Genomic DNA, 144,179 nt, shown 5'->3' with positions numbered 1-144,179 from the left:
GCTCTCGGTGATTGCTGAACACTGGAATTACAGAGCTAAGGAACCACTGGTAGCAATTTACCTCTCTGAAACACTCTGGAAATGTGGATGACAATGGGAATGTGCTCAAATAGCACTGACAGCAGTGGGAGCCAGTCGTAAGGAAGACAGACAGAATATAGCCTCATTTTTATGACAATACATGACTGATATTTTTGATAGCTTTCCATTAACTCAGGCAGAGATGACTATGATATTCCACAGTACAGAAGTTCGAAGACCGAGTCCTGCATTCCAGGTAAAAGTGATACATGCAAGGAGCAGCTTTTTAACAGAGTAGAAAAAGAACTCGGAAAATTGTGTGTCTGATCTGATGCTAAAGAATCAGTTTGTCAATTTGCAGGGGACTGTCTGAGTTCCTGATCAGGGCTTATGGACAGGGGTGTAAGGAAAGAGGTTAAGAGAGAGACTTTTGGAAAACCAGAATCAACCTGCAAAAAATTGTGGTGATTCGGCAAGGAAAGGGAATCTCAAGGGCAGGACTGAAAGACAAACCATGTTCTGACACTGGGGTCACTGCAAAAAGTTCAGAGAGGAGATGTAGGTAGAAAGAGAAGCGAAGCTCAGAGTCTGAGTATACAAGAGCAGCATGCAGAGCTGCCTGGATTGGGACAAGCGGCACAAAGCCACGTACTCTGAAAAACGTTCAAGTGTTATGCCGAATTACATCAACTTCCACAAATGTGCAAACGCTGGCTGACCATGAACAGCTGGGGTAAGAGGACATCACCAGCCCCATTTTTACAAGGTAATCTTTCACAAGAGCAACGGACAAGATTTCAGCAGAAGATAAATGCACTGTTAGCCTGAGAGCAAATGGAACATTTATTAATTTTAAGCTCTATACAGGTGTACAAGCCAGTGTTGTATCAGAGACAGTGATAGCAGCAAGGAAAGAAGAGCCCAGATAAGACAAATGGACAGAATTCAGGATTGCCGTTGTGATCTTATTGCCATTAAGAGAGTGAGTGAAGGAAATGTACAAGTAAATAACATATTGCAAAGGTTCAATTTATAATCATATCAGGGACAAAAATATTCTTTATTGATTTTCAAACATGTCAAGTTCTTCATCTTATGCAGTGGTGCTGCACCTTGGAAGAAAGAATGACAACACTGAGGAGCTTTTGGATTCTTCACCAGTGCAGAAGAGAGCATTCAGCAGAATACAACACATACCTGAAAATGCAACTGTTCCACTGCACAGTAGAGGCACAAAGAAAGGAGCTGGCTAAGCTTATCGCTATAGGGAAAAAGAGCAAGGAACAGAATAAAGAGAGAAAGATAATTTCTGTAGGAAAAAACAGATGTTTCTCTAAGCAATAGGATGAATGAAGCTCATAGGTTATGTCTCTAGATTAAATGTTTTGTTTTTTTTTTTTGATTGAATTATACAAAGGTATTCTGCTATATTTGCAGACACCAAGAATATTTTCCTCCGTTTTCTCTCTCATCTCTCTTCTGCAGGATATTGGCAAAATGTGGCCTGCAATGTTTGGCTCTAGAAACTGTCTGAAAAGAGAAAAAATGGTTGGGAGGAGTGAATTTGTGAAAGTCCTAATTCCAGATTTCCTTCTTCTCTGCCATGCATTTTATGAAACCTGTAGGAAATAAATATCTTTAAGTCCTCTTCCTTTTTCTGAAAATTTGGTTGAACATGCCAAGGTATACACACAGCCAGGGTACCACAGAAACACTGGCTCTGTAGGAAACCAAGCTAATCCTTTCGCTGTATATTGGTTGAACAGAAAATCAACAGCAACAAAAAAGTAAAAATGGAAGGTGAGTGGATCCTAGGTGGGCTTCTGTTGCCGGACAATCTGTATGGTTCTGGTAAATGTCTTTAGAGAAACAGGCCCCATGTAGCACATAAGTAGTATGGCCTTTGAGAGACACTGCTTCTTCCAGCTGATGTTCAGACTGTCTGATGCCAAGTGTTTTACAGTGGAGTATTTAAAATGGAATTTGATGGGACTAGTAGTTAGTGTAGCCCAAGCAGATGCAAAGATCTCCTTGTATGCTGTCTTATTTATAATGCAGATTTCATACTTGGAAATGTTTGCCCTTTTCTGCTGTCTACTTGCTGACCTCCTCACCCAGCTTGCACCTAGTTTGCTGGATTTGCTAAATATGTAAGCTATACACAGCGTAATCACGAAGCCTAAGTAACACAGAAGAAAAGTCAGTGTTCAATACTGTATTTCACATACTAATGAACAAACACATATTCCCGTTTCACAGGTATCTGATATTTTTCTGCAGGTTTGATGATATCATTTCTGCAATGTTTATCTATATGATCTGGCTAAGATAGCCACTTAGGGCCATTTAGCTCAGTTCTACATAACTGAGTTTTTCCGAGTGGCATTAATGTGATACAAATGAGAAATCCTCTTCTTTTCCCTCTTCTTTTTCTTGCCAAATTGCTTTCCGAACCCAGGTAAATTTTTGAAATCAATAACATTCTGTGTCTAGGAGCTTACCTGGACATTATGTGACAAACATGATACATGCTTTGAACTTGCTAGATTTCCTTGACACCTTCTAGCCCTTTTTTTTTTTTTTGGGGGGGGGGGGGGGGGGGGGAGGTGGGGGGGTGGAATAAAGAATGAATGGGTCTTCCCTGTTCATCTTTACTTAGTTTCTGCTGGGTGAACAACATTGCCCTACCTTACCTGCTTAATGTACTTTGAATATAGATTAAAATAGGTAGCAAGGGGAGTTATGTGTCATGCAGTAGTGCTTTCTTAAAATAATGTGTGGGAAGAAGGGAAATAACCTGGAGTTTTCCACTCCTGCTAATTGCCTTCTTTACCAGTTTATTGTAACTTGTTCCATACCGCACCGTTTGTGCTCACTCTGCCATAGAAGTGAGCCAGCAGTATTTGAGTATGAAAGACCTTCTGGTGTGTGGTGAAGCTCTATTATTTGTCCTGCCTTTTTAGAAGATAAAAGCTGCTAACTAGCTTGCTTTATTTTTATTCTGCAGCTGTGGTATCCTTAGCTGTCTTTCAAGCCCATTAATCAGTTTCCCAATCTAGAAGCAGGGCACAGATGTAGAGAATCTGTTTTTTCATACACCTCCTTTCTGTCCTGAGCTCATGGGTTCTCTGGCATTAACAACCAAATTGAAACCATCAGTTCCAAATTAGAAATGCAGATAAGCTCTCATGAGGTTGGCTCTCTGGCAATGTCCCTTTATCTACTGATCAGCCTGAAGCTCTGGTGTTCCGTTCCACCTTTGTCTTTGTGTACTTCTGCAATCCCGTAATTTGCCCTTATATTTCAGGAGCAGATGCAAACTGCCTCTGATTGTGTCCAACAAGGGACTTTGAATGTGATAGTGTTTTTTATGTCCCTGTATTATAGAGGTATGTTTCCAGCCTTTTTGCCTGAGGTCCCTGACAGATAATAGGGGAGAGTACAGTCAGTTTCATCCTTAAGTTAGGAAACCTCTCTGTTTATTTTATTTATATATTTTACTCAAAGCATTCTAAATGGAAAAGGGAATCAAAGCAGCATAATATAGTCTTCTAGGTACTTAGAGATTCTTTAAGCAATAAGTGCAGAAAAAGACATGAAGAATGAATAATGTTCTTGTTCTCCTGTTTTGTATTAGGATGGACTTGTACTCTCCCTGAGAATCTTCTGCTGATCCTTGCCCAAAATGTGGTGAGTACTATGGAGAAACTGTAGTACACTCTACACTTTGTTCTAAATACGTATGTAAGCTGAAGCAGAGGATGGTGTGTATTTGTTTAATAGACAGTGGACCTTCAACTCTCGGCTACATTTGTTTTTTACTTCTAAACTTGATGATTGTATCTCTTCAGAATTAAGAAATCTAATTGCTGAATCCAATAGCTTTATTTAGCGTAATACAACCTGTCTTTCCAGCGTGTAGAACGTGTTTAGTACTAATTACCCTTGTTATTAGTACGTTCAGTTTACAAGCAAATTTTTAAAATCTCTAGGTACAGTTATGACGTATTATTTTGTGCTGCACAATAAATTCCTTATTAATTGCCATTTTCCAAATGTTACCCACTGCAGTTACTTTGTCCCCACCCTGTCTATGTGATCAGTATGTACTGTGGGAAGCACGTGGAATTTGAGGTGGGAACGGAACAATGAGATATTTCACCTGTAGGAAATTGAGCCTGTGCTTGTTAATGTTGCTCCATCCGTAGAGCTGAAATAAGAAATGGGAGCTCAAAAGGTTTTTGGCCTTGAAGAAAAGGTTTGCAAGGAGGGAAAGAAAGTGTAATAAGGAGCTGGATATAAGTTGCAAGAACATATTTAACGAAGCAGGCCAAGTAAGGAGTACTACCAGAAATTCTGGTTGAAACCAGCAGGGATAAACTTGGTGCAAACGTTATGCAGTTGTCCAGAACTAATTAAATTATGCAAGAATGATGATCAGTGGGAAGGGGCTGAAGCCATATTCTTCATGAATAGAAGAAGAGTTGTCAAAACTACTTTGCTAGAGTTATTGATTGTTTTGACTTTCTGATTTTGTTTCAGTAATGTCCCAAAAACCCTATTTTGATCAATTAGAATCTGTTTTCTTTCCTTTAATTGCATTACTGATGTGATACACCTTGTGGGCAGAGGTTCTTTGTTGCTGAGAGCTAGTAAGTACTGTAGTCACATACTGCCAAATAACCATCTTTACATAAACAAATCATCTGACTTCCTGCATGGCCCCCATTACCAAATGATTGGTGCCCCGAGTTAATCTTGCAGTCACTGCTGTTGAGCATTGCTGACTGGTGTATCTGGATTTCACTCTGTTATCAAACACTGTCAGTTCAAGAGTGATCGAAATGCAAGCTGCAAAAGTTTTGTCAGCAGCCAGCAAAGGTAAGATGATGTCCAGAGACTTACACTAACACCTTGCTCTACAGTGGTTTAAAATCTGTTGTTGCTTATACTTGATGTCCCTGGGGAAACACAGCAAAGTGAGAACAAGGGGGTAGACGTTGTGCTTTTTAAATTATATGAATACTCTTCACATTTTTACTTCTTTTACTGTCATGAAAGTGGAAATAGATGCTCATTACTGTAAGTGACTGCAGGTTCATAACACAGGGGTTGGTACTCTGTTACATGAGGCACACCTAGAGTTACAAAAAGAAGGCATGTCACTCCCTTGCAGATGTCTCTTGCTGAGACTAGAGAGTGTGATTTGAGGGTGGAGGGCAGTTCAAAGGATGGTGGTAGGATGCATGATCAACTTTGTGATTTTATACTTTGAGGAAAACCAAAAGTGCTCTTATTCTTCTGACCTGCATGCTAATGCAGCTTGAGGTTGAGTCTTTGGTAATGTATTCTGGAAGGCTTCAAAATGGTTGTAAAGAATATATGAAATATTCAGAAACATTGCTGCAGTACTTCTTATACTGACAGATTTACTAGCTGAGGGAAAGGGTTTGAGGTAGCCTATCTATCTGCAATATCCCAAGGAAGTGCTAGACAACAAATGGCTGATTTAGATTTGGAAGTTATCCCTGCTCCTTGTAGCATCTGTCTTATAGAATAAGAGAAACCTAAGAAAGTACTAAAAAATGGAATAATTAGAGATAAGGGGGGAAAAAATAGTTAATAAAACACTCTACTGAAATCTTTTCTTTTCTCTCCCAGAGTCTAACGCTCTGTAGGCTCCTCTGCAGCCACTCTTCTATCTGTGAACACCATGTCTCCTGTTTTGTTGTTGTCTGTTTGGTTTTTTTTACAAGCAGTATTTTGTGCTACATTTTAGTTAGCTAGCCAGGAGATGGAAATACAGGGGGGAGAAAATAAATAAATAAAAACCAACACCTGTACTTATTTAAAAAATAAAATTCAAAATAGGGCACTCTTCTTTCTGAGAGAACAAAAGATGGCCTAAAGACTTTGAATACCTAGGTGGCTTATAGGCAATATATTATTTATATCTTCCTTCATCTTTGTGTGGAGAGCATTCCTAAGAGAAAGAGTCATATGAATATACTGTAGCTGCTGAAACAGCTTGGCGGTGTTATGGGCACCACCCATAGTTTTTAAGTTTTTGAGCTTTAAGCACATGAGAAAGGCAGATAAAAGCACAAGCATACTCATGCAGGAACTGAACATGATCAAACTTCAGTCTTAGCTTTTTTTCCTTAATGTGTAATTAAAATTTTGTCATCTCTTTAGATTATGAAACATAACTTTAATATGAGTTCTGCTTTGAAAAGTGATCCTACAAATGACTCCATGGAATACCTGGCTTTTATGCTATGCTGATTAACAAAGCAATGTGCTAGTGCTGAAACCTTCAGTAGTAACAAAGATTGTGCAGCCAGAGCAAACAACTCCTGCAGGAAAAGCTCAGAAGATCAAGGCTGCAGTTGTACAGATTCCAGAGAGTCAACAACAAGAATGGTCAATTTTTCTAATGTTGTCGGTGGTTGGCACAGTTACTTTCACAGTCAAATGAAAATTAGACTAAATTAGTCATCTAGCACTTGTTTTTTTTTTTTCCTTGTTTTAATGCATAGCTTTTTTTTTTTTTAATCCTCCCCTTCCCCCACTGATCATTTTAAATGTGTTATGATGTTTTACAAACTGTGGGTACTTTGCTGACCACAGACTGAAATACCTTTGGTTTAGAGGCCAGCCTATTGTCTCCAGGCTATTCTTGTTCTTAAGCATGGACTGGAATAACACTAAAAACTCAGTGTGTCAAAAATGGCTTCCCATACCTAGTGGAACCAGATCTCTTCTGTAAGAGTGTCTGCTATATTCAGAGCAGAATTAAAAATCAGAACAAAAAGGAAGAATGTTCAACTCTTCTGCATCTGTGTTAACATTCTTAATAGGGTTGTAAATGCGAACATGAAATAATCACTTCTAAAGCATTGTTTTTTGGCAATTAAAAAAGAAAGCAATGTCTTAAGTAGTAACCTTAAGTGAGCAGATACTCCAAATCACTCCTATAAAGATATTGCACTAAAAAGTTATTTTAAAGTGTCATCATATGCCTAGACATTTTCAGATTAAAATCTAAGCAAGAAATTTTTAAGAAATAAAAGTTGGCTATATTTTTTGCTCAAGGCTATTTCAAGATTCATCTTCCTGTTTAAAAATAAACAAAAAAATAAAGCCCTACTCATATCTCTCTGGTTTTGTCATTCTTTTCAGCTAATATTGGGAACCAGAAATTGAAAACAAATATTACTTTCAAGGTATAAATCTAGCCTGGAGCAGAAGATATATGTAGCTTTTCTGGATAACTTCTAATAAATGGCTAGCCTAAAAAGACTTTGGTCAGTGCCTTAGGCAGTCAGGTATGATCCTGATGACGTGTGTTGAGAAGATGAATAAAACAGAAGAAAATGGTTGTTTTAATCAGTTTGTTTATGGCTCACTTATGGGCTCCTGTGGCAGTTTGGACTGAACCCTGGAAGCTTTGCCTAATAACATTGCAGAAATAAATTGGGTTTTAAGAGGATCCAGACTATGACATAAAATGGATTTCAAGATAATAGTCTAAGTGCTACAGAACCGTACCTTTCCTTGGCTGAAGATCTAAAGGGGGAAAAAATACTCCCGTGAACTGTGATCCAGTCAAAGCAGTTGAGACAAGGCCCTCCTTGTAGTTGAACAACATCTCCTTATACTTTCTTGTACCTGTCATCTTCACTGTGCTCTACCCTGCTTGTGCTTGAAAAATCTTATCTACGAAGCATGTTCTGCCTTTCAAGGAATAGGGTACATGAGGATTAATTACTGTTCCTAGGAGAACAGCCTGCTAATCTAACTATCCCTGTTAAAAGGAGTAAGGTAAAAGGCCTTCTGAAAGGGCAGTGGGGGGTTACATCTGTCAGAAATCTGTCTTAGTTTCATTTTGGGGATGACAGACACTTTTCCAGAGTTGATCCTGATCAAATTTGTTGCTTCTGCTGCTACAGATTTAGACGTGATAAAGAAAAGCAAGACTTCTGGTATAAGTAGTCTTGCCCCCTAAGGGGAAACTGTTTTGACATGAGGTAAAATAAACCACTTGGTGACCTGAACAGCGGCTGGATTTCCCTGTTGTTGAGGGTCTTGGAACTATTCTTGGAACTATTTAACTCTGGTTAAACTGCACCCAGAGATGAGTGGGCTTGTGCAGGTAGCAGGGCTGACTACAGACAGTGAATGTCTTTGCCACCAGCAACGCTAGCTGGTACTCTGTTTGGTGAATTTCTTACTTCCAGTGCCAACCTTGCTCTGTGGGATTTTTGCATAAGGGGGAGTTGGAGACTTAAATCTGTACCTGTCTTACTTTCCTGCACTTCTTTAATTTCATCTGAATGCTCCAGACATCTTTCCTGTAAAGAGAAATAAGAACTGGAGTAATATTACTGTAAGCCAAAGAACCACAAAATGGTGGTCACGCCGTGGTCATGAGCATCAAGTACTCCTACACAATGGTAACAAGCGCAGTTTTTTCTTAATCTACAAAAAGAATAATTTTATAGAAGCAGTTAGCAGATGATGACTTGCTAGTAGCCAACCCTTTTCATTGTAATAGGAGGTGCAGAAATCCACCAATCTGGGCTTTCCCCCTCCCACCCCAAATCTCACTTCTTTTGAGCTCATAGCTTGTTGTGAATCCTTGGACAAACACCAGGCATCCCATTAATAAAGAGTTGCTTAGGTTTACTAAACAGAAAGGTTCTACATCTTACAAAGTTTCAGCTGCAGAGTCCAGTACTCCTTTTGGATAAGCCAGTGGCTCTTGGTGAGAAAGATGGATGTTGTGTGCTTTGACATCAAAGCTGAAGATACAGGATTGTGTATAAGGTTTGTCTGGCAGGCTTGTGGGAGCAGAGCAGGTAGTACAACAAGGAGTCAAATGTTTCAGTGCCGTTTAATACTATGGAAATTAATTCAATATTCATCATTATCCACAGAACATCTCTAGAGGTTTCTACAGTAATGTCACAGCAAATCTATTCAGCTTTTAAGAAAAGAGAGACCGTACTCACAGCTGAGCTAATTTATATTAATACCTAGCATAACAGAAGTCATTTCACAAGATCTTTAGGCATTATATCTACAATTAGTTAAAGAGTACATGCATTATCACCTTATCTCATTTACTAAGAGTTGGTTCTCATCTATTTGCAAATTTTGCAGGCTTACAAAGATTAAAGGTCTATTTCCAAAACAGCACATCTTGCTAAACTGTTCCTCTATAGAAGATTAATTATTTAAAGTTGTTTTTTTTTTTTTTTTTACTATACAAACCAAGAAAGCTTTAATACCGATAGGCTGGGGATTCTTTTTCTGTTTAAATTTACATATGTAAATTTCCCTAGGTAACAAAGATCTACTCAAGTTGTAAATTCTCAGTGCTAATGCTAACAATAGATACATTTACTACAGTGTGATTACATTGGATAGGCTTAATACCTTTCAAAAAAAAAAAAGAATCTTATGCAGTTTCTTAAATACAAATTATTTGTAGAATTCATCGATGAATAGTACTTTAAAAATAGCTTCAGTATTGGCATCAGGTCTGCGTTGCTTTCCTTGATGTTGTGCACATTCAATGCCACCATAACGCAACTTGGAACCTTATTTCCTTAGGTATCTGACAACATTAAAACATAAATAACATAGGAATGGCTGTCCTGGGTCTATCTCAATAGCAATATAGCTTAACACCTTGTCTTCAACCAAGAAGATGGAAGGTGCTGTTTCTGATATCTGTTTTGAAAATGACAAATTACTCAAACGAATCACTCTTAACTCTCCTGTAAATGACATCCTGTAAAGCAGGAAACCTGCAACCATGACCACCGTTCTGCCTAAACGTGACAGCGAGGTACCTCAGGGTCTGAGGATGCAGCTGATAAATGGTGTATGGAGTACTTACTACAAAGTGATGCTTGTCAGATACAGGTCAAAAGCTGGGGGAATACTGCTATAGTAGTAGCTTAGTTTCAGTAACATTCTTATCAATAGAAGGATTTGGAAGACGAGAGAGTCAGGTGGGCCTGTTTCTTACTATGTTCAGGATACATTCCAGAGACATGCTTGCAGCTCCTTAATGTGTACCCAGACTTTTTATCTAGGTAGCTTGAATATCAAGAAGAGCATAGCTGCCAGCAACGTAGGGTGCACTGCAGCTGAAGAGCCCAGTGTATGTATTTGTGCAGTTAGCCAGGGCTGTGCCTCTGAGCATATAAACCATTAGGGCACCAGTTAGTGGTGTCCCCGCTACCTCATCTGACATTGGCCATGTAGACACCCACCTGCATGAGTTTTAGTTGTACCTAAAGTTACAACCACGCAGCGTAAAAGGACTCAGGGCATTAAATGTTTTTGTTTTCACCCTAAGTTGCCTTTGCACAATGAAAACAGTGAAAAATGTGTTCAGTTCCATGTACTGAAATTTTGTGAGTGTTAAGGAAATGTGAGAAAACAATTTCCCAACATCATTAAACATCAAATTTTGGAACAGCTCATTCTAACACCCATGAGATGAGATGCTGGGCTTCATTATGCTCTCCAGGAAATGGCACACCATGGTAGTTTGTGGAAAGTGGGCCATGCATTAATGCAACACTGTGCCAGGAAAACCATATAGAAAATGAACATTGCAATAACACATATTAGGGGAAACATTTTCTTAAAAGAGGAAATCACAATCTCCTTTTTTGTAATAAAATTAACTACTGGCCTCTGACAAGATGCTTTAAAAGTTACAGTACTGGTAAATAGTTTATTTTTGTGTGGCTATCAATTTTTTTTAGTTGCCTTAGAACATCTAGTGAAGATGCATTTACAGACAGGTAATGAAGCTAGTATCAAGCCTTATCGGAAGTGATTGCAATCCAGCAATTAAATTAGATTTCCCTGAAGCAGGTTAATTGAACTACAATGCAGTATTTTGCCAAGATTTATCCTTTTCTGTAAATCTACTTGTGTCAGCTCAGATGGCTCTGAAAGGTCTAGTATCTCCAAAGATAGATTTCTTTGTATTTGTAGTTTAACCCAGAGAAAGATGGTGGTGTTACCTAGAAATTCCTTATGATAATGGTATTAAAATACTCATTTGAATTCTTTGATCTGCTTGTTTGTTGTTGTTGTTGTTTTTAACCTGGATTTTTGGAGGAAGGATGTACTGAGGTATGACGTAATGATGCAAATGTGTATCCTGCTCTTCTGAAGTATTTGAGTCCATCTTGTATAGAGAGACTAGATACAGCATTATGACTTTCAGGTACTGAAGGCCCATTGTGGATAGTTACTGTTTTTTCAGCTGCCTCTTCTGAATAATTTTTGTCTGTCATTAAGGATAATGTCAATTCTCTACTTTAGGTTCCACAAGTGAAGGGGAGAGTTGATAAGAATAAGGATAAAAGCATTGTCAAATATTTAAATGCCTCAATGTGGACTACAAAATTAAGAATTTTTGTAGAAGCCTGGGCTGCTTGTCCCCAGGAGGCTTCAGATTCTGAGATTCTGTTTCTCGAATAACCATATATTTCATCACGTGTAACTCACAAGCACTTTAAACACACCTCCTGTATTGGGGTTTACAGCAGTGCTCTGGTGATACAGGGATGATGGTGGTGTCTGAACTGCTCAGTGTTTTAAGAACTGAGCTGGAGGGGCTGCTGAGGCTGGAGATACAGCGGCATGTCCAACCCAACTCTGTCCTGCAGTGGAGACGGGGTACCTCTAGAAGACCATTGTTTTCTCGTTACAACCCGTTTGCACCTCAAACACCATCTTCAGCTCTTTAAGCTGTAAGTTGAGCATCTCGTTATGAGCCAAATCAAGATTTTGGTTTGTGTTTGTGGGTTTAAGAAACAGACATAACTGAGCTGTTGTTTTAAGTGTCATCTGATGCAGCTCAGCTGAAATAATTTGTGCTTCAGTTTTCTGTTTTATATCCCAAAATATGAAATGAATTGTTTTATCTCAAAGTCAGATAGTGTCTTACAGATCTCAGAAGAATTTGTGTATTTGGTCCAAAAAATGTACTTGATGGCATTGCCCTTTGCAGAGACAATATACGATAATACCTTCCTCTGGTCAGTGACAGAAAACATCATGGCTGGGACAGCCTCTGTTGCATGATACATGCAGTCATCAAGCAAGCAGTCACCTAAGAGCACCCTTGCAGTTTTTAGTTTAACCCCAGACACAAACAGAGTCTCTGAGTGCAACAGAAAAAGTATATTGAATTCACTTCACCAAGTTAACCTTAAGAGGAATATTAGAAGAGTTAAGAGTGAAATAGTGCATGCAAAGGTGAGCAGTTCAGAGAACAATCTCTACTTGAGAAACAGCTTCTAAATAGCAGGCAGAGAACGAAGCACATAAATTACCTATGTGCCAAACTACCTGAAAATAATTTGGATACTCACTGAAGCAAAGTATTGTATCCAATGGTTCACTGCTAGGGCAGATCCATCTGCTTTCATTTCACTTTATTTCTATCCCCTGTAAGAAAATCAACATACTTTGCCTCCCTAGTCTATAGTCCATAAAATCAGAACAATCAAAATTCCTTCTGTCTTGGATGGAGGTCTGAACACTTACTGTTTTTATTAGAAAGTGCTTTATTTTTATGTGATTGCTTTATCTGAAGGAAGGTAGGAATGAGTAGTTCAGACTTAAGGTACGAGGATTAGAACCATTGACTTAACCTTTTGATTCCAGTTTGCTGTCGGATGCCAAACTACGAAGCTGACGTATAGTGTACATTTAGCGTATCTGTGGGAGTTTATGGGATGTCTGCTGTTAGAGCTGAAATACTGCAATAGAAGTGTAAGATTTTTAATCCTACCCGGGACCTTAGTTTAAACTCAGACTTGAAAACTGCTATCTCTGTATAGCAAATATATATCAGACTTTTCAAATGGTGATATACCGTATTTACAGACAATAAATGGAAATGGGAAATGTTGCAGGTCAGGATGTGGGGATGAGTGTCAGCAAGTGAGGGGGAGGGAAAAGGAGGAGGATGAACCAGGCCAGGATGTGTAGAAAAAGTCACTGGTTCATGAGGCTAATTTTTCTGTTGTAATGGAATTTGCCTATAATGTGTTATGAGACCAATATCCTATTTGCTCTTGGTAATTGCTGAACCTTTGGGCCTCTTCTCAAGAACAAGATGCTATATAAAGGCTTTATTGGCACAATCTTGGGAATAGAGATATGCTGGATTAACTAGAAGATTCTCTACACTTCTTTCATATAAAAGATTCAAAAAAATCATGCCAGAATAGCTAAAATCCCTGAGTTCTCACTGCGAAGTTTGTGCTGCTTATGCCTGATTCAGAAGAGAAATTTATGGTTGAATCTCTCATGTACAAGCTGAGAATTTCAAATGCAGGTGTTGTTCTTTCTATCACCATACATTCAATGTATTGTTGTAAATTTTGTCATCAGCTGTCTTTGGCATGGTCTGTGAGCCATAAAGCTATTGTAAAATAACCTAAGTAATTGAAGATTAAAAAAAAAATATATGCTCCCTTTATTAAGCATTATATTAAAAGAAGAGAAAATCGGCACAGAAGCTGAAGTTCCACATTGACTGAATTCTGTTCTTAAAGGCAATAGGCAGTAGTTGTATGTCTGCTTTCACCAGGAACAGGAAGAAAACATCTTATAATGAGTTTTAGACAGATATGTAGATAGATGCTGTGCATTGGCAGACTGTTAAAGCCAGCCTCCACAATTTATCAAAGGTGATTTTATTCATGGGGTTTAGGCTTCAACAGCTGCAATAGGCACAGCACAGGAATCTGAAAACACCTATCTGCATTGTTTGATGCCCACATGCCTTTGAAAATCTAGCCTCACAAGCCAAAGTGGAGGGGGAACAAAATCTAAACTACAAGCAGAGCAAAGCCCTGTTTTGACATGACCTACGCAAATTCTTAGATGTGATATTGAAATTTGCTACTGTGACATTATTTCCATAAGTTTGCTTGGTTAAGTTAGAGGTACAGACACCTTAAACCCAGAGTAAGTCCAAGAACCTTTTTTTCAACTTTATGAAACTTCTGTTTGCATTTACTGGTGAATTGTAAAGTCCTGCACTTAAATGTATAATTTTTTTTTCTGTAGTAAATACTATCAAGCTAATTGCTTAGGTCTGTGTAATTATTTGAGGCTTATGTATCCTAGATTTGGAAAAAAAAAAAGGGGGGGGGGTAGTACTTACTGGGCACATAGGATGTGGTGGTGGTGTTTTTTTAATACAGTTGACAGCTGTCTGAGAGACTTGAGACCCTAATAATATTGCAGGTGATCTCTGCTGAGATGGATTATTGAGCATCACGTAGATAAGATGGTTGAAATCTCATTGTAAATGTAATTTGTTTCGTGGCCGTTGCTATACCGTATGTGGTAGTGGAGTTGAGAACATTATACTTGCCTCTAATTCAGTGAGAGTCACAACAGATAAATTGGAGGTCAAAAAGGCTTTTTGGGAGAGCTCTTGCTGAAAAGGGTTATATAAATGTAAAGTATTATTATTATTATTATTTATGAGCAGATTGAGTCAAATGTCATGCTGGATGCATTTCATCAGTCTGAGACTAGACTTGTGCCCGTAGCTCAGCAACAGCTCAGTGATACAGACTGATAGGGGGATGTTTTTACGAAGCTAAACAGAAACTCGAATAAAACAGCAAACACTTCTTTACAAACAGCCCTGCCATCCAGTGATATTTCTGAGGTTTGGCATTTGGAGCACCAGATGGGGTGGCACAGAGCTTTTCCACCAGGGCAAGAAACAACTTGCAATCTCCAGTCCATTGTAGAAATGTTTAATTTAGATTACGTAATGAATTTTTGCTGTATGATAGAACAGTGGAAACAGATATCAATATTTTATTATATCCATGAATCACAGCTGTATAGAAATGCTAGGAACGCTGACAAATTCATTGTCAACATGTGTAGCGTGTTCTGTTCTTGGGGAGACCTTTATTATTCAGTGAGCTGTCACCCAGGAAAAGGGAAACGTCCACTCCCCTCCTGCCTCCTTTCCCCTGCTCTGAATAAGATAAATGGATTCTGCATTACTATGTGAGCCATCTTGGTGTGTTTGTGTGTATACAAAGTCGTAGAAAAAGGAGGGAGAAAGTTTAATCTCACACTTCTAAGTCCCCCACTAAAGCTAGGGAGACATACCTCTAGCTCACAGAAATATATATGTTTTAAGATACTTCATTTCTGGAATCAAAACAGCTACCTTTTCCCCTTCTGTATTTTTCTCTTCATTGGCTTTAATTAAGTTTGCCCTAAGAAGCTTGTGAGGCCAGATAACCTTGTTACATGAAAGAAAAAGATTACACACTATGGGGTAGTTCCTGCTAGCTTGGCTGTCATTTATAAAGCCAGGATTTAATATCCTTTAAGCTTTTCTGTTTGCAGACTCATTTTATTTAAACTGCATTTATATAAACTGCTCAGCCGATTAGAGAAGCAGCTCTATAGCCTTAATTTCAGTGTCACTTTCCAGCTGTTTTGGTCAGGCTTCGTGCCTGGATTTTATGTATTTGTGCACTAAAAAGAAAATACATCTCAATGATAAATCCTTCTCCAAAGCAGAGGGAAGTAGCAGTAAATAACATCTGTTGAAATCAAATGAAAATAAAAACAAAAGCCCACAGGAAAACCAGATACAGCAGGGAGCTTGAAAGCAAACTCACTGTAGAGTTCAGGTTTAAATATGATCCAAATCCTTAAAATTATCTGTAGATAGGGGACAGAGAATTTGTGACCTACCACTTATACAGATTTGTCAGATCCAGGTATAAAAGGGATCAGTTATTAAAAGAATTGTTGCAATTCTGGGGCTGATCCAAGGCTACTTGAATTCATCTGAGGGATCTGGAAGTTCATTACAGATATTCATGACAGTCACTGATTATCCTAGAAATAAATTCATGCAATGCTATGCTCTTGAAACTGGAACAACAGGGAAAGGCAGAGATCTCCTTTTCAGCCATCTATTAAAAGAATAAATCTGTATTCCAGCTGTTCCATTTTGGTCATCTTTACATGCCTGGAGCTAAGCACCTAAATATCTGCTCTCCACTCTGCTTTCCCCCCACCCCCAAGCTCTGATCCCCTCTACCCAACATAAAGACAGGCATAATCTAAAATCGACTGTAAAAATCAAATATAAATCTTTTAATGCACCTAGCCATTGTCATCTGCATTTAAAAATATTGCTTCAGTTCACTGATGAAGCCACAAGCTCTGTATGGGCTTGTCTGTGTCTTGTTCAGTTAGCACTTTCATTTTCACAGGGCTAAATGCTAGACAGTCCGACCGTGTCAGTCCTGCATGCTCAGCGGACTGCAGAGTGCTTGTGATGTTGCCAAGAATGAGAGAGAAGAACTTGGCCCCACGTCCTTCCAATACACATTTTCAGTTTTCTGTCTTCTACATCAAGTGTCATAGGTTAGAGACAGCAGACTACCATAGCTTCAATAAGTATTAATTTCCAATTAGATATAATTTTACAGAGGCTTTACCTTCTGATCAGGAATGTATGATTTTTTTCCTCATTTTACCCAGACCTTTAAGCCTGCCCTTTCCTTGTATACCATGGACATCTAACTACTTTTACATTTAAGACAGCATAAAAGTGGCTTCCTTCAAGTATATAGGACAGGAATATGCCATGGTTCTTGTTTTGTTACAATTTGTATGAAGAAGTAGAAGGAAATAGCATCCTCACGATCGAATATGATGAACAGATGCTGTGGCATGTTCTGCGGGATTGCCTCAACTTGCAGTATGAGTTTTTCTTGCGGTAACTAAAATCTAACACAGTTTGTGGATGGGGGAACAGTGAGAATTAATAACTAAATCAGCCAAGGCTCTAAGTCTTACCATCTCAGAAAAAGAATGTGTGCGCACAGCTCTAGGAAATTGCAGAAAGGTGAAACAAGGTTAGAAAACATGAGGTCTTGAGCATATACACTTCAAATGGGATACTTAAGCAAATATGGCTTTATCTTGATTTTTACTAGTATATGGTGACTTTTAACACATTGCAGAACTGTAGTAAATTGCAATTTCAATTAAACTGTGGGAGGACTACACATGTATTCCTTAAAATAAGTGTTTTTCAGTGACTTTCTTTTTTTAACAAAAAACATTCATTTCTTGTATACACGGAGTTAGAGGTGGGGTATTTAAAAACAAAAATATCAGAACTGCCTTCATTGACCTCTCATGTCTCCTAAATCCCAGCTCAGTCTCTGCAAAAATTTCATTTGCTCTTGACTCTGTAATTTCTAGTGTTTTGTTTCAGCAGTTTTATATGTTGCAAGCAAAGTCACTTCCACTGCATCCCTGGGAGACTATTCTACAATTTAACAGACCTTGCTCTAGGATGCTGAGATTTTCTGAAAATTGTATTTCAATTGATCTTTTAGAATAGCATGTACTGTCTCAACTAAACTGAAAAGAATTGCAGAAGTCTCTAAGCAAAAGTCTGATTTAAAAAAAAAAAAAAGCAAACAAAGTAAGTGCCTTGTATGGAGAAATGCAGATACACAGTGTGCCGCAGAGAGACGGGTGAAAATAATAATCCCTTCATAAATATCCTTCATTGAGAGGAAAGGTATATCAGAGAAATTGTGTTCTTTCCTTTGACATGCTGTTCTTAGATTCTCTGCAGATTCCTTGTACTGCACCCGGAAGTCTCATGTGCCTCCTTTGCCCACCACTGGTACAGGAAAGGTAGCTGAGGCAAATCCACCGAGCCCTCCCACGCCTGTCCTCAGAAGCACTGGTCTCAGCCAGCACAGCAAGCCTGCTGTTTGCTCTGACACAAGGAAACAGATCAGCGTGGAGCCCATCATACAGAAATGTTTGTTGCTTTTAGGTCAAATCCCTTAGAAATGAGTATGACTGATCTGAGATTACCTCTTCTTTATATTTCCTCTTCCTTTGCTTTCTCCCCAAAGAACAGCTCATATATGAACTACATAAAGGTGACAAACTACCATTTTGGGGTGTATTCACTGCTGGAGGAGCAAAGGTAAAATGAAGAGCACAGTTAACAGGAAAAAAAATATCTTGTGAGATCAGTAACTCTTCTTCTTTAATAGTCTGCCAGCCCAAACGAATATAAAAGCATCAGAAGCAAGGAGCTTTTTAAAGAGATTATAAAATTGTACTCCACAGAGAAATTACTCAAACAAGTAATTTCAGCAGTCAGTCATAGAAACAATACAAAATGTCCAAAGCCACGGGGCGTACACAACCCCCAAATCCCAATAGCCTCAAAAGGAAGCTATGAAAATCTGTATCCCAGTGGTGAAAACTATTTCTGGATGACCCAGACAAAAGATTATTTTAGCAGAAGTTAAGCTGAGACAGAATCTGAGTAATACTGAAAATAAATGGTTGGTAGTATTTATGGATGATATATATATTCATGTCCTATAGGAATCTTGTTTTCTAATTATGCTGAGGAAACAAGAAGGAACCCCATATTTCTGGACTTTCACAATTAAAAATTTAAAAATACCATCTTATTTCACGTTCTGTCCCCAGCATTTATGTGAGAAACTGGAAGTCAGTCTTCCAAACTTCTAATTGCATTGTATAATGCTATAAAAATGCTAAATCTTCTGTTTATGGTGCAGTCCTGCCTCTGCAGTATTGCAGTCTAAATGGAGGATCTGACAATTCAGGAAGGCAAGATGGAGATCAGTATCTGTATTTTCCTGGACTTCTAATTTGTAAATAACCCACCCAGCCATGAAACTGTGAAGTTGATTTTTTTTTCAAAAACTGAAAGTCAAAAATATTTTTTCATACCATGTTTTTTGGAAACAAAGCATTTATTTTGTGATTGTAGTGGTATCTTATCCCTTCAGAGTCCCTTTGCAGGTCTCGCAGCTTGCTGTGATGGGAAGTGCAGCTCTGTGCTTGTCCCTCTCCTCCTCTAGCCCTGGGCTGCTGCACCTTTTACGTATATCCCCATGCTTGCACATTCAGAACAGGGTCAGGCAGGAACTGAAATGCATAAAGAAAGAGAGGAGAGGGGAAAAAGTATAAATAAAGTCTTAAAGAGATCTGTGTTGACTAACCTTAGGCTGGGTCATAGACATTGTGCCAGTTTGGAAACAAATCAGTGTATTTGGTATTTCTTAACAGAGGATGCTCTTCACACGATGTTTGATTGCCACAATGTGTTTGTAGGCTGAAGAGCAAAGCTGGGAGGTGACCAGCTGTCAGTGCTGGAGTCTGTGCCACTTATCTAATTCTGTCTCTCTAACAAAGAAAATCGATCAGACCTGTCTGACGTGCATTTGTATGTACTCATCTGACTTTCCTGTAACCCTTAGAGAGATGCAGGGAGCAAATCTTTGTACGTTGCTCCCTACTACTTCAGATATAGGCAGAAGATACCTGTTCAGTAGCAACTAATCCATACTGATCTGTAGGCTGCCAAGGTTTTTGAGACTCCCAGTGGACTGGTTAGCAGTGAGCTGAGATGCCTGGAGGGGAGGAAGAGGTTGGCTTTTTCAACTTCTGACAAACACAGCAGGCCAACCTGGAGAGATGGGAGGCATCTGTCCAGCTGTGTAACGGAGTGTGAGCTCTCTCTGAGCAAGCTGGTATTTGTGTGCAGAGCAAGGCAGGGTGGGGGTTGGTTGTTGAATGCAGAAGCAGCACAACCAGGTTACCACAGCAATGTGCCAAGTGGATTAGCCCAAATCCTCAGCAGAACTTGCTGTATTTTTCCAGTTTGGGGGGTTAATTTGCTTGGCAAAAATTCAAGGATAGCTCACCATACCCACTGCGCGCATTAGAAACTGTCCTTGATCGATGATCAGAGGACAGTACACTTGTATTTCTTTTAAAATGCATAATATGGTTGTATTATATTTGAACATCTTCCAGCAAACTAGGGAAGTCCATATGATGAAATTATGACTACTGTGGCTTATTTAAAAAAAAAAAAAAATCAAATATTAAGTCCTGTGTTTATAATACCTGTATTTTTCTGTGAATTTATTAAATGTTTTGATAGGGATGCCTCTAGACAAGCATTTTCTTCCTTTGCCAGTTATCTGCTGCTCTACGTTCTACCATTGTTAATACAAGTGTTTATAGGGCTACCCTATAAATTGTCATTAAAATGATCCAAGGTTTAAAAAGGAGGGTGGGGTGTCAGTCCTGTTTTCCCAAAATAGTGGTACAAAAGCTATCAGAAAGCTTTTGCTGCACATGGATAGGACCTTCCTTAGCAGAAACGGGGTAGTCCCTTCTGCGCTAAAGAAAGTATAGGTAATACCTCATCCTAAAGAACTGTGGACCCTCCAGTGCAAGTGAGAATTAGTGGAAGGTTTTACAAACAGCTGACACTTCCAGAAACCAAATTGCTGTGGGCATCTGCAGTGACTTCAGCTGGGATGCAGGGTGATGAAGACTGCAGCAGTGTTCCACATCTCCCCCATTACTTGTGTCACTCATCCCAGATAATGAGGAGCAAGTGGGAGCAACTTCATGCTCCTCAGAAAGTCATCTACCTCAGACTGATCACCTTGCCTGCATCAACATGGATCAACCTGATCCACACTTCCTTGAGAGGGAGAAATTACTGCAGTCTCAGCTGTTTACTTCCATAGTTCCAAAAGTTGTTTTGGCTCTGCATGGTAGGAGAAATCTTGCTACTTACATTGTTCGTAGAAGTCTTCAGCTGTAGTCTGGGACTAGGAAGAAATATGATGATTTACATGCAACCACTTAATGTTATGTTCCTAGTTCCTCTTTAAATGGCTGTTAAATCCAGCACAGTCTTGCATTAAACAATAACTAGCCAGTTTAGATAGTATATATCAATTACTGCAGAGCACTTCCCGCTCCATCAAGCTCTCAGTATTGACACTAATGACTTGATATCTTCACAGACCCTTCAGATGAATGTAGAGAGAAACATACATAAGGCGCAGGGCCCATTATCCTGTCTGTCAAGCACAGGCAATGCCATGTGGAATTTGCTTTGTTCCTGGCATAAAAGACGTACCTCAAGAGACAAGAGTCAGACTGTAGAGTGAAAGTGGCTGGCAAGCTCTCTGTGCAGCAGTTCTGCCATATGCACCACATACGTACGTAGCAGCTCCCAAGCTTTGGTAGTGTAAGGGGGGGAGCTGTAAATGTCAACAAAGCCCATGTGTATTCTGTTCCCCTGTGAGCACCTGGGTTGATGCTGGCACTGCTTTGAGCAGTGGCAGGAGCTACAGGCACCTGGCCCAGCCAATGTCAGTGAGAGACATGAAGGCACCAGTTCCACAGGGCAGATCCACCCAGCAGCCAAACACTGCCCTGTGCACGTTGCTGCTCAGAGAACGAGCAATAACTAGAGCTCACCAAGCTTCAGGAATCCTGAACTGTGTCATGTAATATGAACTGGCTCCATGTATGACTGTTCTGCCCATTAGAAATTAATTATTTTACGTCCTGAACAAAGAAAACAAATACAAGGATGACTTGCATCAACAGCTACTGATCTTCATGACAGTAATGCTGCAGGCAGCCTCCTGATAAGTTCTTTTACTAAGTCCAGACCTGTGAATTTCTCATGTGGGGCTGAACTAACAGTAGACGTTGTGTAGTAGATAGAAGTCCTTCCAATGAAATTATAAAAACAAACACTTTGTATCTATGAACTCGTGATATTCAAATACAATTAATATGTTAAGTTATTTTTTATTGAAGTCTCCCTATTTCACAGACATCTTCAAAGCAAGTAGCTGTGTTCTGGACGTAGTTCTCATTGGCAAGTAAGATGTGCACATGGCCAGAATAGCTGAAAGAGAAAGGTAAGGAATAGGGAACCTCCTGCAAGAAGGCAGGCGCGTCTGGGAGTTTTGTTTGGGCCAGACCCAGAGTCTGCTATTTTAGCAATGTGGATGTACTCCATATGTCTGTGTTAAGGAAATAAGGACCCATGTTTTTCAAACACTATATTTTGTTGCTTCCCACCACCACCCCTCCAGAATCCACAATTAATTTAACTTCTTTTCTGAATTTCCTAGGACCACACATTCTGTAGTTCCTTACTTTGAGAAGAATTGAAGAGTTTTGAATCTCTTATTCCACCTCATTTTGTCTTACTGAAAAAACTGTTTTGCTGGAAGAAAAGGAAGGAAATAATCAGAAAAATAAAAGCTAGAATTATACAGAAGAGCAGCCTTGCTAAAAAATAACATAAGGTGGGTTGGGAAATATGTAATAGCTTCATGGATTGTTGCTCTTACCACACAACACGTTTTTCTGTACCACAGCTTAAAAAGCCTTCTGCCTTGCCAGGGTTTCATTGTTAAATCAGGAGGAAAATCTTCCTTAAACCAAACTGTTGACACATGTGGCACAGGTTAAGGGTCTTCAGCCCCTGATGTTTCACTGCTTGAAGCAGAAGCTAGTTGCCAGGCATCTCATCATCTTTCACCTCTCTGATTCCATAAAGTCCATCACACGTTCAGTATCTCTTTTGATTGCTTTCTCCAGTGCTTGTGTTTTATGTCTGTCTGTATGACTCTCGTTTCGTCTTCTCTGTGACTGCTTTGAAGAAATATAAGACCTTTGAAATGAGCCTGTTCATTTTGTTCAGACATAGCACCCTTCTTAACCTCTTGTCCTTACCTACCTATTAGTGCTGCTGGGAACTATTAAATACCTGGAGAGCTGGCTGCGTTTCAGGGCTGCGAGAAGTTGCACTTTAATACCTCTCTGGAAGTGCATAAACAGAAAAAGATTCAATGAGAACCTCTTCTGTTGTAGTGGCTCTTCTTACCACTTCCTTTCTCCTAGGAGAATGTGTATTTTTGAATGATGGGGTGCACATTGGGAAGGAGGATGGGGACAAATAGAAGAGCTGGATCCGAGAAGTATTAACATCTCCAAAGGATGTTCTTTGGTAATCATGATGAGAATTCAGTGTCAGCACTTATAACTACAATGAGTCTTTAATATGGCAACTGGTGCCTTAACAAACAAAAAGAGAGAAGCACAGAGTAGTTGGTTAGTTTCCTAATTGTGCTCCTCTATTAGGAGAAACTACTAGAATACTCCAGGACTGTCACGTTTAACAATAAAAGATGGCCCACTCTGCAAGACCTGTGATCCGTCCTCCCCAGAGCTTTTTCTGACAGCAGCAATTGAGTGGTAATTTTAGGATGAGATCAGGAGACTGGCTGCTCCCTGCAGTCAGTCCCTTACCTTGGTACTGCCCCAGCCTCCAGGATTGCTGTGTGGGTTAGAGGGTACTTCCCTGTCTAGGTCTTCTGGTATCTGTTTGTGGTCCTCTGGTCCATGGTTTATCTAAGCCCTCGTTGAACCTGAGTAAGCCTCTCAGGCCTCGCTACCTGCTTCTGCAGCCTGCTGTGACAGCAAGTACTAGAAGTTAATTCCCTGCCATGTCAGGAATTGTTTTTTTTTTTTTTATCTGTTTTAGACCAATCTCTAGATCTTGCTTGAGTGCTCCCTATCTTATTTCAGGATTTCATGAACAAGAATTCTGCTTGCAGCTCATCCACTGCCTGCATGATTTAATCAACCTCAGCCTTATTCTTCCGGGTATTTTTTTTTAATTCAGACTGAAGACTGTCTACCTTTTTAGTCTTCTCTCATAAAGCAGCTCCTCTATCCCCTTGATCACTTTAGTTGCCTTTCTTTGTACCCAGCAGAACATACTATCATTAAGAATAAAAAAAAAAAAAAAAAGGTTTTGAATAAGCCAAGGTTTGTATAGATTCATTTGATGTCTCTTCAGATATTTGCTGGCACAGTATCACGCTATTGTTTTTGCTGAGCCTTGGCTCTATTGAAAGCTCTAGACAAGTTTTTGCTATCATCATGTGTTTTCCAAGTACGTTTTCAAGTACTGAACCACTGAGGGGGGAAAAAATTACGTAAATTGTAAATGCCTCTTCTTTTTTTTGCAAATATATAACTAAAACTTTGTCAACAGTGTTGTCTATACTTCAGTCATATATCAAAGACTTTAATCATTTTCATGCCTCTAAATGAAGCTGGAAACTCCTTTTCTACTTCTGCTTCTACTCATGTTTATCAGTTCTAGAAAAGGTTCTGGATATGTTTGACTTGTCTACCATGAGCAATATATCTTAAAATGAACTTAGAACCTGATAGCTCCCTTAAAAGCATCACTTGAAAGTTCTGTCTGGCACTTGTGATTATCACTTTATCCAGTTCTTGGTATTTTCTTACTCCCTTACCGTATTTTATTACCATTCTTTTTTTTTCCTGTATTAGCGGTTTCAGCAGCCACTCTGGGTATACACTCTCCCACACCCCATTTACATTTCACATAAATCTTTGTATGCTTCTTTCCTCTGTAGATGGATATACACTGACCTGTAAGTCATGGGGATCTATCTGTCTTCTTTCTTCAGTCACTTTTCCTCCAGGTGGGTTATTTCTTTAAATTTATGTTTCCATCCAAGGAGCTTTAAACTGCACATCAGGTTTTTGCAATCTGTGTTCTTCTATTGTTTGTTCCAGTCTCAGAATATAATCTATATGAACTCTAATGTCCTTGTTGTCATCAAAAATTTATTCTCTTGTTCTGAAATATTCAGGCACAAGGTGTGAGCCAAAAGATATTTTAGATAAACAGAACCTTTGTAATGGCTGTTAGAAGTCCCTAGACATCAATTATTTTTCTTGTGGAAATACACCTGTGATTTCCCACTTCCCCAGCATAACCAGTCCAGAATGTGCTCCCTTATAATAACCTAGCTTCACCGCTTAGGTCCGTAGCAGTGTGTCTCCAGTGTGCCTGTAAAAACTCATGTAAGTATTGGTATGAAAGGTACATATATGATGGTCCTGGTCTCTCATCTAAATTCTTTACTTCTAGGGTTTCCTTGGGGTAGACATTTGGAATTGTTGTAACAGCAAAGTGCAGTGGAGAAAACACTTCAGAAGGATTATGGGTCTTTCATCTGAAGTAACAAGTGTAGTCTCACCATGTTAGTGAAGCTGTAAAGATGCTTAAAAAGAATAAATCATACATGATTTATATATAATATAGGTATAGCTCTTTTGCTTCTTGTATCCTGTTAGGAGGAAAAGGGACACCAATGATAAACCTGCTCGAAGAAGAGAGATAAGCCTATGCCCAGTATGCGTATGTCTCATTCCACCATCAGCCAGTGGTGGTGATCTAGCTGTTCCTTGCAAGGTTCAGTCACTCTGGAGTTTGTTTTGTCGACACTAGAAGACACAAGCTGCCTGCTGTCCTCATGCTAGCACTCAATGTGGGTGACCCCTCACCAGAAGAGGGAGAACTGAGACTAAAAACCCCGTGTTTCTAAGGAGGTCATGCCAATGGTGTGTGCTGTGGCTCATGCACACGAGACCCCTCAGACACGCATGCAGCTTGAGCCCTGCTCATGGCTGAAGACAAAGGGCCTGCTGAGGCCATGCCATTTCATGCTGGTGCGTAGTCTAAGCCAGTTTGTCTGAACTCCCTGCCCTAAAAAAAAAAATGTTTCTTGTAAGGGTAGCATGTAGTTTTCATTCTCCTTTAGTCTTCATAGCTTACCAAAACCTTTGGAAAGAGAGAGACAATGTTTAGGTGTTTTTTAGAAAAACCCTTTGCCTCCTCCCTCAGCTTTTTCACTGGCAGGGACTGTCTGTGAGAGTGCAAGGAAAAGAGAATAAAATGCAGACAGCCATTAAAACACCTTGTGGATAATCTAGTCTAGCTAATGCCGCATGGAGTTGGTGACCTGCTAAACTCGGAGCCGGGCTGCTCTCAGAGGTGGCACACACCTACAGGTAACTGGGCATGAAGAAGGGGATGTAGGAAAGCTAAAGGCTTTTTTGTTTGTTTGTTTTAAGAAGTCTGTGAAAAATAAAGCTTTCATTTCTTTTTCTTTCCTGACAACTTCTTAGGCAAAATTAATACTTTTTTTTTTCCTTTTTGGTAGTTCTCTACCTTGCTCTTGTTATCTCATAAACCTGGTCCCTGGCTGCGTTTATGGAGCAGAAAAATGTGGCCATTCTTGGTGGTGTAGATAATTGTTAAGCATTTGCTCCTTTGCAGAGATAGAGTTATCAGCAGAAGTAGTATTCTCAGGTGTTCTTCCAGCCTTTGGAAAATAGTTGTTACTGTAATCTGTAGGCAGTTTTCCTCCTAATGCCGTAGGCATGTGCTTCTCCTTTTGCGGCTGTTTACCAATTCTCTAACAGATTAATAGGAGAATAGTTCACTCTGTGACAATCTGAAACTTTAAAACACCCTCAAATGCCTCATTAAAGACCAAGTAAAATAGTTTGTTTTCTGTGAATGATTAGTCCCTCTCATCTCTGCCTTGCTCCGTTGCTTTCAAAATGCTAATCTCAGGGTGCATTTATTTGCTTTTGCCAGCCTGTTTATAGCTACTGTATCCCTTTGGTGGAAGCTTACTGTATCTTCCTCATTTGCAGTAATCAGTGAATTTCCATGATCTATAATCTTAATAATAAGTCAGTTGAGGCATGTTTTTGAGAACTAATTTCACTTTCTAGGGCTGGGCTGTCATCTTCACTTCTGTCACATTATGTAAGATGAAGCAAAATGAATCTTGATGCTGGACTGGGAAGTGTCTGAAAGAACAAGCCTAAAGTGCAAAGAGTCTTTCAAAGCACATATCTGAAAAACAGAGCTACTCAGCTGTACTGCAGTGCATTTGCTCTTTATAACGGTTTACGGGTTTTTATTAAATGGCTGAAGTATTGTCATGCTGAGGCCTTCTAGGTTGCCATAAAACAGCTTTAGGACCAGTGTAGCTCACTTGGGTGAACTACAGTGCATGACACCCAGTTGCAAAGATGTATGCTGCGGTGCGTGCAGTGCCTCCACAACAGGTGAAGAAACAAGAAGAAGGTGAGGTGGGAGTGGGTCACAAGGGAGGTGTACCGAGGAGTTCAGCTCCTTACCTTTGCCTCTGTCAAAGGAATTACATAGAAATACAGCCTCTAAAAGAGTCTGTAAAATATGCAGAGGGTTCTCCCGTTTCTGCTTCACACACAGGGTCTAGAGGAAAAGACTAAAAGAATTTCCACAGTAGGGAAGAATGCTCTTGCTAGCTGAAACCCAGCAGAGGGAAAGGATAGGTTGGGAAGGACGTGATAACAGCCATGTTTGGTTTGGGCCAGGACAGCACTATTAAATAATTTGCACTTTAAGAAGATTTGAGGTGCTCCCAGGTGATAAGAAAGGCATTTCCGGTATTTTCTATGCCCCCTTCCGCACTATCAAGAACTGGCCTGTTGCACCTCATGGCTTGCTGCTGAAGAGAAAGCAAAAATGCTGCAGCTAACCCTAAGGCACTTTCCCAGCAGTTTTCAGTTCAAGTATTGATTGACTCTTGTGCTATAACTGAGCACGCCCTTAGGTAGTATGGGCGTAATTTTTTAGCCATTACTGAAAGAAGGAGGATGCGAACAGATCGAGTCAGCCAAATTATTACTGATCCAATAAATAATCCTTATTTAAGAACAAGAGTGTTGTAGACAAATATTTGTCATGCACAAATATGTGTCACAAATTTAAAAGAAGATGAACGTTTCTGCAAGCAACACACAAGATAGTTGACATTAATAAATGTGGCAAAAATAATTAACATCATAGAACTTTAGACTGGAAAGGACATCTGGAGGTCATTTAGTCCTGTCCCCCACTCAGATTGAGTCTGGATAGAACAGGTTTTCAGGGCCTTGACCAGTTGAGTTTTGAGTCCCCAACTTCTCTGGGCACCTGCCCCAGTGTTTTGACTTCCCTTGTGGTGAAAAAAACTAATTTCACGTTCCAATATGTGTTCTTTCTGCTACATGCCTCCAACGAAAATTTGGTTTTATTTGCTTTACGCTCTCCTGTTAAGCAAATAGTTGAAGAGCTCAAACTTGGAAGATAGGTAGCAGAGAAGACCTGAGTGGTAGTAGTGATCCTAGAAATCCCATGGAGTTGTTTTCAAACTTGGTAGCTGCATTTTCAGAATTACTGAGGGTTGACAGACAGAACTTGGAAGGTTTCAGGGGTAAGATGACCTTTCCTGTGAAGGATCTTGATTTGCAAATGTGCTAGAGAACTGAAATCAATGATTTGCGTAGGTTCTATGTTTATTTTGACTCAAAACAGATTTTGAGGGACTATAGGGTCTCAGATCTGTGCTTTTTTGATCTCATCTCTAAATGGAGCATATATTGGCTGAACTTGCCAAGCACCAGGTGTGTTGGGATTTGGCAGAAGTTCCTACAAGACAGAGAAATGTGCAAAAGAAGAAAAGACAACTGAAAGGTTGGATGTCAAGTAAAAATTCCCCAGTTGCATGCTTAGAGCCAAATGTCTTGTGAAAACTTCCAGATTGTTTAGATCAGGAGGAGGCAAAGTTGGACCTTTAGATGTCACTGGACAGTCACCTTCATTCAGCTTTCACATTAAAGGGAATTAAATATTACAGTAGAGATTTACAAGAGGTGCCTCAAATTGTTTTTCTGCCGTGCAACTTTCTTCCCTGCACATCTCATCTCTAAAAAAAAAAAATAAAAAAAAAATGAGGCTAGGACTTGCCAACACCAGGCTCTCAGCAACAGGAGTAGAGTGCGTGTTGGGGCTATGTGCTCTCTACAAGCTAGAAGAAAAACAAAGCACTACAGGGACAGGTGCAGGTCACACAGAGATGAATCCTGTGCTCAAATTTGCTATGGCTGAGAAAGCTTTCACGGGCTGATTCCTCTACCACCGTGCAAGTGCTTCAACTGGGAACGAAAGAGTAACTTTTAGCACATTGATACCGAATAAGGCTCAGTTAGTTGCATTCTTCAGATTAAGTAAACCTTCCTCCATCCCTGAATTACCCCAGTCTGTTTTTTTTTTTTTTTTTTTAATTTCACAAAGAAATTAGTCTAAAATCAGGGTGATTGCATGGTGACCTTCGTTCCAGAGCTTGGTGGCAGTTCCTGCTGCTTGGTGGTGTTTTGATCTCTTGCTCACACCCAAACGATTTCTCTTGTATGGTTTTAAATCTGTGTGTCTATGTGCTTTAATGCATGAGCTCCAAGGAATGCCATTTCCTCTTCCTTTTAGTGCTGCTTTGTTCCATTTTGTTTTCTTGAATTTGTGAGCAAGTAAACATACTGACGAGCAACCTTTAGGGAGTTTTTAAAGTCAGTTTAGAGGAGGGTAATTTGTGATGCAGCTAACCCCTGTGTAGTGTTACCACTTTCAGATATGTCTAATTACACTTAAAATAAGGGTATTAATGCCATCAATCAGTACCGATAGCTCACTATCACAGAATTCAGCCCTTTGGCAACTCTCACATGTAATATAACAGCATAATTAATGGTTATGAAGACACCATTATGTGCAACATAGTATTTCTATCAGTTGGCTTGTAATCATTAAATAGCATGGAAGTGAGGTTAACAAGCTGAAGACCCAGTCAGTCCGTGCTGAGAAAGAAAGGGAGGGTCAGTCAGTCCCCCTTCAGCCCCCAGTAATATGGCAAAAGGTATTTTTAATCTTTGGCTCATAAACCACTGAGAGATATACTTGAGTTGTTTTCCTCCACATTCTTGCTTGCTGAAAGTCGAAAGGTACCAGCGGATACCTTTCCAGAAATGGAAAGGCAGATGAAATGTTTTTGAATACCACCAGTGCCACCTAGTGTTTTTCGGTCGTGGAGAGGTATAGTGTTTGCTAGTAGGCTCTGCTGCCTCGCAGACAGACACAGCCTGACCTCATTTTACCACCACAAATGGAACAGGCTAGTGATGCTCCTGCATCGTCCTGTTTGCTGAAGTCTTAAGAAATGCAGGTAACAGCTCCTGACCATCCATAAGACATATCACACACTTTTGTGCTTATTTTACTGGTAGGTTAGTAGGTTGGCAAATGTTTAAGCATCTGTCTGTGTATTCATGGAGACGTTTTGGGTTGGGATTAACAGAGATTTCATATGTGAACGGCATCGTAGCAAGACTGAGAAAGTGACAGTGAGGACAGCTAGGCTGTAGCAGGAAAATTGTAGCAGAAAAATTGACTGTGTATGAAAAGGTAACTAAAAATCTTTCCTCTTTCCCCTTTTTTATATACCCATCCTCTATTTTTTTTCCTATTACTACTTTGCAGATTTTCTGCCCAAATAGATCTGACTCTCTCTGAGTTTTCAGCCTCGAGCTTGGTCCTTTCCTTTTATTTGAGAAAATAAACAGAATATTTACTGCCAGGTTTAGAGAGAAGGTCTTGCATGAACAGTGAACAAGAAAAAGCATAAATATTTACTTGTTTAGAGTTTCACATATGAACTAGTGTCAAAGAATAACAGTTCCTGCCTATAAGAATTATTTAAATTCAGTGAAATGCTGCTGAGCTGTGAGGATATTGCTTCACTTCAGCATCTCCTCTGTAGAGACACCTTTCCTCAGCACTGCTGTGTTCTGGATTTAGTTTCTGCCAGGAAAGGCAGCCTCTACCAGCTGAGGAAAAACAGGGCTGCCACAAAGAACCTGATCTGCTGTGGCTTCTCTCTTGCCCTTGCAGCTGTGCCATGCCCTGATGCTCATTCTGTACTCGTCCTTGCCCAAATGGCTGCCAGAAGGTGTATAAAGGTTTGTATTTCAAGCCCTGCCATTCCCCCTGCATGTTGTGGGGAGTAGCATGGCAAAGAGTGGTGCAGCGTGGGTCTAAGGAAGCTTTGTGTCCTTTTTCTGACACTGACCACCCTGTGCAGCTTATCCTGCCCACGGTGACCCTTTTACACTACAGTGTGTGCATGCCACTGAACGCAAAGAGGAATTATTACTAGTGCCCTCCCATCAAATGTGTAACTGCATCATCTTGCAGTGAAGCAGGGCTCGGTGCCCTGTATGCAAGGCTGTACCAGTGAGGCTCTGTAGCTTTGGGAACTTGAGCTAGCATTTCTGAGCAGCACCACGCTTTTACTTCATAGACATGCCAATGCATCTGTTGCTAATGCTGTTAACTTTGTTAAGGTTCTTCTGAACACTGGAGTGAGCTGTCTTTAAAAAAAAAAAAAAAAGGTATCTGGACACTACAGCATAAGGCTTCCATAACAGGCTAATTTACCTGCTTCTCAGCACTTACTTACCTGGAATTGAAGTGGGGCACATTCAGAATTCAGCTGTGCTGGATTTAGCACACAGATTTTAACTCCATGCTCAATCTGGGAGTTCTTACATCATCACCATGTTGCTGCCTTTACTTCTTCTGTTGGAGGGTCTTCAAATAAATACCTGGAAATCTCAGGTCTGAGCTGACTTAGTCCAGTGATACAGGTTTGTAGCTGAGTTGTAAAAGATTTGACCTAGAATCCCTTCAGCCTCTGTTTCTTGCACCTCACAAGTCCCAGTCCACAAAAAGGTTTGCACCTACCTTAGAAATCTTTGAGATGGAGAAAAGCCTTATCTGGAAGCCCTTCACAACCTCTGGGTTCTGAACCGGAGCTGTGAACAGCTCGAACAGCTCATGATTAGTTATGTGGTGGCATTGGTATTCTGTCTTTTTTGTACATGTCTACTTGGAGAATCCTGATCTCCTTTATAGAAAGTATCACAAGTATTAAGGTAGTAGCTGGAGGGAAGTTTTGAGATTGTGTTTGGCCTCTAAACTGAAGCTCTAGTTGCCTGAAAAGCTAGGTAGTTTCCCAAGTATCTTTGAATGTGCAACTTCTATGCTATACCTTCTTCTGACCTCAGATGCTGTATCCCAGGAGTATTACGAGGATAAATGTCAGTGCTCAGATCCTACAGTAGGGAGTGCCTACATCTCTGTCTGCCTTAATGTACTCATTTTATCAGGGCTTTGAATCCCTCGTAGCCAACTACAGCACTGTGTAGTGTGGGCAGGTCAGTCAAGCTCTCAGGGTTTGCAAAATGACCATAGTAAGACCCTTTTTATTACACACAGATCTCAGCACCACTGAGTGCAGGGGATGAATTGTTGCAGTATCCCTTGCTTTTGCTGACTGTTCTGCCCAGGGACAGCCTGGTTTTGTTTGAAAGGAAAGACTACATATACTTCTCCTTGCCTTGGATCTCTGCTGGTGGCTATACAAAGCTAAGAGTTTGGGGGAACTGTCTGCTAAAAAATGTTCAACCCTTTAGGGAGATTGTTGGGTGGTTTCCTGGGCAGCAACACCTTTCACTTTCTGCATCCAAACTACAGTTTTATTTCTTTAGTGCCATACGCATGGAGAAATCGCTACATGAGATGGCTGACTGACAGCACATACCATCCACCTTTTCTTGTCAGCTTCTGCATGATCCCATAACTGTTATCTCAATCTTTTTCTCAATACTGCCACTTTTAACCATGAAACTCTTACTGCTCTTCCTTTTGACTTTCACATTCTTCCTAAGCCATGTGTTTTTGAGATCATTAATACCAGGTGTGTGTACAAATGTATCACTCAGCAGTACAATTTTCAATCCGGATCCAGTGTTGAATTTCTGTCACTTTTCTGTCAAATTAGTGACAGTTTTTGTGGGCTTTAAGCTTTATGCCAGCTTTATGCTGGCTGTGGAAGGACAGGCAATACCTACTCTGAATAAAGTTATGGAGGTGAGGACAGCAGGCGACACTAGGTCTGTCAGGGCTTGTTGGAGCAAAATTAACTCATTGGAGTGGTTTCTTAAAGAAATTTGAATAGGCAGAATGAGTTCATGCCAGATCAGAATTATACCCAGGGGAGCTGTGGTGGTTTTACTCGGGTGGACGGCCGAGCTCCTCCACAACTGCTCTCTCACTCCCCCTCCTCAAAGAGGAACGGGGAGAAAATAAGATGAAAAGGGCCCAATGGTTGAGATAAGGACGAGGAGATTGCACAGTAATTATCGTGACGGGCAAAACAGACTCAGCATAGGGAGACAGTAAGATTTATTGCCTATTACTAACAAGCTAGAGAAGCGAGAAACAAAGGAAAGAAACCAAAAGGACCTTCCCCCCCATCCACCCTCTTCCATCTCCTCCCCCCAAGCAGCGCAGGGGAACGGGGGAATGGGGGTTATGGTCAGTCTATAGCGCTTCTCTGCTGCTCCTTCTCGGTCACTCTCGTCCCCTGTGCTGTGGGGTCCCTCCCACGGGATGCAGTCCTTGCCGAACTGATCCGGCGTGGGCTGCCCACAGGCAGCAGCTCTTCAAGAACTGCTCCAGATATGGGTCCGTACCACGGGGTCCATCCCTCAGGAGCGAACTGCGCCAACCTGGATCCCCCACGGGCAGCAGCTCCTGCCAGGTCACCTGCTCCTGCGTGGGCTCCTCTCCACGAGCTGCAGGTCCTGCCCGGAATCTGCTCCAGCAGGGGTCTTCCACAGGCCGCAGTCTCCGTCGGAGCAGGTCCACCTGCTCCACCGTGGTCTCCTCCACGGGCTGCAGTGTGGAGCCCTGCTCCACCGTGGTACTCCATGGGCTGCAGGGGGACAGCCTGCTTCACCATGGTCCTCACCGCAGGCCGCAGGGGACTTCTGCTCCGGCACCTGGAGCACCTCTCCCCCTCCTTCTTCACTGACCTTGGCGCCTGCAAGGCTGTTCCTCACTCCTCGCACTGTCCCAGCTGCTGTGTTGCACCGCGTTATTTTTTTTTTTCTTCCCTATCTTAAATATGCTCTCACAGAGGCTCAAAACAACATCACTTATTGGCTCAGCTCTGGTCAGCAGTGGGGCCCTTACCAAACATGGGGCAGCTTCTAGATCCTTCTCACAGAAGCCACCCCTATGGCCCCCTGCTACCAAAACCTTGCCACGTAAACCCACTACAGGAGCTCAGTGTTTCTGACGTGGTGTAGAATGCCCTGATGCTGCAGTTATTGCCTGATCAAGTTATAGTCTTATATCAACGTAATGCCTTTCAGAAAGAGCCTTGCTTACATTGTCATCTTGGAAATTAAATAGAAGGACTAGGTGCTTTTCTGAGTGTTTAAAAAAAAAATGCTGAAGTTTACTGATCAATAAATCAGTACTCTGTTCTTCTCCCAGGAGTAGACAGTGGCTAATGCTCTCTCCGATACAAAGTTTTGGTGATGGCTTCTTTGTATATTTGCTTCCTTCATTATTTGAGAACTTTTAACTTTCTACTGTTTGCTATTTAGAACAAACCAAATGTTACTTTGAAGCACCAGGCAAAATCAGTTTTTATTGTTCTTTTAAATCAATATTTTTAAGAAGTACTAGAATAAATTTTTTTTATGGCACTGTTAGTCCTGCATGGCATTGCCATTTTTAGTCGAAGTTGTAATTTATATGATAACAGCAACAACAGAAAATATCCTTAGGGAAGATGAAAGATTAATGATAATACATCTTCTCATCACACTTTGGCATTTCTATCACGAGCTGGAACCTCAGAGGTCTGTGAAAATGGAAGATGCTGAAAGCCAGTACCTCAAAATGGACCTAGCTTAAATCTGGGAGAGAATGATCAGGATCTTTTTTTTTTTTTTTTTTTTGGAGTAGATTAAAAACATTTTTAGGCAGTAAACTGAGTCTATAGTTGGGTGCTGGTGACATGAAACATACAGAGTTTCTTACAAAACACCCCCTGAGACTTGTTGAAGGCTGGAATGATTCCCAGCAGCATATAAATTCCTTTGCTGTGCTTGTGCTCACCTGGAACGTCCCCTGGCTCAGGGCAGATATTATTACTTTTCCAAAAGCAGAGCCAGAAATGTTGTGGGTCCAGTCCTTCTCCCAATCTACACAAAATTCTGACATACCCACTCCTAAGTTAACACAGGCAAGAGTGCTAATGCCTTTGACTGTAATTCTGCCCTGCTGCAAGTAAAAATTCCCAAACTGTTGCCTGGATGACTACTCAACCATGACCTACATTATTATTTAAAACTTGTTTTTTTCAAAGGAGCGTGGCTTCAGACATCTTTAAAGGAAACTCTGGTAAAGGTTCTTATAAAGATTCCTCATACGAAGCTAGAACCACAGATGTGGAAGGCTGGAAAGGCCCCTGAGAAACAACCCTCTCTGCTCCCTTGCAGACAGACAAGACCTTGGTATGCAATTATCTTCTCCCAGGAGATATTTGTCTCACGAGCTGTTCAAATGCGTTGAGTAAAAGCAGCCTCTTTGAGTAGCCAGTTCCTGCTTGTCACTCACCTTCCACATGTTCAGCTTGTATCTCACCTAGCCCTTCTTTGCTGGAAACTAAACCACTTTGTTCCCAGCTTTTAATATGACAGACATTTGTGCATTGAAATACACATTATCATCACATTGCATCATCAGGAGCGGCTGAGGGAGCTGGGATTGTTCAGCCTGGAGAAGAGCAGGCTCAGAGGCAACCTTATTGCTCTCTATAGGTACTTTAAAGGAGGCTGTAGAGAGGTGGGGGTTGGTCTATTCTCCCATGTGCATGGTGACAGGACGAGGGGCAATGGGCTAAAGTTGCGCCAGGGGAGGTTTAGGTTGGATATTAGGAAGAACTTCTTTACAGAAAGGGTTGTTAGGCATTGGAATGGACTGCCCAGGGAAGTGATTGAGTCACCATCCCTGGAGGTCTTTAGGAGACGTTTAGATGTAGAGCTGAGTGATATGGTTTAGTGGAGGACTTGTTAGTGTTAGGGCAGAGGTTGGACTAGGTGATCTTGGAGGTCTCTTCTAACCTAGACGATTCTGCTGATCACAAATGGCCCTCTGTGCTTTATATACCTTGAATGTGTTAGTATGAAACGTGTCATTTCATTAATTGATTGATTTTTGCAAAAGCATTTCATATTTACTTTGAGGTCTATAAAATCCCAGATCCTTTTTAGCAGCCTGGTTGCCTATTCAGTTATTCCCTGCTTTTATTTAAGCATTTGGTTTCTCTTTAAGTACAGTTCTCATTTCTTATATCTACAGTGTTTGTCTTGTTGATTTCAGACATTTGTACACTGAGCTAGGATTGCTTTGCATTCCAGTCCTGACATCTCTTTAAATTGGTGCCTTCCACAAATCTTGTTCTTCAAGCTGTAATAACAGTAATGCATAGGACCAGATTTAGCATATTATTCACAAGAACTGCCCTAGGAATGCCACCCCTACTTTGTACCAACTTTGGTGGTGAAGTTCTGAGAACAACTCTTGTGCGTGCTTCCCTCAGTATTTCCCATTCACACTATGGCCATATTTGCCTGATTTGTTCCTAATAATGGCATAGAGGACAGTGTCACAAATCCTACTGACATCAAAATTCATCCAGCACAGATTTTCCTAGTTTGCTTGGTCAGATGTCCTGGTAAATACCAAATGCAAGGAAAAGTAAGGGTTTTGTAAGGCTTACTTTTGACCACTGTTAGAATGTTTCTCAGACCCTATCATTTATGTATTTATTTTCTGAATAGGTATTCAGCTGTTTGTTTCAAAAGTGTTTCAGAATTCTTCTAAAAACCAGAGGCATTCTGACTACCCTTTAGTTCTCTGGGTCTTTTCTACCCTTCTCTGCCCTAAACTTTTTTTCCTGTATAAAGCAGGTACTTATGTTTTCCTCCTTAAGTCCCTTCGATTCTTTCCACCCTTCATCACTTGGATGCTAACCGCTTAAGACTGCTGAAATCCACCAGTAGTTAAAAAAAAAAAACAAAAAACAAAAAAAAAAAACCACAGTCATGCAACTATATCTAATTGACCTTAACATACTTCACATTTTGCCTGAAGACCAACAAAGGCCCATATCAAACCAGCCTTCTTCACAGCAGCTGTTTATTTCTCTCCTTCCCTATCAGGCATGGGTTTGTATTCTCCTTTGCTTCTCTGTGCTTTTAATTTATTTTTCTTATTTAATTCTGTCTTTTGCTAGCCTTATCTTGTGCAGTAGTCTTTTTTTTTTTTTGATTGTATATTTTTCATGCTTGGGCTATTCTTTTATAGTCATCTGTAGCTGTGTGCCTTGACTCCATTTTTTTTCCCCCAACGCCTTTTTGATATTCAGATCTGCAAAGAGCTTCTGGTACAGTTGTAATATTCTCTTGCAGTGCTTATCTTTCATCTACAGTGGGACACTTTGTCGTTGTGTCTTTAATAAATCTCTCTCAGTAGTGCCAACTCTCAAATGGTATACCTTTATCCCTTGGATTATATTCCTAACAAAATCTGCCTGACAATTTTAAAGTTTGTTTTTGTTGAAGTCCATTGATCCTTACTTTCCTAGTTTCATAACTTCTTTTTCTTAGCAAAGTCTTCTTTTGTGATATTTCACAAATAACATTCAGACTTTGCAGCCGGTTTTTCCTAGTTTGAGTGGAAAAAAAAATGATAATAGTTTCCTCTCATGGTTTCCCCACAATCTGAAGCAAAGTGTTGTTTTTATCTTTGGTCTTAGTCTAAAACCATCCCAAATGCTATCTTGACCTTATGAGTAAGCTCATTTGGCCTAAGAACTCTTTTTGGAAATTGCACATATGTTTAATCTTGCAACAGGGAAATGAGTTCAGAGAAACTTTTACCCACTTAGTGTACAGAAGTACTGCCAAGGTTGGTGCTCCTTTTCTATGCAATGCATTCAGATGTTAGGAAGTTAGGGGGTCATCAAATACAGAAGCTGTTTCATGAATTGCAGTTCTCTTTGTAGAGATTGGGAGGTGATAACTGTTGGTTTGTGTTTTGTTTTTTTTTTTTTGACAGAAAAATTGTCTTCTTGGAAATGTATAGTTGTGTTCATAAACATCCCAACTACATTACAGATAGTTTTTGTCCTGAAATACCACTCTTAAAAATATTATGTGGTTAACTCCAGTTTCCAGTTCTCATCAGCCTTGCGCTTTGTCTGTTTTAATCCCTTACCCAATGAACGCAGCTATACTTCTCTGCTGCTGGCTGTGTATCCGTAATAGGCTGCTGCAAGGAAATCCCCCTTTTTGATCCCCTTCAGAATCCTTTGCAACCCTGTGTTTTCTGTCCCATCTGAATTTAGAACATGCATGCACAGTTTTCTTGTATGTTGTGCAGCCCTTTCTGCTTTGCCTGTTTTTTCCAGCCACAACTGATACTAACATAGCCGTCCTAGTTTCCCCATCATTCCTGCAGCACTGGCAGTTTCATCCAAGTTCTGAGACTTCAAATTCTTCCTGGTTTATTAACCATATTCCTAACATCTGGGAATAGATGGCTCAGCAGAGTGCCTTACTCTTCTCCCCAGTGTGCCTTGTCCTGTCAGCATCAGCTGCTTGCTTACAAGGGCGGTCTTCTCTTTTTATTTCATGTTTTCGCTTCTGTCCCCTTTGGCAGGATGCTGTTACATGTTCAGTAAGGCCAGTGCTCAATACTGCCCAGGTATCCTTCTATCCTACCTCCTCTGGATCCATGCTTTGGGAATTCTCTCTGTGCAGTCACCAATGTGCACAAATATGCCATGGCTTAACAGATTAAAGCAGCCTTGCAAATCTGACAGGCAAACAGGATAGCCCAAGCACCATCTATGCTTGTTTGCCATTTATACTGATAATTAAAAACTAATGATGGTTGCTTGTCTGCCAAGAAGTAAACTCCCTCGGTTGAATGGGTGAGAAGGATTTTGCAAGGCAAGATTAAAACATGCTCCCTTCTCTGCCGGGATCCAAGTGTCAACCTTCTGTTTGTGAACTAAGAAATTAATTGTTCCACAATGGAACCAGACTTTAAATTAGTGAAAGATTGTGTTGTCACTTCACTTCCCTTTCAGTGGCTTAGCTGACAGAGCTATGTCCCTGATCAGCTGAACAACAACTACTCTGCATTGTTCCTTCCCCAGTTACATCTTTCATTCTCACAGAACATCCAATTGTCCCCATTTTTAAAAACTGAATGATTTTCATCCATCATCAGAAAGAACTGGAGTCTTTATCTCCGGACTGTGATTTTTCTGAGCCATGGACATCTCTTCACTTGAAATTTGGCTGAGATCACCAAGTTCATGTCACAGTGAACCATCACAGTTTTGGCTACTCTTCACTTGCACTGTTTCAGTCAGCTTTTGACAGCCAAGAAAGTCTGCAGTCTCCACTGTATAGCATCTGAAGATGCAAAAAGGGACACGTAGTACCATAAAATGTCCACTATGTATGTTCATAAAGCTACTGCTATTCTGTTTGTTGGTATTGTTTGTTGTTGCTCTAGCACTGCCAGTAGCTGGCAGAATCTTCTAAAAGAAATTCTGATTATCTTGTGTTCTTTGAAACTAGTGGATTTGGATTAAGTAATGAATTTAAATGGGTAATACCCTTATTTTGCTGCATGCATTTGGGATTACACAGCAAACGTGTGTTTATCCAGAAGCTGTCTGAGGATTACGTTTTAGTTTTGGTTTTCTTCTGTTGTTGCTGCCATGCCGTACTGCTTACATAAATGGTTCCTCTCCTCACCTCTCCCCATCCCATCAGAGCCCAACAAATGCATTTGGTTCTACTGAGGCAATAGCTGCATGGCTGCAGAAAGAGAAGAGGGAAGCGTGGAGAGCTTTTATCCTCCTTCCCCTCTTTAAAGTCTATTCCCTGTTGCATTACTCCAATGGATATTCCCTCCCTAGCATGAAACACATCACCATGGAAATTAGCAGCATCTTGAGCACATGGGAAGAGTGGTCAACCACTAGTCACAGAGAGCATGTGGGCTTTGCATAGATAGAGGTTTAGATAGAGGTTCACATCACTAATGACTGACCTAGGAGTAAATTCAGAAGAACTCTTGAATAATGAATACTAACAATCTCACAGGGAGATTTCTATGCCATGGCATTTCTTCAAGTATCAGTACTGCAACACAGTGCATTGACTGGCTCTCATTTATCTCCTTTATAAACTTGGGAGATTTAGTTGCAATGTGTCTAGAAGCTATCAAAGAAACTTTTTTTTTTTTCTTTCAGGTATTTAAGAAGTTTTAAACTAGGTCCCAGTTCCTCAGGTGGTCCTTAGCTGGTCACAAGTTTCAGGAGTTCAGATGCGTAAATCCCAGAGATGCTAGATAACCATCTGACATAAGCAGGTGTGAAAATCTTTGAAAGGGTGAAATCACTTCACTAGTCTGAAAGGGGGGGGGGGGGGGGGGGGGGGGAAGAGAGAATCTTGCCAATCTGCCTAATGCTTTTAACCTTTATCAGATAGCTTTGTGTTTTATGGTAGGATTACAGGAAAGGATTCATATTTATCTAATTAAATAAGATTTATGATCCTTTTGCATAGAATCAGAATTATCAACCTGTTCTTCTTTTCAGACAATGAATATATTAACACTGTTAAATAAAAAACAAATCTACCATTCTGTTTTGCTGGAGATCACTTCTTCCCCATTAAAAGAGATTTACTGCTGTTTACAAATGCTACTCTGTTCTCAGTTCAGCATTCAGCTTTCTATGTAGGTTATCGCTCTGACTTTTAGTCCAGAAACTAGCCCTGTTCTGATTAACTTCCCAGAAAAAAATACTGTCAAAAAACTTCTGGGATTCTGGGTTATAGTACGTTGGACTGGCTCCTCTCCTGACAGTCTTCATCAATGCACTCTGTCATATTTTTCTGACAGTGCTCCTTTTTAGTGAACTTACACTGATAATTTCCCTTTTTAGTAAGAAATTTTCTCCATCCCTTTATAAGAAGATTCCCAATTGTCTTTTAGGGAGAATAAATGGGGTAAAAAATGTCTAATTTGAGATACTTACCTTACCACTAAACAGTTCCTAAGTCAACCCATCACCTCTGTTTCCATGCTAGACCATGGAGTGGGGAGAGAGAGATGAAATGTCCTTGGCTAAATAGTTAAGGAGAGGGGATTACTTCCTTCTATCACACTGTAATCCTCATGTCTCTGGGTGACTTTTCTTTGGGCACCTTTTTCAAGGCTTGGAGATTTGAAAGCAAGGTGCTATGCATGCTTATGAGTACACAATGATAATGGTTACCTAGTAATAGTATGACTCCTACTAATGCACAGTAATGAGCTAAAACAAACACACTGTTAGCCTGAGCTTCAATATATTTACTGCTCCCAGGGCAGTCACACACAGTCTCTGCTGGTCAGGCACTTGTCAGGTGGGGAAATGTCAGGTTCATTGCAATGGGCTGACCTTTGATCTTGCAGAGCTGCCATTTCCTCCTTTGCATCTTCCACAAGCTTTTATATTTTGACATGTTTCTGGCTATTTTTTAAATTTTTTTCCTTAATTTATAATGATACGACTTTGCTTTAAACTTAGTCATATTGACTTGCAAGTCTCATCTGTCTTTTATTTTTTTCTGCTTTCTCCTCTTACAAGCGTGATAGACTACAAGACGCCTCACTTAGGGACTTAGGTGGTAAGATAGCTTTGGCTCATCATTGAAATTCTTTCTGTAGAAATAAGTTTTAGATCACAACATCCCCAGAATACATGTTTGTTGGCTCAGATGGAGGGGTAGGTCATGCAAAAGCAGTCCAGTCTTCTCTGCAACTAGAAGCTGTGAAGAGAGAGCTTCCTAGGATATTTCTCCTGAAATTTGGTCTTTGTCTTTATCCCCACCAAAGGTATAGGATATAGCTGGTACCAGTAACACAAACTGGTGGAGTAATAGAGGGCAGGAAAAAAGGAGAAAATAGAACTTTGAAATTTCTGGATGGAAGGTAACTAGAAAACGTGAATCCTCATGGATATTTACTACTACAATCAGAGTTCACCCTTTTGACTTTTTCTATATTACAACTGTAGTTGTAAGCTTCAGTCTAAGAAAATCTCTCTGACAGAAATCTCTGACAGAATCTCTCTGACAGAAAACTGGCCTATGAAGTTCTCTTGCCTATCTCCGTTCTTCTGGATGACGGACACAGTCTTGCAGTCTCCTAAAGAGTAATGGTTCCTGAGCAGACCTTTCTGGGTCTAAGCTGTTCCAGATTTCCTCTTATCTGGCCCTGCATGTGTTATGCACTATAGCTGAAGAAACAGTATGGGCACAACTGCACATACTAAATAGCTTGCTACATGTACAGTGTATTTAGAAAGTGATGACTTCAGCCTGTATGTTACAAACAAAATCCAGTGATAGCTGAACAGGATTGAGGATCTTAAATCACTATTTTCTATTAAATAATCACATATTTCATTGCTCTGTTTAGCTTTCTAAATTGCACATTTCATTTTGGGTTTGATGAAACTGGTATACTGCCAGTATTACTTATGAATCCAAGAACAGTCAGCACATTCTAAGTGAATATGCTGATTAAATAGGAAAGAATAACTGGGTCCTCCTACACAGACCAGAAGAGATGAATATTTTCTTGCAGTGAAAGCCCATTCAGCTTCCCACAAACCATCTATGTGAATCCCCAGTCTAGATGAATATTGTGGTTCTCAACTCAAAAGAGGGCATGTGGAGTGACTATAAAATCATCAAGGTTTTAGAGTTGAAAACTTACCTGCCATTGTCTTTGATCTCAGTCTGCATTTTTGCAATTTTCATTCTATTTATGCTTTAACAACAACAAAAACAACTTTCATTCATCTTTTCCATAGACTAGTTAGAAGATTGGCAGCTTTCCACAAAAAAAAAAAAAAGTTCCTGCTTCTGCAAAAATCTGATTCTTACTGCATTATAATTTTGTAAAAACCTCAATATAATTTGAATGAATTGGTCAAGAATTTCCAGTGATTTATAAAATTCAGTCCAGTTCCCAATCACATAATGACCAACAAATGTGTTTATATTAATTCCTTCCATGGGAAAAAAAAAACAAAACAAAAACTGGCCTTATTTTTAAAACTGAAGGAAGGTGAATGCTTCAGCTCCATTGCAGATCAATGGGAACAAAGTGCCTATTTCTACTGAGTGCCTAAATCCCTTTGTCTCTTTGAGAACCCCAGCATGCAGAAGAAATTACCTCTAGAAGATGCTGTTCAGGGATGACTTATTAAAGGTGAGGAGACTGTCCTGTCTAAGATCTGTCTTCACGCAAAAATAATGAGAGGATTGAAATCTGTCCCCCATCTCTGCTAATCTTGCTCAGATCAATTTGTTCAGATGTAAATGGTTGCTGTTCATCGGCTATTTAATACTGAAGCCCTACAGTCCTTTTCATTAATAAGGATGCTCAAAGAAAACATGCTGTGATTTTATTTGTACGTCTTCATCTTCTTACTCATTATAAGTAACAGTTTTACTGAGTGTTTCAATGCCTAATCATGTTGCTGGATTTTTTTTCCCCTTTCCAATCCATAGTTGTGGTTTAATATACCATTACAATTTAAAGCCCCTGTAAAGAAAAAGTGGTTCTTATCTGCTGTAGAAATGACTTTCATTAAGCACATTCTGACAGTGTATGGGAGTGTGGAGGTACTCAAGGAAAAGCAGTAAATTGTGGTGCTGTTAACTGCAAGCGTATTAGATAGCATAGAAGCTTCAACAGCTTCAGGAATAATGAATCAAAATGATGTTTTTGCATTAAAGCTGATTGCAAATAAAGACAGCGGTGTTTTCAGATTGGCACTTGACTCCTACTAAACTTCGATCAGAGCTCTTGGTAGGTGTGCGATCTCAGGGCCGATGGGGCTCTCTTCCCCAGGGAGATTGTGCCTCAAAGCTAGAGCAGGCACATGCACCCTGACAGCATGCACCTAACAGATTGAAGCCTGATTTCCAAGGGACGTTGTCTAGTTTGTCACCTGTTCTAAGCCAGTTGCTGCTGTATGGAGATCCCAACTGACTTATGCTCTTAGAAAAAAAGGTCAACACGTTTATGTTTGCTTTGAGTTGTGATACTCCGTTATCTGGAATTCAGCAACAGCCTAGTAGCTGTAGAAGCAGTACAGATTAGGTAGTTACCAGATGCTACAGTGATCAGCCAGTGTGGTTTCCGTTCAACAAAGCAAAGCAGTAAGCCCTTGTTCTTCTAGTTTTCTGGTTTTTATTCTGCAGAACTATCCTAAATAGGAGAGCAGACCTCTCTGCAAAAGACCTGACAGAGCTCACTGCTAGCAAGCTGAGGTGATATTGAGTCTAAATGTCCTGAATTTCATGTAATTCTCTTAATTGCTTTCTCTTGTCCTGTTTCCACGTTTGTGGTAATTACAGTGAGTAACCATTTGGTTAGTCTTGAGAATTCACAATATGATACTCATATTCTTAAAATACCCAGGAATATAAGTCAGGGCAGAATCCAGCTAATCAGATTCTTTGCAGCTTTAAGCCCACCTTTTCAGATTTAACTGCAGTAATTGAATTCCTAGTCCTTCTTAGTTCTTGTGAAACAGTGACATTTCTCTGTGCTATTGCCCTCCTATGTAGCTCAAGGAGCACCCAGCCTGTAAGGTGTCAGAGAAAATGCATGACATTTCTTTGGTCAGTTGATCACTTGTGGCAGGCAAAATCCCTGCCAGCAGCAAAAACAATAAAATATCATCTGGAAGATAAAAATAAAGCCATGAACATGGGGAGGGAGATGGTTAGATCAAGACTCGTGTAGCCTCTCTGAGGCTCTGTGACCATTTGCATCATCCTGAGCAGCACTATGCAAGTTAATTAACCCCTGAGAATTTATTTTGTCTAAAAATGAGTTCAACAGCAGTTTTCCACTTCACAGAAGTGTTTCAGACTACATAACCACCAGGTAGTCCTTTGATTCCCCTCTTCAAGTTGAAGGACTGAAGCACTCTTGGCTATTTAAAATGTAACCACCTGTGGCCTCCAGGCACAGGGGAAGTGAGGAGCCTTCAGGTGCTGCTGGGTAGCTGTGGGAGAGAGTCAGGGAGCGGTGCAGATCCCTGCCAATCTTCAGCTTCACACCAGGGGAAGATTTGGACCCTTACTTTCTGAATGGTAAGACAAATCATTTGAAAGAACACACTTAAGTCGTATCTGCCTAGTTTCAATGAATATTTACACGTATTGAATACGGATTTGCTATAGCAAAGACGACTAAAAATGTTTTTTTAAATAAATGTATATGAATAGTTATATATGTGTCTGTCAAGCAATTGATTTTGAGGAAAAAGTACCAAATGCATCAAATAATTACTAAACAAGTTGAGTGAAATTCACCAGCTGATATCAGATATAAATTAGACTTTTTAGTTTTGACTTAACCCTGTGCTGTCTGGTTTATAGATGTCACGCGCCACCTTCAACATAACAGCACAGGGATAATTTAACATAGTTGTATCCCCTTGATTCTACCGGGGTGGGGGGGTGGGGGGGGAATGCAGTCATTAGAGTTATTTTCAAGAAAAATCCCAGAGGTTAATAAGCATGCAATTACTTTATGCCCATGGTTCTATTAACCTACCCTTTCTGGTGGGATTTATGCACAAAACTCAGTGGGAGTCTTGGGAAGACTTGCATGTCTAGTTTCCATTAGAGTTAATAGGAGGCATGCATGTAAATGCCTTCTCTGCTGATAGGAAATAACCTTTCTTTGAAGACGCAGAAGAAAATTCCTTAGTTCATTCTTCCTCTAGCTAGTCTATTAAGATGAACTGACAGGCCAGAGATTTGTCCTATTCTTTATCTGTCGTGCTAAAAATCTTCAGCTCAGTAAACTGTCTTCCCATCTCTTTTTTTCATCTCTCTTACGACTTATTCTTCCTTTCTATTTTCTTCCCCTTCCACTGCTTTTCTTTCATCACCAGATGGACAGCCACAGAATCTCAGCTGATGCTAGAAACGACATTGCTCTTTTCACCTCAGCAATGTTATATTCTTTCAAGCCAAGGCGGGGGGGGTGGGGAAGAGGGCAATACTCCCTTGGCTCAGTTCAGTTCTTAGTGCAATAAGTAACACAGTGGTGCAGTTCCTTCCAAAAGGAGGTAGTTGTTGCAAGAGAGGAGATACTTGTCAACTCCCCCCTTGAAATTGTGTACTTGTTAGAGAAATCCATTGAGGGTCACAAACAGGTCATTGGGAGTCGAAACCCATTGAGGGACAGACAAATGACATCAGGATCAGGAACTCCCTGGACTGAGTAGAGCTGAAGGCTGGAAGAACACTCTGGAGAAGTGCTACAAATGATTGTCCTGTTCTTACACAGCTTTGGCTATTTACTTATGGCCACTGTTGGAAAGAGGATACTGATCTGAAGCAGTCTGCCTGGTTTTATATGCTGTTGGGCATTCCAGTATTAGCCCATGTCTTTTGTTGCTGTACGCTGGCCCTGCACTTCTGAAGTTCAGTGGATTAAATTTTCAGGGGTGCAATACTGATGAGGAAGGGAAGGAGTTGTCTTTTTCTGCACCCTGTGCCTGGGGGAACACCTGCCATGCTGAGGGGTGCAACCCTCCCACCACTCCTACTGACCCTAGTTATTCTGAAGGAAAGGAGGACAGGGGTAAACATTCCCTGAGGGACTTTATAGGTGGGGAGGAGCAGCAGAATAGGGATTTACACAGTGAAGGCAGCTGTGAAATCAAACTTTTAGTGGGTGTATATGCTTTTGCTATGCATCGGTGAGGCTCAGCCCTGCAAACTGCTGCTGAGGAAGGAATGCCTAAGGGAAATTCAAGTCCAGGAGAATGTTGGAAAGTAGTAGTCTTCCTCCAATGTAGAGCTTGTCTCAAATCTCAAATACCATGTCTTGCCCAGTGTTTTGTTGGCAGTTCCTCAAGCAGGAAATGCTGCAGAGGAGCTGGATCAACAGCTGGAGTGTACCAGTTATAGATCCCCTGGACTCAAATGAGCAAAGCCAAATTTTCCTTGTGGCCTTTGTAGTGTACAAATGTTAGGATTTCCATGCTACTGTTTTGGTAAAGGCAAGGAAAGGTTTCCCTACTGGTTCTAGCTGCAGAGGTGAGATTTTGCCTGACTTGGTTCTTTCTGGGAATGGAGCTACTCTTTTACCTTCTGTTGCTGAACTGTGGTGTGAGGTGTCTGAGTGAAGATGAACAGATGCTGTGTGGGATCCTAAATATACCATATGTTTCAATGCAGGGGGTGTTGATTCTTAAATGTATAATTTACAGAGCAATTTAGAATCCTCTTGTGAGAAATGATGCAACTCTTCAGAGCTCCTCCCTCTCGATCTGTTTTTATACCAACTAGCATACAGCACTCCAGTTTGTATTTGAACCTTTTTGCACACAGTGTGTCTTGTTCACACTTATTTGATTTAGCTAACTTTATCACATTACAGCGTAGTGCACAAATCCCTGAGACAGGACTACAGCTTAAATCGTTTAGAAATCCAACATGGTATGGGATGTGAGAAAGTGTGTGTGTTTGTTGTTTTTTTTTTTTATTAAGTGGTCAATGAAAACATCACAAGTTGATGGTGGAACTTAGTGTGTACTTGTATCTTTGTCTTTCCCCCTCAAAATTCTGCTCTTCCTTTTTCCTCAGAATCATGTTAACAAAGCAGATGCTTTGGTTTTGCAGTTCTCTATAGCATTGTAGAGGGAATGTGTGTCTGCTAAGGCAATGCTTAAGGTTGTTCCAGCAACTGCAGCTTCCAAAGGATTACTGCATTAGAAAGGAAACAGTTTTAAATGGGGGAAAAAAAATAAAATAAAAAATCCCCTTCTTTTTATATCTTTGGCTCCAAAAATGGCTATGTAATTCATTGCACCTGTAGTCAATTATCCATTCAAAACAATTGCTATTTCACAGTGATTAGCTGATTTGCCAATATGAGAGGCAGCTGGGTTTTCCGTGGCCAAGTAGTAAAGCACAGAGCAATGAAATCTTCTGAGCCCAGATTCTTCTCCTTTTAAAACACAGAGAGAAATAAGCTTTCTGCTTCAAAATAAAACAAAAATAACATTATTTCAGGTTTTAAATAGAAAGTCAGGAGTAGTTATTTTGGAGCTCTTCTCTGTAAAATGGCTGCAGTGGGCAGATGTTCTTAGTGGAGACTAATTGCTTTACCCTTTGTAATGGACAACATTAAAACATTTGGGATACTTTGTGTTCTGAACTGCTGTGGCACAGTCTCTTGGTCCCTGGCTTCTATGACTTTGCCATTGCTGTCATGACAAACTTTATCTGTCCTTGTGCTTTTCAAACCTTTGGCTTTTCCTCCCAGCTACTAAGGCTGAATGTTTATTTGTTGAAATATGAGGACATGCTTGCCATCTCTTGTATATTTTATCCATCATATAAAATTTATGGTGAAAAAGTACATAATTAAGGAAATAACTTAGCCCTACTTCCACTCTTAGTCATATTGATATATAATATGCTAAACCATGCACGTCTTAGGTATTACACAGAGATAAAATAGGTGAAAACTTGTGAAGAAGAATATGTAAGGTACAGGCTATAATATTTAGATATCGACTTTGCTTTTTAAGAGGTGTAGAGTAATTCACTACAGAAAAAAAATTGAAGGAGTTAAAGCTCATAACAGTGGCTGTCCTCAATTTACTTCTGGATTCATTCTCTCCTGCATGGCGTCCCCTTTTGTAAAAGCTGAGTTTGCTTTAACACTTTGGTGCCATTGTGAGGGTGAAATGTACTTTTCAGAGAGATCGCCGAGAATAGTCACTATTTTTCCAGGTAAAAGTAAAGCTCTAATCTTTAGTATTTGATAAGTTTGATGATTATCAAATGAGATTAACCTGGTGTTGTGGTTTAACCCGGCCGGCAGCTAAACACCACACAGCCGTTCGCTCACCCTCCCCCCACCCTCTCTGGGATGGGGGAGAGAAACGGGAAAGTGAAGCTGGTGAGTTGAGATAGAGACAGTTTATTAAGACAGGAATATAATAATAACAATAATAATAATAATAGTGATAATGATAATAGTATTAATAATAATAATGTGTAAGAAACAAGTGATGCACAATGCAATTGCTCACCACCCGCTGACCGATGCCCGGCCTATCCCCGAGCAGCCGGCCCCCCACCCCAGCTAGCCACCCCTATATATTGTTTAGCATGACGTCAGATGGTATGGAATACCCCTTTGGCCAGTTTGGGTCAGCTGTCCTGGGTCTGTCCCCTCCCAGCTCCTGCTGCACCCCCAGCCTGCTCGCTGGCAGGACAGAGCGAGAAGCCGAAAAGTCCTTGGCCTGGTGTAAACACTGCTCTGCAACAATTAAAACATCAGCATGTTATCAGCGCTCTTCTCATCCTAATCCAAAACATAGCACCCTACCAGCTACTAGGAGGAAAAATTAACTCTGTCCTAACTGGAACCAGGACACCTGGTATCGTGGATGATGGCAACTGCACGGGAATAGCCCTGTGTGCAGTTGGTGCAGGTGAGGCTACTCTGCTCTTTGGCTGTTGGGCTTGGAAGAAAAGTAGCTGTTGTCTGATACTTAGGCCTCGGTTCAGTACCTAAACATTGGCATCTTGTGTTGATATTGTATCCAAGGCATATGGATGGGACTAGCATGTTTCCTGCAAAACCCACAGGATACCCTTATCTTTTGGGGAGCAGCGGCCAGAGATCAGTCGTGGTACCCGTCAGCATAAGCAGTGAACTGAATTGAGCCCATGACATTCTTATATCTCTTACATGTTTGAAAAATGAATTCCCAGTCAGATAGATGAGGAGAGATTGCAGCTCACGAAGCAGGCAGAACAACAGCTAATGTCAGTCACGTTAATTTCCGAACTCTTTTATCAAGAGCTATTAAAAGAAAAGCAAGATCTAGGTATCAGTGAGGTATGTTAACTTGAGCGTGAGATATGGTTCAATAGATGATGCCTGGCACTACACGAATACATAAAATTGATTTGTATTTTTTAGACCTGGTAACCAGGAATGAATCCAGTTTTCCATATGCAGTTAAATTTTCCCCTGAAAATTTCTCCCCTGTTACTTTTGAAATAATTACTAATGAAGGATTGCTAAAGGCTAAAATTACTAACAAAGGCTGCTAAAACTGAGCTCAGCTTGTAGGGTTTTTTTTTTTTGGATGCTTATTGGAACCTTCAAAATTAGTGTGGCAATCTTGCAAGGAAAAAATGAAAGAGGTCCTTTATGAGGTACCAATTTCCTTCTAGAGAGAAATACTTTAAGACATCTTCTTTTGATGATAATTTTTGTTGTTTTTTTTCTTAAGAAATTGAAAGTACAGTGACATAAAACATACTAATATAGAAAATAATTAAACAATCTAAAATAATGCCGTGAACTGCAGTTCAAATTTGGCTTCCATCTAGCACTTCTTAGAACAATTTCCCTCTGTGCAAATCATGGGGTAGATCAGCTTTTAAGAAAGGAACTATAAGTTCTTACCTTAATAAAGGTATCTTTAGTAAGGTGAGAGCTTATAGGTAAGAAATAGTAGGTAAGAACTATAAGGTAACACCTATATGTTACTATAAGGTAATACCTATACTTATACCTTACCTTATAGTTCTTACCTATAATATAGGTATTCTTACCTATAATATAGATAAGAACTACAAGGTAAGAAAGATGTCATCAATACTTGAAACTCAGCATGTTGGGGTCAGTGGAAGGAAGGATCTCTCTGCAAGAGAAGGATCCTCGGTGCTCAGACTGTTCAAACACCAGAATGTTGCATGGTCTAAACAGTAGAAATCTTTCATCTGGATCAAGTCCTCACCATTAACAATGAAGGCAAACTTAAAAGGACATCTTACTTGCCTTTTTTTTCTCCTCAAACACCTACTTCCTTGTTTTTCTGATCTATATCTGAAAGAAGAGCTTGTTCAAAATCACTTTAACATATGACAAGATACCTGAAGCACTATATTCGATGGATGCTTTTTCAGTCTCCTTATAAAGCCAACAAAGGAAAAAATGCACAAAAAATTTAGCAGTGTTTGTAAGACAAAGTTCCCACCTTTCATTTTCTATAGCAAATCTGACAAGAACAATTCTAGTAGCTAAAAAATATGATATAATAGATGGTGCTGTCTTCTTTGGCATGTCCTTTCTATGTGTCAACGTGAAATTTGAATTATTGAACTTAGTATTATCAATATTAAGCATTCATACTCACAAATCAACTTCAAAAGATGATATTGGATTAAAATACACATGCATGCACTCATGCATTGAAGAAGTTACAGAAATAATAAGTACTGGGGACACAGGGATTTACCTGTTGTTTTTTTTTTTTAGTTCTAGAACTTTCAGAACTCACACATTTCAAATGTTTAAGGTTGTCTTATCAACTGTGGAGGATAGACATTTTCTCTTTGAAGTAAAATCAAAACATTAATATTCTCACATGATTTTATACATAAGACACAGCTTCAATAAAGTAAAAGTGCCAAGAGATGTGATAAAATGTGTATGTGTATATATATATGCAAACATGACATCTATATTTAGATACACATGATAAGGCATATATCTATATACATAACATAGCAGTAAGGTGTTGTATATTGAAGAAGAGCTTTCTTACCAAGAATAGGTGGTGAATATGTATGTCTGGATGTGACAGAACTTAATGAATAAATGTGGTAAGCAAGTGCTTCTCCTGCTCCTGAACAAGGAGGGGTAAAAGGAGTGTTTGAGTATTTTTCAAAATCAGGATTTAAAATAATTAAACATTTTAAAAGGCATCACTAACAGAAGTATAGTGAGTAAGGAGGATGGAGTGCGTCTTGTGTACATGGCCATTTGGAGTTACAGTAGACGTGCAGTACAGCTCAGTTCTTGACTCCTTTTTGCAGACATTCTTGGATACTGGAGTGAAAGAATAATCTTGCTTTGGAAAGAAACTGAAGGTATTAATGTATTTGTTCTTCCTCAAATCAAAGTTTTACTGCATTCCACCTTCAATGTCCATTAGGCAGTGAAAGTCCATAGTCCCATAATTCCCATCACAACTGGGAAAAGTGTGCACCATTTTGATTCACATTCCCTTTTCTGTGCCTTTCAGGAACTAAAGAACAGCTTTTGTCTGCAAAAGTATCTCAGGAAACTGTTCTGTGGACGACTGTCTTCAATGGTACTCTACAGGTCTCTGACCCTGCTCCCTTGAGGAAATACAGGAGAAAATTCTAGCTCCTACTAGGTGTTGCTGCTTCTTACTGCATCTGGGCTTTGACCTCTTATCCATTTAAAATGCATCTGCTGAGTGCTGAGTTCTTCTCTTTTGTCTGTTGCTCTGAAGCTCTGAGCATAAAACTTTTTTTTTTTTGTCCTGTTTCATTTGCTGCTCTACCTTTTCCTGTTCCTCACTGCACAATCTGTCTTACCTTGAAGGTTGTTCACAGCACTCCCTCCCTGTCTAGTCATGTCTCTTATCTCGGAACATTAATTTAGCTTGCCTACTGCGAGTGAAAGTAATAAAAAATAATTGGTTGTTTGCAATACTCCTAATCAAGGTTGTATTCGTGTGTCTTTTTCTTTAGAGCTATAACATAATTTAAAAAAAAGTTTATTTCTGTGAAATATATTTGAATCCATTGAATCCATCACTAGATAAATATTATACACAGGTGTATTTGGTTTTCTTACTCTGGGAAATTCCACAACAAAGTCTAGAAATGCTTAACTTTATTCCAAGAATATTAAGATGTCCACTGGTTAAACAGTTTCTATGTAATTCTTACCAGTTACAGCAGAGTTCTCTGAGATTGGCATTTGTGGTTCAGATGAACATTTAACAATATGAATAATAATCCTTTTATTTTATTGGTGAAGTCATTACTACTGAGAAACATCTACATTTTCATTTCCTGCATTTATAATAATTTAAATTACAATCAGGTTGCTGCAGTAAGAATGATAAGGTGTTTAAGTGTTGTCTTTCTAGACAAAGATTTTACTGTCCTTCCAGAGTTGCCTGGTCAAAATCACAGCCAACTTGTACACCAAAATTCCTGGTCTTTTGTTGAATTATTCCAGCTGGAGAAGAAACTGGGGAGTAAGATATCCCCATAGCTGAGTTTCTGTTATTTGGGGAAGATGATATTTTTTCCTGTTTCTTTTTAAAGACCACCAATGCAAGTCTTTAATACAAGAGGAATCCAGATTCCCAAAGGTATTTATCCAGGCCACAGCACCTACTCTCTCAGCATCCTGGCTTATGTTTTCTACTATTTCTCAAGGCCAGCTGGATAATATTGGAGTCTAGGTGGTAGGCTTTTGTCTCCGTCTCTTATTTATCTTTTTCACTGTTGTTCAATTTGAGGTCTCTTTTCATCATTGCTCACACTTTCTTTCACAAAAAAACAGTACTCTGAAATACTCTTCTTATGTTAGTACTTCATTTTTCCCAGCAGCCTTGCATTCACCTCTGAGTGCAAAAACGTGCTTAACTTCTCTCTTATTCTGAATAAAAATAGCAGTTTCAATGAGGTTTAAGCCAATCCGTAGCAGTAACCTAAAATGCCGATGCTACACTATTCTTACATGCCTGCAATATTATGTAGTCCAAAAAAAAAAAAAATAGGCATTTTTTTATTGGCCATAAACTCAACTGTTACAACTGCAAGCTCATATAACTTTGACCCTTCCCTTCTTTAGCTTGGAGATTTCTCCACAGTGCACAGCAGTTATATAGAAGGGATTATTTTGCAATTGTAGTTGTACCTGAGTAATCTTTGAGGGAAAAAATAAATAAATAAATAAATAAATATCCCTCTTAAAGCAATTGGGAACTATTCTAGTCTCCTATAAATCAACGTAGGTGATCAGATTTTGGTCTACTTCAATGAAAAAACAATCATTCTAGGAATGAGACCAGGTATGGAAAATTGATCTGGAAATAACATTGTTTTTTGGAAAGTTACAAGAAATGAAAAGCAGAAAGAAACGTTGAAATAACCTTATCTACAGAACAAAGCAAATTAATGTCTTCCTGAGTCCACTTTGAGCTGTAATACTATTTATGAAGGATGAAACAAACCAAAACCAAAAATGTTACCTTTGGCCTCATGGTGTTTTCTGTGTGTTGTTTCTGACTTCACAGAAACTTCAAATGTATCCTTGTTTAAGGCCAATACCAAGCCTTCAGTCATTTCATTAGGAGCAGCCATTCATCCTGACCCTATTTGACGAGGTGATGCCGTGAGTTTTGCTGTGCTGAGCAAGAGCCAGATTCTGTAAATTTTTCTTACATAGATAGTAATTTTCTTGCTGAGTCCATTAGTATGTGCTATTCTGCAAGTGATAAGGCAATAACATTTGGTCCCATGGCTGAAGCAGAGCCATACCCCAGATGTCAACTACTTGAGAAAATTCAGTAGCAATGTGTGAAAACGTCGACTCTTAAATTATGTCAGGTGAAATGATTTCACTGTCATGTATTTGGTTTTGCAGACCAGTTTTGCACCTGACTGTGGTAAGATAATGAATCATCTTTATCCACTTAAGGTTTAACTAATTCTGGTCTGGCATCCTGAGAAATGCCACCGTTCTGAAGGCTGCCATGCCCCTTCTGTCCCTCGCATCAGGAACTGCAGGGAAGGAGGGACACAGAATTACTCCACACATGCAGACCCACATAAATTGACAGCTCCCTAAGCAAACACAGGCAGGAAAGATGGATCTTGAGCTGTCTTTGCTGCCATTGATCCATAGATAACAAGAATATTTCCTAATGCTGCCACTGAAGTCCTATTTGTACAACGTAACATATTCCTTTTGCTTTTATAAAGGACATAAAACTCGAGCTGCTGAAAATGTTTACAGGTTTTTTGTTGTTGTTTTGTGTGTGTGGTTTGGTGTTTTTTTGTGGTTTTTTTGTTTTTCTTTTTTGAAACCCCAGGGAAAAAGAATATTGAAGTTAAGGTTTCCTTTCTTTTTCTTTAAGCTGTATTGTTAGTCATAAGAAAAATATGATGGCAACTTGTGATCTCTTGTAACTCATGCTATAACACCTACAGAGAACAATGTAAGCTATAACACCTACAGAGAACAATGTAAAGCAAGGATGCAGTGACATGCCTTAAATTAGATCTCACTTTAGCAAGCTTCAAGAGGATATTTTATAGTAGTACAATTTCAAAAAGCAATACATTCTGTGGACTTTTTTTTTTATATAATAAATGGCAATTTCCTTGGCTAGTAATTCCCAGTATCCCCTCTGCTATTATTTTAGCAGCAGTACATCTTTGAATAAAACATCTCCTCCCTGAGCGTGTCTCATATTCTTCTTGCAGTCTGGTCACAACCTGGACTTGAAAAAGCGGGCCTGTGGATTATGCCAGGAACCACAGCATCACAAGCTGTTGTTCTCAGCTGGCCTCTGTTGTCAACATACATTCTGTTGATTGTTATTAAAGTGATCTTTATACAGTGAGTACAGAACAGTTGAAGATTTTTCCAATACGGTTTTGATAATGATGGACACTTTAAGATGCTGTCTTAATACAAACAGTATTTGCAAATTATCAGTGAGAAGAGGAGGAAAAAAAAAATGCAGCCAAAATTCCAGACAAATCATTCTGTTGCTTAGAGGCTTTCCAACTTCTGTTTAGCAAAGTGTAATGTGATAGCCCAAGTGCTGTATTTCCCAATATCAGTCCTTTTGCCGAGTTACACATTAACAGTCAGGTCCCAAATGGGAGAAGGCTAACTTCTTGTTACTTTTTTATTGGTAGATATAAATGACTCGGATTCAGCAAGTTATTTGAGCACACAATTTGGGCACACAATTGGCCATTGAATTAAATGGGACTTACCCATGTAAAACTAAACATGCCCTGCAGGCTGAACACTATAGCACTGAGATATTAAAAATAGATTAGGGTGCATCAGTACAAAAGTGGAGACCATCCACCATCTGAATTACCGAAAGAATTGAGAAGCAAAGGAGCAAATCCAGCATAAGATGTTTAATACCTTTAGGCATGATGGGATAGTAAGTAAGTTAGTGTTTTCTGAGCCATTAAAAGAATGCATTGTTTTTAGAGATGTTCTTACTTTTAGTGAAATTTTAGTTTTCACAGGAAATACAGACAGACTCTTCCTATGGCTTGCAATGAGTTTGCTGGAAACAGCCATCTGCTTCTCCTGCTTTATCCTGAGGGGAATCAATTCCTTACATCTGGCCCGTATAATACAACTTAGCGCCAGATCCAAGACCCAGTGAAGTTAAATGATGTATTTCCCTTAGTCAGGAAAAAAACTGGATTGTATTGCTTTTATAGCTAACATTTCCTGCTGCTTTTGCTGTTCTTTTGTTTTGAATCTTATCCCATTCCAGATAATGGGCAGATGTTGCTGCCTGTATATCCTTATTTCTAGATTTATGCACAGGAATTCTCTTACCTTTTCAGCATACAGTGCTCAGTACTATCAATTTTCAAAAGAGCTTTTAAAAACTTTAAATTGCCTTAGTCTCAGAGTCAAAATTGCTTAGAGAAACCAGAAAGTGAAAACCAAGTCGTAACTTAAGTCTTTCTAATCTTTTTTTTTTTTAATTTTATTTTCCAGTTTATTTATTTGGTATGCAGATAATTATTTCTTATTTCTTTCATCTTTAGATGTTTCTGTTGCTTTTTGGTTTGCGCTATTAATCTCATTCTCTATGTGTTGAGGAGCACAGGAGCCTTGCAGAGTCATTTATTCAACAGAGAACTTTTTCTCCACTGAGGACCTAGATTTTGTGGAGAGTTTCTAGTAACATGTAAGCATTCCCTAAGGAAAGAAGTCCCTAGGATTTTCCCCCCTCCCGTGGTAGCTTCTTTGGGCAAGAGCAGGTATCCATTTTTCTATAGCATCAGACCCGTGGCAGTATTAGATTTCCCCTTACTATTTTTGTGGCAGTTGGTGAAAGACACAAAAATGTGCTTCCTTTTACCCTTTCCCTTTATGGGAAGAAAAAAATATATATATATCTTATGTATCTAAAGAGATTTTACCTCAAAATGAGCAGTCTAAAGAGGTTTTTGCTGTGCATTCAACCAGTACCATTGAGTTGGTTGCAGAAGTAGGTGGGGAAATAAATTCAACTGAAAAGTTACTAAAGTACAGTATAACGCAGCATATTCTGGTGCCATTGTGTGTGCTACTTGTATGCACCTACGTGTATATAATCACCAGTTAGTGAGTTTGGTGAGAACTGTGTTGCTTGCAGACATGTTTTCTCATAGAACATGGATGGTGATAAATTATGGAATAGCTTGACAAGTTAAATAAATGAAGATGCTGCTTGTAAAAAAAAGAAATGTAGGGAGCTCTGACAAAAGTTTATAGTGTTGTGGGTGGCTGGAGAAGAAGGAAGAGGGAATGACTGCTCATTCAAGGAAAACAAACAGACCTGGCCTGAGGCAGACTAAAGCAGAGAAAGTCTTTCTCACAACATGTAGGTAAGCTATTGAGTTCATACTCAAGTGGTGGCGGGGATGCTGAAGGCTTACACAAGTTCAAAAAGAAATTAGACCTATTCACAGGAGGGGGAAAAAAAAAAAGGCAGGGCTATTAAACGCAAAGTCAGTGATCCGTAGAGCAGGAAGCTCTTGAGCATAAAATTTTCCAGAAACTGAAGTAGTAATATCGAAGTGTCATGGTACACTTATGCTGTTCCTAAAGTAACTACTTCCTTAAGTATCCCCTATTGTTCAATGTTGGAGGAATAGTACTGGGCCAGATGGATCTTTGGTCTGACTTGTTTCTGCTGTTTTTGTGTTCTTAAATAAAGTGGATGCTGAAAGTGTTAGCAGCTGCCTGGATTTGTGGCTTCACTGATGCAGCATTGGTGCCTTTAATGGGACACTGGGAAGGAGCCACCTCAGATGCAGCTTTAAGTTGTTGACAGCAAACAGCCTCTTCAGAGTCACATCCTTGCTTTATCTCCTTTAAGCCAGATGATTTAATAAAGTAGGCAGAAGAAGGTAATTCAAAACATCATTGGCGATTTTAGAGTACATATTACAAATGATTAGTGAATTGGAAATGCAGCACAAAGAGAATCATCCAAAGACCCTGATAGCAGAAAAATATTTGTTGATGATATCTAGTCTATAAAATTGGAATCTGACTCCATAACTTAATGCAGTGCAGTTTCTCCTAAACAATAAGGGTCCTGTATCTGTTTTTAGGATTGAAAACAAATGCTGCCCATGTGTTGTATTGCTAGTACTTGTAACTATTTGCCCATTTTCTGAGACCTTCTGGTAATTTAATAAATAAGAAATTTTCGTTATCTAATGAAATCACCTGGAAATTGTTTATTGAATTCAGCAGAGTCATTCTTAAATGCTTTGGTCATTCTTTTCAAAGAGTCAGTGGTAATTTATTGTCATTCCAGATCTAATATGCATCACTGAATGTCCCTTGAAATTATTTTTCTGTTCCTTCAAGACAGCCTTCACTGACAGAGAATTCAATTATTAGCATTTAAATGGTAGTTTGCTTTGAGGTAAACAGTACTAAGCAACCTCCACAAGAACATTCATTACTGCCTTTCTTCCTCTATGCATGAATGTAACCATAAAAGCTTTAAACCATCTTTACTGTTGAATTTGCTGCTATTTGTTTTCCTTTTAAATGGTGACTGTTACATTTGCAGTACATAACCACCGAAATACACCTTTTCTGGTTTGGGTTGCAAGAGTAGTGTGTGAATACTGGTGTTGAGGGGGTGTGTGGGTGTGTGTTTGCTGCCTCCTGCATGGAGATCTCTTTCTGATTTTATATATTCCAGCCAGTACTGCTAGAGCTGATTCTGTGTCTGGTGCTTTTATTTAGAGCAACTACAAAATGCCAAAGGATGTGAAAGGAACATCAGGGTGATATCTGATGTGAAAGTGTTTTCCAGCATACTGTGCTACCAAATGCACAGGATATGTTCCCAAATTACTGCCCCCCCCCCCCCCCCCGTAACTGTACTTCATAAACTCCTTTCTTTAAAGCGTTCTTGAATGAAATCAATCCCTCCATCTTCTGCACTGAAATACTGCCCTCCACTTCAAATCTCTTCTCAAGGTGCTTTTATTTTGAAGAGCTCTTAGTAATCCTCTGGTAAAGATAGGAAAATTATGTGAAGAATGGGACTGGCTGTACTTTGTGGAGCGTGCCAATGTGTAAAAGAATTATCTGGTGCCATAGGCATGTCATGTCTTGCAGTAATGCTTATATCTTGACCTATGTCAGGACTGTCATTTCTACTTTTAACTTTGAGGATAAGTGGGTAACTTTTCCTCCGAGAGCATCAATGCAAAAGTTTCCAGAAAAACAAGTTTAATTTCCTCATGCTCAACCAGAAAGAGGAGCTGGCTGTGGTAATCAGCACTGCAGGGTATGGCCAGCATCCTCAAGTTCCTCCAGCTTTTTCTGATCCCTAGTGGCTCTTAAGTGATCCAAAATATACTTTTTTTTCCTGTGTGCTAAGTGACAGATTTCTGCCTTCCATGCTATCAACCGCAGATTCATGTGGCTTCAGAGACTGCATGAGACTGCAGAGAATCTATTTCTAAAACCTGAGCTTAGTAGTTTAAAGGTCTTCATTTTCACCCTTCTTACAGTAGTCATTGACTAACACCATTATATTTACTTAACAGGAGTTTGGGTTGGTTTTTTTGAGTATTTTTTGGTAGGACATAGACTACTACATCAAATTCTTTACAGCATGGTGTAAGACTCAACCTAAAATATTTTTAGATTAGATACCGTTTTGGAAATAAAGAAATGTATCTAAACTTCAGTTTCTGCTCATTCTTCTTTTTCATAATCCAAGAGACTTAGAATCAGCCTTAGAATCACATCTAGAAAAGGTCTGAAATCGGGGCATGGGGTGGGGTGTTGTGGCGTAACAGCTAGCATCGGCTCTAGTATCTAGAACTGCCCTAGAAAAGCTCTGGTAGCAAATCAAGAACATCCGGACAGTCTCTCTGAAAGCCTGGCTTAGTTGTAATGTCACTTGCTACAAAAATGGCAAAGATGTTTCCCATTTCATAGCACAAACCCAGCAGAGACACTCTTGGGTAGAAGGCTCTAAAGGAGCTGGTAATCAAAGAAAGCAATTGGGAAGGATGCCCTTGTTCCTTGCTACCTGCTCAGGTCTTCCTTGGACATTTGCTTGTCTTTGTGTGCTGCTGGGCTGGTCCTGCTTCATATGTTGGAAACTACTTGCAGCTAAGGTGGAAGACCCATAACAGAAATTACCAACTTGGTAGAATAAATGCAGAAAAGCATCAGTAATGGCCACTGGTTCGAGTCCTTCTCTTGAGCATTACTACCAAATGGGACCTGTTGCCATCAGCTTGGATATGCTGCCTTGTCTTGTTATGGTTTCAAAGAACACTTACTTCTCCCTATGCCGCTGACATTTTGTATTCCAAACATGTTTTTTAAATGGCCAAAAAAACAATCAACCAAAAAAAAACCTCTCCTTCCTACTCTTCCTTGATTAAAATACTTTTCTCGCATATTTCCCTTCATTCCAGCAAAACACCTGAGTCTTACAACCTAGAAAGACCTTGTAAGAAAATGTTTTTTATATAGAAACCATCTGGGTGACAGTATTTTATGGATTTGAGTCAATTAATGTGAGTGAACAGTTTTTTGAAAAACAAACAAAAGCAACAACAAGAACAAAAACTTTTCAGATTACCAGAACCACGTTTGTAAATAAATTAGGAGTACAAAAGAACAAAGGATATGGAAGTGTGATGAAGGAACAGAACTTGGTTTAGATTAGAAAAGTATATTTCTTATGCTGAAATTGCATTGTTCTCTGTTTTCAGTAATGCACAACAGATATTCAGGGTCAGATTCATTTGTGCTGTAACTCCATTAGTTTCAAAAATTTACAACAAAGATGTATCTGCCCTTTCCTGTTTAGCAGAAAAATTCAATAAAACCCCTGATTTTTTAAAATAAAATGGATAAATGCAATGAACTCCATGGAAGAAATTTGCATTTATATAGTACTTCTCATTGACAAAGGATCTCAAAGTGATTTGCTGATAGTCACATAAATTTCTAATTAAGAATTCTTTTTCTGATTATTTCTGCTTAAATGTGTGTCTCTTTAATCACCAGAACTTCAGGCTACAGTATATTAACTGTGTCATATTCCAATCTACAGCTTTACAAATTATGAACCAGATTTGTAACCCCCCTACTGTGCTAGCTGAATCCTTACTCAAAAGAATAATCCCATTGAATTCAATGAAGCTGCTCACATAATTGTTCAGTAGTGTATTAAAATATTGCATTGCTTAGACCTATACAGCTAAGGCAATCCATGTGAGTTATTCTGCCTTTATATATATTTTTTCCTTTAAATTTAGTAAACCATAATATAATTCCCCCAGAATAATATTAACTCATTTTTCATCTGCAACCTAACAGATAAATTAAACACTCCACCAAGAGGGATGCCAAGAGGGATGAAAGGGGATCTGTCTCAGAAACCTTTGTCAGTCCTTACGCTCTGTTATTGGGCAATATCATGACTGGAAGGAGTGGTGTTTCTGACTTGCTGCAGAAAAGCATGAATTGGTTTACAGACTCTCCTGTTCTCATATAAGGAGTCCTAAAATAAGTCTTCTGCAAATTCTTATTGTGGTAGGTATTACAACATATAACAACTTGTTAATGTGTGTATCTCTAGTCTGCAGATGGAGATGGAGAAGGAATTAGATATTTAATTTGCTTTTATGAAAGCTTCTCTCCAAGACTTTGGGACTAATTTAAAGCAGGAAAGAGACAGTTCCACCAGGAATATGGATGTACAAGAGCCTTCCTTGCTCCCATCAGCTAGAATAACTTCTCGTAAAGAAATGCTAAAGCATAAATGGGGTGGAAAAATTGTTGGTGGCTCATTAAAGTGGATGTAAGAAATGTTGGGTTTTTTTTCTTTCAATTACAACATTTTAAAATCAGAATTCAAGTTTAATTTTGCACTTGAAACACTCTGCATGTTTTAATCTCTGTAATATTCTACAGTGTGTTTAGAAAAGAAATGAATACCTCACCACAAAGGCATTGTGGCAGGAAAGAATGAGAAGTACTACGTTTACATAAACAGTAGTTATTTCAGTCACCTTTCAGAGTTTTTTTTATTACTTTCCTCTAGATCTATCAGTTCTGCATTTTCTGATATTTCTGCAATTTTACTTTCAACTTATACCACTCACTTGAGAGCCCTTACAGAGCTCTTCAGCCACAGGACAACCTTTGCAAGCAGATTGCGTTCTGACTTCAAACACCCTGATCTCCATGAATCTGCTCTATGTGCTGTCCCTCCTGAAGCCAATTTTGTTTTGTGTTCTGGTGCCTCAGGTTTGCTGAATTCAGCAAAACTGTTCTTTAGTTTTCATCAGGGCAACATATCATACTTTCTTCTTTTTTTTTTTTTTCTTTTTTTTTTTTGGGGGGGTGGGGTGTGAGAGAAATTGCAATGAACAGGAATAGATTTTGTGTTGATACTCTTCCTGTGTGCCTAATCATCGCTAGAGATGTGCATTGGTAATGAACACCAAAAGAACTGGCATTGCTGTATTTAAGGTCCTGTTTTGAATAAAAACGAGCAAGAATATTCGTGTGAAGTGTGTTCCTATGCTAGACATGTAGAAATGAGAGGCTCTGATTGACTTTGGAATGGAGAGACTGTCTCTTCCATACAAATAACGGAGAGCAGGGTGGAAGAAGAGATGAGAATTAATTAGTACATTAAGAACCTTTATGAACTGAAGCAGTACTACAAATATTCCTTTTCCGTTTCATTTTAGCTTATCATACAATCCAAAAATTAGGTTCCGTGCTCTCTAGGTCCCACTACGAGATGACAAACCCCTTCTTTTCCTCAAGTAAATCTCTTCTTCAAGTGCTACCTCTGTGCCACTTCCCTCTTCTGAAGAAAGCTGCAGAAACTAAAAACCCCTTCATATCTTTAATATGCAGGTGAGGTGCTATACAGAGGCATCAAATTGCTAATGCAGAGCTCAGGAACAAGATATGATTCATTCGTTCTTAGTCTGCCTAGTCCTGCACAGTATCTGATCAAGGTGATATTCAAGGGAGGATAGTTTTACAGTGTAACAATAATTTTTATGTATTTTTTTCAAACATTTTGTATTTTGACGTTGATGCTAATTTTGGGGAGAGAAAGTACACGTACTTTGAAAATTTAAGGGGTGAAGCAAATCTTTCACTGAAGTCTCTTCTATCTCTCCCAAGCGTCAGAATAGCTGTCAAAATTTCCAGGGTTGGAAACCAGTTTGACTTTTGACAATTTGCACATTAAGGTGTGTGCAAACACAGCAAATGGGACACAATGCAGAGACTGCTGAGCTAGCATCTGAAGAGCTACTCCAAAACTGGGAGCAGACCTCACCTGATGGGTGCATGCCTCCTCTTGACGCTGCACCTAAACTGTCTCCCTCTTCTGCTAGGCTAAGATGCCTGCAACGTTTGTGGCATTTCTTTTAGCACAGCACAACATTACTCTTCATAGGTGTATTGGTTCTTCTGGAGATAGTTGTGGGTATTGGTATCTGATCTCTCATGTCCTTGGATACACCCTAAAGGCCCAAAAATGTCTTTCTTCAACAGAAAGCCTTTAAGTCTCGACATGGATTTTATGGGAACCAAAATCGGACCGTTGATGCTACAAGATAGTGGGGGGAGCAGAATTTGATTACTCTTCTGAAAATTTAGGGATTTCGTACTGGAAAGCACATTGCCTGACGTTGTGATTAAAATGACACTGTCTTTTAAAGAAAAGGCAGAGATTAATGAGTCAAAACAAAACGATGGATTGCACAGGCAAGGACAAGATGCACTTGCTTGGTGTTACAGAGAAATGGCACTGGGGAGCTATGAACACTAGAGTAAGATAAATGCAACATGTATTTCTAATTATTATAGGCATGAATGAATAAAATACACTACATTTTTTTAAATGTCTATTTAATAAGAGTATGAGGAGTATACTGGGATGTCCAAGTTTTCTGGTTTATGCTTATTCCATTTTACTCTGTGGACTAAATCTAGAGTTCATTTTTTTGGCAGTTGTAAGCATTAATTGAAAGGCCAGTTTAGAGGCCAGCTGTACAGTTTTCATGATACCCAGGAGAATTTTATGGTGGAGTTAACTCTCGTCCAAGTGAGATGGGAAGAGGTGATGGGTTAAGTATATGATTGCATGTGAGCTGTGCAGCTGCACAAAAGCCTGTACTGATCAATCATAATAGTTTTTATATGCTTTCATAAAACAAAAAAAAAAAAAGAGAGAAGCTGATGTTTTGAATTGACACATGGTCCTCTCAAACAGCAGCTTTTAAATGATTTGCTTCGATTGTTTTGTATCTGTAGAAGACAAACAATTTATTTTGGTATATGCTTTTCTCATTTCTAATTCTGATCTGAAAAAGGTCATATTAATTGGATAAGAAGTGTATGGCAGGGAGGACTTTGATATTTCTACAACAGAGAATGCTGCAGGTACCATGAATCAATTGCAGATCTGAAGTGAACTTTGACTCCAGGAGATTATGAATGACACAGCTCTGGATGTAAAATGTTAAGAGGATTTTGAACTGGTGGTAGTAAACCAGATATGGCTGTGGGTTATTCCTGGCATGGAATATGTGTCTGATTTTGTACAAATAATTATAATAAGGCTGGTTACATGTGTGAAAGGATGGTACCAAAATAGTTATGGACCAGATCAAAGATATTCTACAGCATCTGAATACTGGTCAAAATAACTTTTTAATAGGATTTCCTTGTCTCTTCTTTCACGCTCTGTTTATGGATTTAAATTTTATTTGTCCCTAGTGAAGGGCCTTTTTCCTCTTATTTTCTTCCCCTCTTTAACTAGTTTCATCATCGTTACGCTTAATGGAATTACAATCGTTTTTACTCCATACATTTTTCAGAAGATGCATGCATTTTCATTCTAATTGCCTGTGCACGACTAAATAATCTATGCCAAGCATAGTACAGTTAATCTTTCCCTATTTCTGACAGAATTAATGGTAAGAACCATTTTGCTACAGTTGAGTATAATTTCCTATCTGGGGATATAATTAATGTCTGACAAGATATTAAACAAATATTGAATATTGCACTGAGAATGAACCCTTCTAAACAGTCCTAAATCTACATAAATCATATTAATTAATTATTTTTCTGCTAACAATACAACATTCCCAGCTTTGTTCAGTGTAAAAGTTTCCAGGCTAGTAGCATCTGAACATCTTGGAAAGAGCACAGTGGTCTTGAAAATCAACAAGCAACTCTAAGACCCTCATCAGTCAACTGCAGTGAACTGGATCAGAGAGCAGGAGCTCTCCTTGCCCTCTTGGTCCTTCCTGCCCAGCATCCAGCTTCTCAGCCTGAGTTGGCAGGGGGCAGGAGCATGGGGGAGTCGTGGAAAAGATTTTAAAATCCCCAGAGATTTTGGAGACTCTGCAACAGACATTTATCACTTCATATGGTGCCTTCTGTTTAGTAGTGAGCCTAAGAGGAAGGTTTTCTTTGCAACATTTAGCCTTTCTGTTTTAGTTGTACATGTCAGGACCCTGAAAGGTGCTAAGCACCCATTCTTCCCACAAAGTAGCATGCAAGCTATAAAAGAGCAGGAAGAGTAACACAAGTAGAGCCTCTAAATATTTTGCTAAGATGTGGCTTTGCAGTTCTTGTTGGTTTTGATGATATAGCCACAGGACTATACTCCTTTAGCTCATTTTAGAATTTAGAAGAAGCTAGGATCATGATCAAAAGACAAAATGAGCAGAGGAAGTGTGTTTAGCTTTCTTTTTATCCATGCATGCCGTAGTATATAGAGGAACAGGAACTGGAGACCCTTTTATCAGAACAGAACATTTCTGCCTCTGCCGGACTTAATCATTCATGGTTGTAATTATTGTTGTTACAACACCGAAACTCTGCGATGCAAAGCTGTTTGAAAGTCAGATTCTTATCTTAAAAATTCCCTAGCTGCAGTCCTGAGAATGACAATGGGGAGGTGAAATATTACATTTTAGTGGAGCCTCGCAGATTTGTCCACATGAGTGCCACCCATCACCAGAAACAGAAATGAAAATAGAAGAGAATAGAAAAATTCACCTGGAAGGGACTTTCAAAGATCGTTTAGTCCAACTGCCTGACCTCTTCAGGGCTAAACCAAAAGTTAAAGTATTTGAATGAGGTCATTGTTCAAATGTCTGTTGAACACCAACAGGTGAACATGTGAAGTGGGGAAGGTATAAGGTGACTATGAAACTGGGTTTGACTTGGTTCCTTTCACTCTTTCTTTTCACTCCTCTTCTCCTTTCACTCCCTTCTCCTGACAGAAGTTGCTGTATTTGAAAAAAAAATGAAACTCTTTGGCTTTCTATTCATTTAGGGAAGAAGCCTAATTGCTGTAAATGATCCTGAGTTTTCTCAGGTCATTATAACCCAGCACCTGCTTAAGCACAGTGGTGGCACTGATTCACCAGAAACAAAGCTAGGACACTAAGCCATGTCTACGCTATCCCTTTTGATTCAAGATCACCTTTTAATTCTCTGGTGTCAGTTTCTAATTGATGCCTCTCCTGTATGTCTCTAATCTTTCCTTTGGCTACCTGGAGACTCCCTGGATATTCTGAGGCCCAATTTAGCCACATTGTCTGTCTGTTATTTGATGGTGACTTATTCCTCTGCTTCAGTAGCTCAGCTAGTGGAGGTGTGGATGGACTGGACCCATTTTGCTGGGGCTTGATTGCATTTGATCGAACTTAAAAGGTAGTTTGAAAGACTCTGTACATTCTTACACTCCTATAAATATGCACAACGGCCTTTTGAAATCTGGATTGTTTTGTGTTGTTTTTTGGGGGGGTGGTTCTTCTTTTTTCATGGTTTAGTATGTTTGCATGCTTTTAAACTGGTTGACAGGCTGCAGGATTCAACGCAGGAGGGTATTTTGTTGCTGCTACTGATGAGGCTCATATAACCAAAACAGTTCTGAGCTTTTGAAAAACATTTTCACTGGTTCTTTTTTACTTCCTTGAAGTTCTGGGAGAACAAGAAACCAATTAACTAAACAAAACTACCCCCTTTTATTCAAAAGCACTATGATCTGGAACTGCTTCTGAGATGGAGGAGCCATCCAACTTGCTATATGAAAACTTGTTTTCAGTGATCTGTCTCTGTATGAGGAGGTGAAAGAGTAGAGTCAATTCTGCCCAAGAGATACGGGCATCAAAGGTGACTCTTCAAATACGTTCTCCTTTAAACACTTCATTGATCTCAGAATCAGCAGGCAGCTGAGAAGCTTATGTTTGTGCAAGTGCATATTGCCATTACTTTTCCTTATATTGGACTTCTCCTTGGAGCCGTTTATTTTTTGTGTGTGTGTCATTTTGCTTTTTCTTTTTTTCATTGCGTGCCGAAGTATACAGTGCTTTGGGGGCCTTTACTGAATGTCACTAAAGAAATACAGGCAATAGAAATACCAGTGGCATTTTGATGACTAAAAATCACCAGCATCAGATGGCTGCAAGTCTACAGCAGTTCATTAGGTGAATTCAGATTCAGGCTTGTCTCATTTAAGCAGGGATTAACAATTAGTGGAAGCTAATAAACCAGCCTAATGTCAGTTTTGGACTCCGGAGCTATTGAGTAGAGCTTAAAGTTGGATAGGAAGACTCTGAGGATGAAGAAAATCAAATAAGAAGGTAATGCCTGTTCTGATTTCATCTTGACAGCGCAGGGTCTCTTGAGCTTCAGCTGTGGAAGTTCTCTCTAACAGACCAATGGACATTTGTTTTGTTGTTGTTGTCGTCCTACTTCAGGGGCTAGTCTCTATCATCTGAACAGTGGGAAAGGCAGAAGAATACTTTCTTGTCACACTGCATATGCTTGGTTAGAAGCATATGGTGATTGCCATTGTCTTCAGAGGTGGTGGTGACACAGCGGATGCTTGTTGAACAGATACATTCCTCCGTTCACTAGCAGTGCAAGGTCAGATGAGTGGCTGGAAGCACCTATAAGGAAAGGACTGGCCCATCAAAAGGAGTAAGTGGACTTGAGCTCAGTTCATCTGGATAGTACAAAGAGAACACAAGGGCTTGCCATGATGGTATTTCAAAACAATTGAAAAACCCAACAATTTTAAAATTATTCTGAAAGGGAATTCAGCCAGAACTAATGTGAAAATCTCAAGAATGTTGGAGACAAAACTGCTCTCTCTAGTGTTTCACTCAGGTTTATTTTGTAATGTTAGATGAAACATTGAAACATAGATGCAGCAAAGCCATTTTTCTGTTTTTAAAACTTTTCAAGGAATTCTTTATTAGCCTTGTAACCACATGGTATTCACTTTCCCTTCTCCTCTTTCCTCCTCTTGCCTCATAACATTGATGTATCTTCCATCTTAAGTCATTCTCCCACAGGCAGAAAGTTTGGAAATGAAAAATGCGCCTGTTAGAAAGTTTTCTGTGGGGAAAAAAAAGATGAATATAAGGATTTTCAGTTAGAAGAACGGAAACAAGTAGTTTCACAGAATCCCATCAGTCCAGATGGTAGGGCAGTGAAGTACAGGGAGAACCAAGGTGAGGTGGAGTCTGCCTAGATCCCTGTAAGACCACAAGGGGAGTCTGAAAGAGAGACTGGGGAGGGGAAGCATGCGAGGAACTTTGAACTTCAGTTCCCACGAGCCTGCATGGAAAGCACTGGGGACCCAGCACGAGACATACCTTTATGGCACTTCTTTTCTTCCAGGTGACACAGTTCATAACATTTTATTCTCACAGAGACATTGTTATTTTGGCTTTCTGTCTGATTCAGGATAAGAACAAATGATGAAATAGATTTTCTGAAGGCAGAAGCTCTACTTTTATGTAATCTCCAGTTCAGATGGTCTTAAATGGCACAGTTGCACATCTATTTTCAGAGGTTTCCTGTTTCATTTGGCGCAGAAGAGCAGCAGTGAATGAAACAAGATAGTCTTATGAATGCCTGCCATTCATTGAAAAATGGAATTAAGAACCATTTGCAGAAATCAACATTATTTATGGTCACCTGTAGAAACCCATATTATGTGTTTCTAATGAATCTGATCTATTTTTCTCTCTGATCATTTCTTTACTAGGAGAACTGACAGTTTAAAACACTTTTAAATTAAAACAAATCGAGAAATATATAGAATAAATAGAATGTCTTGCCTACAAATGCTGATCCTGCTCCTTTTACTAAAGCAAAAGACCTTCATAATTCATTCATGCCTATGCAGCCATGACTTACGGAGTTTTTACACTGATGAGAGAAGAAAGGTAATATTCACCCTTCATGGGTGAAATATTCTATATGGACTTGGGATTTATTCTCTATTGGTCTCTCTCTTGACACTCTCATCTTAATGTCCTGACCAAAAGTTTTTTTCAAGGTTTGGATTTATTGATGGACATAAGAGTAGGTAATCTCCAAACTGCTGACAAAATTTGACCAGTTTCTCTCATTATTTAGTATTATCCTAACTTTACAGCTTTATTCCAATTTTCTTCATGCTCAAGTTGGATGTGACATACCAAGAGATTATGTATGGGAGATAGCTGAAGATACTGTGCATAACTGTTTCTGAACAGAGCTGTTACTGTGTTTAGTGTTTACAGGTAGACGTGAATTGCAGCAGATCTCTAGGCTGCCTGAAGAAGAGAATCTCATTAATATTTAGGGATAGCAAGGCAAAGCACTTTGAGCCAGATTCCACCTAGCTGAACTGCCTGCATTGTGTGACTTACTTAAAGAATTTCAGAATGGATTTTGAATAGCCTGTTTGAGAACGGTAATTGTGCCAGAAACAAAACCTAGTGAAAAAGACAGAAGTCCCATCCAGGACTCATCAAAAGTGCTAGAAAAGTACCTTTAGATGTAGTGCACTACCTTGCAGGTGGAGGCACATGTACGTATTGTTAGACCAACACACATGGGAACAGGGTACCGGTATTTGTATGTGGTACTGGTTCTAGCATGTGGCCCAAATCTGCTGCTCTCACTGCTTTCACTGAGAATCTAATCCGGCCATCATGGTTGTATGTACTGTGAAATTATATCCGTGCCCTAAGTTAAGCATGCATATAAATATTTTTAAAAGTTGGGTCTAAGGGCCAAGTACACAGAATTGCATAGGGACATGAAGATGCAAATACTTCTAAAAGCTCTGTAAGTTTCATCAGGTTCTAAAAAATTCTTAAAGCTCTGTCCTGAACTAAAGGATATTGTGCAAAATATGTTGGCTGTTTTTTACAGTTCAAAATAGTAAGTAAAATCTCAACTCTCCTGACAATCCGGGTCTGTGTGAGAGCACTGGGATTTTTGTGAAATCTGATCATGAGGTCAGAATATTGATTCTCTCTGTATTACTGAAAGCAATAGGTAGGCTTTTCCACAATTAAGGGACTCAGCCAAGTTCTTTATGCCTCAGTTTACCCTTATGTATCGTAATGTATTAATAATATTTTCAGACAGGTGTTCTGAGGTTGACTTAATGGTTGTATCACATTCAGAATAGTTCAGATGAAGTTTCATACATGTGCAAATCATGGGACAACTATGTTATAAATCTTTTACAAAATGTTTCAGTCTGAAACAGCTATTAACATTTGCCATAATTATAATATTGTAGAGCTGAAGCTTTTTATCACTTTGGAGAAAGCATTTTATCTGTTTTACTTCTGTATTTCACTTTACTGCTGGCAAAAGTGTATTGTGTCACACCTCATTAGATAATTACTTGATTACAATTTAATTTCTTCTTCAGAATCTTCCAGAGGTAATGCACTTGCAGTCTAAAACTTTATGTGGATGATATTATTAAGTTATTGTATTTTAAACAGATTGCATGGATACGATTATTTCATTAAATTGCACGGTTGTTCTTGTGTGTATGTGTGCTGGCAAGGAAATAATCAGATAATGGATACTAAGGCCACAATCCGAATTGCACACTATTCCTCAGCTAATCTAACCTGTAATTTTAACGCAACATTTTCCCCTTCACTAACACACACTGCAGTTATATTAAAATTATACTTAAATTGCACAAAGTCAGAAAATTCTGAAATGAGGCATTGGGAAAAAATAACAGTTCTTTCCAAATGTATAATTAAAGTAATTTTTTTTAACATTGGAAGACTGCTACAAAAAAGGGGGAACTGAGGAGTGAATTGAGATTTGCTTTTTACTTGTGCATCAGCAGCAAGACTTACTAATTTCTTCGTAGTGACACCTGTTTGTCCCATTATCTAGTAGGGTGCAACAAGTGTTGAAACATCATAGTTCTGGAGAGCTTGGAGTTTCACAGGTGAGAATGATGGACTCATTCTAACTCTAGGGCCTCTATAACCAGGAAAGGCTGGCTGTGTGAATCCTTGGCCTTTTTGTAGGCTTTTTTAGTTGATTTTGATTCATGTTTTAGAGCAGTCTGATGTATGAAGAAGGACTTTGTCTTCATGCAAAAACTCATTATTTACTGGAGAGAATGGTCTGTAGTTATGGTTTAATAAACATGCAGAGCAATGAGGTAGGGATATGTCTTGGGGAGAGTATTCGGTCTGCCAGGCTTTTTCTTTCTCCCCCTAATACGTCAGCTTACCATGCACCACAGGTGAATCTCATGAGGACTGTTTTCAGTGTTCCCAGGACAACAGTTGATTCAGACTAGAGTAGGAGGAATAAATCAAGAAGGGAAGACTAGAAAGATGAAGATAAAAGATGATGGGGGTCAAAAATGAATCCTGAAAGAGGAAAAGCCAACATCAGGATCCCTTTTCTCTGCCTTCTTCCAACCCCCTACTCCCCTGATACAGTTTATAAATGTTTTTAAAACTGACTTAGAAAAGACCTTGTAAAAGTATGACATGGAGAAAACATTAAAGTACAAGGTAGTCATTGACAACTATTGTTGGCCTTCATCTGGAAAGCCACATGAGAAGATAGAAAAGGGAGATAAATGAAATGTACTTATACAGCAATAATAGGTTTGTCTGCTGAAGATAAAACTCGTCTGATTATCAAAAAAAAAAAAAAAAACCACATATTTTTTGAGGAGTCCAGCAGGAAAAATTGAAGTTATTATCAGATTGGTTTTTTTTAATTAAGTGGTTTTATTAAGTAAAGGTATTCTGCCTCAAGAGTTAAGCAAAGGTGGAAACTGAGCAGCACTGCTGCCATCCAGATGACAGTCAAAGCAAATTGGTGGGGTGGCAGGAGGAGTAGGAAGGCAGAACAGAGAACCAGGACTGCCACTTTGGTGCCTTCTTTCTCTTATCGTACCTCTTTGTGTATCAGTATGCTTTAAGTAAGTTGAGTATGTTGTACTCCAGACTATCAGCTGACATTAGTCAAATAGTTTATTTCTTAAAAACAGAAGCAAGAGTAGCCTATGAAAATAATTGCATCTGACTCTTCTTTCAGCCACTCTGATTATTTTTTTTCCTTTACAATGCACGGCAGTTGAACTCAGTTATCGCTGAAGGCAGGGAATGAAGAAAACCAGCTGGTGACAGCTGGTTACACTTTAGTTCACATAAAGAGCTCTTAATCCTTGCAACAGCCCTGAGAAGTATGCATTAAAGAAATGGACTGTATTATATGCAGGACCTGAACTAGTAGCTAAGACCATAGCTAAGATTGCTCAGCACTTCCTTTTATTATAATAACAGCTTTTAGTTCCCTAATTGTGTGTAACTTTGCTCAAATGTAATCTTGTTGACTGACACTTGTCATGTTAAACATATACTTCAGCCAGAGTAATTGCGTGGAAATTTTCAGCAACAGTGGTTTAGCCACTTCCAAGAATAACATTAAGGGGGGAAATTTGTTTAGTGCCATTTTAAAATCTTATGACAGTTTCTTCTCAAAATGAGCGTACACAAATAAAAGAATCCAACTGAAGCTGCCCTTGTAACCCTTATTTAGGCTTTTTCTGGCTGCTGAGCACATGACTTTCAACCTTGATGTTGTTGTCTAGTGCTTCATGTTGGCGATACCATGTAATTTCACAGTGAGTTTCCGAAAAGCATAGATTTGATATCAATGTACAGAACATGAATTGCAGAGAAATAAAACCATCCAGTGCTTTTAAGGGAATCTTGGTTTTATTTCTGCTGTTTCCCTGCTTTGCTTTTGATGAGCATGAACTTCTCTCTTAATACATCTATCTTTGCATTAAGATCTGTTTCTTTTTGCTGCAGTCCAGTGCCCATGCAACTGTTCCTAGTATTTCTCCTAATTTTGGCTGGCACATGGATATTAAACCTTTGGGAAAAGACCAAATAAAGGAATCGCAGCTACTTTTTTATGTATGAAAATATGAGGTTATCTCAGGAAAGTGTTTTTCTCTTCTCACTCATACCTCTCTCTTCCGTGAGCTTACTACTATTTTGTTTGTTTTTAAGACTGAAGTGTTTCCCTTGACATCTGTACTTGACAATGCAAGTGGTGTGGAATCTAAACAGGATTTTCCCCTGTGTTTTGTGCCAGGAAGTGCACTGGCAAACGTTTCCAGAGAAATCTGGAAAGCAAATGAAAAATCAGATTAAACTACCAAACTGTCATTGCACATGGAAGTTTCGATCAGTCCAAGAATCTGTCTCTGCTCTGACTTCAGACCAGAATATGCTTTCTGTAATGACAGGACAGAAAATGTTTATTTTCTAGCAGAGCAGATAAATCAGTGCCTAATTGCTACATCTCCTGGCTACCAGTAATGAAATAAATTTTTAAAATACTGGGCATATGGTATTGACAAACTATATATCTAAATATAATCACTCAAGAGTCATCTTAATTAAAGCTGTACAGTCTTTGGCTGTTAAGGTTCTTGCTAAGCTTGTTTTGAAAGATTACAAAATGTTTGTTATTTCCCTCCTGGACAGAAGGAGACAGACCTGTGGCCGAACACCTAGAAGCATACAAACATGGAAGGCACATACCTCAGATCTTACAAATTCTCTACCATTAACTTTGACCCCCTAACTTGATGTACTTTTTCTTTATAAAAGTTATATTTTTGAAAAAGCCATAGTTCATGATATCTAGTAGAAATGTTGGGACAAATAAAACTGAAATTTGCTTAATTTTGCTTAAAGTCCCTTGCTGTTTTTTGCCCACTAATGTACTGAGGAATGCAAAATACAAATGAAAATATTAGAAGGATGTAAATCCTTGTCAAGATGAAACTCAAGCAAGAATTTTTCTCATGGCTTTTAAACTCAGGTCTTCAAAACTCATGAACAGTGAGCAATGACTTTTCATATGAGTTATGTTGAAAGTAGATTAACCAACAGTTTCTCTAAGGAGTTCCTCACAATAAGTCTCAAAAAGAAAGAGATCACCAAACCTCTTTCCAGAGTTTATATGATCAGATTGTAAAGACAACACTAGATCTACAGAAATCACGAGTCTTAAGCTTGGGATTTCATCAGTAATATTTATTCTCCTCTTAAGATAATTTTTTTTTTTCCAGGAAGGGAGCAATATTGGATTTTGTGGAGAAAAAATGCAAAAACAGGTAGAGTTTCATATTTTCTATCTGCAGGAGCTGTAGCAATAAGACAGTAAAGTAACTACAGAAGGAAACACAAGTCTAGAGGCAAAATGACACAGAAGCAGAACAGAAAAAGAGGTAGTAAAATGAAGGGGGTTCAGTTCTGGATTTAAGCATTTCTTTGTTACTGTCCATCTTGCTAAATGTGTAGTTACCAGCCTTACAGACTGAATGGTGTTAATCAAAAGGAAGTGGTGGTTAACAGCAGTTCAGCAGTTGTGTGTAAATAGATTTTTCGATATTAAATTGTAATTAAAGGCTTCTAACAAATAAATTTCAGAGCAATGAACTCAGCCCCAAAGGTTTGGAAGGAAGAATAGTAAAGCTGCTTTCAGCCACAAACCACTAACTATAAACAAAAGATTGGCAGCTTGTCCGCTTCCTAAAACACCTTATTAACAGAGTCCTTTAACTCTTTCCTTATGAAGAGCTACAACAAAATAGCAAAATCTGTCCCAGCATTTGAAACCAGCCAATCTGGAGAATGTCTTGGTTTAAATGGAAAATATCTAGCAATCTAAAAATGCATTATTCTCTTAAACTTTGTTGTTAACTTATATCTGTTAGTTTAAACTAGTTTTAATCCTGTACTAAGGACCTCGTTACCTGGAGAGATTTGAATAGGCAATGGAGTCTGGAAAAAAACCTATATCCCTCTACTATTCACATTGCCCTGAAAACTGGAGATATCTGTTGCTCCACCGAGTCAGAGGAGGGGAAGAAGGAACTTTCTGTGCCCATACAGTCTGCTGCACACCTTGCAGAGGTGCTATTATCTCCTAGGTAGAAAAACCCTATTAAAAGGTGATGATTTGATGAAGGGCAACCTTGTCCTTTAGGATATGGATTAAGATCATCAATTTATTTCTGTGCTGGGCATTCAACAAATCTCAGAATTACAGTGTAATATTGAAGTCCTATCTGAACTTTTCTGCAACTATCTGGTCACTTTTCTAGTCTCTGCAGAATACACCTCATTTAAATTTCACCCATTTTCTTCTTATTGCAGACTTTCATTAACTTATTCTTTATCTGCCCCGAAGTGTGTGACGATAATAACGTTGCTTATATAGCTCCTTTCATTTTCAAAGCATTTTACAAACATTAACTAATTAATGGAGAAGGCAGAGAATCAAATAATGAATTTTTCAATCTATTGGTGCACTGATATAGATAGATAATACGATTTGTTCACTACCTGCATAGTTCAGAGGTGGATTCTAATTCAAAGTGCTGGCCAATTTGACTGTCACTGATGATGACAGAGGAGGGGAAAAAAAGAGCAGTTTATGTTTCACCTACATGAAGCACTTTTTTTTCAGTTGAATTCATGCTTCAGTCTTTCATTTCAAATTAGTTCCATTGAATGGAACGCCAGGAGCACAATATACTGATTTTCGCAGAAATGAAGGAAGTAAGATCCATGCAATCATCAAAATCTATGGATTTGACATTTCAATTGAAGAAATAATTTCATACAATTTTGGAAGCTACTTTTGTACAATTTCATGCTCTACAAAAAATCCATTTGGATACAGGACTGTGACGCTTTGTGCAAGCATCTCGCATATTGGTTAATAATAACAGTGGTGACTTTTTTCCTCCATCTTTGCTTTCATTGACCACCTACCACCATTTTCTGCTGAGGAGCAGGAGAAATTGCCAAGTTGTAACCAAAGTTAAAGAAACATGGTCAAAACAAAAAAAAAACCAAATCTGTTCATGCTGTCATATGGCAGCAAGAAAGTGGTCTCTAAACTTCCCTCTCAAAATATTTGTTCTCTCATTTTTTCTGTATTAGGAGAAGGAATGAAAGGCAATTACCAAGCTGTGTTTCATGTGATGCACATACTTATATGCATTCAGGAAAAATGGAAAGGCTTGAGAGGCCAGCATGGGAATGTTCAACTTTTTCTCTTCCAGAGTTATGTCTATGCTGGTTAACCCAGGCTGAAATCATATGAGGGTTAGTTAGTGGTTAAGCCTTGTTCACAGTCCAGAGGTAATTTTGGGGGGAATAGTTCTGCACCCTTTCCAAATGTGTGTGCAGAACAACCAAAGTTTTAATAGATGATGGGGGAAAAATAAAATAAATAAAAAATTAATCATTCTGGTAGAATAAAAATAATAGTGGGAAGACACTTCTTACTGAGTCTTAAATAAAACAAAACAAAACCAAACAAATGAAAAGCCACATTTTGTTTGAATTAATGTGTGGATTCCTGTTACTCATGATTGCCAGTAACTGTTGTCAGAGCGTCTGAATTCAAAGACATCAGGGAATTTAGCACAAATTATTATTTATTCAAATACTCCTGCTGGGAGAATGCTTTTCAGAGAGTGGCATTAGATATGAGCAACACAAGCTGCTGTCTGGGGCAGTAAATGGATTGGAGCCACACTGCCTGTTCTGCCTAGCACAGAGCACTGGAAAGTGAAGGTCAGAGTTTGTGGGATGACAGCTGCAGCTAAGGAGGGAAGGGGGTTTTTCCAAGAAGCAGCAATTGCTGGTCTCTTAATTCACCCATCTACTTCCTTTTCTATCCCAGCAAGTATGTCTTTTCAGGACCTTGATCCTCACTTTCTGTCCCAGCTCTGTCCCTTCTCCCCTTGGTCCCGTTTCGGTGAAAGGAGCAGAATAGTTCTGGCCATCATCTTCAGGGTTGCAAAATCCCATCTTGCCAAGGAAATCACAGAAGCTTGAGTCAGCCCTGGATATTTGTTAGTTGCTCTCTGTCATTCTGTTTTTGAAAGGATTCAGTCCTCCAGCCAAGGGCCAGGAGCTGTATCGTGGGTTTGGGTGGCCAAATGCACAACAACAAGCAGTAAGAGACACATTGATTAATCAGAATTATATCAGAAATACTTGTCAGTATCTTCCAAGGCAAGTTTCTCACTAACAATTCATTAGCATAAAAAGGAAGCTGATTTATAATTACTATTCTTTGCAGCACGTGATTGAGTCTCTTTGAGCTCTCCCTCCCTAGAGGGGCAGCCTCTTTGGAATGGTATTGAACTCCGTGAAGAACAGGCCTGTTTAAGTCTCTATCGTATATCGAAAACAGTAGGTTTCATTCGTCATGGCAGTGCATCCACCATATTATCAGGAGACTCTAACTGGAGGCTAAAACTGTTTTCAGAAATAAGTCTTTCTACTGTATCAGAATTACTGTGGTGACAAAGAAAAGTTTGGAACAATGTGAGGCTTGAGTCAAAGGGATTATTTTCAAAATTTACCTAGACAGGGAAGGAGGAGAGGAAAGAGGTTTCTGTATTTAATTTAAATCTTGATTCATTTGCAAATTGCTTGGCAAACAAGTTTATGCATATTAATTACATTCCTAATGAGAAATACTTGCAGATGCACCTGTTTTCATGGCAAAGTATAGATTGGGCTTGTGAAGTTAATATACTTCATTTAGTAACTGTTGGCTTGACTATCTTTTTAGGATATGCGGTGCTGGATGAACAAATGCCATCACAATTTTTTCACTGATGTCAGGCTGTACAAGTCACAGAGCAGATGGGGTTGATTGCGGGTGGGGACCCCAAGATTCAAGCAGCCTATGTGGGCCTGGGTGACAGCAGGGACATCCTGTAGTCACACAGAAGAGTTGTCTTCTCCCAGAGCAAAGGGCTAACCATGTGAAAAATACAGGTATGCAGAGACTTGCCATTGATTCTCACTTAGGTGAACTTGCTGTACTGCAGGCTTTTCCCACAGGAGCAGAGGCTTTTGAAAAATGTCGGTGTTGATTTAGTGAGTAACTGGCTTGTTCTTTTATTGCAAAATGGCCTCCACAAGGCAATGGGTAGGAGCTGGCAGTTTGAACCATATTGGTCAAAAACTGAACCTAGGCAAAAGTTAGATGATAGGATGCACATTATGCACCTAGAGTTTGTTCCTAGAGGTATCTCTGAATGATACATTTGATTTTTACTGGTATGGTATCATTTCAATTTTGCTTGTTGGTGTTCCCTTTTATTAAAAAAAAAAAAAAAGTAAAATTGTTAAATTAACACTCACTGTTTATTTCTGCTTCATTATTTAAAGTGTTTATTCAGTACCACAGTTTAGTCTTCACTGAGCTTGTAGTGCATCTTGTATAAAATTGCAAGAACTATAATATAACATTACTAAATCTAATGGTAAATGGTGCTTATTAATGGTTGAAATTATAGTTTAGATCCTGAGAGTACAAAAGCATAGTAAGATCCTTCACACTTTGATATGGGCTTCGGAATTCATATTAATGCTGATGAAATTTATGCTTGGGGATCTGGGAGAAAGTATGCACCATGAAAACCTGAGTGTTTCATAGCTGTGCTTCACTGCAATGCACAGTGCTGAAACAATCCCCGCCTGTTGCAAGCCTCACTCAAGGCACAGTAATTATAGTAATTAATGGCATTGTAAAGCACTACTTATTTTTAGTAGGTGTAATTGCCAAGGATGCTTCTTTTTAAAATGCTTTGAACTGCGTTCTCTGTCAGCAAGCACAGAGACTGTCAGATATTTTTTTCTAATTGAGAAAAACAAATTAGTCATCAAAGTCAAAATTCTTAGGAATACTGGAGCATAGTTCATACTGAGAAGGGACTTACTCTCTTTAGAGTGAAATTGATTTTTTTATGGGTCTGCTTACAGAGTAAGATGGTGTTTTAACACCTGAACAAGGGTGTGACAAGTGATTGTGACAAGTGATGTAGGAAGTGTGTCCTGTCACTACCTTCAGCTCAGTTCTTGCTTACAGGGGTATTCTGAGCTTTCTGCAGATCATTCCCTCCCAGGTAAGCATCCTGTTTTATTTGTGGAAGGCTTGTTTACTTTTTCCAGGAATGCACTGCAGGAAACTCTTACCATTCTGCTGCACCCTAATGTTGTAAAACTGAATAAATACAAGAAGAACAAAGGAAATATCTAGGCACAAGAATGGCTTTTGGTTGAACAAATGGATTTCACCTCTGTAAAATAAAACAGAAATGTAGTGATTTCCTGTAACATTTAAATGATTAAGTAATGCACAGAGAAAAAAGCAAAACCAGCTAAGTGAAAAAAGTATGAAATGATTTACACCAGATATCCCAAAAACCAGGAGGCTTATGACAAGAGTAACTGAGAGAACAAATCCAAAAAGCACAAAAAAAAAAAACAACTTTTGTATGCTGTCACAAGACATCTGATTTTGAAAGATAGAACAGAAGGTCAAGATGCAACAAAAAATGATTTAGTAAAAATGTACAGATGTTAACTAAAGGAAGCAGCTATTAAAAAGAAATTAAAAATGAGAACAGTTGAATTCTCATGATGCATACTTCTTGGGTCTGAATTCACCACAGTACTAGCTCCTGCCACAGACCTGGTGGGTGACAAGGTCTATGGTGTTTCAGTGCACAAAGCACACAAATCCAGGGTCCAAAGCACCCAAATGCAGCCAATGTATTTCTTGATATTTTAAGTCTGTCATCTACAGTGGAGTGCCTACAGTATCAATGTGCATTTTTACATTTACCGAAGGCTAAGTCCTCAGCATGGGGTCAAATCACCAGAACCTTACTGACTTGCAAGAAGCTAGCCCTGTCCCCAAGCAGCTGAAGATTCAGCTTTAAATAAGGGAACTGAACTACTAAATGAATATATATGACCTAAAAGGATTAGTACCATGCTGATTTTATAGCAGAGTAATTTATTTGACTTCAGGCAAATTACTCCTGGTTTTTGATGCTGTGAATATAACTACTTAAAAGAGGAAATTTTGTGTGGTAGGGAAGAGACCAGGCTGCAAAGCACAGCTGGTGATACACGCTGGTTTAAACTGGGAAAGTTTAAGAGGGGTGCAGAGCAGTCTTTGAGAGAGAAACCACAGAAGTTGCAGTGAATAGGCAGCAAGAATATGGGGGGCTGTGACTAGATATATGTCCTCTCCTGTTCATTTCTTTTTTTAAATGGTTAAATGCAAAGAATGGGCAAGTTTGTCTAAAGAGGGTGGATTGGGCTGTACCATAGAGCAGATGAGAAATTTAGCTGCTTGTGCTAACGGAAAAAGCAGTCTTCAGTAGGTGTAGTTCTGCATGGAAGTGGTGATTTGCTACCCGGCGCTCCGCATAGGACAGCTGTCAGGTGAGCAGGGCTGACTGCTGCAAATGAAGTCATTAGATTTCTTCAATCCTGTTACCTCTGACACTTTTCTCTGCATGTTTTACCAAAAATTCATTGACGCAGTGGCGTATATATTCAGCTGTGCTGCAGAGAACCGGAAGTCAGTGGAGGGTACAGCTTTAGTTTTGTTGTGCATGCAGTCTGAGGGGACTTCTTTTCATCATTTGTTGTTTGTTTGGGGCATTGGGTTATTTGTTGTTTCGTTGTTGTTCCTCAGAGGGAAAAAAATGTCTCAGCTAATGTGGGAATTAATATGTGGAAAGAGTTAGTCTTGAAGCAGCCATGGAGGTTTACAGACTAGGATCCCTTTTGTTGTTCTGTTCTACCTCTGATTTAATATCCACATCTCACTGGAAACCCAAACACAAATAATGAGGAGGCAAATGGCAAATGCACTTGTGTCAATATTACCACTTTCTGATGATTTCTCAAGCAGGACTTTCCATGGCTGTGTTTGCACTTCAAATAAAACCGTAGGAAATAATGCAAGTATACTAAGGTGCTAAGAAATGGTCAAAAAATAACAGCTCAGCAAGTGTGCACTTTAACGAGGTGTTAATTGAGAGTAGGGTGAACGTAAGCAGAGAGCTCAGAGAAGGTGCTTGTTGGATTTGTTGGAAACCAGAACCACCTAAGTGCTGGACTCTACTCCAGAATAAGGATGAGTTCAATTCTAGTTTTCCCTACTTCAGGCTTTGTTACAGTTATATTGGTTGGAACATTTGTAATTGATTTACTCAGAGCTATCACTCCAAGTTCAAAAAAACAGATGGGTATTATTTAATTGCTGAAGCAGAACTGCTCACGTATTTACATAGAGAAAACGAAGGAAGAAAAATATTCATTCTGTGTTCCCTTCTTTAATCCACGAGTTAAACTGAAAATGTGTCTAGTGCTGTGTTCCCAAATCACATCACAAAACACTGAAGTCATTTTACAGCCTTTCCTTTTCCTCCTGAAAGAGTGTGGCAACACTATCCTTCCATATTTCAAGCATTTCAACCAAGGAGAAAGTCATATGAAAGGCTCTCAAAAGTGCTACTTTATCTCCATATTCACTATTCAAGCTTGAAAGGGAACTCTTCTTTGGCTGCCTCCCAGAATAAAATATTTAAAAGCATGCCTTTGATTTCCTACTTTAAATAGAAAACAAAAGCACTGTTTTTAGAAAGTTAAGTCACTTTTTACTCTGATACTTCATTAAGCTCACTAGAGACTTGTGTCCATCCCAATTTTCAAAGCACCACAAGAGGTTTTAGTTTTGTAATTCCTCTTTGACTGAATCCCTTATTCCCTGCTTTGAAAATGTAAAGCTGGAATGTCATCCCTATGATAGCTGGGAATACCCTTGGTTTTTGTGATATTTTTTTTTCTTACAAAAGTAGTGTGTATGTAGCTAGTGGTAGTATCTTTGGAGATCCCTTAATCTGTATCTGTAACTTGAAGTGAAGCATTGATTTATTTTTTTTTTTTTGGCTGGAGGTAGTTATTTTAACCGAAGTGTAACTCTCTTCTACACCCACTCATTTAGTGATTAAACTGTCCTCTAGACTGCGCAGCAGTCTTAAGGGCTGCATGAATGGGCACTTGGCTTATAATCAGATGAAAAAGTCTGGTCGAGCTGGAAGGCACCCAAGACCCACAGCATCGATGGTCCAGGCTGCCACTCGATGTGGTTTTGGCTCCCTGACACCACTTTACTCAAAACAGTGCACCCGAATTTCCCTCTGCCCCATTCAGAATTGCTCAGCTGTCATCCTGCCCAGAGGCAGCACTGCCAGATAGCACAGTGTAGATTGGTGAACTAGCATTTTGATAACACTGTGGTGTTGTGGTTTTTTTTTTAATTCAGTCTGGATGAAATCAATTGTGTTACAGAGAAATGCAATATGGCTCAATAGACAATACAGTAAATGCCTGTGGAACCTAACAGAGTAGAAAAAAAATATCTTATTCATGACATTTTTTGACCAGCCCATGGAATTATCTTGCAAAAATATTATTCCCTGATAAATTTCATTAGATACTTTCAGGAAGCTAATTTGAAAAACTTTTAAATAACAACAAATGTCAGAATCAACAGACAAAAGAATATAGGTAAATATACCAGGAGGAAAAAGAGAAGCAAAATGAAGAATATTAAATGTCTTTTTCTCTCCTGCATTATTGCTACAACTAAGTCATCTAGACCTTATCCTGCAGTCTACCTCTGATCAGAGGTGCACCCAAATGCATCCTGGTGTTAAGATGGGAGCAAAGGTCTTAAGTATGGAAGCAAACTGTTGATTTCTCCAAAAAGTCAATGGCTTGTACTGTTTAAACAACTTTCTTTTTATGCACATTCTGCAATGAATTTCATTGTAGAAAGTTAGAGAACCTCTAGCCTCAACATAGTTCACAACAACAACATGTATTGTGAACACTGGACTGTTGGCTTTCATTTTGATTAAAATCCATTACCATTTTCTAGGTTACAACGTGTAAAAACCTGTCACGCCAGGATCTACTCAGGTGAAGAAAGGGTTGACCACTAATGGATTTCACCCTTCAAAAATTAAAAAAATCAAATAAAATCCATGAAACATGATAAAATAATAATTACATGGAAGTGGTGCACAAATGATAATATCTGATTGAATACCTCCTTTAATGGGGAATCTACTACTATGGTAACAGAGAAAAAAAAAACTAATATATTCTGACTAATCAGAATTGATGTTAATTAAAGAAGAGTTCAAGATAATGACTTCTCATTACTACTTGATAGCTAGAAATAGATTGTTCTACCTCTAGGTAAAATAAGCAATTAGATAACTTCTGTTTTTAAGGACTTCTTTTTTTAAGAAGTCTTATCTCATTCTCTGTTCTTTTTCATTTGTCAAAATATTAATATGCACGTCTGATTTTTATCGCTGCTCATCTCTATACATTTTTGTGGTTCTCAGTCTACATTATTCTTTCACTTCAGTGTGATTTTTTTCTGTTGCTGTAAAGAAAGCACAGCTTGGATTATACACTGGAAGTATTCTATAAGGCATTGGATTATACACGCAAAATTGCAGCAAATGTGCAATACAGGCAGTGCTGATTTTTTTCTCAAAAAACTCAAATTTCAAACAAGCAGGATGAACTTTGAGAAAAACTGAGTATAATTTTCAATAGACATACAATTTCTTGGTGGAGGAATACTTGTAATTAAGCTATGAGGGTTTCTAGGACACTATCCATTACCACACAGAATACAGTGGCTTTGTTTCAGACTTCCTTTGAAACCTGAAATTTACCCAAACCCAGAAATTTCAAGTGATACTTAAGGTGCACAAATACGTATGAAATAAAGCAAAAGGTTATCTACTGCGGTGCATGAGAAAACTAAAACAAAGAGCATCACATAATCAGAAGGAGATGGCATAAGTAAATTGGAGAGAAAAGACTAATGAGTTTACCTTTTCTTGTCTGCTTAGTTTATATTCATTCCTTATAGTATGCCTTGTGCTGTTTTATTTTGCCTTGCTGTAAGTTCCCTAGAAAATTCAAATGAGCAGGACCTCATGATGTCTATGTAATCTATTATAAATAGTTGGAGATAAATTGGATTAGAACCATTAATTTATTTAAGAATGAAATAAAGCAAAGCATCAAAGAAAAAAAAAGAAAAAAAAAACACTAATGTAAATACAGTTAGTAATAATTGTAGAATTGTAGCATTATTTAGATTGAGTCCAGAGGAGGACCACACAGATGATCAAGGGGCTGGAACACCTCTTCTACAAAGACAGTCTGGGGGAGTTGGGGTTGTTCAGCTTGGAGAAGGGAAGGCTCCAGGGAGACCCTATAGTGGCCTGCCAGTGGCTAAGGGGGGTCTGCAGGAAGGCAGGTGAGGGGCTCTGTGTCAGGGAGTGGAGTGACAGAACAAGGGGGAGTGGCTTTAAACTAAAAGAGGAGATTTAGATCAGAATAAATTCTTCACTCAGAAGGTGGTGAGGCCCTGGCACAGGCTGCCCAGAGAAGCTGTGGATGCCCCATCCCTGGAGGTGCTCAAGGCCAGGCTGGATGGGGCTTTGGGCAGCCTGCTCTGGTGGGAGGTGTCCCTGCCCATGGCAGGGAGGGTGGAACTGGGTGGTCTTTAAGTTCCCTTCAAAACCCAAACATTTTTGGGATTCTATGATGTAAAAATCAACAGAACCCTTTCAAACTAACCTCTACGTTGCTTTTTAATAAGGATATAAATGTAGCCCATTCTATATTGGGTGATGTGATAGAGAGCTCTTTTTGTTATGCAATTGTAACTCATTTGAAAAAAGTAGAAACTCATGGGAGATATTTGATGGCATATAGGGACTCCCAAAGCACTTGAGAAGCTTGAAAATAATTAAATTATCCTTTATATCACACTCATATTCCTCCTGAGCTCCTAGAAACTATGCAGTTACCATCTATGTTCATCACAGAATATTTAAGGCCTCTGGCTAAGAAATCCCTGGTTTACTTGGGATTTCTGTTTTATCACAAAACTTATTGCCATAGACTGAAGAGATAACGAATGTGTTTTCAGCTTTCACTGATATTTAGTAACAAGGAATGTTTGCCATCTTTGATGAGAAAGGGGGGCAAATATAAATGTTATGTTACAGTCATTATCTCACTTGGCGAGAGATAACTATTGCCATAGTCTGTACTGACAGAGCTTTAGAACAAACAAAAAATAGTCAGCTTTAATGAAGAAGCTGAAGCAAGAGAAAGATACTTAACAATGGCTGTATTAAGGTGCTGTTGGAAATGTCATTAGTGATGAGCACAGTCAGAAAATAAAATGGAAATAACAGTCCACTAATAACTTCCTTAAGTTGCTTACGTAAAAGAGAAAATTGTCTTCAGTGTATCTCTTTAGGAAAGAACAAATCATTCAATATACCCAGTTGCAACACAGTCTGTCTAGTTCATAATCCACTTTTCTTATTCCAGATCAGTTTTTTTTTTCAGCAGAAAAGAGCAATAAGCACCCTGCTGCTTCTGTGTTACCAGTTCTTACAAGACACAGAATAATAAGGACACTGCCTCACAAGTGCCATAGCGAGGAACTGTGACTGCTTCATATGAAGTATGCTGAGTTAGAAGTGATTCAACCCAGGGGCTGGTGGCAATTCCAGCAATGTTTTACCAGTAAGAAGATGAGGGTAACTTGACTGAGTTATGATCTCCAAGCCCTTGCCTGCAATCAGTTTTGTTGTATGGGATTTTTCTTGGATAAATGTCCTTAGTGATAGCTTTACCCCCAGACCTGTCATGTCATTCTGTCCATTAGATGGTTTTTAGATTATTTCTCCAGATCTTAAGAGCTTAACAATTTCATTTTTTTCTCTTGAGCACCTCTCCCTTTCTTTTCCTTGTCGTTTTCAGATACCAGGAATGATTCACCTGCCCACTTCCATGTGAATTTCCCACCTCAGATGAACGAAACAGAAATGGAACCACCTGTTTTGAAACAGTTTTTTGATGAATGTTTATGGGATTGGTCTTTTTCTTCAACATCCTCTTGTCTCAACTGCAGTTACTTAGAAGCAAGCATATTCTTCACATTTTCATAAACAAACATCACCATTTCCCTTTTCATATTATTGGTTCCAAGCACTTTCACATATCTGTAGATGTTGTTGAAAGCACTGAAGTCAATAGCAAGCTTGGGCAGTAGAGTAGATCACAGGTGAACAGCACTATAAAGGATTGCAAATGAAATCTGATGCTGGTCTTACAGACCAAGAAATAGAACACAGATATAGCCCTCGTCTATTTTATCTTTCCATGTGGCAAGAAGACTTGGTAGATCTGAAAGCAGTTAATGAAAGCAGTATAAAACTAAATCTACTGTAGCCTGTGGTCAGCCAAATATGCAGTAATGTGCTTGTTAAACCAGTGTGCTATAACAATAACTATTTGGAGTTGGCCAAGAAGCACAGTAGTTTGGAAGGACTTGATGGTCATATGAAGAAAAGAAACAAGACCAAAATGTTTCATTACAGGGAAAACATAATAGTGGAAGGAAAAGCAGCCGGGCTTCAGCTGTGATTCTTAGCTATGATTGTTTTATGTAGCAATTAGAAGAGGAGTCGGGAAATATCTCTGTAATCACTGACATGATTTCAGGCAAAGCACTTACCATCTGGAGTTTTGGTTATCCTACCCGTAATATTTCAGGAAAAAAAAAAAAAAGGAAATTCTTGAAAGAAAGGTGGTATGTAACTTCTAGGTTATGCTGTTCAGAAGGGCTCTACCTATGGGCCATATGTGATTCTTCACTCGTTTGCCCATCTGCTTTTGAGATTAAAGGTGAAACTAAAACCAGCAGCTCAAATTTTAGTCCCTTTAAATAGTAAGGGTCAGGAAGCTTCATATTTGAACATGCGACTGCGTTTAGAGCTGGAGGGAACCTAGAGGAAAAAGAAATCCTTTGAATTAACAAGAAATAGAGAACTCAGACAGCTGTGACTTTGGCCTGTTCTTTAAGTTAGGTGGGGGTGCACAGAGTACTGTCTGCTTTTGTATGAAATAGCTGTCAAAGCAGAAGATATTCGACAACAGTGTATGGTGGAAAGATCTGCCAAACTTCTGTCTAGTTTTTCTGTTCAGTTTTGACCATCTTCAACAACTTTTGGTTTGTAGACAAACAGGGAAGACACTCTGAAATGTTCACACTCACATTCCTGTGTAAAAACCTTGCCGTGTTGAGCATTGGGCAGTGTTGCAAAGCTCCTCCCTTGTCCTCTCCTGCTCTGCTTTCTGACTCTCAAAGCCCAGGGACAGGGGCTGCCCAGTTGCTGCTACCATGCCGCCCAGTAAGGGAGTCCACTGCCGTGCTGTAAAGAGGAGGGAGGTTGAGATACAGGAGCTGGCAGCTGTCTGTATTAGGGTCCTGTGCTATACCTTGCTCTAGTCCTGTGCCAGCTGCACTGCATGGCAGGTGGCTTCCCATGGCTGCCTGTTGCTGGAAGTGCATATCAAACCTTTCTTCCAAACCCTTGTCACACAGGGAAAGCGTATGAAACGTAGCAGGGATGTGCTGCCGAGTCCCAGTGACGTGCTGCAGCACGGGGAGTTAGCTGCCGTTCGTTCAGTAAGCCTGAAAGAAAAGAGTTATTCTGGCTGGTGCCAACCTGTGGCCAGTGTGGAGAAATCCCTATGGGAAATTCCTAATGGGTGGCGAGGAGAAAATTGAGGATGATCTTATAGTTTTGCTGCTGATGCTGAAGTTATGAAAAAAAAAAAAAAAAAAGAGTCTTGGTCTCTGGGTGTCCTTTGGGAATTGAGCAGTCCGTTTATCCAGCTGAAGTAAACTGTTGCAGCTCTGCTGATCTCAGTAAAATCAATGGAGATGTGACAATTTGCCTTAGCTGATGAAATGGCCTGGGACACTGCTTTCAGTGCCGGGCGGGAACTCTGTCTGCTGACGAAGAGCTGTCAGCGTGTTGTAGCGTCTGGGAGATTTGTTGCATAATGTCACTTAAAGAGATGGTAAGGGGAAAAGGAGACCCTGAAAAGTAGTGGCTGTGGGCAGAAGGCCAGAAACAGTCATTTCACTGCCATATCCATTAAAAAAAAGGGGGAAAAAAACATCTGTGGCAGCTAAATTGGTATAATAAAGCCAGCAGATGAAAGCAAAAAGATCAGAAGGAAAGAAACAGAAAACATAGAAAAATGAAACCGGAGAAGTTGAAACATGCTTTTTATTTCCGGAAGTTTGCAATAGAATAGAAGTTAGAGGAAAACATTTTATTAAAAAAATATGAAGACTTGAGACCATTTCCTCACAGTGCGGGGAAATCACTCACAGAAAGAAGCCAGGGCTGTAGTAAAGTGTATTCCTCTGGACTGCCAACTGTGAGGGGAAGGCTGCTCACAGGTGGGACCGGGGCATGGTTGGTGCTGGAGAATCTCAGGGGACATGCCACCATTTCTGGCAGTTCTGGTTCTATTGCCTTTAGGGTGACACTTGGGAAAAAAGAAAAAAAAAGAGCTTCCAACGACTTTTCACAAATGACTTCATGGCACATTTCACAGACATGTTGATCCTTGTGTCCTGGCAAAATTCCAGTTTAGGTAATTGCATCTGCATTGGGTAACTGCATCTGCATAAGCTCACCTAGAGATATCATCTGTAGCATGGGTCAAATCCTACACACGAGCTGCTGACCTCAACTTTAAAAACAGACCCTGAAGTTTGTGTATTTTTAAGTGGTTATTGTGCTTTTTAACCCAAGGGTGACTGTGCTGCTGCTGCCTGCTTATAGTGTGCTGGTCAGTGGAAGTTTGCATAGTGATTTTACATCCTTCAGGGTAAACAGAGTCACATAAATGTAGTAGGCTCCTTCACAGTGGACAGAGCTCGGTGTATACATTAGAAAAGTAAAGAAAAGAGAAGTAGAAAAGGTTAAAGCTGCAGATGAGAGAGAGAAAGACTGAAAGAAAGAAAAATGGCAAGGAAGAAAAAATCATTGCACACATTCTGTGTCACATCTACTTGTACTTGCACTTGATTAACGTAAGCGTGGCCTACCTGACTATATCTAGTTCCGGAGAATGGAATCAGCCACTCAAAGTAGTCCCGTGTCTCTCTGTGGCGGCTTTAGTCACTAACTTGTTCTTAAAAAAAAAAAAAAATCAGAACAGCTTGTATTTGTTCCCTTTTATCACTGTTGTATAAAATGTAACTGATGGCCTTTTTCTTGTTTCCCATGACCATAGTTTGTCATTTTCAGAGCATCCCTAACCTCATCAGGTGGGCAAAAATCTCCTTTGTGGATCCTGATGTGCAGCATTGACCAGAAGCAGCTTCTGAGTTAGTTAGCATAGCCAGGACTGAGAAAGTCAGGAGATGTATGAAATGCAATCTTCAGATTCCCTAAATGTTGTCAGGCATGACTGTATGCACCTGGGAACTTCAGGCATCTACACCCTTTGGAAGATTTAGCATCCAGAATATTTTTGATCCCAGTTGGATCTGTCAGCAGTCCATTCTACAGTTCACAAATAGCAGAGGTATAGAAAGGATCCTAATGTAGTAGGTTGGGCGGTGCTTAATTAAGATCAAGCCTTTGATAACAATGCACATAGTCATAGACCCAAATGCATTCTGCTGATTATTAGATAATTTAGGAGTGCAGTCTCTCTATTCAATAGGAAATGATCAGCAGGCAGTCTCAAAGACAACTCATGCTTTAAGGGGGCTCAGTCAAGCTCTGTAGGTGCCTATGGCCGTGGACAAGAGAGCCAGAAGCAAGGATTGTGTTAGGGCAGTGGGCCTCCAGCACAGCATAAGCCACAGAATGTCACCAAGCATAATTGTTTGTGTGCCAAGCCTTCTGGTTGAACTGGAGCATCGCTCTTAAAAAGATCGGCTGGAAAAAGTGCCTGTTTAAAGCCAGGATGTTCATTTTTATTATTATGGTTCCAGCATATTTCCTAAAATTGTTGGAATGCCAGATGCCACTTCGGTGAACTCCAGATGGCGGAACTTTAATCAGTAGTGGGATGTGATTTACTAGAAATGCTCCTTTACAGCAAAAGTGGGTCTCAGGCTTCTTCTTCTTCTCCATTTTTTTTTTCTTTTTTTTTTCTTTTGTGTGTGTGTGTGTGTGTTGTTTTTTTGTTGGTTTTTCTAGGCATTTTGGTTTGCTTTTCAGACTGTGCATTTAAAGTTTCTTCGCTCTACAGATTTATGTAATATTTAAGTATTATTATGGTAAGAAAAAGTACCTCAGATCTAAATATTGCTTGCCATGCAGGGTGATGAGAAGTAAAATTCTTCATTGTAAGGGTTACCCAAGAACCTAGAACATGAACCTATCCCGTTTTTTCAAGATGAGAGCCTACTTTTGTTTAGTGCTCACAGCAAGCTTTAAAATACTTTCCTCCACTTCTCAACCTCAGGGTATTGTTTCATATGGTAACAGCATGCCTAGATGTAAATATTTGCATAAGGACTAGGTTCTCTGGTCTGCTTTGTTTTGTGCTGCCTGTAGCTTCCCAGCTGGGGTTCCTGCACTGATGAGAGAGCATAAAATCAAATATAGCTCTCTTCGTCTTTCCCCTTTCCAACCCACTCACAGGAGCACAGCAGCGGCCAGCAGCCAAGGCATGATACACTGCTATCCCCATCCGTCCGGTATTCTCTGTGATCGCATCTATCATCTTTATTCAAGGAGACAGCTGCTGGAGGTAACCCAAAAGATTTGACCACATCTTTGTATTGTGGAAGCATTTCATATTCTTCCTTTCAGCTAGAAGTGCAACCTGATAATAATGGGTCTTATTTCCTCTATGGGCCTAAGGAATAACATGACACTGCAGTGTCACATAAAAAGATAGAGTGTAAGGGTGAAGAGAGCTGATGTGATTCCCTGATTATTTCTCCTTAAAACCTATTTGTTTAACCACCTTTGCTTTTTCTTCTTCTTTTTCTTTTTCTTCCTTCTTTTTTTTTTAACATGTACCTCTGTGTGAGCACAGTTCAGAAGGCAGAGGTGAGAATATAACCTATTTGTGAAAACAATTAGAAAAAAAATGAGGTGCAGTGGGGGAGTCATTTACACCAAATAAATCATAATCTATAGCTCAGAATAGCACAAATAAGCAAAACCAAAGCCATTCTTACAGTTTTCATAATTTTGAGTGCCTTGGGGTTACTCCAACCATGAATTCCTGTGCTTATACTCTTGGTTTCATAGGCTGTATCACATCTGCTTTATAGAGCTAATTTTAATGTGATTCAGTCAGCTTTCATGTCCATTAAGCAGTGGACACATGGGCTGATGCATAGCCCAGATGCCTGAATACCTGTCTCGTTTCTCAGGTGGGTCCAGAGCTCTGTGATGCCATGGTTGCCCTGGGCATCAGAAATAGCAGCTGTAATGCCGGCCGCAGAGCACTTCATTCCCAGAAGCGCCTGGGAAGCTGCTGTATATACCCAACATAGATTTATGGAGGGACCAGGAGGGCATTACTTCAGAGGCCTGCTATCCTGCTAAGCTCATTCCCCCTCCAGGTACAAAGGAGCTGTGTCCACATCTGATGGCATATCTCTTAAAAACAACAGCTAGGTTAGAAATATAGTTGAGATCAACTCTATCAAAGGGTTAAAAACAACTGATCTTCCCATTACTTCCTCTCTTCGTTTCTCTTGGATAAACAATAGATCCAGTTAAAGAGAGAAATTCAACAAATTGATTTGGTCTTACCCAATTTTTGTTTTCACTCACCCTCAGTTATAGGGGTCAATGAGCAGAACATACGTTTAAAGTATAAGCAGGAGAAGAGCACAGGATGGTCAGGTCAGACGATTACTATTTTGGTTGAACTTCTCCCTGAGCCTCTGCCTCTCTACCAGCAAAATCGTATGTCATCTTTCATTCTCAAATGCCTCACTGCAGAGTGCCTCATAAAACTTGACCTGCCTCTCTAGGAATGACTTCATGCAGTGCTGAAACACAGCTCCTCTAGGACCTCAAAGTGATGCCTGTTAGGGGGCGTAATGTAACATGAATGAAGAGGGAATAAATATTGGGTTGCCCGATGTGTTTCAGGAGGCATTTGAGTCAAGATTTTGGGCTGGAATCTCCATTCAAGCCAAAAGGTTGATGGGACAATTAAGAACAAGAGGGATTCGTGATATCACTTTTACACCTCATCTGAAGTCTCTCATCAGTCCTATCCTTTTTCGAGATATAATTACGTCACTAGTTCAGTACTTACTAAAAATTGCTTTTCACATAATTCTGCCAGGACCTGCAACTTTTTAAGTTTTCCTTTAAAGTTACTGATTCTGACAGTAGTCCTACACAAGTTACCCTTTGCACATAGATAAAATCTCAGCTTTCAGTAATAACACAGTAAAAGTGCACTTTCTTTGTGTAGAGTATCTGCTGCTGCTATACCAGTAACCAGGCATTTATCGTATAATCAGATTTTTGCTGAAATATATGCCATATGTGATCAAACGAATGATGAATAAATTCAGAATGCAATTTTAGCTAGTCTATTTTTTGTTCATATTTTCTTCTTAGTAGAGTTGAGTCTTTTTGACCTTGTGAAAAATGGCTGCACTTGAACTAAAAATGTGTTTTATTTCTAGATAATGGACTATGCCAACTTCCTTTTCTTTTTTTTTTTTCTTTTTTTCTTTTTTTTTTTTGGAATTCCGTAGAAACTGTTTGGTATAACAGGACATCTTCTACATCCTTATTTACTTTTTCTTCCTTTCAGCCGATACTCTTGAATATAGCTAAAACTCCAATCTTTACTCATATGTCCTGGCTCCAGCAATTCTTTTTTTGATTTCTGTTGTTTTCTGTGTGGCAAGAACTCTTGCTATCAAGCATTACGTTTAGTTTTCCACTCATGTAGCTATGAGCTAAGAAATTACACCAATTTCTTGAGGCCTTCCGAGCTAAGTGAATTTGGCTCAATCTTTTTCAGCTATCAGCCCTTCCATTATTGTTAGGGAATGCTTCAGTGATATTTATCTGTCATTCTGGTAATGCAAGTTCTTTTGCTTTGATGCTGAGACTTTGAAACCTGGATGCCTGACAAGGTAGCACTTCCTCCAGAAAGAGCCTAATTAAAATGTGCTAATGCAGTGACCCTTGGTTCCTTGTAACCCCTGAAGACGTCTCTTATGGATATCTATTTTTGTTGTATGTCAGCTTTCAAAGCGAAAAGGTTTGGATTTAGTCACAGCGTTGTGCAGGGGCATTGTGGAGCTTTTCATAAGACAGCAACCATCCCTCCTTCCAAAGCTGCTTGGGAACAGTGTGCTCTCTATGGCCCTTAGGAAAGATGCAGACTGCTCCCTCCCCACCATGTAGCCAGTGAGCTTTGTGCAGCTGCTTATCAGACATTTTCTGCAGACTCTTTAATGATCTGATTTGCATGTTTACCTATATTGCGTGAACAGCCACAAACATCGGTTTTGCTAAACAGTGTTTTGGCAGAAGTGAACAGTGTCAGATGGAGACTAGAAATGCTTGACAGAATTCCCTGGGGCAGTAACAGCAGATGTGGGGAGGCAGAAATTACAGCAAGCCTTGTAAGAAGACTGGGCAAGGACCTCTGGGAAGACGGAGGCAGTCTGAGCTAACCAGGGGAGCCTGAGACGGATGCAGTTGCTTAGCAGAGGAGAACCCTCGTGTGAGTTTCATGCAGATTGTCATTAGCTTCAGTAACTCCTGGCTTTTCTGTTGGGTCCTGTCATCTTATTCTGTTCCCTCATTAATTTCTCAACTGATTTTGCTTTTCTCTTGCTCGTGTTGTTTACTTCCTACCAATACTGTCATTCTGTTTTCCTTCAGCACAGGATCCCACCGTGCTTCCTGCTTCCATCTCCGTTCTCTGCATTGTCCCTGTTTCTCTTACATTTTTTGAGTCGTTCCTGTCCTTTCCTCTCCATTCATCCCCATGTTTCTCTCCTTGCTAATGTTTGATAGCAGCACTGCTCATGACTATCACCTGTTGTACACCAAACTCTGTAGACATGCAAACCCTTTTAGCCCTATTGAAACCCAAAGAATCCTTTGGTACCTGGTTTGAACTTCAGTCCAAATACATTAACTTGCTGGACACACGGTTGATTTAAATATGAAGTAGTTAAGAGCTGCTGGAGGGAGTGCAGGAGGAGTGAGCATCTGCCTGAAAGCCAAAAAAAGGGGGCATAGCATTTGCCAGGTTGTCACTAGGATTTGAATGTAGGATTCCAGGTGGCTGTAGCTTTGGTCATGTTCTCAGTGAACAGCCGTTTTATGTAAAGGTGGACAGCTTCATCACACAAAAGACATAGAGATGACAAAACGTGTCATGCTGAGGCAATTCTTCTATGTCATAAAATAGCAGAATGGTTGCTATACCATTCCCCTCTATCTTAAGCATGTTGGGTAGAAATGTTGTATGACTGTAGATGCTAGAACACCCATGGAAATTTAAGGGATGGTTTCGGGCAATCTGTAGGCTGCTTATATTTCATGAAGGAAAGACTCAAGCACAGAAGTTTGCAAGCATTACGTGTGACTTACTGACAACTTTGACTACAAGTATAAGCTATGCTAAGACACAAGAGCTGAACCCAATCCAAAAGGCAAAGACATACACTATCTGATCAGTCAGCATAGCATGAGCTGTTTGGGAATGTCTCCTGAGACAGTCCTCCACAAACTTTGCTCAAAGACACTGAGATGTTCTCTGCCATGGAGTGATATCATGCACTAAAATGTGTCTAAGTTGTTACTCCTAAAAGTTTCCCCCCAATACTTCTTACATAATTCATTATTGCCTGTAAACCACAGCTTAGAAAAGATACATTCAGTGATGTCAGTTTTCCAGCTGTACTCAGATCTAACTTCTTCGTAGCAAAAGATGTTTAACAGCTCAATCAGGAGAGTAATCCTGTGCCTCACGTGTTGCCTGGCTAGATGTGCTGAAAGGTGGTGCCCCCTTTGATTGGCCTATGCCAGGCATGTTCTAGATAGATCACTTACCTGCACTTCTACATCATCACAGAAAAGTTCAGAAGGGAGCAAAAATTCGTCTCATCCACCCTGTAACCACAAAGGAAGATCAGCTGTATATAACAAATCATATTGGTTGTTTGTCTTTTTTTTTTCTCCACACTTCTAGTCTATAAGAGGTTGGAAATTACAATATAGTTTTGGTAGTCAATATTTAGAAGAAAATAGTTGATATTTTTCTGATAGAAAGGGAGTGATAACTATTTTAGAATTATGTATTATTTTTACAAAGAACTGAGATGCATTTTTTTTTAAAGGGAGAAGTATAAGGGGGCATCATAATAAATAAAATGCATCTAAACTTAGTCAATCACTGCTTAACAGGCTGCTTAATTGTATCTGAGCTACTATTGTAATACAATGTAATACTACAATGTACAATGTAATACTACATTGCAGCATCTTCAAAAAATGTTGCTCTTTTTAATGTCAGACTTGATTCATTTTGATTTCTTCAAAAGCAGCCATTGATAGAAACTATTCATCTCATTATTTATCAGTGGGTAGGGCTGAAAAAAAATAAAATGACTTAATAAATGAAAGAATTTGCAAAAATTTATGTGCACTTTACTATACATTAGCAAAAAAAAGCTGTTAATATAACTTCTTTTCGCTTGAACCTTCAAGCCATTTATAAGCTATCCCTATGACATTTCAGATCAGGCTTCAAGTTATTGGTATACTCTGGTCTGCCTTCATATGTCCAAAATTAAGAAAAGAAAATTAACTTTTAAGGTTCTTCCCACCTATCAGTAGTGGTGACAGACAGTCTAAGAACATCGTAGATTGGTGGATATTTGAATCTAGCAGAAGTACCCCTGGGGACAGCAGTTTTAATTCAATCTTGAAAGGAATGGAAGATCTCTTTGTTTCCAGAAGAGTGACTGCAGCAAGAAAGCGGAGCTATAGATCAAATGCTTAGATTGAACAATAAGTGAGATGATGTATTTTAAATTGCACAATGGTATAATGGTAGGGAGGTGCCAAGTGCTCTTTGAAAAGTGGTTTCAGATGTTTCCTACCCAGAACAATACAGATTTTGGAGACTTCATTTAAAAGCAATCAAAAGGCAAAAGGTCACCGTGCAAGCTGACTAATTGGTTGCCGGCCAGATGGAAAACTGTACTTAGTTCATTTCAAGGACAAGTTGCTGCTGGCTAATGTGTGGCAGATGGGGAGTTTATTTTCATGAGTCACAGTGATGTGAGGGCTACATAACTCTTTGTTTTGGGGAGGGTGTCAAGCCTGATCTTGTTTCTCTCATCTGAAGGATAGTCTGTGCATGGCCCGTTAAAAAGATGTGTGTGAATCAAAAGCAAAGATTTCACCAACAGATCCTCTTTGCCTGCAACCTCAAACTCAACTTTCATATGTTTACTGTCGAAGTACTGTATTGGTCTAACCAACTTCCCTCTCCTTTATCTTATTTGGGATGGTGTCTGGATGACAAGTGGTATTTATCGTCATCCACCATTTTGTCACTGTCTCCGTAATGTATGCCATAAATGGCAACATCTTTCCAGAACAAAACCAGAAAATGTTCTCCCTCTCTCTGATTCTTCCCAAAAGCCCATTTCTACTAGGAAATCTGCTGGGAACTGCATGGGAGCTTATGAGGAATAAGCCCTAGAACATCCATCGTCAATTGTATGGAGTGGTAATTAGTGTAATTTGTAAGTAGTTTGAATAATAATAATCAGAAAAAGATTGTTGTGTCTTTGGACACTTTTATGAAGATCCACCCATTCCCACCTTGAACGTTGTCTCTTTTGTACATTTCTTTCCACATTTCCTTCAGCTTTGTCTATATTTTTATTTGTTGAGATCTTTAAAGTAGCTCCACTTTTCTGCGTGTTTTTTTTTTTTAATTATTATTTGCCATCAGAGTAGATTCTTTAGCTTCAGGCAAAACATGTGATCTACTCTTTGTCCTTTAGAGTTCTGTAAAGCCTCCTTTCAAGTCTGTTGCTGTTTCCAGTATCCTGGGAACAAAGACGTATTCATGCTTGAAATATCAAAACTTACCAGTTAGTCTTACTTAAAAAGTGAAAATTCAATAATACAGCCAAGATTCCAAGTAAAGCATTGCCTTTATATTTTATTATGCCTGGAAATTATGGAGTTAAGGCCAGCTTTACTAAAATTCAGGACAATAGTCCCATATATGTGTCCAGAAAGCTGTGTCATAAGTTGCATTCACGTTTGGCAACCCTTCTTTCTGATGTGATTCTGGTATTTTATTTTATTTTATTTTATCCCTGTTTTTTCTTACACAAAAAGTCCTCTAAAACATTACCTAGCAACAGGGCATGCTCTGTGTGTGCTCTGTACTGAGAGCAGCCCTGGGCATACCAAGTTATGTTTACATTGTAGAATGCCACATTCACAAGTATTTTTCTCTGGTGACTTACGTTGTATATATGTTGATATGCAACTTGGTGCCAAGATGGAGAGCTACTCCAAGGAGACGGGTGTCAGCATGAGCTGCTGTATATATATCTGGACTAAGTTTTCTGAATACAGCACACTGCAAGCTAGTCAAGGTTTTGAGTTAACTAATTACTGCAGTTATAAAGTAAGTTGCATACTGTTTAGACTAGGATGTAGTTTTGACTAAATGAAGGATAGAAGGATGGAATGGGAAGACAAGAAAGTTGAAGATGAGAACAGGAAGTATTACTTTTTTTTTTTCTGGAAATGCTGTTCTAAAAATTCAAATCTTGATTTTAAAACCTGAATCTGTTCATAAACATAAAAGGAAAATCTAGAAAAACCTCAGTGGCTCTATACACTTTTCTGAAATAAAAATAATTATTTTTTGAAATTTAAATTAAAATATACACTTAAGAAATTGACTATTTTTTAAAGAGATCCTAGAACATCCCACTGCAATCGTAGCAACAAATTGAAAATGCAATGAATTATAGCAGCATTAAGGATCTCTGCTTGGGTGTGTAAACTCTCAAGGTCTAAGGAAATTAATTACACTAAAAAGCAAGATTATACAGAATACGTGTAAATAAGCTGTTTCATTTAACAGCAGCAGAGTTGCTGTTTTTTTGGTTTTTATTTGTTTACTTATGAAAGACATCAAAAAGTGTACTTAAAAAGTCAAAAAAAACCAACCTACACAGTCTAGTACCGAGCTAGCCAGCCTGTAAATGCCAAGCTAAACCCAGGGGAAAAAAATTCAATTCTTAGCTGGTTAGAGGAAGGGGAATAGAAAAAATAATTAAGTCAAGGAAGAGATAAAAATAGACAGGCAAGCTGAAGCAGAGGAACCTATTTTCACTCTTATAATTTCAATATTGTCTGGATTGCTGTAGTTACGAAATTGTCATAAAAGTTGTGAGATTGGGTGGGTTTTTTAGCTGTAAAGAGTTAACTATTTTATGTTGTTATCTTGTTCCTGAGCTTTTAGAAGTGATACCTTGCAGAGTTTCTCTGCAGCCATGAGGTCAGAAACTTACTTCAAGAAGAAAAGATGCATTAGAAGTTATCCCATAGTCTCATAACTCCACGAGCTGGGAGTTTAAGAAACTATGCCAAATACTGGCAATCTTGAAAATTAAAGAGCAACTGAAACTTTCTCCCTGATGGAGTCTGCGACCCTTCATCTCCACCAGCAGTTGTCCCTGCAGTTCGCCAGCCCAAGGGAAGCCCCAGGCTGCCAAAACATTGCTGATTTGCAGTGTTACCCCAGCGCACAGGTGGATTTTCTTCCGAGCAGGGCATGGCAAAAGCAAGGCTTGGCAGAGAAGCAGCCTATGGCTTTTGCCAGCACTTGGAGGGGTGTGGAGCAGGCACTTCTGGAGCAGTCAGTGCGTGTGTGAGCACAGATCTCCCCCTGGAAGTGTTGGTGCTCACCTCCAAACGTGAGAATCTGAGCCCTGTTTGCAACACAGAGCAATGTGAGGCAGAGCTGAGACCGCTGCAGCCTCCTCCTACACGAGGCACGTCGCTGGTCTCCTGGGGCACTTTCAGTGCTGGGCTCTGCAAGAGGGTCAGCGGCCTCAGCCTGTCCCGCATCAGAGCTGAGCAGGAAGAGGAAATTGATGGACTGAACAGTAAAACAGCCTTACAGTACTTTAAAAGCCAGCTTTCATCATGTCAGGGGCTCCTTTGGCCCCATATTGATTTGATTGGTCTATCTTCAGCAAAGCATCTGTTTTAATTTACAGCTAATGCTGCAAAGGTTTGAATCCTGAGTCAGAAATTTCCCCTGCTTCCCTCCCAAAATGAGCAAAGTAAATGGAAAAAAACACAGACAAATGGACCTACTCTTTGATTTAAAGATATATTGTGCAAAATCCAAAAATGTTTCTTTGCTATCCCCCTTAGGTCCTCAATGTCTTGTTGTTTTATCAAGAACAAGCATTAGCTGGGGATTTTGATCAGATTTGGGAGGAACTTGACTGGGGTTTGATTCAAAATTTACCAGGAAATTCAATTTTCTGGAGACCAAAACTCATTTGAATCTGTTAAAGAAGAGCTTTGGCCAGAAACATGGGGGAAAGGGGAATAAAAAAGTTGAAGGTTAAAAAAAATAAAAATTGCTCTTGTTTTGTAAAGGATCAATTTGTTCAAAATAAAAGGAACAAGTATCAACAACAGTAAAACAGATTACAAGCCCCAAACAAGCAACGCTGGAAGTCTAACAAGATGTTTATTCAAACCAAGAGACTATTTCCAGGTTGTGGAGGCTTTGTTTGGTTGGTTGGTTGTTTTTTGATTGGTTGTTGGTTGGTTGTTTTTTTTTTTGTTGTTGTTTGGTTGTTTCTTTCCATGTTGTTCGAGAAAGCAGTTATCTTTTCTGTTTTAGGTCAAGCCAAATCAAAATTAATGTGAGATTTTTCAGGTTAGCAGAAAAAGCAGCAAAACCGTTATTCATATGGGTATATTTTTCTTGTCTTTTATTATAGCAATATCGTTTTTTATCTATTCTGCGTTCAAGCCATCATTCTAATAACTGTTGTTATACCTGAAAATATCTTGAATTTCCTTATCCTGAAATTTTCTCATGCCGAGAAAACTGGTCTTTTCATACCAGCTTTGTTTCATGATGCAATCTGCCTTCTGCTGCTCACTGGCTTTTGGTTTTCAGGGTAGTTTCACTTCTGACTTTGACTGTAGTGGGCCCAGGCAGAGGAATGAAAGGCAAACGTCTGAATTCGCCACAGCAGCTATGACTGCATTGCTGCCCCTTGGTACGGTACCTTCAGCTGCTCTTCAAACTGCAGAGCCTTAATGAACCCAAAAGATAATTTTAAGGAAAGGTCTTCCAGTACTCAGATAGGTCAGTGGCCCTCTGAGGGGTCTGTGGTCTTTGAAAGATGAGCACAGTGGAGCTGCCAGAGGACGATAAAGACGAAATCTAAGCAATATGAGTGACACTGAGGAAGGTCAATACAGAGATATGAAAAGGGGCACTATGAGCTAATTTGCAGCAAGAGAGTCGACCCAGAGCATAGCTGGACTGAAGACTTTGCTTCCCTAAAATCAAGTCATATATTGGTGTCGAAAGACTAAGTGTGAGGGCAAAGAGCGTGAAAATAAAGAGCTCGAGGAAACTTCTGCCAACCAGCGATGGCTGGCCCGGCCTGCCGAGGAGCAAAGTCCTTTCTGTAGCCGGCATGCTCTACTTGTCTTCCAAAATGTCAGACTGAACCAAAGAAACTGATTTTCTTTCCTGTTGCTGGTGTGTCCATTGAAACTGCAAAGATTTCCAGTGCTTGTACAGAATCGTAACTGTGCACAGGCGCTGACAACTCCTTTCTCCAGGAATGAAGTTTAGAGGGGGCAGTGCATGTGGCTGCCCTGAGCTGCGCTGCTGCCACTTAGTGGGGCAGCAGCTGAAATCTCTAACGCAACTTCTTTCATAACACACCAAATGAGCGAGAGCACTTTCAGCCTGGGAACGAGGGAATAAAGTATTGATCTCGGTATGGCAAAACAGTAAGACAAGCCAGCCTGTATCTGTCTTCCCACAGCCAATCTGCCATCTGCTGTCCTTTCGTTTTCCCTCGCACGACTGACGCAAGCAGCGTCCAAACTTCGGCACGTTTTGCAAACAGCAGAGCCCGCTGGGCTGCTGCTGTAGTTCTGCCATCAGTGTCAGGCCTGTTCCAGCCTGCTTAACCATTTCATCTGATAAATGTCACTGTGGCCCCTTCGTTCTTCTCAGCACCATATGCTATCGGATTAAGAGTCGGGTTTTTCTCTGCTCCTCTTCCCTTCAGAAAGATCATTGGCAGCTGACAGCCCCCAGTGGGAGTTGTAGGTTAGGAAGTGCTGTGTGCTGTGAAAGTGCCATTGCGACTGTAGGCGTTGCAGTCCTGCCTCTGAAACGCGGCTCTGAAGCAGGGCATCATTGCACAACTCGCTGTACAAACACAGGACAGAAACCTGTGCCTGCCCTGATGGAATGGCAAGGGGAAGATGTCAGAGGTGAGGCAGGAGGTATGAGGATGAATATGAACCTGGGGGGTTTTGTTAATAAGTCATTTAATAAGAAGGACACTAAACATCCTTACAGAAAAATGCTTGAGTTTTATTCATTTCCCTTAGTACTTGAATGGAAGCAGTGATATAAAAGCGTTTGGGTAGAAGTTAAAGGCTGAAGAAAGACAGGAGGTGAAAAGGGGGGAACAAAACAAAAGAAACAACAGAGGATCTTACCATCATGCTCTTATAGACATCACTCACAAATATTCAAGGTAGAAACCTCTGTTATAAATTCGACACTACTCTGCTCCTCTCCCTCATATGAATGATCTGTGCACACACTTCTTGTTCTTTGAGGGCCATTAATTTACCTTCTCTTCTTCATGGTCCTCTAGATCATCTGGTTTGATTTTTTAAATAGGAACAGGCAGGAGTACATCTAAGGCAGAGGGAAAGGCAGGATTTATTTGCAGAATGGGCAGTGTGATTTAGATGGAAGAACATTAGCCTTGGGCAGGACAAAGGCAGCCTTAAGTCCTGTTTCTGGCTCAGCCACTGATCTCCTGCATAACCTTAACCAAACCACACCTTTCTGGTTGGTCTCTCTAACTCCCAAAACCCTGCCACAGGCACCCCGAGAGAGCCGGCTCAGTCACATTCACTCTCCAGTTGCACATTTCCCTAATCTAATATTCATCCAGCACTGCAGAGTTCACCTTGGAGTTTTCTTCACTGGCAGCTGGAAAACTTCTCTGTCTCCCTAAGGGGTTTCTCTTTGCAGGGAAGAATGTCTGCCAGAGATTTGTTTTCTGTAGGTAAAAGTGACCACACAACAATCCTCCTGCCTTTCACCCAGCGTGTTTTGGGGTGACCGCTAGGGAGACCATACACCCGCTGCCTGTAAGAGATGGAGAAGCGGGTGGTGGAGGAAGCAGGGGGAGGCCCGCCACCAGCTCACCCAGCACTCTGCTCCAGCGCAGCATTAAACGTCACCCACCGCTGGATCCAGCCCAAGGTCAGGCTTGCAGCCAGTGCGCGCTGCGTCTTGATCAAAGACAAAAGACCCAAGGTTGCAGTTACATTGGGAAAATGCCTTTTCATTGGCTTTGTAATATGAGCTGGGGAGACTGGTTATAAAGATCCAGCCTTTTCCTTTCCTGCTCTATTGAATTTGCTCACTCAGGGTGTTTTTTCTTTTTAACTTGCCAGTTTGGAAAATGCATTTCGGTCATGTGTCATCACAACTATACTGCCAGCTTCTAGCTGCAAACACAGTCCTGAGCTCCTGCTTCAGAAGCTGGGTTTTATGCCCTGTGTTGAGTCAGGGAGTTCTTCTCAGCACATTGTGAACATGATGATAACTGCCAAGCCTGCCATTTTTTACTATGTGGATTAAAATAGGTGTCACTTCGTAGAACCGTCCTTCGAGTTTGTTTCTTTAAGCAGCACAGGGCAACCTTAGTGCATCTCTTGGAAGGAATGTGGGGATTTAGCTTCTGTAAAGGCACTTTCATACAATAATTGTTACTTGGAGATATTTTTTTTTATCATTCCTACTGCTGTAGAAGGATCTGCATGTCTGAGTTGTTATTATTTTTATTTGATACCCTGTTATTTCATCTTCATGTTCGTGCATCTCATCTTTTGTACTACTCTTTTCAAGCAAAGTCTAATTTATTGAATATGTATACAGTAAAATGCTAAGCATTTAGGAGGTTACAGTTCTTTAGATGCCACCACAATGGAATGTTTGCTTTTAATTATTAGTAAATCACAGGTTACTAAAGTTTATCTTCAAAATATAAAAGAGAATTCTTAATTTATTCATTAGCTGATTGATTACATTAAACAACCTCTGTAAATTTAATGATCATGATTCATGCCAGGATTTGGAAGTTGCTAGACAGGCCATGTCATGCCATTACTCTAAAACACACAAATGACTTTTTTTTTTTTACCTAGGTTGTTAACTCATGTGAGTCCCTGAAAGTCATCATCTAGGTATGCCACCAAATTCTCTTGCTTTCTGAAGAAAAAAGGACTGTATATATGCTAATCTTAAAAAGCTGAAGGCAAAGTTTGCTCTTTTTCCCCAGCTCAGGTGTCTGATGCAGTTGGACTGAAGTGACCACGGGTAGTAGAGAATGAGCTTTTTGTTCTTCTGAATACTAAGCAAGCCCAAGAAATAAGCAGTACTTTTGCCTTTACTGGCGTCCTTGCAATTCGCTGCTGAGTTAAATTAGTGTGGCTCTGTAGAAGAGTTTTGCACTCCCTTTCAGCCCTGTACCTGGCATATGTAGGAGAAAGATGGATTGCAGTTCCAGAGCTGTCACTCTAACATCTCTCACTTGTGTCTCACCCAATTCAGGGGGAAAAAAAAGGTACTTCTTTCTGCTGTCTGCAATGGCATTATTGCAGGTGTGCCTTTGACTAACACTTACACTTGCCCACTGGGTAGTTCATGTAAATTGAGGAGCTACAGGGAGCAGAGTGACTAAAAGGGCCAGGAGAGAGGATTAAGAAGCTCGTTTTCGCTATGAATGGACTGAGTGTGAAAATTGTACTTCAGCTAATCTGTCAAAGCAGAACACTGATGCAGTACACATGGCGCTGGTCTTTCCTTTCTCAAAAATAAGTGCTTGCTACTGACCATCCACAATTAAACTCTCTGGCCTTTGATGAAAAGAGATGCTGTAGTTTGTGCTAAAAATACTCTTCTTTGGCTGAAATAAGAGGATGAGACTAGATAATCACAGGATGCAACATTAACCAGAGAGACTAAAATGGATAGTCAATTTAGTCCAAAGCTTACCGGTTCATTATTTCATATCAACAGACTCTTCAAAAGAAATTACAGTGTTTACTCACTGGAAACTCGTCTGCTCGCAACACTCTTCTGGACGTTCTTTAGCTCAAGCTGTGTGTTGATATGTGCATTTCGTTTTGGACAAATAAGTCAAATTGAAAGCCCTGAGACATCAATAGATATTGCTACTTGCAAACAAACAAAAAAACGAAACACACACACACACCAAAAAAAGGCAAAAAAAAACAAAACCAATGGTAACATAAGAGGGAAGAGTAGCCAGATCTCAGAGACAAGGACTGAATTTTGTCCTAGCCTCTGCAGGGCAGTCTAATCTAAAGAACAAATGGTGGCTGCAGACCTGATCTAAATCAGGGCAGTGTACAGCTCTGGCCATGGCCCTTGATTCAGGGGATGAATCAATATCAGGAGACAGAGACTGTGAATCTGTTTTTGCCCCTTAATTCTACATTTTCTGATAGTTATAACAAGGTCAAGTTGGTTATTTTGTGATCGTGGGAAGCAGGCATTTTGTACCTGACATAGCCAAAAGCACATGAATGGGCGAGGCATGGGTTGCTGGCCTCAAGTTTTCTGGTGCCAGACAGGGGGAACTATTGCTCTCATACATGTAGACTCTGATGAGCTTAGCCTGGGAGGCAAAAAAGAGCTGTCTGAGTGATGAAGGATGCTACCAAGTTCAGTATTTACTCAGCTGGCAGATGTATAGTTAGGAGAGAGGCAACCCCAGCACACGACTCTCTTCTTGGCATGGCGCATTGGCTCAGCCCGACTCCCCGTGGTCAGGCAGCCGGCACAGCCACCAACAGCAGGCTCTTGCTCTGCTCAGCCTCCCTTAGTTGCTGCCTGTTTTTTGATGTCACTGGCCCAACAGCACACCCAAAAGGTCTCAAATAGGATGCTGAAGTTCAAATGGCGCATGCTGAGCTCAGTCTGTGTAGCATCTGCTGTCTGCAAAAGATGTGATGCCAGTGCCTGTTCTCAGACTGGAGGGTGCCTAGACACAAGCAGGAGGTAGTCCATGGAGAAAGCTTCTGCAGCAGTGGTGAGAGGAGCTGAGGATGCCAAGGAGCGCACAGTAAAGGATGCTACAGCATCTCAAGAGGGCCTTGTCCTGTGGTGTTTTACTTTGCCTTTAATTGCAGCTTTGCTTGATGCTTCTGCCTCCCTGCCAGAAACGCTGATAAATGACTTGTGCTTGTGCATGAGCATGGGCGTGCACTTTCCAGGACCTTAACAGTTCATTTTATCCTCTCCAACCTGCAGTGGAAATTTTTAGACCTTTTATATCCACTTACTAGGTAACTTGATCAGTCACTGGTCTCCAGTGTGGTGGTAGTGTGTGCCACTGCAGCAGCGGTGAGGCAGGGAAATAGGTGACATTTTTGTACCTTTTTCATTCCACTTGCATTAATCCAGCTTCTTTCTCTTCTACTTTTACAAATATTTCTATGCCAGTGTTTGCAAAGCATCAGCATTTTTGCCGTCTTTTCTGACCTGTGGATATTGCAGGGTATGTGGTGAACTATTCACTCCCTATTCTTTGTGATCTCATTGGGACACATAACTCCTTTCTATGCACATCCTCTTTACACTTTCCTAGGAGCATAAAATGGGCAGTAAACCTAGCAAAAATGAGAAACAGTTTGGTGTAAGGGAATGACTTGAGAGGCACCCTCAGAAATGTGGAAGGGTAACATGCTATTCAGCTTATTGCCACCTGAATGGCTCCTGAAGTTCAGAAGTTGTTAAAGCAATGCTGAAGGTACCCTGGCTAACAGCTTAGATGGAAACTTCTCCTCTGCTCTTTTCAACCTCCCTACCCCATTTCCTGCATTAATATTACTTGGGAAGATCCTACTCTTCACTAGGAAGTAAAATGCAAGGAGATAAATAAGAAAGGGAAATGGTATGGAAGGCTAATTCTCTAGAAAATGTTTGCCTTCTGCGCAGTGACTATGATGCACCATAAGAGCCTTGATTTCTTGTTTCACTAAGTGTAGAGACCCACGATTTTTGAGGCAACGTGATACAACTGATTGTGCCTGTGAATTACTTTTTCATCAGTCAATAGAAACTGAGCAGTAATAACCTTAATTAACATTTGCATAATTGTGATTAGTAGCTTACAAAAGTACTGTTGCAGTCACAATATAAAAGATTATATAACAGTTATTGAATTATGCTGCCTTTATTATTTTTTTTTTTTTAAGTCACGGTGAGTGGCAAACAGGATATGTCTAGTTGATTATGTAATTAAACATATTAAGTAGCTGTCAGCTGAAGTAATTAAGAAAAGTTTGAGCACTTCCTAAAGCAGGTAGGATCGACAAGAAGACCAAGCGTTTCCTAAGGAGTCCAGCTAACACACCAAGGTCATCCAGCTTGAAACTCAATTCTAGGTTGTTTGTCACTGTTCACTGCTAGTTTCATATGCTTATTCTCAACAAGTGCTCTTTGAGCACTAATGCCTAATTCAATTAGATGGTGCACTTCATTATTTACTGCTCAGCATCAGCAGTGCTACGAGCAATGGAGCCTAGGATAACTCTTTTTTCAATGTCAAATTACCTCAAGTGGCAGTTGTGATGGATCCAGGACTAAGTCTGGACTAAGATTAAAGCTCCATGGCTTTGCCCTGTGTGTGCTTTGAATTATTATGTGGGCGCTCAGAAAACAGACAGCAAAGAGGAAGAAGGTACTCAGGCAGAAGAGAGATAACATATGCAGGCCCCGAAAGTAACTAGTTGTGGCTAACAACCAGCAGCAGGTTACTAGAGATTTCCTGCAGAAACAAGGGCAATAAGTATTTTGAAAAGGCACCGTGGGAAGTTTGAACTTTAATTTTTGCTTTGACTTTTGAAAACATTAAGGTGATGGTGTTGAAAAATGCAGAACATTTTAAAGACAGGTTTCTGCTTTGATCTTGCAGAACTCAGAATATATCATCATTTTTAAAAGATCAGGAGGAACAAAAATACAAAAACTAAATGACAAACAATGAGTGTCAAACATGGTAAGGAAGTTCATTTCATTCCCCCAACCCAAGGGTTTGATATTAGAGAGCCACTTATACACATGCAGTACAGAACTGCTTCTCCATCATTTACAGACAGCAGCAAAAAGGTGTTTCAGTGCTGTAGGAGTTATTAATGGACTGATACTACTGTTAGTGCTGCTGAAGAACTTTCAGCAAATGAGACATTACAGAAAGAAAATCAAAAGATAATGATAGAACATCCTCCCTTCAAGTTGCCCCCCGTTGGATTTATTGCAATTTATCTGTACTTACAATTCGATGTTTGTTCTTTACACCCAGCCTTCTTGTGTATGTTCTACCTTTATATTTTCTTGGTGACTTCTTTTCCTTTTTCCTCTCAGCCTCAAATTCGTCTGCATGGTAACACATTACCTGAGAAGTCCTCATAACTGGCTGCATCCTGCTTTTCTCCCATCCCAACAACTTTTACTCTGGTTCTGTTTGTTCTCAGATATTTTTCGTCAAATTTGGAATTTTTTTTTCCAGTCCCAGCATGCTAAATTATTCTCTTTTGTCTACACTGAAAATCACCAAAGCATATGTTTTCAACTAATTTTTAAGACTCATTCTTTCTGAGGTTGTACATCTCTAAACTTGAGCTTTCTTTATGCTTTGGCAAAAAGCTGGACATGAGATAGACTGAGTAAGAAGGAAGTGAATTATCAACCCTCTCAAAATGCTAAGGGCATCAGCATTTTTCGGAGATCTCTGAGAAGTATGATTTATAGTTTATAGGATCCACAAGAAAAGTGACTGAAATATGAACTAGAAACCCAGGATATTTTTAAGTCATAAGTCTAAGCTAACCAAGAAAAAAACCCTAAATGATGTGCCTTGCAAATGAGTTGAGAGAATAAAACAGAACACTGTGTACATTAATCACTAAACATTCAGATGTTAGAGTAGAAAATCCAAAATATCATTTCATTTTAGCGTACAGAAGACCCACGGCTCTTTTTATTGCATGCTTTGGATATGCTTTTGTGTGTTCCCAACTGTGAATTTTGACTGCATGTAAGGTACGGAATAATCCAATTTTGCATAGCAAAACTTGGCAGGCTCAACTGAGTTTCCCTGATTCAAACACAAGATGTTTAGTTTTGCGGAGTCTCCACATCAAACTTGAAAATTCTTTTTAGGGGACAAAAGTGACCACAAAAACAGACTGAATTTTTCTGAAGCTAGTCACCCATCCACTAAAATCAATAATAAAGAGAAACTACAGTTAAAGCTAAAGTACAGTAAAAGGAGAAAAAATGTACCACCCCCATTGGAACGAATGAGAGAATAACAGCTTCTATTGACAGTTGCTTTATTACTGGAAAAATCCTTTTTTCGGGGGTTGGCTTGCAATGAGCCATCCTTTAAGGCAAAGTCTTGCTGTTGTTAATCCCTGTCTCTGGCAGCTGAAAATCTGTGCTCGGGCTCTGTTCAGCCCACTCCTTCTGGAGAGCAGAGTGTGGCAACGATGATAAATCTCTACTCTCCTGCTAAAAGTCTCCGTGATCAGGCACCCATCAAAAATTCCCACCTCAGTAACAGCACCTAAGTGTTTACCGAGCCCAAAGTGCCAGGCAAACAAGGCGGGATAAGGCTTTGAGCCCTAAGCCAGTCCCACTTCTCGAGCTGAGCAAGTTGCTTCAGTTCTTCTGAGGGACAGATGCTAAGCTGGGCATCGGCGCAGCACAGCCAGCGGGGTTTTGGCGATGCTGCTGTCTGCAAGCTGTGGCGGTGCAGGAGCTGCTTCGTGTGCAGCTCAGCTCTTCGCTTGGGACTGCTGGGAGGGCAGCAGCGCCTGGGAGAGTGCTGGGCGAGAAAGCTGATGAGGGGCTGGCGCAGCTCCCCCGGCTCTACCAGACCCATCCCATAAATCAGGCTATTTAGGGAGGCCACAGAGCCTGCTAGTGTCTGTGATTGCTCATTAGCTTATATTCATGACAATTATCTCCAAGGAAGGGGACCTGTAGCCTCTGCTTTTAGCATGCAAATTATGCAAAGTTTGGAGTTGCTACACAAAATCACCGAATGCCAGACTGTCATTACTGCACTTGGTTTTTCAGAATACAGTTTTAATTGAACTAATTATCACAGGCTTCCACAGGTATTTCAGGCTTTAACTAAACACTTTACAAGAATTTTAATCATGCTCCTGTTGAAGGCAGTGACAAAAACGCTTCAGTGCTGTAGGATCAGAGTACGCACACCACAGATTATTTATTTTCCTTGTATAACTAAATAATGACACAAATTGGCAGACAGTACAATAGGAAGACTTAAATTCAGGTACTTGTGACTCATTTTAATTGGAATATTTAGAGAAATAGAACCTCACATCAAGAATACGTAAAGCAAATGAATAGCTAATTTAGTATGTTACCAAGAATACCATCCTGAAGCCATGGAAGAGGGAAGCTCCACATCTCATACTCACTCCAGACTGCCAACACCAGCCCTACCACTGCAAAATCCCCCTGGCACAGCTTCTCCTGCAAAGGCAGATTGAGATTCTGCCCTGTGCTTGTTCAAGTCTGTGTGTCTAACTTGGTCATGGTAATTAGGACTCCACATGAATTAATAATAATAATCTTATTGATTTCCGCAGTATTACTTATCAGATCATCAGCTAATATGTGCAAACAAAGGAGCATGCTGCCAGAGGAGTGGATATGAATAACAAATATGTTTAGATCCTCTTTCCTACAGTGTTTTACCTTGCAGAGTCATTTACCCCTATGGAGAGGTGCACGCAGCTTGCTCCCTTTTCGATCCGACCAGCTATTCCTTTACATCCGCTCTGCACACTGTGACCGTGGTTATGCAGTGTGCACAGCCAGTCACTTCAGAACATATTCAGGACAGTAGTAGCTTTTGCACTGGATGAACAATGGCTTGTCTGCCACTGAAAAGCCCCGTGTGGGATTCGGGTGCTGAAGCGTAGGGTGCCCTCGGGTGTCTGAGACACCCGCATGTGGGTATGACCCGAGCCCTTACAAGGGGCAGCCAGAGGCCAGGCAGGGTGCTCTAGAAACAGATCCACTGTGTAAAATAGTGCCTAACACCCTGGTTTAGCCTGCTGAGCCTCTCCTCAAATGTCTGTCTGTGACTGCTGTTGTACTGGTAATGCTAAGAGAGGCTGGGAAAGCAACAAGCTCATCCCCATGGAAAAATGCACAGACAAAAGATAATGGTGAGCTCCATCATATGGTGCTCTAGCTAGAGCATCTAGAGAGGAGGAAGAGTAGGCTAACTTAGCCAAGCTTTCAGGAAATATGTTATGGGTATTCTAGTGAGGGATATAACACCGAAGGGCAATAAAGATGTAGTAACACAGAACAGCGCAGCTAAAAGCAGTCATCTGGTGTGTTCCACAGCCCGTCACCAGGGCCAGATTTCCAGCAGATGTCTGCATACCTGTCCACCAAAAACATCTTTTACGCAGACTCCTCAGTCTTCCCATGCAATTCATTCAATTTTCTCTCTATCCTTAACATTCAGTCTCTCTCTCTTTTATCAATCTCCTTTCCTGCAGTTTAACCCCATTGTTTCTTTTCATAGTCCTTATGGCAGTAGCTTGTGGAATATTTGATGACTTATTGTGACATCTTCTCACTGTTGTAATCTCTTAAATTGTTGTGGGGTTTTTGTTGTTGTTTTTAATTATTTTTTTCCTGTTAGTTCATGTTTTCTGGACTTCTGATAACTCTTAGTTTCATCTAGCCTCTCTCCAACTGCAGGAGCCCTGACTTTTCTGTCTCATCTCTTACTCCTTACTAAATCCTTTTTGGAATATATGAGGCTGGTCCTAGCCCCCAGGGTCTCCTTCAAATGTATGGGTGGCATCAGAACAGACAAATGTTAGCTGCATGGCTAATACTAGCTGTCCCAAGGGTTTCACATGGAAGTTACCATCAAGAAAAAAGGGTATTTGCTATTTGTAAAAATAATTAAATAAAATCCAGAAATGAAAGGCAGGTACAAATTACATAAAAATCTGCACTAATGGACATTCTTTCTTTTGCACATCGTGTCTCATAGCTGATGTCGAAGTTCAGATTTCATTCTTGACATTGTTTGGACTTCAAAAGCTGTGAACTTTTTTGGTGGGAAAGGAAGGTTTCCAAGGCTTCTTGTGGCTCTACTCAAAGAAACCCCTTCCTTTTTTATTCCATTGCTCAGCATTTGGCTCTTTTTATCTGACCCTGCATCTAGTTCTTACTGAAACATTACAGCAGTAAAATTATTGCATGGTTACTTCTCTCTCTCCTTGAAATTAGACATCACTGTCAACTCACTACTAGTGCACTCACCTCTAGAGGGCCATCAGTTTTTGACAGCTTTAATTTTTCGTAGGCTGAAAATGAAGCATTCAATTGCAGAAGAAACCTCCCTGCGAACCAGCACAGTTTTGCTGCATCCAAGGAAAAGCAGACATATTCAGTAGCTCAAAGAGAAGTGTGAACAACCCTCATTTCACTCTGCCCACCACTGGAATGAACAAGTTGAAATTCCAGATAAGTGTGTACATCTTAACAGCGTCATGCAGTTTCTCTGGGTGGAGAAAAGGAGGGCAGGAGGGAGGAGTATTGCATACAAACCTAGACTAATGGACCATCATTATTTTGTGATCTTTCACAGCAGATATCAGAGTTCAAAGCTGTTGGTCCCCCTGGCCGTCAGCTTCCAAACTAGACGGGTAGGAAAAGCCTCTGAAGGGATTACTTTACCAACTGTTTAATATCAAAGATTTGCTTCTTTTGATCTCACGTTTGTGATGTAGCTGCAACAAATCATGAGAATTAAACATTTTCTTCCACACCCCAGTGCGATTGAGTAGAGAATATGCTATAATATATATAATAATGTATGTATAGTACCTACTTTAAAAACATCTTCTTAGAGAACTACCATCAAAGAGACAAAGGGTCGTATTAATTTCTGGCATATCACTTGCTCAGATCATCTGAAGTGGCATTTGCATCTCTTCCAGATGAGATCTCAAAGCTGAAAAATTGCAGTAGCTAAGAGAGCGTTGTTGAAATAACTAGATTCTCTACCAGGCACTTTAAAAGCATCTAAATGGCGTATTTTTCAGCTGTGAAATAGAGGTCTTTTCCACTGTTCTGGAAACATGGGATTCAAGGTGACTTCATGGGGTGTTAATGGATGAATGATCTGCACCCTGCTAACAATATTTCATGAGCAATGATGTAGCAAATAGCATAGTCTATTACACTGTGCCACCACATGCCATCTGAAAAACACATTGCTGGCTTTAACATCCCAGACTTAAGCAACTTTCCGCAGAAATATGCTTTGCCCACTTCAAAGCACAGCGCATCCTCAGCACTAAGTAGCAGCTACTTAGATTGGAAGTAGTGATGTCCCATTTCCAGTCTCTCTCCCAGTAATTGAATCCCTGATGACTAATAAGTGGTGAGGACATTAATCTTTCCTTCAGTATGTACTGAAATATATACGTCTTGGGCACTTGTTTTATTATGGGACATGTCTTTTAGTCCACATAAATTTGAAGAAACTACTGCCTTTGAGATCTTATGGTAGAATAGACTTGATTTTAGACTTGATTTTAAACAAAGTCCTTAAGCATTATTATCAGCGGGGGAGGGAACACGATGACACTCTGAAAGGCAAAGAAACTTGTGGAGACTATAGGATAGATGAAGTCCTGTTGAGTAGGAGGCTAAAACCAGCTGACTGTAAAAAAAAAAGGAGGATGCAAATAGTCAGTGGGACTGCAGCATCCCAGAATTGTTAGAGGTGCTCCAGGTATCATGCCCTTTAGTGACTCTGCTTCTGACCCTCAGCAACCCACACAACTCCACATTTACATCTTGGACACTTCTAGCTTGGACACTTCTAGCTAAATATATTTTATGTTTTTCCTCTTCCTTTTCCTCCTCCTTCTCTCCTTCTTCTCTGCACCTTGTCTCTCTTGTAGAAGAAATTTATGACATAACAAGGATAGGCTAAGGAAAGAATGGAGTGGAGCATACACGATACTTCCATCAAAATACCCTGTCTGCAGAATATACTTTGTTTTGCCTTTTCAGTTGCTCATTCTGAAGAAGAATAGTTATAATAACATGCATGATTTCTAGTGAAATCTTGTTCAGGCTTGCTCCCAAGGGTTTGCAAACTATTAGTAAGGGGATAGATGCACTAGGACATGAAAGAAATTTTCTTCAAATACTTTGACTAATGATTTGTTTGAAGTTTGAAATACATTTCCAAGAGTCAAGGCCTTGCTGTTTATTCATTTTGTTTAACAATTGCTCCTGTTGTTAACTTCCACCAAAATAAATTTGCCAGCTGGCATTAGAAAAAATATCCCCTACTCCTAATAATACTTACTCCTACCGACTAGGCGAAAAGCTCTTTCAGAGTCCAGGCCCTCAGCTTACACCCTGCATAGGGTGAGTGTTACACAGAAAATGACAAAGTTTAGTGACATTTTGATGGAAGAAAATGAAAATTTATCTCTGATCTTTTACAGCTCAACTGTTCATAACTGTTGTAATTGCATTTCTTTGAAGTTTTATCACATCAGGATGTGTAAAAAGAGATGTAAGTTGCCCTGAGGTACCTGGAGATAGGTAATTCAAGTAACAGTGCCAATAGTAGTCACTGATGATGGGCAAAAATTGATAGAAAGCAGAAAAAAAGAAGTGAGGAGAATAACTGGGGAGGAAGGAAGTAGCTCAGTATTTTATGAATTCTGAATTGCATCTTTCAGAATACAGTGAATATGGGGACTGTATTTTTGGTCAAATTATTCAGATTTTTTCTTCTTTTCCCTATCTTTCTTTTTCTTATATATATATATATAAATTTATATATGTTTTTAATATTTAAAGAAGTCTTTGGACAAAAGGAGACTAAAGGAAAAGAGAGAACAGTACCTCCAGATCCCGTTTTCCAAAACTACTAGCAGACATTTTTTAGAAGTACGAAACACCAGTAAGAAGATTTCCTGGAGGGCTGACAAATGCACTGGCCATTACGCACCCCCCTCAACAAACTCTGTCACTCCTGCCTTCTCTCCCACTTAGATGCCACTAGCCTTTGCTTCTGTGACAGCCAGCTGCACAGGGCAGTAGCTTTTCTTTCCATTATAAAGCATAGTCATTAGCAGCAAGAGAGATTTTCTTTCAGAGGACTCTATTCCTTTGCCTCACTCATCTTTCAACTTGTAGCAGAAACCTTGGTGACCACTTGGTTTTTGTCTACATCTTGTTACAGTTCCTTGCAAACTTCTATATTTTTACAGCTATCTCCTTTTCAGCAACAAAATACAGCAAGGAAACTCTTAGAAGCAGCCAGGAAGACAATATTTTCCCCACTCAAGTAAATTTTGCTTGGCATTTTCTTTTGCTGTTCCTCTCAGTGCCTCTGCAGCCTATTCCCCTGCAGAGCTCAGCATGAGCCTGCAGCCTGTAGATGGAGAATAACACTTTGTCTGCAGCAGGAGCCCTCAGTGCTAGGTACTTTTAGTAACACTTGACTGGGATATTTGAGTGGGGAACCAGAGACCTGAATCAAGGAGAAAATACAAGGTATGAGTGGCAACTTCCTTGTTTTAACACCTGAAGATAGAGCACGTGCAAAGGGAAAGAGAGAGTTATTGAAAGACTCGTCTCAGAAGGGTTCTGCCGCACATTGACCTTTTCCTCCCGTTTTATGCTTTAGTCATATATTGTCATTCTCACTCCTGTGAAGTTACAGTGACTCGTCATGTAGTGAGACTACTAGCATCCCCACAGGGGAAGAGAGAGAAAAAAAAAAAAGAGGAATGAAGCTAGGCAGCAGATCCCCTCTGGGAGTCGGTCATTTCTGTTCTCAGGTGGATAGGATCACCAGTCACTGCTAGCTCATCTCATTTCCATCATGTTGGTATCCTGACAGGCTCTGAGCAATTACTCCAATACCTGAATTTCCCTGACTGTAAAGAAGAGAAGTGTGATTAATTAGCTCCTGTTTGTAAAGAAGTTAATAAAGAAGCAAGTTTTGGGGGGAGGAACAAGTGCAATAGGCTGTTACTAAATTGCTGTTTAACTTATAGCTCTTTCCTATCTGTAGCTCTACCAAGGAAAAAGAAGAAACAGGTCTCCAGTACCTCGCAATGCTAGTTCATTACTTCTTTAACTGCTGGATGAACTCTCAGTTACTTCCCATCATTCCCCAAAGTTTCTCACAGGCCAGTGGCAAACAGTGACTCTGTTTGCCAGTGTCAGCCAGAGATACTGTAAACTGGTATCACTCCAGCAGCAAAACCACACCAGGTTACACCGAAGCAGGGTCACTTCCTGGAGGCACTTCAGGCTTGGTCCTACTGTGGGCAGTCTGCAGTGGCCAGGATCCACACAGAGACCAGGTTTACCGTGGGCTGACCTGTCTCTGGATTCAGTCTCGGCACATGTGAAAAAGTGGTATGCTTTCTTCCTGCTCTGAGACACTTGAAATTCACCCAGATCTCTTAATTCTACGTTGCCCTGTATCGCACAGTAGGTCTTTTTAACTCCTGTCTCTAAATGAGGCAGAACTTCCCAGCCACAGGCAGTTCATTTAAATATAAATGTAAAAGCTGCGCTGGAGGAAATGGTTTCTGCTCAGCTGTTTGATTATGAAATCAAATCATTTCTCTGCTGTTTTCAAATTGGTGGCTAACGGACGGTAACAGTGAAAAAAGGCATTGCAGGGCTGGGTTTACATGAATTAAAGGCATTCATTCCTGTGTGTTCTTTAATCTATATTGAAAGTAGTGTGTTTTCAATTATGACCTGAGCCTATGGGACTTTTTTTTCTTTTTTCTCTTTTTTTTTTAAATCTCTAAAGCAATAGAGAGAAAAGCTTTAAACCCTCAGGAAATTGTTAAATGTAGGATTATACACCAATGCCATCAATTATTCTTTCTTATGTTCACAAATGATAACAAAGAGATGAATTGATGGGTAAGATCTTTACTTCAGGCAACAGAAAACACCAGCTACAAGTAAAATAAAGGCACGGATAAAGAAATTGCTAGCTGAACTCCCCTGAAACACAGAAATAAAATGCTGAAAGCAAAGGAGTCCAATAGTGATTTCTGATCTCTGGTGTCACAGAAAATCACTCAAGGAGTTGCCTTCTGACTGGAAAGAATGGATATTTCCTGTTTTCTTTCAGAGGAAGTCAAAGGGCAGTCAATACATCAGTATTTTCTTCAGTGTCCAGATGTGCTTGTAGTTTCAAACTTAGGTCACTACAGCAAGCTCTCCCTCCTCTGTAGTTTTAGTTTCAGAAGGAGTAATGCAACTTTTGAAGCCCAGAAAGTAGGTGGTAAGGTCCCCCAGTTTCCAGTCCTCATGCCTTCAGCTGTCTTGTCATAAGATCCCTTGCCTTCTTTCTCTTACAAGTCACTCTTCCCTATTAGGTGTCTAAAACTCTATTTCTTACACCTCTTGAGAAATAATTACCCTAAATACGTTCTCCTTTATCTAAATGTCTACGCACTGCAGGGACTCATAAAACCGCATATATTGTATTCTTCCTTAAGCTTAGCACTTAGCAGCCTTGCAAATCTTTGCTATTTATCTTTCTGAAGGCAATGTTAGCACATACAGGTGGTCTAGGGAAACTGTCTGGTCCTGGGGTTTTGACTCCTTTTATTCTATTGCTAGAGTAGTTTTCAGAAAGCTAAGTATTAAGGATTCTTTTTTGTCTAAACCCTTACATTTCTTATTTTTCTATATAAATATCATTGCAATTGTCACAGGGGTGATAGTCACTTCCCACTTGGAATTAAAGTGATATAAAGATGAGCAGAAAGAAGGTGTCCAAATAAGCTCCATGTTATATAATATCTCGAGAACCTATTACCCAAATAAATAGCTTAAATAGCTTACATAAAGCCAAGTGAATGGGAAGGGAGCAAATAAATGTATCACACAGTAGATGAGTACAGATGACATAGATATTATCGTGCTCCTGAAACTCTAAGAAAACCTTTCAGGAATTGAAGTGGAGTCACTTCTGGAGTAATCAGAAGTTCTTCAGTCTTTGTAAACGCTTTTGCTGTGTTGCTTTTTTGTGTGTGTGGCTTGTTTGTTTGTTTTTTGGGGGGGTGTTGTTTGCTTTTTGTTTGTTTGTTTTCAGTTTAGGCCTATAAATGTAGTACAAGGCAAGACTGAAGGCAAGAGGATGGTGGTGCTCACTTCCCATTGCCTCCCCCAGGCAGTGGCACTATCATATCTCTGCAGAGTTGTGTTTGTGCTCACACACCTATGGCAAAGGGAGTCCAGCAGAAGTGGAGGAAAATCAGGGCCAGGCACACCAAGGCATCAGGGGACAGACTTCTGTCTTACTTGAGGAGGTTGGTCACCTCACAAATAGGGACGTAGATAAAGCAGAGATGTTTAATGCCTCCTTCACCTCTGTCTTTAACACTGATGATGGGCCCTGAGACTCCTGAAGCCCTGAGTTGAAGGATTGTGACTGGAGAAATGATAAACTCACATCTGATTCTGAACTTGTTCAGGATTTGCTGCTATAGCTGGATGCACATAATATCTATGGGGCCCAATGGGGTTCATCCCAGGGTACTGAAATAGATGGCTGATGTTACTGCAAGACCTCTCTGAATTATTCTTCAATGGCCTTGGGAATCTGGAGAGGTACCAGTTAACTGGAAGCTGATAAGTGTTGTCCCAGTTTTTTTAAAAGGGTAAGAACAAAGACCCTGGTAATTACAGGCCTCTCAGTCTCACTTTAGTGCCTCATAAAATTATAGAGAAGCTTATTCTGAGAGTTACTGGAAAACACTTGAAAGACAATGCAGTCATTGGTTATAGCCAACAGTTTCACAAGGGGAAAGTCCTGCTAACTAACTTTAATTCCTTTTATAACAAGATTACCCCTCTACTTGACTAGGGGAAGCCAGTAGATGTGATCTTTTGGGATTTCAGAGAAGCTTTTGATACTGTTTCTCACAGTATTCTTCCGGACAAAATACCTATCATACAGCTAAACAAATACATAATAAGGTGGGTGAACAATTGGCCGATGAGTCAGGCTGAAAGGGTTATAGTAACTGGGGGTACATCAAGCTGGTGGCTAGCCACTAGCAGGTTTCCCCAAAGCTCCCTTCTGGGGACAGTTCTCTTCAGTGCTCTCCTTCCTCAATGGAAGTGATTGTCCTGCTCTGCTTTGTGCTGGTGAGGCCTCACCTCAAGTACTGTGTGCAGTTTTGGGAGCCACAATAAAAGGACATAAAACTATTACAGAGCATCCATAAGAGGTCTACAGAGATGGTGAAGGGCCTAGAGGGGAATGATGCCTGAGGAGCAGGTGAGGCCCCTTGGTTTGTTCAGCCCAGAGCAGAGCAGGCTGAGGGGAGGCCTCATGGCGGCCTGCAGCTCCCTCACGAGGGGAGCGGAGGGGCAGGCGCTGAGCTCTGCTCTCTGGGGACAGCGACAGGACCCGAGGGGACGGCATGGAGCTGGGACAGGGGAGGGTCAGGCTGGGTGTCAGGGAAAGGGTCTGCACCCAGAGGGTGGTCGGGCACTGGGACAGGCTCCCCAGGGCAGTGGTCACAGCACCGAGCCTGAGGGAGTTCAAGAAGATATTTGGACAACGCTCTCAGATGCAGGGTGTGTCCTTTGGGTGGTCCTTTGGGGTCCAAGGAGTTGGACTCCATGATCCTTGTGGGTCCCTTCCAACTCAGGATATTCTATGATTCTGTGAAATCCTACCAATGCTCTTCCACACTGCGCTTCAGTGCCAGTGATGATTTTGTAAGGTCCAGTTCAAGTTTAAAAGACTCCCAGACAAACAAAGGAAATCATTTTCTGCCTAATTGGTGAGGTGCCTCCCCAAATATTGGCAGAAAAACTCATTTTTAGAGTAACTTTCCAGAATAAAAATCTTACATTTTATCCTTCTAATTGCTTGCTTATGTGTGCCAGCCATTTATCCCATGGACAGAACTTTTTACTCCCTCTTACCTTTTCTTCCTCAAAAAGAAAGCTAGGCACTTGATGGCTAGCTCAGGTGGCTCAGGTTCTGCAATATCTATGTTCAGTTCTTTGCCAAAGAATTCCTCTGTGACATAGGTTGTTTTGCTTTACTCAAGCAATAACCCACCAAATTCCCACTGGTTTCAATACATCTGAGGAGTTTTAGGCTTTAACATTCGTGTCTCATTTCCTTATTTATGCAATATAGCTACCAACACTTTCCTTTGGCTGCCCTTTTTGCAGCTTCGCTGTCTAGAAAATAATCTCTTTATGGTAGACACAGTCTCCTATTATATGTTTGATGATGTCTAGCACAATAGGTCATTCATCTGGGCTATGAAGCCTCTGAGAGCTATTGCTGTCCAACAGCAGAAATAGGGAGGAACACTTCTTACACCTCTGGGTTTTCTGATATGTAAGTTAGGATATTTCATCCCAGAACTACAGGAGATCAAAACTCAAATAGTATATTTCTTCTGAGGGAAGAAAAATCTGCACATATTTCATTCTGGGTTTTGTGGGTCTGGGCAGGGGGATTGCATTTTTGAAAAATAAAAGCTTAAGGAAAAATGGACTAGCCTCAACAAATAACAGTAATACTAGAAAGTGTAATAATTAGTGAGACCGACAGCTGAAATGGCTCATTCTTTCTTTGCAATATAGGCCCACAATGTTACAAACTATCTCCAAAAACAGATCTTGCACATAATAGTGGAATCTAACACTGCTCCACAACAGTCTGTCACAAATTCCAGAAGAAAGCTGTCTGCAGCTATCTGATATTTTGCACTGCTTGGTGAAAGCAATTCCCTTGAAGAGCAAAGGAAAAAGAAAATGAGCAGTGGGTCCCACAACTCATCTTAAGTTTCCTTTGGTGACTTTCTTCCATTTCTTGCTCATGAGGTCTTTGACAAGCAGCAGCAGTTATAAGATTTTCATTTCCTGGAACATTTCTTGCCAGGCTAACCTAAGAGCTCTTTTTCTTTTTCTTTTTCTTTTTTTTTTTTTTTTAAATAATAGATGCACAACGTGAGTGGAGGAGAGATTCATGACCTATTTTCCCAAAGTGAATATTGAGCTTTGCGTGCTTTCTGATATTCAGCAGGGAGTTCTCCTTGGACCAGTTTATGTTAGCCTTCCTATGGCAGAACAGTAAGGCAAGGTATAGCTCAAGGTATAGCTCAGGTTCAGGAAGAAATCCTAACATAGTCCTTGAGGAATAAGATTGCTCCGTGTCAGTGTGCAGGTTTTCTTCAGTAGATAAATAAAGTCCAAATTAAAACAAAGAGACAGCCTACTTTGTCAGTCATTTGTTTAAAGGAGTTCACAGGCATTGTTCAATCAAGACTAAGAGCGCAAGTTTTAGGCAGTCAAATGGGTCAGACATTGGGAGTTGTGGGAAGGCGTCATGTGAATCCACTACATATTAGTGAAGTTAGGACAATTACACACAGAGACTAACCATTTTATGTAATGCTGACTAACCCTCCTTGCCTTCAGTGGTGTTTCATCACCTGTGGACCAAGCGGATGTCTGACAGAGACCGCAGCATCCCAACAGTTTGACTGTGCTGTGTCAGAACATCCCCCAGCCAGAGCTGTTCATCAGATCATTGGGCGGCAGCAGTGACATTTCAGTAGATGTGTTTAATTGCGTGGGTGAAGCAGGCCCATCATCAATAGTGCTGACATTTCAAAGAGCTATCACCTCAGGATAAGTCAGCTCTAAAACTAATCTCTTTCCTGTCCTTCTCCATCTGCCCTGACAAATAAAGCTGCGTGAGTCAGATTTTTAAACACTGGAACCAAAACAGAGGTACACAGCACAGAGAAACCCTTTAGGAGCCCATAAGCAGCCAATTCCCACCAAAACCCTTGTGCCTCAGCAGGCTTGGATGTTTCTTTCAACTCCCAGCTTTGGCTGTGGTTGCCCAAATACCTTCAGAAATCACAAGGGAGAAAAAGAGAAGGTGGTCTGATTGTGCAAAAAGCTTGAATCCATTTAATCAGGTGGCAGACAAAAATTAACCCAAATAAATACTGCAGTGTTGGCAAGGAGGAGGCCCAAAAGCACAGGAAAAGGTCTCACAGGCATGTGCACGCCCTAGCACTACCCAGACCAGAGAGCAAAGAGCTTCCCTTCTGTGGGGTCGGTAAATAACTGAGCTTCTCCAGGTAACAGTGGGAGCCTGCCTCCCCCAGCTTGTCTGACAGCCTGCTGATGGGTGAAGTCAATCATGAGGAACTGACATTGCTTCACTTCGTGATTTTTCTGATCGCTCTTCTCAGGTACCAGTGAAGGGCACAAAGTAGCACACAAAATCTCAAGAGTTTGGTCCATTTTTGTCATTCAATGCTGTCTCCACCAGAGTTTTTGCCAACAGCTGAATTTTAATTTTGCGCCTTGCAAACCTTCCATTAGACATTTGAACCGGTGTATTGAAAGGCAAAAATCATAACATTTCATCTGAGAGACGTTTAAATAGAACAATTCACTATTTAAAAAACAAACTCTCTTATATCATCTTCCACCAAAATTTGCTCAAGGCAGCAAGTAATTCTTTAATAATTAAAATAATTCCTTAATAATTAAAATAATTTGGCAAAAGCTATGCTTTTGACCTAAAAAAAAATAACCTACATGGTATTTATTTTGCTCATTGCAGCAGACAGGTCCACTTAAAGGAATTATTCTCTGCTAAAGCTGTTCCTATAGGGTAAGTCTTTAAAGGACTACACCCTTAAAGCTGAGGACGTATTTCCTGTTTATGGCCATACAAAACCAAAAAGGCTCTTCTGTAGTGTTCCCAGGGCAGTGCTCATGAGCTGAACCACTGCTAGTATGTTTGTCCATACTCAAATATGCCAATTTGGTAGAATCTATAAATTGATTTTGTTTTTATTTATTTGGGGGAAGATGAAGAAAGTTGTTATGTTGAGCCACCAAGACTGATGCACAATCGTCTAAGCAGCTTCTCAGCCACTGTTCTGTGCCACTGACTCAGTCATCCTTCCAAGGAGGGCTGAGACCACAGCAACCAGACTACATAGAAACATGCTTTTGACAATGAACGTGGACTGCAGATTTACACAAGCACTCATATATCTACTCAGGCATAATGAAAATGCACTCAGAATAACTTTCCCACAGCCATTTGTTGTTCTTATGTTGCTTCTGTCCATGCTGACTCTATGCCAAATTCAACCAGCATCTTTCAATTGCCTTTAAGTGCTCTTTTTGAATCTAAAAAGTTGGGTGGAAATAACTAATAATTTTCAGTCTTACAACATCCAGCTCCATGTTATAAGTACATTTCTAAATGCTTTTTATGTCACCCTTATCACCTGTAATTTCTTCTTTTTTTTTTTTTTCCAGAACCACGTCTTACTGGCTGAAGTATAAAAACTGCTGAAGGACATTTTCTATCACACTTTGGGCAGCTGCACACAAAATTGATGGAAAATTACCTTTCCAAGGTAAAGTGAGTTTAATTCCTAATTTGATGAAAGGGAGGGAATACTTAAGACATTTTGGCCCTGAACAGCTCAGAAGGATCTTGTAAGAGGATGAGAAATTTTCTGACAAATGTCTTGGTAACAAAATTTCCTACAGCTTGTTCAGTGAATGAATAATTTTTTGATCATCTTTGAAAGGTGAACAGAAATGACCAATTCAGGAATGTATGAAAATCAACATTTTGTAAAAACTACAAATTAGAAACAAAAATAATATTTGTGAATACTTTCAATGCAGGAAGGTTTTGATAGAGAGTGTTTTGATTAGGTGAGATGTGCCCTGAGGAGCACCATGATTTGATGAGATAAAGATCAGCTGGTGCTGAGTGAAAAGCTTAGCAAGTAAGGAGGGAAGGAAATTTGGTGTATTGGGTGCAAGAGAAGAAGAGAGAGACTGGAGACTGAACATAGCGTAGTATGTCCATTATATCTGCAAGGCTTCTGAAGACATTTCACCTCTGTGCTGTTCCCCTGCTTTCTCAGCTCCTAACATGATGTCCTACAGAAGGACCTCATGGTACCTTACATAGTTAGATGGAGACCTAGCTGCTTTATCCTCCCAGTGTCTCTTCTCTTTAAGCCTCTAGAGACTTAAAATTAGAATTTAGATCTATCTCCAAGGTTCCTGAGATCACAATATTTCTTTTTAACATTTTTGTTACCTCATTGTTTGTTTCCCTGATTACTCTCAAATCAATTCTCTTATTCTCTTTCAGGCATCGTGAGTGATGTCTCCTCTCTTTCCTCATTCTCTTGCATCTCTTCCTACCTGTATGTATAATACAGAAGTTTAGGACGGAAATTGATTTTTTTCTCCATCTCTCCGTCTTGTTTTCTAATTTATCCCAGGCTACATCTAACAGATTAATCAAGAGTTGACCCACATCAAACCTTTATCAACCAAAATGATTGGAACAGTTGCTGTCTGGCAGACATCAAACATCCTGTCTGTACTTTATCCTGTTCTACTTTCGCTCTGTGCTGATATATGCAGTACTGACTTCTTTGGGTAGAAAGGTAGGTACTACATTCACACAGGACATCTGTCTTTATCTCATGGACTCATGAGATATCATGAGCATTTATCTCATGGATATTATGACTTCCTTGTTAGCTCCTCTCATTCAATCTTTTATTTTGGGTCATGATGGGTTTTGCAAATGCAAACCATTTACCACTGACTTTGTTTTTTATTATGAGTGACTTATGTTCTCAGTCCATCCCTGAAATTTTAGGGCAACACAACGTTTATCATAGTGACAAAATGATTTAAATCACTGTTGACACTGTCACTTCTACATCATTATTAATACCTTGGCTCCACAGGACTCAGGCTGTGTGATGAACTCCAATAAATTTCTTCTTTAATGTTGTCAGAGCTTGAAATGAAAATGTCTGCAATAAGGAAAAGATGGAATTGTTAAGGTGTCATACCTACCTCTTTGGAATAAATGGTGTGGGTTGTTTTTTTTTTTTTTAATCTTTGCCATCAGAAGTGATAAACGTTTCTGCAATTGCTTATTATAGTGCTGTATTGAAGCCCTTCTAGGTTCTCCCTTTGGTTATGTAGAATTATTAGGATAGGCCAATGACAAGTATTTTGTATTTTGATGTACAGAGTTAAAATCTCTGGCAAATAAATCAATGTTTGCCTTTCCCATCCTGAGTATCTGCAAGATTAGGGGAAGTTTCTCACTGAAACCAAGACTATTTTGTACTACAATGACAGGGAAAATAGTCCTTAAAGTAGGAGTAAATTGTATCTAATATACTTCTGAGTGTTTATATATACACATATAGATAGATAGATAGATTGTTCTCTGGAACAGCTTAAGGTGGTCTCAGTGTAACTGAGAATCAGATTCAAAGAAATACAGTGGTGATAAAAAGAAATACTGTTCTTCATTTTTGCTGTAGATATTTGTATCTTTTCATACAGTGTTTTAGTTTATGTGAAGGATTTTTAGTAGAAATCAATGAACGTTAGTAATGATAAAGTAATATAAGAAACTGCATTTCATAGAATCATTTTTATAGGCAAAATGTCAATGTGTTGGTTTACAGGATTCACAAAGCGGGACAGTGCTAGAAAAGAAAGAAACTATAAACCATGCAACCTCACTCGTCTCATATAATCTGCACAGAAATCTAAACACAGACCATTGACAGCTTTAAAATGGAGCAAAATATCTTTAGCAGTCTCACAAAACCAAGGGAAATGTCACATCTAAACCGTAACCATAAAAAGGAGTAAAGAAGCTCAGAAGAAGCTGGGGATTTGCTGGATATTTTAATAGCTGGGTAGGGAAGATGGGAACTAGGCAGTATTTTATATCAGTTTAAAGAAGCAGTGCCACGTTAAAGGGCAAGGGCCCCATTGGGAACTGCCATGGGGGAGGGAGCACCAGGGACCCCAGCACTGGTCCAACTGCTGGTCCAGTTGCTGGTCCAATTTTGCTGGTCCAACCAGGTTCCCTGGGGCAGATATAAAGCCTGCCATCTGCAGTTTCATCTAAGACAAGATATATTAGCCAGCACTTGCTAAACCATGCATATAAACGCCAGCTAGGGTTAGTAGCAAGTCTGGGGCTCTTAGCTGGTGCATATTGCTCGGAACTCTAAAAGGCCCATTTTCGCTTCCTGATGTTCACGACCTCAAAGATCCCCATATTTTGCAGTCAAAAAAAAACTATTGTAGCTACCTGATCTGAACACATGCCCAAGAGACTAATTAAGAGAGATGGTTGAGTTAACATTTCTTACAAGAGTCTGGTGCAAAACCTGTACTACAGAACCTGAAAATTCATTTTCTATATGAGTTACGAGTGGAAGCTATGACTAAAATTTAAACACCTTGGTTTTGTCATCTACATGCCAATGAACCAAGCCCTGAAAGCTGGCACAGGCATCAAGGCTTCTACAAGAAATATCTCTGTATTTGAAGTTGGATAACAGATGAAACAGTGAAAAGTTCTAATCAGAAATATATAATCCTAGGGGATTTTGTACCAGTAAAACATCTTGTAAAAGGCTTCTGCTGCTCAAGTTCACCAAGTTCTTGACACCACAGGCAGCTTCCAGATAAATTCCTACTTTCTTGTGCAGTTCCTTTTGCAATCTGGAGAAAATTGTGGCTTCCACCTTGGCTCCCCACAACTCCAGCAGTATTTCCACAGCATTCAGACAAGTGCAATAGTCCTTAGCATGAGCAAGGTACATTAATACCTTACTATACTGTGAAGAAATATTTCATTACAAGCACGTAAAATATTCTGCTAAATTGTTCCATTATGTAAACTCTTTTAAGAAAAATATACCAAACCTCAAAACATGACATTAAAATAAATAGCAAATGTAGCTTAAAAAAGAAAAAGAGGAGGAGAGGGGAAATTAAATGTTACTGACTTTATTGAATGTCTCTATTCAAATATCTTGCATAAGCAGACATGTCACTTTAATCAGATAAAACCCACTAGGGAACATGGTAATTATTTGTATTACTTCTTGACAGCTATAAAAAGCTAAAATGTTACTGTGCAAATTCTGTCTGAACTATTTAAACAATTGAAAAATGTGATTTAACAGCTAAAACAAACTTGATTCAGGCTGATCTATCATCGACATGTGTGAGATGAACTCAGCTGGCTCTTTGTACACGGAATAGAAATTAACTGCACAGTGTCCTCACCTAGTGTAGTTAAAACCTGATAGCAAATAAATCCCTCAGAAGACCTTGTATTACCACAAGGTAAACATAGGTGATGGTCATTTCTATACCGAGGCCTTTGTAAGCACAGGCTGTCCTAAAGCTTCAGTTGACATTAGTCAGGGTGGTTTTTTTGCCTTAGAAATTCCCGGAGAGTTGTAGCAACCAGGCTGCACCACCAGGACTGGTGGGTGAGATTGCCTTGCATGGGCAGAGGATGCTAGGAAAGGTAAGAATGAGGTTTTGCAATATTATTAGCATTATCAGGTCTACTTCAAGAAAATTACATGAGAAGGAACAAGGCCAGAAGAGTGTAAAACTGCACACCAGGACCAGTGGTAGACCCTGGGTTGTGGGCCCTCAGAAAAGCTGAGGCTTGCTGTCTCACCCACACAGCCAGCAGGACAGAGGCTCTGCAACTGAAACTCTGTTTTTTCAGCCACCAAGCGATCTTCCAAGGAAGGGGAAGGCGAAAGATTTAATCTAATCCTGCCCTGGGGAAAGCCCTAGGCTAGCTATCACTCACAGGAAATACTTGCATTATGTTTTTTTTTCCTTAAGCACTAGCTTGCCTTATGCTTTTGATACTTGAGAATTATGACAATGGCAGTGATTTCTGACAACATAATCTGCGTAGTTGGCATTAGCACAAATGCTATTATCAGAACTCTGGTTCTGCTGATGTGTTACAGTTTTAAGAGCCATCACGTAGATCATATTAAAGACTTTCCCTCTTTCTACATGTTCACAGTATCTGCTGCGCTCTTCCATGCTTTGTATCTAAAACAATAATACAGAGATCTGCTTCCCACTTTTGCCAGGCCTAGATAGCCTGGACTCATCTCAAAACTTTCAAAAACTAGGGATTATCTTAGAAAAATCTAAATGTCTGAAAAAGGAAATGAGTCCCTCCACAAGCAGCAGGATTAATAAAGCCTGGCTCTCTGAAGATTTGTCTTATTTCCCCTTAAGCTTTTTGCTGCCATCAGTAATTCTTGTTCTGCCATGTCTCTTACATGATTGCCATCACACAACGAAAGCCTGTAATCACTTGCTAGCTGGACAGCCAAGAGCAGGCACTATGCTACCTGGACAAGAGGCTCCATTTCAGCTTCTGTGCCAGACTGTCTATGTCTTTGCTTTCAGGCATTTCTTCATCCTCATCAGAATGAAGAAATATATCCTTAACAAACATCAGAGCTGCAGTTCCTGTACTTCTAATGGCTTCCTACTTGCTTCCACCTGCTTCTAAGGACTACGGTATGAAAAGGATCAGGAAATAACTGCAAAACTTAGAAATCCTGCACTTAAGCTCTGTTTTTTCAAGCAACAGACCTGTCACACCTGGCATTCCAAGTGTTCTCTCCTTCCTGCTCTCATGTCTTTGCTATCACATTGTGGAAGTTCAACTCCACCTGCAAACAGCTCTACCACTGCTGAACTGAGGCCTAAAATTCAGATGATGTAATTTAAACTCAACAGCACTGACTAAGAATGTCATTGCAGAAAAGGATACCATTCTCCCCACACCACCTCACTGTTTTAGGTGAAACTAGTACTTTTCTTCACTTTTCTCACTACCTAGTGGGCTGCCCCAGCATTGTAATTCACCATAAATCACTGCAATTGGACCCAGAAGACATTCACCAAAGATACATAGGGAATCATATAGGAGAAAAGAAGCAGCCAAGGACTATTTCAAAGTGATTTAAGCAGGAAGACTACTGAAACACTTGAGTTTCCCCACAACTAATGAAAGCTTAGTGCTCTTGAAAGAGCAGCACCTTGGCTAGGAGGTGTATCTGCTAGCAAATGCTCCTGCCTGTCTGGAGAAGCCTGGTGGGTACCTGGCAGGGGTTGAGGTTAGGGCTGCTGGAGCTGATTGACTTATCTGGGAAAAATGAAGTGTTGTTTTGTTGTTGTTGGTTGGCTGGTTTGGTTTTCGCTTTCCTTTTTTCTTTTTTTTTTTTTTTTCTCCTGCTGGCAAATATAATCTTTAAATATCTTTAAATTCCTGCTGCCAGTCAGCTCGGTGTGTCAGGGACAGATATTGTGTCAAGTTCCATCAGTGCAGTGCACTGAACTTGGCCTATTTTGGAAGTTTTCTTTTCATCATTTTTTCATTTTGCAGCCTCTAGCCAGATGCTTGCAACACTGACATCTTCCTACCAACCCTCCACCACCTTCATGTGTATTAGATCTGTGCTTTTTGATGTGCTATCTATTTCCTGTAAATGTTCCAGTACGTTTGCTCCTTCTAATGACTTGCTTTTCTCCTTTGAACAACTTCTTCCTCATGTTGATTTCCTGGAGTACTTATCATTTATTGATGGATAGTTAATTATCACCAGGCAATAGATCTTGCTCAACTCCCTGAAAGCAGCAGCTGACATTTTGTGTGCCTCACACCAATGATCTTTCACAGTCACAGATACTCTTTGCAGCAGATAATACACGAATGTGCTTTTAATCACACTGAATGAGTCCAGGATCCTTCCTTGCTTTTGGTTACATCTCTGCCTATCTGCAAAAAGTCCTGATCGGTTTCTAGTCTTGTCTCTGTTTATTGAATGATTGATTGCAGGCACCAGCTCTCCTCTACAGACAGAATATTTCACCATACCATCAAATTACTGATCACAGTTTAGTTTTGCTGTGTGGTTACAATCACTCATCAAAATTATCTATTGCCCCTGCCTGGATGCATCAACATCAAACCTCCTTGCTCTTCTTCTTTAATGTTCCCCTCTGAATACGTTGCACTTCTGTCTCTTCTCCACATGGCACATCTCCTTCATGTTGACCATAGGCTCAGTACACAGACCAGGAAAAATGCTTTTGACAGCTGGAGGCTGGGGAAGGAGTGGGGTAACTCAGGGTTGTTTTAAGATCTCTTTGCAGCCCTGCAGCCACGGGGCTTTCCTCACATTTCTGCTGCCCCTGCTCCCTGCCTGCAAAACCCAGGCAACCCCCTCCAGGCCTACGTGTCATTTTCCAGAAGGTTCACATTTACTCCAATATCCTCACTGTGCGGCCTCTCCCCAAAGGTCCTGGGGTTTGCCCTGGCCCTCATCTTGCAGGAGAGCCCTTTGACACACCAGTAAGTGACAACTCACTCTCTTCAGCCTGGCTGTATGCTCTGTGCAAAAGCACAGACAAATTTGAGCCACCCCAGACAGAGCCATCTTTGGTGAGGCAGAGTTTGCGTCTGAGTTGAGGCAGACGCATACAGACAACATACAGCTCCCTGGCCTACCCCCACAGCCCATGCGACACACACAAGCCATATACCAGGAAGTTTTCGTTGCTGCTGCTAAGACTTATGTGGATCATTTGTCTGTCTTTCCTTTAGCAGAGGTCTTTGCTTTGCTATCAAAATGCAGGATAAGATGTCTAAGTGATAGATGCCAAAATGGCAGAAATTGAGTACCTTCCAAAGCTGAACGCAAGCCACAGTCAAAACGTATTTTGCAGTTAAAGATGATTAACATCAATTTATGGATCCTACGGTGAGCAAGTGAAACAAGATAGGAATATTGACGCTGATGGCTGCTTTTTCATAAAGCTGTGCCCAAGTTTGGCTGCTGTTCCACAGCTGCTGTCTGTGATGGAAGAGCTTATCAAACCAAATCGGAGGTCATCAGGAGAAATGCCATTGCTCTGATATCAGCTGGGACAGTCACTGTGGATTTTAAACAAAGTGAAAAAGTTCCCTGAGTGAATCAACTGATAACAGATAGGACATTACTCATAGTTTTACACTTGGCAATTGAACTGGTGCTTCATACACTGTATATTTGATTAACTCCTCTTTGCTGGTGTCCTGACTAAATTCAGAGCACAGGATATATTTTTTTTTTTAGATAAGAATTTGTCCTGTGACTTTGCAGCACTGTTTCCTTCCAATGCAAGATTGATCTTACCAGCAGAAGTATGCATGCTGCTTCGGCCTACTGCACTGCAAAAGGGTTGGTAGGTGTGCAAAATTTCTGCCCGTGAATGCATGAGAAAAGCCTGTTTAATCCTAAGAAGGTGTTGTTTAGACTTAATGATGGGGATTTTTTTTTAAGCATCTCTCTAGTTCTTGCTGTGTTGGACATTGATGTAGCACAGCTACTTCACTTGGTATCAGAAATCTCTGACGTGGGCTCTCCACCACTCAGCATTTGAGCCTGTTTATACATTTGTGCTTGTAGCAGTCAGGTGAGAAATATTACCATATGAGACTAGTCCTATACTCGTACTACAGGTACATGTGACTACCAAGTCACACGTTGGGTTTTTATCTCTCGACATATGGCCTCAGCCTGCTCCCATTGAACTTGGAGGAAGATTTGCCTTCTGCTAGATCAAAAGGCTTTGCCCGGAATAATAGCACCAGGGCTGGCCTCTAATTTATGAAAGCCCCACCAGCTACAGGAATGTACCTCTCCCAGATTTGGGCATGTCATTCACTTCTTTGTTGCCAGTTCTCTCTCCTCTCTCAATTAAACCATTTGTTATATATGTCACACCTTAGGTTTCATGCCCTAGCAGATGTTGAAAAGATTGATTCAAGCTTTTACTGTTTCATCTTTAACCCAGCTCCCTCCTTTGATCTATATATCCAGGTAGAGTCTGGGTCTTTCTGGTTCTATCTGTACCTAACCTGTCCCCCTTTCACGTGCCACCAATGATTTTGTCCAAGCCCTTGCTGCCCCTCACCTTGATCGTCACAGCCACCTTCTCCTGTGACTTTCACAAGTACAACGCAGAGTCCCTGAGGTTCACTTAACAGTCTGGTAAGATTGTCCTAGCATTTGTTCCTGGGAAGATGTTGTCCTGTGCCCGCATTGGTTCTCACTCTTCAAACACAGTCATCGAGGAGCAGCCTATAATGACTGCCCAACTTCTCTGTGCCACGTGTGTTTGTGTCAGTCCGTACCTGCCCTGCAGCCACATCGCTCTGCCACCTTCAGTACCTTTCTTATCTATGCCCAGCATCGGTATCTTAATGTTACCTCTTGCCTGCCTTACTCTTTTCAGTCAAAAAACTACCTTTGCCAACTCATGTCCTTCAGCTCCCTCTTAAAATCTTTAATGTACCTTAATGGGCAGCAGAAAATGTTACTTATCTACTAGACGGGTGCTCTGAGGCTACAGACAGAGTGCATCCATCTCCCCTTGCCAGCTAGAGTCATGTTCTGGGCTCTGCCATAGCCAGTGGAGAGGGAGGTGTGTCACTTTGTTTTTAGGAAGTCTCTTTCAGGCACCTGTCAGGGAATGGTAGGATGAATTATGCTCCATAGCATTGTCTGTTGATTGTGATGTTTACAGCTAGCTTAAGCTATGTACGTAGCTTTTAGAGGCCTGAAACAGCAGCTCTTCCAGCTCATTTTCAGCTTACTGCCTTGCCCATTTTAAGGGCCCTCCCTGGAGCGGGCAGCCTCACTCACCTTTCCTTTCGTGCCTGCTGGGATCAGGGGTGTCAGAGCAGAGGGGAGAGCCACAGGCTGCTTCCCAGTCAGTACTCCTGTGAACCAGGAATGAGCTCCGCCTCTGGTCCTTTGGCAGAGGGGCTGGGAGGGCTGAGAGCAGGGTCTCTGGCATGGTTGCTGCAATGATGCTGTGCTGGCCCCTGGACCAGCTCCTGTCTGTGAGCTTGGTGAAAGCAGGACCCTTGGCGCCTGGCAATTAGCACTGGATAAACAAGCAGGGTTGTTTCGTGCATTGCTCAGAAACCCGTGCCCTAAATCCCACACCACTGAGGGGAAACGAGCTTTTGTATGACAGCGGGGAATACAGTGGTCTCCTTCCACACATACAGCAGGATAAGCACAAAAGCAAGGAGAGCAAAGGAGGGCCTGTGACTTTCTGATACGCAGTTGTTTCTCTGGGTCACTGCCTGACGCAGAAGAGCTAAACAGGGCAGATAGCACAACAGCAGGATAACCTGCAGGGTATATACATTTGACTCCACATCACTGCATCTCATCAATGGTGACCTTAAAGTAAGCACAATTTACTGGTATTCCCTTAAAATTGAAAGATGCTGACCTCATTGGTCCAGGAAAGGAAGCAAAATTAGTTCATGCCATAGCTCCCGATGCAGGGATAAAAATAACTTGAGAGGGTTTATTCATTTTATCCACAAATGAAAGGATAATTCTGTAGTCAGAGAAAGAAAACCCTTGCAAAATGAAGATCACTTATGCAAAACAGTTCTGAGGATTTTGAAGAAAATAATTTCGTGTCCTATCCTTCAATAAACAATAGGGAGATCACAAAGCTGAGTGAGGATTTCTTCTGTCATGCATTTGGTCAGTCAGGGCACATATAGGATCAGTTGTGATCAGAAGATATCTGGACAAAACCAAGCTCTTGGTTTTGGCTGGGACTGCTGATGGACAACAAAGAACAGGGTTTTATCAATAACATAAATATATATATATATATGCAGAGACATATACAGACCTAATCTATAAAAATGTGCACACATTTATCTCTGAAATCCAGACTAAATCCCATCTGAAGGTTTGTAATTTATTTTACAGAGGGAATGAATCACAAAAAGTAAGCTTATGCATAGAATATGATATTTGCAAAGAACACAAAAGCTGTAGCCCTTATCTAGCTAAACAGTTAAAGATATACTTAAATGCCACATGGAATGGGGTCCTCTGTAAGGATCAGCACAGACATGGAAGCTTTTTGCCCACTTTTAAAATTATAGGTGGAGTTTTCTCACAAGAAAATTTTCAAGTGGCAGGTGTACATAAACAAAATAACAATGACTTTAAAATCCAGTTCCAGTTTTCCACAAACTGACATACAGCAACTTTCCATCTTAAGTATTCCTGTTTCCATCAACAAGTTTAATGCTGAATTCACAATGCTAAATACTTATTGGATTTCAGAGCCCTGTTCTGATCCTGAGATGTGACCAAGTTCTTGCTAACCAGATCCATCAGTAATCAGTATTTAGACTTGTGGAGGTGGAATACTGTTTCCCCAGTTTTGGAACAGTTTGACTTTTCAGGCCCTCCTTGCTCCCCTCTCTTCTCTTACGCTTTCGTGGGCATCACAGTCAAAGGTATCACCATTTTCTTCACTGTCCAAAGCATGTGTGTGTGCCTACAGGCACATGGTCATCTGAGTAATTTTTAAGTTCAGTTCTCTTGGCTAGACAATGCTTTTCAACTGTGTGCACTATTTCCAGTACTGCGAAGTGGTCACTAAAGTCCTTTTTAGATTTTGAAATTTGGGAAAAATGTTTGCTTTTAGGCTGTGCCTCACTTCATGTGATTGTGCCAAGCCAAGAAGGATACTATGAACATTTTCACCTCATAATCATGATCCCAAAGAACTGCCATCACACTCATTGAAAGATGACAGACTTGTATGACCTGACCAACAAACCATCAATGTGCCTGATAAGCTGATCTTGTCTGCCCATTTTTTTCACTCTGCTGTTATCCCACTTTCTGCTACAGAAAAATAATATAATAAGATAGTTATGATAATAAATCAGAACAAATAAAAGTCTTCAGCCATGAAAACCAGACTGGACCCTTGTGCTAAACTTTCCTAAGGATGATTTAGGTATAACAAAATTAAGTCTTGTACTGATGGAGAAGGAATGCATAAGACAATCCAGCATAGATCCCTTCAAATAAACGAAGAGCATGATTTATGCATCAAGTTTTGAGGGATCCTGTCGAGATATTAAAGGATGATCCACAGTTTAGAAATTACTTTTTTATATGACAGCAAGAGCTGTCCCTGAAATTTCAATCTTCATTCCCAAAATTGCCCTTTCCAAATGTATACAGCACACTAGAGAAAGTTATGAATATATTTGAAATACAAGTTGCAGATGAAAAAAACAGGATCCTGTCTGCTCATAGCTATTAAAGAGAGCATCAGATTCTTTTTTTCGATGCAGATAGCTATCCTTGATGTCCTGACTAAATAAGTAATTATATTCTGTCCACCTGGCTTCCCTGTGGGGCTTCAAATTAAAACAATACTTAATCTCCCCTAAGTTGTGTGACAGTATGCCTCAGATCCAGCTAGGAGACTTTACATTTCTGCAGTAGATGAACTAATTACCATTATCCCTAGTGCCTGCATAATCTGAAGTAAAAATATCTCTGCTTCTCCTGTGTCTGCACCTTCTGGGTCCCAGAAGAAAACTCTATTTCTTAACTTGAAAAAAGTCTTTCAAGCCCTATCACACTGATGTTCTTCTCCTTCCCCTTTCCCTCACCCCTAGTTTTCAGGCGGCAATTTCTAACTATTTTATTATTTATCTGATTTTTCAGACTTTATCAGACTTTTCCAAACCTTGAGCGCTGACAAAATGGCTTTCTCTATGATCACTTCATCACCTCCAGCATGTAGCAGCAGTGTCATCGTGAGCCTCAGCCACTGTTGTACCATCACCAGGGATCTCTGCATGGAGCAGGGTGTGGGAAGGTACCCGTGGCTGCCGATCCCATAGCAAGCATGTGGCCTCCTCTAGCAACACAAACGTGAAGTGAGGGTTGACGTTAGCTCAGTGCAGCTGTGGACCAAATGTTTGTGTTTCATCAAGTCTAATTGCTTACGAAACTCAGGCACAATATGCAGAAAACACCATGTTTTTTTTCAGGATCACATGGAAAGAGAGGGTCAGGGGAATGACTGAGTCGTCAGAAGTGTGCCTTCTCCCTTACAGGAATTAATGTCTCTCCATATCACAGCTGTAGGATTAGTTACCCTTTTTCTGGTCTCTGCATGCACACTCTCAGGAATATCCTTGCATTTATACTATCCATGCCTAATTGCCTAATTGCATAATTCTCTTCCTCTTAAATGAGGATCCAATTACAACTTTCTGTGTATGCCAACTGCTCTTACCCCTTGGCAAGTTTGGTGGTTTCCCTTTGAGAATCAGCAACCAGTGGTATACAGTGGACAGCCAAAATTATTGAAACAGTATTTATTACTCATACAGCAGGAGGAACACATTGCTAAAGAAAACCATAGTTCAAAATAGCAGTAGTTTATGTGCGAGTCTAATTCAGCAAGAGCCCAAACATCAGTGATACCAACTGAGAAAGGCCTGTGTTAACCAGGTACCCTCAGGTACCTCTGGTTCCATCTCCACAGTTCAGAGGGATTGAAGTGCTCAAATATCCAGGTAACTCTTGAAAATAGGAGTCAGACATATCTGGATCACCAGGAAATATCCTACCCAAGACTGCAAGTCAGACTAATCTATGTCTCTATTGAATGTATAGAGAGCATGTGCACACATATGTACCCTCGCTTCACCTCTTCTGCCTGATAAAGCTAAGATAATGTACAAATATTTTTGTCCTCTTTTAATTAATGATTTCATACATGATGGGGTATTTCCAGTCTGAAGTTTTCTCTTTCAGAGCAGGATAACCTACAGAGCTATGATTTGGTTGTCCCTGCTTCCATATTAACAAAAAAGAGATTTTTGTGCACATGAATAATGTGGTTTTATGCCAGAAGACACTGCATTGACACTTTGTTGAAAAAATACTCCCTGTGTAGTTCTGAGACTGGTAGCAACCTCTGGCTGCGGATTTGCACTACCAGGACAAGAACTCTCTTTCTGTCAGTCATTTTTCTTCTATTCTGGTGCCTCAGTGTGAGCACAATTTTTCCCTGCTATTGCAAATTGTTGAACCTTCAAAAAATTAATTGCATATACACTGGTGATCACTTCCATAGATGGAGCCTAAGGCAAAACACACAGATGAAATAATACACATCTTCCTCTGACATTTTCTGGCTAATGCTATGCATGAAATTACAAATAAAATCACCAGGACCAGCTGCTCATTTAATCTGTGCCCTTCCAATCAGACCAGCTATTAAAGTCTCCTTCCTCTAAAGTTTTCTCAGTTCAGACAGAATTTCTGCAGGCCAGAGTTATTCAAATTACATGAACATTTCATTCCACAGTTGTTTTCAACAATCTACATGCAGATAATCTGTGTATTCTTTCTTTTTGCTGCTCAACAACCTCTACATTTGTGTTCATGGGCTTTGTTTGTCATGCACACTCCCTTAGAAGATGATGTAGAGACTTCTGCAAATGTGGTACAGGCTCAAGCAGTACCTCTTTGTGCTACAGGGATACTCTCAGACGTAGGACAGGTGCAGCTCTGGGTGCAGGAAGCTCTGCTTACATGGGAAAAGAAAGTATAGAAACATCATCAGGATTCAGGGACAAGAAGCAGAAAATCTTCTAACTTCAGTAGACCTCAGTGCCTGAAACTTCTTCTCATTTGTAATGAAATAGTTTTCCTGAAGAACAATCCAAATGACAGGGGGGGAAACCTAGAGCTGATATCTGACGTGTCAGCACTGAACAAGATCTGATGCTTAGCAAAATAAAGTATCTCAGCCATACCAATACCAAATAGGGCAAAATCTTGCCCTAGACATCCTACCTTTCCAGGAGCTAACCTAATACTTTGAAATGTAAGATTTAACTCATCATCTTGCATAATACAGGATACATAATGCATAATAACAGATCTAAGTCTTTTAGATATTAATTTTTCCTAAATCTAAATATTATCCATCAATATAGCTGGTATGAAGGCTCACTGTAAAAGATGGATTCTATGTGAAGGAAAAATGTCATATTCTTTCTGTATCAGTGAGCTGCATTAATATCTTGCCTTTCCCCACTAAAATAATATTCGCTGAAACCCTGAGAGCAAAGGTCTTTATGAAATGAGTATTGAGAAAGAACATATCCTACCTGTAATTTCTGAAGTAAAATGAGTAGGCTGGTTTAAAGCATTTTGAAAATAAATATGAAAAGCTAACCTCATATGCCATATCTGAGCTGTTCCTGTGTTATTCCAGTTGAGATAATTTACAAAACAAGCAGTTGCAATGGGAGACTGCAGCATGGTATTAACTCATGTGAATGCATTATAATAGTCAAGTATTTAATCACTTTTCAATTCTTGTTAAACAAAGAACATTTTCCAGCATTGTCTGAACTGTGCTCGCTGTAGTCAATGGGTGTTCAACTCCTTTACATGAGAGAATTGAGTTCACCACCCTGCATAATGAAGACCTACTGTATTTTAGACTATAACTCAGCAGGTGATTGAATATTATCTGCTTCACAGAAAAAATACAAGTAAAATGAGCTCTTCAGCTGTAAATAATTCGGTCATAAAAGAGAAAGCTAATGTTTTTCTTAGGTAACAGTCTCAGCTCTGCTGCACGGTGCACTGATTCTCCCTAGCCAGTTCTGGATTTCATATCACCAGCCACCCAAAAAGGGAATATTAGTGAGGCCCTTGCAAAAAGTCTTTTTACTAAACTAAGCATGGAATGTCACATAAAGAACTTGGAGCAGAACGTGTACCTTCTGCATTTTCTTCTCTCTAGCACAATGAGAAGAAAGATGAGCATTGGAATAATCTTCTTTGTCATCTAGTAATAGCTATCCTTCCTTCTCTTACCCCACTCCCCAAACTAATCCATATGGTCTAGGAATCCAGGAAATGCTCTCACAGGCTTTAGCAGACTTTGGTTCATATTTATAACACACAATTAAGGTCTATGATCATGTTTTCATTTTAGAATATACAAAATACATTAAAAGCTTTGGACATCAAAGTAATCAACTAATCCCTTTATCCAGAGCCATTCAGATCAATCATTAAAACACCAGGAGGTTCTGACAGATGCCACCATGACAGATTTCTCTCCCTCCATGTTGTTTTCATTGTCACACACTTTTTGATTTGGGTCATAATTGCGTTTGGGCTTTCAATGGCATGTAGTCCAACTACCTCATTTTGAATGTTAATTTCCTGAAAATGATTGAAAACTAATCCATATTTTTAATCTGTGGCAGGTGCTTGGCTACAACAATCTCCTTTTGTTGTTGTTGCCATTGACACACAATATGTGATCCAGGAAAATGTCTGTTTCCCATGGCTATCTGCCCAACACTGCCTTTGTTAAATAACTGGTTTCACCTAGCCAGATTTTGAATGTTTGCAATCATTTACTTGTAGTGCTACGTGTTGCCTGCCATCGTTTTGTAAAGCAGCTCTTCAAGCATTGTCAACCTCCTCATGTTAGCACTTCGGTCTGTAGGCAGCCTACCCTGCGGTGCATTATATCCTGATGACACTTCCCCAAAACCTTTCAAAAAGCCCGTAAAATAACATGCGCAATCTCTGTGCTGCCATTTACCTGAAGCACAGCATACAGCTGTCCCAGGCAGAGGTAATAGTTCTGGTTTAGAAAGTTGAATTAGCTTTTTCACAGTATATTGACAACTTTTCAGCAGGAAGCTTAAGTCTCTGTGTCGCTGAGTAGTATAGATGTGCCCTGTAGAGTCCAATGTGGCTTCATACTGACTTGAGGTTTGGTATGCATTTAAATGCTTTCCTGGGCTATTTAAAACACTTTCATTGCACCCTCCTGGATAAAATCCAGCCACAACAATCCTGGAAATGGAAGAGGATGTTGTTTAAAAACACTTTACAAACACTCTCCCTGCCTGTTAGAATTTTTGAAATTGTTGTTGTCAGTCTGTTTCTCACAGGGGAGGAGTGAAAATACTTTCGCTTAGCATCTTTCTCCTCTTTTACTGGACTACCTCCTTTCCCATCACTCCAAGATTTCTTACTTATTTCTGATAGAGAGCTGCAATTAAAGTCCTTTAAAATAACCTGCTTTCACACCAGATGACTGCAAGTGGTAGAACTTCTTATTTTTGTTCCTAAGGACATGCAATTTTTCAAACAGTTTGAGTATTTTTGATTGCTTCAGTTTTTAAAGGGCAATCAGGAAGGCTGATTGTTCCAAGCTAATTGCAGATAGAGAAAGGAGGAAGGGAAGCTGAGTTTTAATGATGGAGAAATACCCTGATCTCTAGACAGACTTCCATCATGGTAATGCACAAGGAGTCTGGAGTCTGATTTGGTAAATTTGATCCCATACAAGAGATTGTACAAACTGAGTCCAACTTGGCATGAATATATATGCAAAATCTTGGTGTTCAATGATGTCTTTGGAGGCTGTTTAAAAAAAAAAAAAAAAAGGCAGACACAGCTTTCAGGATATGCTTCAAGCTTTCCCCGGCGGCAGGATCACCACAGTTGGTGATCTTTTGAGAATGTGACCTCTCCTGTGGACACATCCAGACCACAGTTCTTCCAGAAGCTGCAGAATGGACACTGGTTGTACCTGGAGTGGGGCTTTCCCCTCACATAATCAGCCAGAGTGACAGCCTTGTATGCCTTCTCTGCTTTCTTTGTGTTAGCACAAGGGATGCTTGTTGGGTTGCCACATTGCCTTTCTATTCAAAGCCAACAGTATGGGCTAAGAACAGGGTGGTCAGAACATAGGATTTCTTTGTCGCACTTTCAGGTTTGCCATCCATCATGAAAGAATGAGAAGAGCTATTTAAGAGGTGTAAGAGGAAGAGTCTGCCTCTCTTCTTCCATATCTGCTTCAGCAGGCACATGAAATGGCTTCTCTAGCCAGGTGAGGCTGTTTGGGTACATGTTGGGTACGTGCTGCATGCCTGCCTCCCTCCAGCTCCCTGGGGCTGTCACAGAAGTCTTTATCTTCTTGACATGATTCTTCTACTGAAGCAGAAGAGGCATTGGTATGTATTTAATGTACAAATACTAGTGTGATAGTGACAGTATTGCAAGTGACCTCATCAGTGAGGCGAAGTTACTGTCCAACAAGAATAGGTTAATAGAGTTTCCTCTATGAATGTATTGATCTGACATAGGAGAGATCTGTGGGAAAGGTGGACGGGGACCACCCCATAAATCTTGATGAGCTGCTGCAATCACACACTCATAAAGCAAGATCTGAACCATTATCCTAGAGAATCTGCAGAACCTATAAGGAAGGTGAAAGCTTTTGATAACAAATTTTGCGTATTATTTGGATTATGCATGTAATACGCTGGCTTTGTAGTTTTAAGATCTATAGGCAAGGAGGCTATAGACCAACATTTGGCCAGCCAGTAAAAGGATTTCCTTCTACAGGCTTGGGAGACTCGTAGAAGCCTATGTGTGGCCATGACAAACATGAGTGGACCAACAGTGCAAAGATCTTTGTAACCTGTAGCATGTGCCACCTGGCAAAATACTGCCAAACAACCCAAGAGCGGAGCTGTGTGACTGCATGATGCAGCCTTCCACGGCAGCAGACCTGACTCATTTCTCTGTCCTCTTCACTCACACCCGGTGCCCCCAGGTTGTCTGAATGTGCACCACTGCAACCACTGACTACAAGTATTGCCCTGACTTCATCCATTGGGCAGCAATAGCACTGATTTCTGTAGTGATGCTCTCTTACAGCTGTGCTGTGCTATCTACTAGAGATTTCTAAAACTGTATGCTAGGGATAAAACAAATAGGAGGGAGGAAAGCAGATCTGGAAAAGCAGATACATGTTATCTATGCTCTTGGAGATCCTGAAAATGTGATCTTGTCACCTTTTTAAGGCTTCTCTTGAGCATAAAGGTTTTCCTTAAACAAAGAAAATATTAAACTAGAAGGCTATGTCATTAAGCTGCTACAAGGTATAGCTCTAGCTAAGCAAGGCCTTGGGGTAGATTTTAGCTTGCACTGAATTTCTCATAAGGTTTTATTATGCTTTTATTTTAAAGGAGCTCTGCCTGTGTGTCTGAGCACAGGAGAGGAGGGAAACTGGCTAACTTCTCTGCAGTTGGGGGTTTGGCAAAATGGGTTTGTGATTTGCAGATGTTTGCTATCTCTTGCAACATCTTAATGATATGGCTCACTGAGCTCTGCCACTTGCCCCTGAATTTCCCTCCCTTTCTTCCCCTTAGCTTGTTTTCACCTCATTCAATAGCTATTAACATAATGCTGTTGTTAGAAGCCAGCAGGGGCTCATTGCTGCTCTCCTACAGCCGCTCTCTACCCTGATATAGGCACCTGTCTGCATAAATTGAGCTGGTAAAGAGAAGGCAATTTTCAGAACGCAAAGATTTCAGCAGCCAGATTTGTGCCTGATGCAAATCAGCATAGCTCTGTGCCACAGAGTTTTGCCAGCAGTGACTGTTTTACCCTAGATGATGACATGCTGAGATTAGAAAGTCCTCAAGGCAATAATTCCTTACTTCCTTTCGCCTTTCCTTGCGGTGTCTCCAGAGCTGCCATCCCCTCGAACACCTGGGCACAGACTTGCACAACAAACAACCTTGTCCAGCTGTGCCTACTTACCTTTAGTAGCACAGACTCAACCCTGCCTCTCAGGAGTGGCTCTTCTCACACTTCTGTGTAGCCTGGACGCTTGAGGGGCTCTGCTGAGTAATGCTGAGAGTTCCACGTGGCCCTGATATTGAATGCCTTTTGGAGCACTGGTTATTTAAACCCACCACTCGAGCCCCAGTTCAGCAGATGACTAATGCACGATTCATTTTTAGCATGATGATTCAAGAGGGCTGCAGCAAAACCCACACTGAGGTGTTTCTTTTGCTTTTAATTGCTGTTTTAGGGAGCCAGAAGATGATGCAGAATAAAAATAAAATAAAAAGCAAGCATCCATGTTAACCTCAACAGCGTCCAAATTCTAGGTTTTGCTTTTTTGGGCTGTGACAGTGTAAGCTATGGTAGCTGTGTCTGTGGTTGGATATTAAATAGATGATATGGTGATACAAACAAGTGATCCAGTATTGCAATCCAGAGCCAACTGTGTTTTGCTAGAGAGGAAGGTGGGCCAGATTCATCCGTTGTGCAATTCATGGCCTTTCTTTCTCCAGATTTTCCATTTATTTTTTATATCTGCCAAGAGGGTAGTTTAGAGAACATTACACTGTCATAACATTGTATTCCACTGGCAATATTCCTTAATTGTAGTAATAATATATAATCGGCCATACATGTATGCATTAATATATTAGCTGCAGAGCTTCATCGCTAACTTTTTTACATCCGACAACAGTCATGCTTGGCTGCCTCATTACCTGAGCTCCAAGATGTGGATTTCTTTCTATTACATTCTTGGGGTATATGTTATTTCTATAATAGGAGCTGGTGATGTTTTTGTCAGAAATCCATGGGTTTTATTGTGAAGTCTATAATTTTTGTACAATGAGATTTTCAGAGGACCAAATGGTACCTCAAACAGCGCGTTGATTTGGCTAGCAAAAGGCAAACTGCTGGCATGCTCACCACTGAGAGGATTTTAAGGACACCTAAAAATACCACTGTCCCCATCCATCTCTAGCTGCACGTGCTCAGGGTCTCCAAGAATAAGGCTTTGCTTCAGGGTGAACAGTCTGATGAAGAGTTTGCTGGGACATCTTTTCTGAGGGTACCTGTTGCACCTGTGGGAGTAGTGTTACTCTCCAAGAAGAGAAGAGCAGCTTTGAGTGGGAAGGAAGGACATTGACAAGAGTCAGAAAATGTTTTTTGGTTTTTTGGCTTGGTGTTTTTTGGGGGAGGCTAAAACAAATAGTTTTCAGTAATGGTTGAGCAAAAATTAAAAGCCCAGAGAGGCAGCTGCTCAGCTGGCTTGAGGCAGGGTCACAGCTACTCATTGGGAACGTGTCTGACTCGACGTAGTGCTCCAAGTCCCGCCAGTCATTCATTGTTACAGACCTAGATTCGGACAGGTGCTTGAACATGGGTCTACAAGAGCTAAACCACACATCACAGTTCTACCTATCGGGGTCACAAACTTGCCACTGAGAGCCAGCTGAAGAAAGGGTGGTGATGGCTATGAAGAGCAAAAAGCAGCTCAGGGAAAAGTGTGCGATGTGTACTCAAAACATTTGTGCTAGAAGGATACAACGCCACGGGAGGTAACAGTGCTGCTGAAAGAAAATAAATCGATCAATAGAGGAGACCAACAACTTTAGCCTGTTTCCGCAAAGCATTGAATGACATCTGCTAAATGGCAGTGCTAGTCAATTTGCAGTCTGAAACAAATAGCTACAAATGACATGTAAATATGCAGAATGAATGGATTACTTTTTTCTGTACTTCACAAAGGTGAAGTGTGGGACTGTGGAAGGGGGTGACATTGGTAAACGGACTAACTTTGAAGTGATAGAGAAAAATGAACAGGAGAGGAAAAGAAAGGGAATTGGAGGAAATGGAGCAAGAAGAACATTATTTTGTGTAAATTAAATTTAAATAAAAAAGGATGACACTGGCTCTGATCTTGTCATGCTGAGGCATTTTAAGGCCAACAGTAATAAGTGAATTATATGTAATGTGGGTGCCCCAGCAATGCCAAGTACACCTTTCCTGTTTTCTAATAATGAAGCTGCTGATGCACATTTGTCATGAAGACAAATAAACACCCTTCATATTGACAAAAAAATGGTAGCCTGGGTCACTTAACACCTTTAGAGCTCATCTGCATCAAGGTGAGGAACAGTGAAATATACTAGGAAGAGAGGGAGGGAGGGGGGAAGGAAGGAAGGAAGGAAGGAAGGAAGGAAGGAAGGAAGGAAGGAAGGAAGGAAGGAAGGAAGGAAGGAAGGAAGGAAGGAAGGAAGGAAGGAAGGAAGGAAGGAAGGAAGGAAG

The 144,179-nt window shown here is 40.0% G+C and overlaps 1 long non-coding RNA gene across 1 annotated transcript; it reads right to left on the bottom strand.

Annotated features, from left to right (window-relative positions):
* Positions 1 to 65,487: 65,487 nt before the first annotated feature.
* Positions 65,488 to 141,972, bottom strand: LOC125181969 (uncharacterized). Its single transcript, XR_007160736.2, has 4 exons — positions 141,867 to 141,972; positions 124,226 to 124,307; positions 95,046 to 95,105; positions 65,488 to 68,254 (listed from the first exon to the last, which is right to left on the bottom strand). It is a non-coding gene; the product is annotated as an uncharacterized lncRNA (long non-coding RNA).
* Between the last annotated feature and the right edge of the window lie 2,207 nt (positions 141,973 to 144,179).

Source organism: Anser cygnoides, chromosome 1, assembly GCF_040182565.1.
Source record: "Anser cygnoides isolate HZ-2024a breed goose chromosome 1, Taihu_goose_T2T_genome, whole genome shotgun sequence".
Classification (NCBI taxonomy): domain Eukaryota; kingdom Metazoa; phylum Chordata; class Aves; order Anseriformes; family Anatidae; genus Anser; species Anser cygnoides.
This window is presented reverse-complemented; position numbering and strand designations above follow the sequence as displayed.